Source organism: Oryx dammah, unplaced genomic scaffold (assembly GCF_014754425.2).
Source record: "Oryx dammah isolate SB20612 unplaced genomic scaffold, SCBI_Odam_1.1 HiC_scaffold_18, whole genome shotgun sequence".
In the NCBI taxonomy this organism is placed as follows: Eukaryota; Metazoa; Chordata; class Mammalia; order Artiodactyla; family Bovidae; genus Oryx; species Oryx dammah.
Genome location: NW_024070202.1, coordinates 93,153,824 through 93,298,002, shown reverse-complemented (window position 1 = coordinate 93,298,002; position 144,179 = coordinate 93,153,824). Strand labels below are relative to the sequence as shown.

The 144,179-nt window shown below is 41.6% G+C and overlaps 2 protein-coding genes across 6 annotated transcripts; one reads left to right on the top strand and one right to left on the bottom strand.

Moving 5' to 3' along the window:
• Window positions 1–37,338: 37,338 nt before the first annotated feature.
• On the top strand, window positions 37,339–120,412 carry TNPO3 (transportin 3). 2 transcript variants are annotated; one of them, XM_040259608.1, is made up of 23 exons: window positions 37,339–37,896; window positions 65,205–65,405; window positions 66,351–66,424; window positions 67,792–67,948; window positions 77,777–77,920; window positions 80,751–80,926; window positions 81,711–81,849; window positions 83,046–83,192; window positions 86,015–86,122; window positions 87,816–87,907; window positions 89,882–90,021; window positions 95,215–95,406; window positions 97,673–97,764; window positions 98,947–99,023; window positions 100,543–100,603; window positions 101,408–101,548; window positions 104,125–104,241; window positions 105,100–105,194; window positions 106,627–106,783; window positions 108,028–108,195; window positions 110,385–110,497; window positions 117,628–117,719; window positions 119,268–120,412. In XM_040259608.1, the coding sequence occupies exons 1-22, from the start codon at window positions 37,777–37,779 to the stop codon at window positions 117,686–117,688; spliced, it is 2,772 nt and encodes a 923-aa protein (XP_040115542.1). In that variant the 5' UTR covers window positions 37,339–37,776; the 3' UTR covers window positions 117,689–117,719; window positions 119,268–120,412. The 2 variants fall into 2 exon arrangements, with proteins under 2 accessions (XP_040115542.1, XP_040115543.1); XM_040259609.1 differs by lacking the exon at window positions 37,339–37,896 and adding an exon at window positions 54,065–54,220.
• A 3,857-nt stretch (window positions 120,413–124,269) lies between these two features.
• Window positions 124,270–135,881, bottom strand: IRF5 (interferon regulatory factor 5). 4 transcript variants are annotated; one of them, XM_040259605.1, is made up of 10 exons: window positions 135,759–135,881; window positions 132,026–132,132; window positions 130,236–130,441; window positions 127,857–128,046; window positions 127,395–127,441; window positions 126,888–126,921; window positions 126,435–126,710; window positions 125,812–126,204; window positions 125,604–125,722; window positions 124,270–125,304 (listed from the first exon to the last, which is right to left on the bottom strand). In XM_040259605.1, the coding sequence occupies exons 3-10, from the start codon at window positions 130,428–130,430 to the stop codon at window positions 125,059–125,061; spliced, it is 1,500 nt and encodes a 499-aa protein (XP_040115539.1). In that variant the 5' UTR covers window positions 130,431–130,441; window positions 132,026–132,132; window positions 135,759–135,881; the 3' UTR covers window positions 124,270–125,058. The 4 variants fall into 4 exon arrangements, with proteins under 4 accessions (XP_040115539.1, XP_040115537.1, XP_040115538.1 ...); XM_040259603.1 differs by having other exon boundaries at window positions 130,236–130,444; window positions 135,759–135,856; XM_040259604.1 differs by lacking the exon at window positions 135,759–135,881 and adding an exon at window positions 134,331–135,624 and having other exon boundaries at window positions 130,236–130,444.
• Window positions 135,882–144,179: the final 8,298 nt, after the last annotated feature.

Sequence of the window (144,179 nt, the reverse complement as noted above, 5' to 3'; positions counted from 1 at the left end):
CATGAAGAGAATGGTAGACACTGAATGCTGAGTTCTTGTTTAGTTCAGCCTCCTCAGTTTGCAGTGAAAGAAACAAAACAGACGAACTTCAGTTGACTTGCCCAAGGTTACCCAGCTGGTTTGCATCATCCTTGTAATTTAAGACCCTGAACCCTGAGCTCACACTAGTAGCCTTCGTTTTTCTGAAAGCCCTAGAGTTTTGAAGTGCTATGGGAGTTCTACAAATGTTTGATTGTAAAGTGACCTCCTTAAAAAAAACAAAAAACAAACAACTGTTATCATTTGCAACTGCTTTTAGTGAGAATTGGGGGCTTCCCTGGTAGCTCAAACAATAAAGAATCTGCCTGCAATGCGGGAGACCCTGGGTCAGAAAGATCCCTTGGAGAAAGGAATGGATTCAACCCACTCCAGTATTCTTGCCTGGAGAACCCCATGGACAGAGGAGCCTGGAGGGCTACAGTCCATGGGATCGCAAACAGTCGGACATGACTGAGCGACTAACACTAACTAATAGTGAGAATCAGGGTGTTTGTGTGTGTGTGTGTGTGTGTGTGTTTAAATACCACATCGGCAATTGTCATCCTTTATCCCCATTTAATCACCACAAAGTCCCACTGTTACTGACTGGCTTAAATAAAATGAACTTTTTTTTTTCCTGTTTTATATATATTTGGATTCTGTGAAAAACTTCATTTGACAAAACAGTTCTGCTGCTTATATGAAATTTAGTGGGCACGGATTAAGCTCTGTGAACACAATGTTAAGCACTGTAAAAATAAATGAACTGAAGAAGTGAAGTGAAGTCACTCAGTCGTGTCCGACTCTTTGCTACCCCGTGGACCGTAGCCCGCCAGGCTCCTCCGACCATGGGATTCTTCAGGCAAGTGTACTGGAGTGGGTTGCCATTTCCTTCTCCAGGGATCTTCCCGACCATCACCCGAATGAGAAGCAGCAGAAGCTATTTACTCAGAGCTCTGCTACAGCCAGGGCGTCAACCACCATCAGGTGCTTTTGGCAGAGAGTCAAAGACAGGCAGGGGAGTGGTAAAGCTGTGTAGTCAAAACTGGGAAGGCTTCAGGGAAACCCGAGAGGAGGTTGTTGGCTTAGGAAGGCTGGAGGTGGGCTAGCAATGGGGTATCTTACGTGATTGGTTTGGAGAGCAAATTTGGCTTTCTCTGCTTGGTCCTGAGTTGAAGCCAGGGCAAATATGAGAGACGTTTGCAGTCATGACTTGACCAAATCCTGACTGTTCTGGGTCAGTTCTTGCAGAGGCTTTGGTTTGGCTTCCTGGAGGGACTGCTGTGGGTCAGATATATGATCTGCCCATTGTCTGCCTGTATTTTCCATCCCTGCAATATTTGCAGATTTTCACTTAAGCCCCATCACAATCCCATGAGATTAATATTCTTACTTCAGCTTTATGAACGAGAAGTGGAGTTGCAAAGAAGTTAGGTAACTTGCCCAAAGTCAAACAGCTAAGAAGAGGTAAGTCTGGGTCTTGAACCTATGCAGACTGACTGCGGAGCCCTGGGTTTTTCATTAATATGCCATATTTCTGTCTCCACTCTACAGAAAAAGCAACTGTAGAAATTGATCAGCTGTTTAAAATTCTTACGGAAATGCAAAAGACCTAGAACAGCCAAAATGACTTTGAAAGAGAACAGAGTTGAAGGACTACTGAATTTTAAGACTTCTTATAAAATTATATGTATATGTGTTGTGTATGTGTATATGTGGAATTGATTTTTGAAGAATATCCAAAGACAACACAATTTAATGGAGAAAGGATGTTGTTTCAATGAATGAGACTGGACAATAAATTTTCATCTATACCTCATACCAAAAATTAAGTCAAAATAGATCATAGACCTAAATGTAAAATCTAAAACTATAAAGCTACTAGTAGAAAACATAGGAGAAAATTTTTGTGATCTTTGATTAGATAAGTATTTTGTAAATATGACACTAAAAACACAATAAATAAAATTTTGATAAACTGGATTTCATCAAAATTTAAAACTTCTGTTCTTGAAAAGACACTGTGAGAAAAATGAAAAGATAAGCCGTAGACTGGGAGAAAATATTTCCAAAACACATACCTGATAAAGGACTAATGTCTGAAATATAAAAAGCTTTGAAAATTCAGTAATAAGAATAGACAACTCAAACTTTTTCAGTGGGCAAAAAATTTTAAACAGATATTTTCAAGAAGATATAAGAATGGAAAATAAGCATATTAAAAGATGCTAAACATCATTAGTCATTAAAGAAATGCAAATTGAAATCAGAAAGAGAAAAAATACAAAGAGATATTGCTATATACTTATTAGAATGCCCAATTAAAAAGGCTGGTCATACCAAGAGTTGACAAGGCTGTGGAGGAACTGGAACTCTCATAAATTGTTAGTGGGAGTATAAAATGGTACAATCACTTTAGAAAACAGTTTGGTAGTCTCTTAAAAAGTTAACCACACCTACCATATGATCTAGCCGTTTCACTCCTATATATTAACCTAACATTTACAAGCAGGTACTCTTTCTACCCCCTTCTGATGCCTATGTCAGAAGCTTTCTCTATCTCCTTTATACTTTAATAAAACTTTATTATACACACACACACAAAAGGAAAGAAAGTATATGTCCACAAAGATTTGTGTGTGAATGTACATAGCACTTTTATTTTTAATAGCGAAAAATTGTAAACAACTCAAAAGTCCATCAACAGGTAAACTGATTAGAAAACTTCAGTATATTCATATAATGGAATACTAATCATCAATAAAAAGTTTTAAAAAAATTGGTAACAGCTTGAGAGAGAGGTAATTCACATACCATAAAATTCACCCATTTAATGTATAAAAGTCAAAAGTTTTTTGACTCTGTTCACAGAGTTGTGCCACCATCACCATGATCAACTTGAGAACATTTTATCACCCCACAAAGAAAAGCTGTACACCTTCAATTTCCCCTCAACTTTTGCCTGCAGTCCTAATCACTAATCTACTTTCTCTATATATCTTTGCCAATTCAGAACATTTCATTAAGAAATGGAATCATGCAATATGTGTCTTTGTGTGTATGTGTCTTTCTCTCACTTAGCATAATGTGTCCAGGTTCAACCATGTTGTAGCATGTAGCAGTACTTTATTCCTTTTATGGCAGAACAATATTTCATTGTATGAATATATCACATTTGATTAATCCATTCATCATGGTGGACATTTGGGTTGTTTCCACATACTGGCTATTATGAATAATAGACTTTCCTAGTGGCTCAGTTGGTAAAGAATCTGCCTGCAATGGGAGACCCCGGTTCGATCAACAGGTTAGGAAGATCCCTTGGAGAAGGGAATGGCAAACCACTTCAGTACTCTTGCCTGGATAATTCCATGGACAGAAGAGCAGGGTAGGATATAATCCATGGGATAGCAAAGAGTCAGACACAAACTGTGTGACTTTCACTCTCATTATGAATAATGCTGCCATGAACATCTGTGTAAAAGACATATGCACATATTTCATTTTCTGGGGGGTCTAAATGTAGAAGTGGAATTGTTGGGTCAAATCCTAAGTCCTTGTTTAACTTTTTGAGGAACTACCAGACTGTTTTCCAAAGTAGTTTTTCATTTTAGATTCGCTCAGTTGTGTCCAACTCTTTGTGATCCCATGGACTATACAGTCCATGGAATTCCCCAGGCCAGAATACTGGAGTGGTTAACTGTTCCCTTCTCCAGGGGATCTTCCCAACCCAGGGATCGAACCCAGGTTTCCCACATTGCAGGCAGATTCTTTACCAGCTGAGCCGCCAGGGAAGTATTTTACATTCCCACCAGCAATGTATATGAGTTACAATTTCTCAGCATACTCACTTATACGTCCTATTATCTGACTTTAACTATAGCCGTCCTAGTGAGTGAGAAGTGGTATCTCATTGTGGTTTTGATTTGCATTTCCCCGATTACTAATGACGTTAAGCATCTTCTATACACATTTGTGTATTTTCTTGAGAGAAGTGTCTATTCAGATCCTTTGCTCATTTAAAAAATTGGATTTCTTTTATTATTGAGTTTTAAGAGTTCTTTACATACTGTAGATATAGTCCCTTATCAGAGGAATAAATGATTAACATACACAACAATTCAGATGAATCTCAAGATAATTAATTGCACAAAGTGAAAAGGGAAAGAAACTAGACCAAACAGAGTAAGTACTGTAGACTATGTAAAATTCTAGAAAATGTGAAATAATTTATAGTTACAGAAAGCAGGGAGAGTCTGGGGTGAGGTACAGAAAGGGTGGGTTTACAAATTTGGCACAAAGAAACTTGGGGATGATGTTTATTTTTGTTATCTTCACTGTGGTGATGGTTTCATGGGTATATACATAAATCAAAACTTATCAAATTACATACTTTAAATATGTGCAATTTACTGGGCTTCCCTGGTGGCTCAGACAGTAAAGAATCTGCATGCAACGCAGGAGACCTGCGTTCATTCCCTGGGTTGGAAGATCTTTCTGGAGAAGGGAACAGCTACCCACTCCAGTATTCTGGCCTGGAGAATTCCATGGACTGTCGCAAAGAGTCCGACACAACTAGGCTATTTTCACTAACTTTTCAAAGCTATTTTAAAAGAATCCAAGGGACGTTACAGTCCTCTGTTGCTTCATTTTGTCATGTCACTGTGTCTTCACCCTGAAAGCTCCCTCCCAACTGTACTCCACACCCCCTTCCCCATGATCTTGCTCTTCTACTCTCACTGATGTTCTCCAAAATCTCCTGTCCCACTTGACTCTATCACAGGATACACCTTATCTCCTGCCACGTTTATTGGTGCTTCTCTCCCTAATTCTTCCCAGGTCCTAGGACAGTGCACACTTAAGGCCCTTGCAGAATTCAGCCCAGTGTTTCAGTTCTGTTTAATGTGATAGTTAAAAGTACACACTCTGAGACAGACAGCTTGGGTTCCAATCCTGGTTTTCCTCTCCTGACCTTGTGCGTGCTAAGTTGCTTAGATTGTGTTCGACTCTGCGACCCTATGGACTGTAGCCCGCCAGGCTCCTATGCCAGTGAGATTCTCCAGGCAAGAATACTGGAGTGTGTTGCCATGTCCTCCTCCAGGGGATCTTCCAGACCCAGAAGAGTCTCCCACAACTCCTCTATTGCAAGTGGATTCTTTACCACTGAGCCACCGGGGAAGCCCCTTTATGTCTTCAGTTCAGTTCAATCGCTCAGTCGTGTCTGACTCTTTCCTACCCCATGAACCGCAGCACGCCAGGCCTCCCTGTCCATCACCAAATGCCGGAGTTTACCCAAAACCAGATCCATTGAGTCGATGATGCCATCCAACCATCTCATCCTCTGTCATCCCCTTCTCCTCCTGCCCTCAATCTTTCCCAGCATCAGGGTCTTTTCCAATGAGTCAGCTCTTCGCATGAGGTGACCAAAGTATTGGAGTTTCAGCTTCAACATCAGTCCTTCCAATGAACACCCAGGACTGATCTCCTTTACGATGGACTGGTTGGATCTCCTGGCAGTCCAAGGGACTCTCAAGAGTCTTCACCAACACCACAGTTCAAAAGCATCAATTCTTTGGTGCTCAGCTTTCTTTATAGTCCAACTCTCACATCCATACATAACTACTGGAAAAACCATAGCCTTGACTAGATGGACCTTTGTTGGCAAAGTAATGTCTCTGCTTTTGAAAATGTTATCTAGGTTGGTCATAACTTTCCTACAAGAAGTAAGTGTCTTTTAATTTCATGGCTGCAGTCATCATCTGCAGTGATTTTGGAGCCCAGAAAAATAAAGTCAGTGACTGTTTCCACTGTTTCCCCATCTATTTCCCATGAAGTGATGGGACCAGATGCCATGATCTTAGTTTTCTGAATGTTGAGCTTTAAGCCAACTTTTTCACTCTCCTTTTTCACTTTCATCAAGAGGCTCTTTAGTTCTTCTTTGCTTTCTGCCATAAAGGTGATGTCATCTGCATATCTGAGGTTATTGATATTTCTCCCGGGAATCTTGATTCCAGTTTGTATTTCCTCCAGCCCAGCGTTTCTCATGATGTACTCTGCATAGAAGTTAAATAAGCAGAGTGACAATATACAGCCTTGATGTATACTCCTTTTCCTATTTGGAACTAGTCTGTTGTTCCATGTCCAGTTCTAACTATTGCTTCCTGACCTGCATACAGGTTTCTCAAGAGGAAGGTCAGGTGGTCTGGTATTACCATCTCTTTAAGAATTTTCCACAGTTTATTGTGATCCACATAGTCAATAAAGCAGAAATAGATGTTTTTCTGGAACTCTCTTGCTTTTTCGATGTTCCAGCAGATGTTGGTAATTTGATGTCTGGTTCCTCTGCCTTTTCTAAAACCAGCTTGAACATCTGGAAGTTCACAGTTCAGGTATTGCTGAAGCCTGGCTTGCAGAATTTTGAGCATTACTTTACTAGCATGTGAGATGAGTGCAATTGTGCGGTAGTTTGAGCATTCTTTGGCATTGCCTTTCTTTGAGATTGGAATGAAAACTGACCTTTTCCAGTCCTGTGGCCACTGCTGAGTTTTCCAAATTTGCTGGCCTAATGAGTGCAGCACTTTCACAACGTCATCTTTTAGGATTTGAAATAGCTCAACTGGAATTCCATCACCTCCACTAGCTTTGTTCATAGTGATGCTTCCTAAGGTGCACTTGACTTCACATTCCAGGAGGTCTGGCTCTAGGTGAGTGATCACACTATCGTGATTGTCTGGTTCGTGAAGATCTTTTTTGTACAGTTCTTCTGTGTATTCTTGCCACCTCTTCTTAGTTTCCTCCTATAGAAAAGGGGCATAAAATGAGTGCTCACCTTGTAGGGTTGGTCTGATGATTAAATGAGGTAATGTATGTAAGAGTCTTAGATAAGTTCTTGGCACATGGTAAACACAGGTAAGGCTTCCCTGGTGGCTCAGTGGTAAAGAATTTGCCTACAATGCAGGAGACCCAGGTTTGATCCCTGGATTGGGAAGATCCCCTGGAGGAGTGCATGGCAACCCACTCCAGTATCCTTGCTTGGAGAATTCCAAGGACAGAAGAGCCTGGTGGACTATAGTCCATGGGGTCACAAAGAGTCGGACACAACTGATGCAACTGAGCCCTCCCGCATGCAAGCATAGGCAATTTTTTCCTATTATTTATTCTTAGAATGAGATTTGCCACATTTGGAGATTTGCCAAAAATTGTTTAGGCTGCTATTTCTGGGAAAGAAAAAATTTTCGGGCTGTTTGGGAAATAGCTTCATCATTATTTTCTCTTTGTGATAGGGTCTATTGCTGCTGGCCCTTCTCTTGTTAAAAATTCTGATTGGTGATTTTTCTTTGTTGTGTTTTTCCCTCCATAGTACCTATAGACATCGAGGACATGGTGATCCTGTTACTAAAAGGAGGTGAAACGGTAGCACAGGAACAAGAGTATCACACTGAACTGAAAATGAACTGAAATGTGCTCTGAGCCTTTGGACATTTGTTGTTATATGAACCTGGGTCAGGGGATAGTATGGGCTTTCCTGGTGGCTCAGTGGTGAAGAATCTGCCTGCGATGCAGGAGACCCAGCTTTGATCCCTGGGTCGGGAAGATGCCCTGGATAAGGGCATGGCAACCCACTCCAGTATTCTTGCCTGGAGAATTCCAGGGACAGAGGAGCCTGGCAAGCTACAGTCCATGGGGTCAGATACAACTGAAATGACTAAGCAGCAGCAGCAGGGAATGGTATACTCCAAAAACTGTTTTTTCCAGCCATCTTTTTTGGTCAGAAATTTGTTAACTCACTCCATCATAGTTCGTCAGCCCTGTGAGAACAAGGTAGAACTCTATATCCGCAGAGCATGCTACCCCAGCTCACCTCTCTGCTTTCCCTTTGCTTGTTGCCCCAGACTTGTAAGAGTTCTCTTTCCCTAGTAAAGTTTAATCCATCACCAGTGCCGAGTGGTATTTTAGAAGGCACTCTAAATCCCGGAGCACAGTAGGTGATGACCCAGAAGAGCTCCCAAGGCATGGCAGAAACACTGAGAGTCACGTGATCTGTCCCTTTGTCTCACTTACTGTTTACTGTTGCCTGGGGACCAGGATGATTCTCTGAGCAGAGAGGTCCCTACAGGGTAATTAAAAGTTAATATAAACATTTCCAGAAATTAAACCTACGATGTGTACTTAGCTCTAGCTAAATCTCGATACTAATTGGCTTCCTTTGACCAAATTCTGAGGTCTTCTTTTAAAACTTTTAAACGTTTCTAAATTACTTTTATTGTTGTGAAAAAATGTATGACATAAAATCCTAACCATTTTTAAGTGTACAGAACAGTATCATTAACTATATTTTCATCATTGTGCAACCAATCTCTAGAAATTTTTCATCTTGCAAAATTGAAACTCTATATTCATTAAGCAGCTCCCCATTCTGCCCAGCTCCTGGCAACCATCATTTTACTTTCTGTTTTTATGAATTTGACTATCCTAGTTACTCCTATAAGTGGAATCACACTGTAATTATCTTTTGTGACTGGCTTGATTCACTTAGCTCAGTGTCCTCAAAATTCATCCATGTTGTAGCATGTCAGAACTCCTCTTTAAGGCTGGATAATATTCCACTGTATGTGTATACCACATTTTGTTTACCCATCATCTGTTAGTGGACATTTGGATTGCTTCTATCCCTTGGCTGTTGTGAATAGAACATGGGTATGAGAATAAGTTTTTAGGTTCCTGTTTTCAGTTTTTTTTGGGGGGGAAAAATGAAATTGTTGGCTTACATGGTAAAGGCTTCCATTCTTATTGTGGAAAAAAAAAATCACATGCAAAAGAATGAAGTTCTCATAGGACATACAAAAATTAGCTCAAAATGGATGTGTTGGGCTGCACCCCACAGGCCTGCAAGGCCTGTACTTGCCCAACTTCAAGACCAGAAAAAAGAGCCAGGAATTGGTGACAGAGACATCAGGAGTTTAATGGCTGAGAGAGCTCGAGTGACACCCCACCACAGGCAGCAGCTAGCAGGCAGGGCAAGGCAGTAGTCTTCACTACCACAGGAAGAGGGAGTTTACCAGTTGTGGAGGAACTGATATCAGGTTGGCTTATCAGTTGCCAAGGAAACTATCACAGCGGAGATAGTTCCGATCTAAAGATTAGGACAGTCACTAGCTGGGGCCAAGGGGAATTCAGTTCAATTCAGTTGCTCATTGGTGTCCAACTCTTTGTGACCCCATGGACTGCAGCATGCCAGGCCTCCCTGTCCATCACCAACTCCCAGAGCTTACTCAAACTCATGCCCATAGAGTTGGTGATGCCATCCAACCATCTCATCCTCTGTCATCTCCTTCTCCTTCTGCCTTCAATCTTTCCAAGCATCAGGGGCTATTCAAATGAGTCAGTTCTTTGCATCAGGTGGCCAAACTCCAGGTATTGGAGTTTCATCTTCAGCATCAGTCCCTCCAGTGAATATTCAGGACTGATTTCCTTTAGGATGGACTGGTTGGATCTCTTTGCAGTCCAAGGGACTCTCAAGAGTCTTCTCCAACACCACAGTTCAAAAGCATCAATTCTTCGGCACTCAGCTTCCTTTATAGTCCAACTTTCACATCCATACATAACTACTGGAAAAACCATAGCTTTGACTAGACGGTCCTTTGTTGGCAAAGTAATGTCTCTGCTTTTCAATATGCTGTCTAGGTTGGTCATAACTTTCCTTCAAGAAGTAAGCATCTTTTAATTTCATGGCTGCAGTCATCATCTGCAGTGATTTTGGAGCCCAGAAAAATAAAGTCAGTGACTGTTTCCACTGTTTCCCCATCTATTTCCCATGAAGGGATGGAACCAGATGCCATGATCTTCATTTTCTGAATGTTGAGCTTTAAGCCAACTTTTTCACTCTCCTCTTTCACTTTCATCAAAAGGCTCTTTAGTTCTTCTTCGCTTTCTGTCATAAGGGTGATGTCATCTGCATATCTGAGGTTTTTGATATTTCTCCCAGCAATCTTGATTCCAGCTTATGCTTCATCCAGCCGAGCATTTCTCATGATGTACTCTGCATATAAGTTAAATAAGCAGGGTGACAATATAGGTATTTACTGATTAGGCTCTATGATTAAAAGGGAAATTCACTCAGTTGAGTAAGGTGTAGGTGAGGCAGGGACTGGTCAAGCGTGGGATGAACAGGGAGCAAGAGAACAGCCATCTGGGATGGCCAACTCATATAGTTCAGTTCAGTCGCTCAACCATGTCCGACCCTTTTCGACCCCATGGACTGCAGAATGCTAGGCTTCCCTGTCCATCACCAGCTCCCAGTCTTGCTCAAACTCATGTCCATTGAGTCAGTGATGCAATCCAACCATCTCATCCTCTGTTGTCCCCTTCTCCTCTTGCCTTCAATCTTTCCCAGCATCAGGGCCTTTTCTAATGAATCAGTTCTTCACATCAGGTGGCCAAAGTATTGGAGCTTCAGCTTTGGCATCAGTCCCTCCAATGAATATTCAGGACTGATTTCCTTTATAAGTTGTAAGATATAAAACTATTAAATTCTTAGAAGAAAACATGGGGTAAATCCTTATGACCTTGGGTTTGGCAAAAGATTCCTGGAAATGACACCAAAAACATAAGGAGCAAAAGCAACAAGTAGACAAATTGGACTTCGATAAAAATTTAAAAGTTTTGTGCTTCAGAGGACACTGGCTTGGTCCATTCAAACTGCTATAACAAACTATCACAGACTGAACAGCTTATAAAAAAAAACAAACAGAAATCCTCACTGTTTTGCAGGCTGAAAGTCTGAGATCAGGGTGCCAGCATGGTTGGGAGAGGGCCCTTCTCTGGGTCACAGACTTCCTGTTGGGATCTCACATGGCAGAAGGGACTAGGGAGCTCTGGGGGGTCTCTTTCATAAGAGCATAATGCCATTCATGAGGGCTGCACTCTCCTGACCTGAGCATTTTCCAATGGCCCCACATTCTAATACCATCACATTGGACATTATGATTTCAACATATGAGTTTTGAGGGGCACAAATATTCAGCATGCACTATCAGAAAAGTGAAAGATGATCTACAGAATGGGAGAAAATATTTGCAAATCATATTGGATAAGAGACTTGTATCCATGTATATGTATGGCTGAGTTCCTTTGCTGTTCACCTGAAACTATCACAACATTTTTAACAGGCTATACCCCAACACAAAATAAAAAGATTTTTTAAAAAGACAGACTTGTATCGAGTATATACAAAGAACTGTTACAACTCAGTAATAAAAAAAGATAACTCTAAAAATAAAAAGAAGAAGAAAGAAAAAAAGATAACCCAATTTAAAATGAGCAAAGGCTCTGGGTGGGAATGAAGTATTATTGACCCATGCTATAGTGCAGATAAATCTTGAAAACCTCATGCCAAGTGAAAGAAACCAGTCAAAAAAGGCTTCATAAATACATAATTCCATTGACATGAAATCTGCGCAATAGGGAAATCTCCATATAGATAACATAGGTTAGTGGTTGCTGAGGGCTGAGGTGGGGAGAAGAGGGCTTAGGTAGAGGAGCGACAGCTAAAGGGGATGAGGTTTCTTTTGAGGTGATGAAAATTGTTCTAAAATTGGTGACAGTTGTACGTATCTGTGAATCTGTTAAAAATCATTGAATTGGAACTTTTAAGTGGGGGAATTGTACCATATATGAATTATATCTCCATAAAGCTATTTGAGAAAAAGAAGAGGAAGAGTTTATTAGAAAGATACAGACTTGGGATTTCCCTCTCAGTCCAGTGGTTAAGGCTTCATGCGTCCACTGCAGGGGCCACAGGTTTGATCCCTGGTGAGGGAACTAAGATCTCACATGACTAGCAGCTCAGTCAAAAATAATGAAATAATGAGTCAATCAATCCAGAGACTTGGGCCACATGCCAGACCAATTAAATTAGAAGATCTGGGGATAGCACCCAAGTCCCAGGAACCAGGATTTTTTTTAAAAAGTACAGACTCATGTAACCCATGTAACACTAGGGTGGGGCTGAGCCTGTTGAGCCCTCAAAGTTTGGGAAAAAGAAGTGGGGGAATTTATCAGATATAGACTTGGGAATTACTTGGGAACTCCCTGGCCATCCAGTGGTTAAGGCTCTGTGCTTCAGCTTGGCCAAAAAAAAAAAAAAAATCGATCAATGCTGAAACTGGCCCAGAGGAGGGGTCCTCACAAAATTCCTAATTTGTAGCATCAACACCACCTGGAAACCCTTGGAAAAGCAGACCCTTGGACCACTGAAGAGGCCAACTGAATCACAAACTCCAGGGGTGCAGCCCAAAAAACAGTGTTTTAAGGGGATGCTGATGCAGGCTCAAGTTTGAGAACTTCCCCATGGGGAAGCCAGAAAGTTTCCTCCTCACCTCTGCATGTGTTTCTTTGGGGGGCACATGTTTCCTTTGTTGCTACAGACAGATTTTCTGTATCGCCCATCATTCCTGACACCTAACAGTGGTCTTCACTGCAGGAAAGTGTTGTTAGTGTTGAGTTGCTAAATCATGTTCTACTCTTTGTGACCCCATGGACTACAGCATGCCAGGCTCCTCTGTCCTTCACTGTCTTCCAGAGTTTGCTCAAATCCATGTCCATTGAATTGGGGATGCCAGCTAACCAATTCATCCTCTGTCGTCCCCTTCTCCTTTTGCCTTCAATCTTTCCCAGCATCAGGGTCTTTTCCAATGAGTCGGCTCTTCGAATCAGATGGGCAAACTATTGGAGGTTCAGCTTCAGCATTAGTCCTTCCAGTGAATATTCAGGGTTAATTTCCTTTAGGGTTGACTGACTGGTTTAATCTCCTTGCAGTTCTAGGGACTCTCAAGAGTCTTCCAGCACCACAATTCAAAAACATCAATTCTCTGGCATTCAGCCTTCTTTCTGGTCCAACTTTCCCATCCATACACGACTATTGGAAAAACATAGCCTTGACTATATGGATCTTTGCTGGCAAAGTGATGTCTTTTCTTTTTAATATGCTATCTAGTTTTGTATAGCTTTTCTTCTAAGGAGCAAGCATCTTTTAATATCACGGCTGCAATCACTGTCCACAGTGATTTTGGAGACCAAGACAATAAAATCTGTAGGAAATGGCCACCAATTCCCAAATTTAAATCTCTTTAGAAGCATTAGCCAAATTGAGACTAGCATCCAGTTCCAACTGCAAATTCTGGGGGAAGAACTCAGGTGGCCCAGCTTATGTCAGCAACCTCCTCAAGGTTGTTCCCAGTATAACCCTGGAATGGGGTTGGGAAGGGGCAGTTCCCAGAAAAGAGGTGAGAGAGGCAGACGAAACAATGAGGATCTCTCATGGGAGGCAAGAGAAGGACATCTGTGGTCATTAACCGCTGAGGTTTGCCTGGGACTTTCCTGGATTTAGCACTGAGAGCCTCATGTCCTGGGAAACCGCTGGGTCCTGAGCAAACTAGAACAATTGGTCACTTGAGAATTGAAGAGTGAGGTGGGAAGGGAGGGCCTTTCACTCTGGAGAAGTACAAAAGGAAAAGGAGTTGGTGAGATTCTCAAGTGGGGGCATTTGGAGATGTTGGTGTGTTTTTGGTTGTCACCACGACTGGAACTGGGGTACGCTAGTGAAATGGCACTCCACTCCCATACTCTTCCCTGGAAAATCCCATGGAGGGAGGAGCCTGGTGGGTTACAGTCCATGGGGTTGCACAGAGTCGGACACGACTGAAGTGACTTAGCAGCAGGAGCAGCAGTGATACTTCGAGAGGCTTGAATCACACTTACACAAGGAAAAATGGTCCTGCCCCAAATGCCTGTAGCTCTCCTGCTGAGAAACTCTCCGCTGACTAAATGAACACATGGCCAACAAACTAGGTGCATATTGAAAGTGAAAGTGGAGTCGCTCAATCGTGTCCGACTCTGTGACCCCATGGACTGTAGCCCACCAGGCTCCTCCCTCCATGGGATTCTCCAGGCAAGAGTACTGGAGTAGGTTGCCATTTCCTTCTCCAGGGGATCTTCCCGACCCAGGGATCAAACCCAGGTCTCTTGCACTACAGGCAGACGCTTTAACCAGGGAAGCCCCAAATTCCTGGTGGCTCAGACAGTAAAGAGTCTGCCTGGGAGACCTGGGTTTGATCCCTGGGCGACTTCACTTTCACTTTCAATCCGGGACCTAGCCCCAGGGTTTCTGATTTAAGTCGTCTAGGGAGGTACCCAGGCATTGGAGCTGTTTAAAATACCCCCAGGTGATTTTAATGTGCAACTGGGTTGATAGGCGCCATTGAGAATCAAGTGACACCAGAGAAAGACGAGTTTTGGAAGGTAAAGTATTGGGGCATTGGGGGAGGAGGGAAGTTGGGACGTCTGAGGTTGTAGAGAGATCTAGAAGCCTGGGGGACAATATTGAGGGCATTGGATTTGTTCATGGAAATAGACCCTGGAGTCCGGTTGCAGCAGCATAAAACCAGAGCAGGTATGTGATCAGTGCCTGCTAAGCAGAGTGGCAGGGAGGGTGAGAGTCATAAAGTGGATCTAAATGTCTAATTTCTTCCAGAAGCAAGAGCCAGCTGGTAAGCATTTTGACCCCAGAAAGTGTGTCAGTGTTTATTGGTGCTTGGCTGGTGAAGTAGCCAACTCTTTGGTTTGTTGATTGCCTGGAGATATCATTAATACACCATTCCCCCTATATTTGAAAAGACTTGGTTTGGAGGTAAGAACTTGTGATTTCTAAGTGTCTCAATAAAACCATAAGTGACAGTTTGACTCCACAGTTTTGTAAAATGCTAATTGCTTTACAGCTGCTTCGTGTGGGCGCTAAGTTATGTCCAACTTTTTGGGAGCCCATGGACTGTAGCCCACCAAGCTCCTCTGCCCATGCAATTTTCCATGGCAAAAATACTAGAGAGGGTTGCCATTCCCTTCTCCAAGGGATCTTCCTGACCCAGGGATCCAACCCAGTTGTCTTGCTTTGTAGGTGGATTCTTTACTGTCTGAGCCACCAAGGAAGTCCTTAGGGTTGTTTACAATGAGCCAATCCCAAGGCACGTTCATGTGATCTTACTTGCACCTCCTTGTAAGTTGGATGGGTAGGAATCATGCTCCTTTTGGCAGGGGAATCCAGCTTAGGAAAGTAGTTATTGATACTCAGAGTCACATAGGACTTCCCTGTAGCTCAAATGATAAAGCAGCTGCCTGCAATGCAGGAGACCTGGGTTCAATCCCTGGGTCAGAAAGATCCTCTGAAAAAGGGAATGGCAATCCACTCCAGTATTCTTGCTTGGAGAATCCCATAGACAGAGAAGCCTGGTGGACTACAGTTCATGGGGTGGCAAAGAGTTGGACACAATTGAGCGACTAACACTTAACTTACTTAGAGGCACATAGCTAGAAGAAGGTGCTGCTGCGACTGGTACCTGGGGTCTAATGTTTAGGATAGCCCTCCTTCCACCCTGCCATATAAGAGACGTTATTTTTTTTCTCCCTGTAGCCAGCTGGTGTGTGTGTGTGTGCGTGCTCAGGCTTTAAGTTGTGTCTGACTCTTCGAGACCCCATGGACTACAGCCCACCAGGCTCCTCTGTCTGTGGCATTTTCCAGGAGCCTTCTGGATTTGTGAGGGGAGTGTCATCTTCCATCAGCCTGACTGGGTGACAGTTTGACTCACATCATATGAGCATCAGTGTATTGCTTAATACACTGAAGTAAAGCTGGACTAAAAGTCAATAAACTGTGGATATTATATGACATAAAAAATTAATCTTGTCGGGATAAGGCTACTTTTCCCCTCCTCTATGTCTGGCTTCCAAAGAGAAGAGTTAACCGGAGAAGGAAGACTTTGTGAGGGATTAAGGAGAAGGAGGGAGCTGCTTAATGGTAAGGAATCCGCCAGCCAATGCAGGAGGTGCACAGAAGAGACGTGGGTTTGGTCCTTGGGTCGGGAAGATCTCCTGGAGCAGGAAGTGGCAACCCACTCCAGTATTCCTGCCTGGAAAATTCCACGGGCAGTGGAGTCTGGTAGGCTATAGTTCATGAGGCCACAAAGAGTCAGATATGACAGAGCACAAGAAGGAACGGGGGCAGGTGGGTGGACCATTATTGAACTGTGTATGTCTTTTCTCTACCATTGCCCTTGGGTTCTCTGTTCAGTACTTTTTTTTTTTTCTGAAAAGAATATCACTTTGTGAATGTTCAGAAAAATTCCAACCTGCTTAGTGTTTCGCCACCCTACTCCGTCAGAACTGACCCACAGAACATCCCTCTTTGAACAAGACTCCTTTCGACTGTGGACAGTTAATTCATGTTCTTCCTATTCCATAGAAATTTACAATCTCTGTTCCCCATCCTCCTCTCCCGATCCCTCTCACCAGTTTGAATTTGCTTTGCAAGGGAAACTGGGGGCAAAGCTGGCCATGACTGAGGAAATTCTGAGCTGGAGAGCCACACAAAGGCAAATGCTGTCCTCAGCACGTGAGCCCCTGACATGGGTTTAATGGAAGGAAAGAGGTTTAATAACTGGGTTTATGACTGTCTTGGGTTCTGCAGCTGGAGGAATATGATATAGGATATGTGCCCTGTGGGTTGAAGTTGGGCCAGAAGAGGTCTGTGCTGTGCGGCCTTTGGGCAAACAGCCACCAAGATGGAGTTGACAGTGGCTCCTGATGGTTATGACTTCAAGGTTACAGTGTCACTGTTTGGGAAAAAAAACAACCATGTTGATTTTGAGAAAATATATTTGTTAAAAGTGTAAATAATCATTATAAAGAAAAATTCAAGTCATAGAAACATTATTAATGCATTTAGCAAATATTTATTGTGTTTCTGCCATATGCCAGGAACCACTGAAAGCACTGGGGATATGACGTTACTGACAGCTTCTGTGTTAATGGAGGGAATAGCCAAAAAATAATAAAAATATGGAATGTGTCACGTGGTGATAAATGCTGTGAAGAAATACACACACAAAAAAAAGGAGAAACCACTCAAAAGTCCGTCACTGCAACTAACCTGTGTTAACATTCTGTTGAAAATTCTTCCAGATACCTCTCTGCTGCTGCTGCTGCTGCTAAGTTGCTTCAGTCAAGTCCGACTCTGCGACCCCATAGACAGCAACCCACCAGGCCCTGCCGTCCCTGGGATTCTCCAGGCAAGAACACTGGAGTGGGTTGCCATTGCCTTCTCCAATGCATGAAAGTGAAAAGTGAAAGTGAAGTCGCTCAGTTGAGTCCAATCCTTAGCGACCCCATGGACTGCAGCCTACCAGGCTCCTCCATCCATGGGATTCTGGAGTGGGGTGCCATTGCCTTCTCTGGATACCTTTCTACCTATATAGAAACATAGGTATGATTTCCTGTCAATGAGTATTTTTACATACTGAGTCATAACCTGTTTCTTTTTCAATAATATTTTGATATCTTTTCATGTCAATAAATAAAACTGACATAATTTTTCCAGTTATGACATTTGTTTTAATTTGCAAAATTTCAGAAAAGTAGAGACAATGGTATAGTGACCGTAATTACCTACTCCCTGTGTTTAATAATTGTTAATACATTTGATTCATCTATTTTGTGGGGGAGGACTTATGCTAAATTACAGTCTTTGTGAATATCTTATTTGTCCTGTTTCTACCCCAGTGGTGTGAAGAGCAAGTCAATTCTGACACCATCTGTAGTATCAGACTCCACAGGCTGAAAGGCTCAGTCCGCCTCACTACCCTCACTTTGGATGTCAGCCTTACTTTAGGAGTCCCCAGGCCACCTGCACTACTGAGCAACTGGTTACAAATTCAAGGGTTCCCACTACCCCCACAGGTTTGAAACTCTTCTAGAAAAAAATCACAGAACTCAGTTAAGTGCTACACTTATAACTGAAGTTTTACTTAAAAGGCTATACACAGGGCACGTTGTGGGAAGAAGACACATCTGTCCTGTCTTCGTGGAGTCAGGATATGTTATCCTTCTGGCATACAAATGTGTTCCTCAACCAGAAATCTCTACTGAACTTTGAAGTCCACTGTTTTGATCAGGGCTTCATTACCATTATATTGATACTGATTACATTTAACCTAGCCTAATCTTAATCTTAATCTTACAACCCTCTAATCACCTGATTAGTCTTTCAAGTAACCAAACCTTATCTTGTCATTTCATTATTGAACTGTTCTTTATATATTCTGGATAATGACTAATCCCTTGAAGAGATCTCTAGTCTTTCCCATTCTTTTGTTTCCTCTATTTCTTTGCATTGTTCACTTAAGAAGCCTTTCTTATCTCTCCTTGCTATTCTCTGGAACTCTGCATTCAATTAAGTATCTCCTTCCCTTTCTCCTTTGCCTTTCCCTTCATTTCTTTTCTCAGCTATCTGTAAGGCCTCCCAGACAACTATTTGACTTCTTGCATTTCTTTTTCTTGGGGATGGTTTTGATCACTGCCTCCAGTACAATGTTACGAACCTTTGTCCAAGCTCTTCAGGCACTCTGTCAGATCTAATACCTTGAATCTATTTGTCACTTCCACTGTATAACAGTAAGGAATTTGATTTAGGTCATACATGAATGGTTTAGTGGTTTTCCCTACTTTCTTCAATTTAAGTATGAATTTTGCAGTAAGGAGCTCATGATCTGAACCACAGTCAGCTCCTGGTCTTGTTTTTGCTGACTGTAGAAAGTTTCTCCATCTTTGGCTGCAAATAATATAATCCATCTGATTTTGGTATTGATCATTTGCATGTGTAGGGTCATCTCTTGTGTTGCTGGAAGAGGGTGTTTGCTATGACCAGTGTGTTCTCTTGGTAAAACTGTTAGCTTTTGCTCTGCTTCATTTTGTACTCCAAAGCCAAAATTGCCTGTTACTCTAGGTATCTCTTTTTTTAATTTTTTTTTACTTTACAATACTGTATTGGTTTTGCCATACATCAACAGGAATCTGCCATGGGTGTACATAAGTTCCCACTCCTGAACCCCCCTCCCACCTCCCTCCCCATACCATCCCTCTGGGTTATCCCAGTGCACTAGCCCCAAGCATCCTGTATCCTGCATCGAAGCTAGACTGGCAATTTGTTTCTTATATGATATTATACATGTTTCAATGCCATTCTCCCAAATCATCCCGCCCTCTCCCTCTCCCACAGAGTCAAAAAGTCTGTTCTGTACATCCTCCTCTTTTTGCATTCCAATCCCCTATGATGAAAATGACATCTTTTTTTGTTTGTTTGTTCTAGAAGATCTTATAGGTCTTCACAGAACCATTGGACTTCAGTTTCATTGTCATTAGATGTTGGGGCATAGACTTGGATTGCTGTGATGTTAAGTGATTTGCCTTAGGTATGAACCAAGATTATACCATTGTTTTTGAGACTGCACCCAAGTACTTCATTCTGGACTCTTTTGTTGACTCTGAGGGCTACTCCATTTCTTCTAAGGGATTCTTACCCAAAGTAGTAGATATAATGGCCATCTGAATTAAATTCACTCATTACCATCCATTTTAGTTCTCTGATTCCTAAGATGTTGATATTCAATCTTGCTATCTCCTGCTTCACCACATCCAATTTACCTTGATTCATGGACCTAACATTCCATTTACTGTGCAATATTGTTCTTTACAGCATCGAACTTTACTTTTACCACCAGACACATCGACAACTGAGTACTGTTTCCACTCTGGCCCAGCTTCTTCATTATTTCTGGAGTTATTTCTCTTCTCTTCCCCAGAGGCGTATTGGACACCTATTGACCTGGGGGTGCTCATCTTCCAGTGTCATATCGTTTTGCCTTTTCATATTGTCCATGGGGATCTCGAGGCAAGAATACTGAAATGGTTTGCCATTCCCTTCTCTAGTGAACCATGTTTTGTCAGTAGAAGTTAAGAAGAGGTGGCAACAATACACAGAAGAATTATACCAAAAAGGTCTTAATGACTTGGATAACCACGGTGGTGTGGTCAGTCACCTAGAGCCAGACATCCTGGAGTGGGAAGTCAATTGGGCCTTAAGAAGCAACACTACAAACAAAGCTAGTGGAGGTGATGGAATTCCAGTTGAACTATTTCATTCTAAAAGATGATGCTGTGAAAGTGCTGCACTCATTATGCCAGCAAATTTGGAAAACTGAGCAATGGCCACAGGACTGGAAAAAGTCAGTTTTATTCCAATCCCAAAGAAAGAAAACAACAAAGAATGTTCAAACTACTGTACAACTAAGCTCATTTCACATGCTAGCAAGATTATGCTAAAAATCCTTCAAGCTAAGCTTCAACAGTACAAGAACTGAGAACTTCCAGATGTACAAGCTGGATTTAGAAAAGGCAGAGGAACCAGGACAAAACAAAACGTTGTGCGCACCAGGACCCAGGGACCCCACAAAAGACGGAGCCAGACCTGCCTTTGAGTGTTTGAGCATCTCCTGAGAAGTCATGGGTCAGCAGTGGCCTGCCGCGGGGACAGGGGCTCAGGCTGCAGCAGATCTGGGAGGCACAGTGTGGGAGCCCCACTATAGAGCTATCGAGCAGACAACCCACAAAGTGGAGAACAATTATACCAAAGAAGTTCTGGCACTGTGCAAAAGATTTAGGGCCCACAACAGATTTCCCAACCTGGGGATCCAGCAAAGGGAATGAGAACCCCCAGGGACTTGGACCTTGAAGGCCAGTGGGATTTGATTACAGAACTGGACTAGGGAAACAGACTCTCAGTTCAGTCACTCAGTGGTGTCCAACTCTTTGCAACCCCATGGACTGCAGCATGCCAGGCCTCCCTGTCCATCACCAACTCCCAGAGCTTACTCAAACTCATGTCCATAAAGTCGGTGATGCCATCCAACTATCTCCTCCTCTGTCATCCCCTTCTCCTCCTGCCCTCAATCTTTCCCAGCATCAGGATCTTTTCAAACGAGTCAGTTCTTCGCATCAGGTGGCCAAAGTATTGGAGTTTCATCTTCAGCATCAGTCCTTCCAATGAATATTCAGGACTGATTTCTTTTAGGATGGACTGGTTGGATCTCCTGGCAGTCCAAGGGACTCTCAAGAGTCTTCTCCAACACCATAGTTCAAAAGCATCATTCTTCAGTGCTCAGCTTTCTTTATAGTCCAACTCTCACATCCGTACATGACTACTGGGAAAACCATAGCTTTGACTAGACGGTCCTTTGTTGGAAAAGTAATGTCTCTGCTTTTTAATATGCTGTCTAGGTTTGTCAAAGCTTTTCTTCCAAGGAGCACTTGTCTTTTAATTTCATGGCTGCAGTCACCATCTGCAGTGATTTTTGAGCCAAAAAAATAAAGTTTCTCACTGTTTCCATTGTTTCACCATCTATTTGCCATGAAGTGATGGGACCAGATGCCATGATCTTAGTGTTTTGAATGTTGAGTCTTAAGTCAGCTTTTTCACTCTCCTCTTTCACTTTCATCAAGAGGCTCTTTAGTTCTTCTTTGCTTTCTGCCATAAGGGTGGTATCATCTGTGTATCTGAGGTTATTGATATTTCTCCTGGCAATCTTGATTCCAGCTTGTGCTTCATCCAACCCAGCGTTCTGCATGATGTACTCTGCATATAAGTTAAATAAGCAGGGTGACAATATACAACCTTGACGTTCTCCTTTCCCAGTTTGGAACCAGTCTGTTGTTCCATGTCCAGTTATAACTGTTGCTTCTTGACCTGCATACAGATTTCTCAGGAGGCAGGTAAGGTGATCTGGTATTCCCATCTTTTAAAGAATTTTCCACAGTTTGCTGTGATCTACACAGTCAAAGGCTTTGATGTAATCAATAAGGCAGAAATAAATGTTTTTATGAAATTCTCTTGCTTTTTCTATGATCCAAAGGGTGTTGGCAATTTGATCTCTGCCTTTCCTAAATCCAGCTTGAGCATCTGGAAGTTCACAGTTCACATACTGTTGAAGCCTGGCTTGGAGAATATTGAGCATTACTTTGCTAGGGTGTGAAATGAGTGGAATTGTATGGCAGTTTGAACATTCTTTGGCATTGCTCTTCTTTGGGATTGGAATAAAACTGACCTTTTCAAGTCCTGTGGCCACTGCTGAGTTTTCCAAACTTGCTGGCATAGTGAATGCAGCACTTTCACAGCATCATCTTTCACAATGAAATAATTCAACTGGAATTCCATCACCTCCACTAGCTTTGTTTGTAGTGATGCTTCTTAAGGCCCACTTGACTTCACATTCCTATAGCCAGGATGTCTGGCTCTAGTTGAGTGATCACACCATTGTGGTTATCTGGGTCATTAAGATCTTTTTCTTGTACCTCTTCTCTGTATTCTTGCCACTTCTTCTTAATATCTTCTACATCTGTTAGGTCCATACCATTTCTGACCTTTATTGTGTCCATCTTTGTGTGAAATGTCCCCTTGTTATCTCTAATTTTCTTGAAGAGATCTCTAGTCTTTCCTATTCTATTGCTTTCCTCTATTTCTTTGCACTGATCACTGAGGAAGGCTTTCTTATCTCTCCTTGCTATTCTTTGGAACTCTGCACTCAGATGGGTATATCTTTCCTTTTCTCCTTTGCCTTTCACTTCTCTTTTCTCAGCTATTTGTAAGGTTGTCCTCTGACAACCATTTTGCCATTTTCTCAGTTATTTGTAAGGTTGTCCTCAGACAACCATTTTGCCTTTTTATATTTCTTTTTCTTGGGCATGGTGTTGATCCCTTCCTCCTGTACAATGTCATGAACCTCTGTCCATAGTTCTTCAGGCCCTCTGTCTATTAGATCTAATCCCTTGAATCTATTTGTCACTTCCCCTGTATAATCCTAAGGGATTTTTATTTAGGTCATCCCTGATAATCTAGTGGTTTTCCCTACTTTCTTCAATTTAAGTCTGAATTTGGCAATATGAAGTTCATGATCAGAGCCACAGTCAGCTCCCGGCTTGCTTTTGCTGACTGTATAGAGCTTCTCAATCTTTGGCTGCAAAGAATATAATCAATCTGATTGACCGTTTGGTGATGTCCATGTGTGGAGTCTTCTCTTGTGTTGTGGGAAGAGGGTGTTTGCTATGAGCAGTGCTCTTGGCAAAACTCTGTTAGCCTTTGACCTCCTTGTTTTTAAGGAGGTCAGCATTACCTCATCATAGTTTGGCCTTAAGCCAAGCTACAGGGAGGGAACACAGCCCCACCCATCAACAGAAAATTGGATTAAAGATTTACTAATCAGGCCCCACCCATCAGTTCAGTTCAGTTCAGTCTCTCAGTCCTGTCCAACTCTTTGTGACCCCATGAATCGCAGCACACCAGGCCTCGCTGTCCATCTCCAACTCCCGGAGTTCACTCAGACTCACGTCCATCGAGTCAGTGATGCTATCCAGCCATCTCATCCTCTGTCTTCCCCTTCTCCTCCTGCCCCCAATCCCTCCCAGCATCAGAGTCTTTTCCAATGAGTCAACTATTCCCATGAGGTGGCCAAAGTTCTGGAGTTTCAGCTTTAGCATCATTCTTTCCAAAGAAATCCCAGGGCTGATCTCCTTCAGAATGGACTAGTTGGATCTCCTTGCAGTCCAAGGGAATCTCAAGAGTCTTCTCCAACACCACAGTTCAAAAGCATCAATTTTTTGGTGCTCAGCCTTCTTCACAGTCCAACTCTCACATCCATACATGACCACAGGAAAAACCATAGCCTTGACAAGATGGACCTTAGTCGGCAAAGTAATGTCTCTGCTTTTCAATATGCTATCTAGGAATTGGTCATAACTTTCCTTCCAAGGAGTAAGCATCTTTTAATTTCATGGCTGCAGTCATCATCTGCAGTGATTTTGGAGCCCCCCAAAATAAAGTCTCACTGTTTCCACTGTTCCCCATCTATTTCCCATCTATTTCCCATGGAGTGATGGGACCGGATGCCAAGATCTATATTTTCTGAATGTTGAGCTTTAAGCCAACTTTTTCACTCTCCTCTTTCACTTTCATCAAGAGGCTTTTTAGTTCCTCTTCACTTTCTGCCAAAAGGGTGGTGTCATCTGCATATCTGAGGTTATTAATATTTCTCCCGGCAATCTTGATTCCAGCTTGTGTTTCTTCCAGTCCAGCGTTTCTCATGATGTACTCTGCATATAAGTTAAATAAGCAGGGTGACAATACATAGCCTTGATGTACTCCTTTTCCTATTTGGAACCAGTCTGTTGTTCCATGTCCAGTTCTAACTGCTGCTTCCTGACCTGCATACAGATTTCTCAAGAGGCAGGTCAGGTGGTCTGGTATTCCCATCTCTTGAAGAATTTTCCACAGTTTATTGTGATCCACACAGTCAAAGGCTTTGGCATAGTCAATAAAGCAGAAATAAATGTTTTTCTGGAACTCTCTTGCTTTTTCCATGATCCAGCAGATGTTGGCAATTTGATCTCTGGTTCCTCTGCCTTTTCTAAAACTAGCTTGAACATCAGGAAGTTCACGGTTCACATATTGCTGAAGCCTGGCTTGGAGAATTTTGAGCATTACTTTACTAGCATGTGCTGCTGCTGCTAGGTCACTTCAGTCGTGTCCAACTCTGTGCGACCCCATAGACAGCAGGCCACCAGGCTCCCCCATCCCTGGGATTCTCCAGGCAAGAACACTGGAGTGGGTTGCCATTTCTTTCTCCAATGCATGAAAGTGAAAAGTGAAAGTGAAGTTGCTCAGTCGTGTCCGACTCTTAGCGACCCCATGGACTGCAGCCCACCAGGCTCCTCTGTCCACGGGATTTTCCAAGCATGTGAGATGAATTCAGTTGTGCGGTAGTTTGAGCATTCTTTGGCATTGCCTTTTTTTGTGATGGAATGAAAAATGATATTTTCCAGTCCTGTGGCCACTGTTGAGTTTTCCAAATTTGCTGGCATATTGAGTGCAGCACTTTCACAGCATCATCTTTCAGGATTTGAAATAGCTCTACGGGAATTCCATCACCTCCATTAGCTTTGTTCGTACTAATTCTTTCTAAGGGCCACTTGACTTCACATTCCAGGATGTCTGGCTCTAGATGAGTGATCACACCATCGTGATTATCTGGGTCATGAAGATTTTTTTTGTACAGTTCTTCTGTGTATTCTTGCCACCTCTTCTTAATATCTTCTGCTTCTGTCAGGTCCATACCATTTCTGTCCTTTACCGAGCCCATCTTTGTATGAAATGTTCCCTTGGTAACTCTAATTTTCTTGAAGAGATCTCCAGTCTTTCCCATTCTGTTGTTTTTCCTCTATTTCTTTGCATTGATTGCTGAAGAAGGCTTTCTTATCTCTTCTTGCTATTCTTTGGAACTCTGCATTCAGATGCTCTTATATCTTTCCTTTTCTCCTTTGCTTTTTGCTTCTCTTCTTTTCACAGCTATTTGTAAGGTTTCCCCAGATAGCCATTTTGCTTTTTTGCATTTCTTTTCCATGGGGATGGTCTTGATCCCTGTCTCCGGCACAATGTCACGAACCTCAATCCATAGTTCATCAGGCACTCTGTCTATCAGATCTAGGCCCTTAAATCTATTTCTCACTTCCACTGTATAATCATAAGGGATTTGATTTAGGTCATACCTGAATGGTCAGTGGTTTTCCCTACTTTCTTCAATTTAAGTCTGAATTTGGTAATAAGGAGTTCATGATCTGAACCACAGTCAGCTCCTGGTCTTGTTTTTGTTCACTGTATAGAGCTTCTCCATCTTTGGCTGCAAAGAATATAATCAATCTGATTTCAGTGTTGACTATCTGGTGATGTCCATGTGTAGAGTCTTCTCTTGTGTTGTTGGAAGAGGGTGTTTGCTATGACCAGTGCATTCCCTTGGCAAAACTCTATTAGTCTTTGCCCTGCTTCATTCCACATTCCAAGGCCAAATTTGCCTGTTACTCCAGGTGTTTCTTGACTTCCTACTTTTGCATTCCACTCCCCTATAATGAAAAGGACATCTTTTTTGGGTGTTAATTCTAAAAGGTCTTGTAGGTCTGCATAGAACTGTTCAACTTCAGCTTCTTCAGCGTTTCTGGTTGGGGCATAGACTTGGATTACTGTGATATTGAATGGTTTGCATTGGAAATGAACAGAGATCATTCTGTCGTTTTTGAGATTGCATCCAAGTACTGCATTTCAGATTCTTTTATTGACCATGATGGCTACTCCATTTCTTCTGAGGGATTCCTGCCCACAGTAGTAGATATAATGGTCATCTGTGTTTAATTCACCCATTCCAGTCCATTTTAGTTCACTGATTCCTAGGATGTCGACGTTCACTCTTGCCATCTCCTGTTTGACCACTTCTGATTTGCCTTGATTCATGGACCTGACATTCCAGGTTCCTGTGCAATATTGCTCTTTACAGCATCAGACCTTGCTTCTATCATCAGTCACATCCATAACTGGGTATTGTTTTTGCTTTGGCTCCATCCCTTCATTCTTTCTGGAGTTATTTCTCCACTGATCTCCAGTAGCATATTGGGCACCTAATGACCTGGGGAATTCCTCTTTCAGTATCCTATCATTTTGCCTTTTCATACTGTTCATGGGGTTCTCAAGGCAAGAATACTGAAGTGGTTTGCCACTCCCTTCTCCAGTGGACCACATTCTGTCAGACCTCTCCACCATGACTGGCCCGTCTTGGGTTGCCCCGCGGGCATGGCTTAGTTTCATTGGGTTAGACAAGGCTCTGGTCCTAGTGTGATTAGATTGACTAGTTTTCTTTGAGTATGGTTTCAATGTGTCTGCCCTCTGATACCCTCTTGCAACACCTACCATCTTACTTGGGTTTCTCTTACCTTGGGCGTGGGGTATCTCTTCACAGCTGCTCCAGCAAAGCGCAGCCGCTGCTCCTTACCTTGGAGGAAGGGTATCTCCTCACCGCTGCCCTTCCTGACCTTCAACGTGGGATAGCTCCTCTAGGCCCTCCTGCGCCCGCAGGTGCCACCCCTGGCCTCAGGCGTGGGGTAGTTCCTCTCGGCCATTTTTGTGCCGTCGCAGCCTGGCACTCTTGGCTGCTGCCCCTGACCTCAGACGTGGGGTAACTCCTCTTGGCCGCCTCCCTTCAGGCATGGGGTCCTCCCGGCTTCTGCCCCTGACCTCGGACGTGGGGTAGCTCCTCTTGGCCACCCATCAGAGTAAGACCCAGATTCCCTCAGAGCCAGTCCCACCCATCAGGAAGCTTCCACAAGGCTCTTATCCTTATCCATCACAGGGCAGACAGAATGGAAACCACAATTACAGAAAACTAAACAAACTGATTACTTGGATCACAGCCTTGTCTAACTCAATGAAACTATGAGCCATGCCATGTAGGGCCACCAAAGACAGACCAATCATAGTGGAGAGTGCTGACCAAACATGGTCCACTGGAGAAGGGAATGGCAAACCACTTCAGTGTTCTTGCCTTGAGAACCCCATGAACAGTATGAAAAGGCAAAAAGATAGGACACTGAAAGATGGACTCCCCAGGTCAGTAGGTGCCCAATATGTACTGGAGAAGAGTGGAGAAATAGCTCCAGAAAGAATGAAGAAGCTAAGGCAAAGCAAAAACCACGCCCAGTTGTGGATGTGACTGGTGATGGAAGTAAAGTCTGATGATGTAAAGAACAATATTGCATAGGAAATGGAATGTTAGGCCCATGAGTCAAGGTAAATTGGAAATGATCAAACAGAAGATGGCAAGAGTGAACATCATTGACATTTTAGGAATCAGTGAACTAAAATGGACTAGAATGGGCAAATATAATTCAAATGATCATTATATCTACTACTGTGGGCAAGAACCTCTTAGAATAATGGAGTAGCCCTCAAAGTCAACAAAAGAGTCTGAAATGCAGTACTTGGGTGCAGTCTCAGAAACGACAGAATGATCTCTGTTCATTATCAAGGCAAACCATTCACTATCACAGAAATCCAAGTCTCTGCCCCAACCACTAATGCCAAAGAAGCTGAATGGTTCTGTGAAGACCTACAAGATCTTCTATAACTAACACCAAAAAAAGATGTCCTTTTCATCATAGGGGACTGGAATGCAAAAGTAGGAAGTCAAGAGATACCTGGAGTAACAGGAGATTTGGCTTTGGGGTACAAAATGAAGCAGGGCAAAGGCTAACAGAGTTTTGCCAAGAGAAGACACTGGTCATAGCAAACACCCTCTTCGAACAACACAAGAGAAGACTCTACACGTGGACATCACCAGATGGTCAACACTGAAATCAGATTGATTATATTCTTTACAGCCAAATCCCTGACCATTATACAGTGGAAGTGACAAATAGATTCAAGGGATTAGATCTAATAGACAGAGGGCCTGAAGAACTATGAACAGAGGTTCATAACACTGTACAGCAGGCAGTGGTCAAAACCATCCCCAAGAAGAAGAAATGCAAAAAGGCAAAATGGTTGCCTGAGGAGGCCTTACAAATAGCTGAGAAAGAGAAGTGAAAGGCAAAGGAGAAAAGGAAAGATATACTCATCTGAATGCAGAGTTCCAAAGAATAGCAAGGAGAGATAAGAAAGCCTTCCTCAGTGATCAGTGCAAAGAAATAGAGGAAAACAATAGAAAAGGAAAGACTAGAGAGATGGAGGAGCCTGGTAGGCTGCAGTCCATGGGGTTGCCAAGAGTCAGACACGACTGAGCGACTTCACTTTCACTTTTCACTTTCATGCATTGGAGAAGGAAATGGCAACCCACTCCAGTGTTCTTGCCTAGAGAATCCCAGGGATGGGGGAGCCTGGTGGGCTACCGTCTATGGGGTTGCATAGAGTTGGACACGACTGAAGTGACTTAGCAGCAGCAGAGATCTCTTCAAGAAAATTAGAGATAATAAGGGGACATTTCATGCAAAGATGGACACAATAAATTTCAGAAATGGTATGGACCTAACGGATGCAGAAGATATTAAGAAGAAGTGGCAAGAATACAGAGAAGAGGTATACGAAAAAGATCTTAATGACCCAGATAGCCACAATGGTGTGATCACTCACCTAGAGCCAGACATCCTGGCTATAGGAATGTGAAGTCAAGTGGGCCTTAAGAAGCATCACTACAAACATAGCTAGTGGAGGTGATGGAATTCCAGTTGAATTATTTCATTGTGAAATATGATGCTGTGAAAGTGCTGCATTCACTATGCCAGCAAATCTGGAAAACTCAGCAGTGGCCACAGGACTGGAAAAGGTCAGTTTTACTTCAATCCCAAAGAATGTTCAAACTGCTGCACAATTGCACTTGTCTCACACGCTAGTAAAGTAATGCTCAAAATTCTCCAAGCCAGGCTTCAGTAATACATGAACTGTGAAATTCCAGATGTTCAAGCTGGTTTTAGAGAAGGCAGAGGACCCAGAGATCAACAGGCCAACATCCGTTGGATCACTGGAAAAGAGAGTTCCAGGAAAACATCTACTTCAGCTTCATTGACTACACTAAAGCCTTCAACTGCATACCTGACCACCTTATCTGCCTCCTGAGAAATCTGTATGCAGGTCAAGAAGCAACAGTTAGAATTGGACACGGAACAATGGAGTGGTTCCAAATTGAGAAAGGAGTACATCAAGCTGTATATTGTCACCATGCTTATTAAACTTATAGGCAGGGTACAACATGTGAAATGCTGGATTGGATGAAGCACATGGTAGAATCAAGATTGCAAGGAGAAATATCAATAACCTCACATTGCAGATGACACCACCCTTATGGCAGAAAGCGAAGAGAAACTAAAGAGCCTCTTGATGAAAGTGAAAGAACAGAGTGGAGTATTTTCTCTCATTTTGCGGGTGATTATTTCACCCTCTTAATAGTGTTCTTTGAGACACAAGTTTTTAGATTTGATGAAGTCCAATTTATCTATTTTTCCTTTTGTTAACTGTGCTTTGGTGCCATATCTAAGAAACCATTGTTTAATCAAAGGTCATGAAGACATATGCTTGTTTTCTTCGCTTAAAACTCAACATTCAAAAAACTAAGATCATGGCATCTGGTCCCATCACTTCACAGCAAATACATGGGGAAATAATGGGAAGTAGTGAGAGACTTTATTTTCTTGGGCTCCAAAATCACTGCAGATGGTGACTGCAGCCATGAAATTATAAGACTCTTGGTCCTTGGAAAAAAAGCTATGACAAACCTAGTCAGCATATTAAAAAGCAGAGATGTTGCTTTATCATTAAAGGTCCATATAATCAAAGCTATTTTATTTCCAGTAGTCATGTATGGATGTGAGAGTTGGACCACAAAGAAAGTTGAGGGCTGAAGAATTGATGCTTTTGAATTGTGGTGTTGGAGAAAACTCTTGAGAGTCCCTTGGACTGCCAGGAGATCCAACCAGTCCATCCTAAAGGAAATCAGTCCTGAGTATTCATTGGAATCACTGACGCTGAAGCTGACATTCCAATACTTTGGCCACCTGATGCAAAGAACTGAAAAGAACCTGATGCTGGGAAAGATTGAGGGCAGGAGGAGAAGGGGATGACAGAGCATGAGATAGTTGGATGGCATCACTGACATGGTGGACATGCATTTGAGTAGGCTCTGGGAGTTGGTGACGGACAGGGAGGCCTGGCGTGCTGCAGTCCATGGGGCTGCAAAGAGTTGGACACAACTGAGCAACTGAACTGAACTGAGATGAACCAGAGATCAAATTGCCAACATTCACTGGATCAAAGAAAAAGCAAGAGAATGTTAGAAAATTATCTATTTCTGCTTCATCAGCTGTGCTAAGGACTTTGACTCTGTGGACCACAACAAACTATGGAAACTTCTTAAAGAAATGGGAATACAAGACCAAGTTACCTGCCTCCTGAGAAACCTGTATTCAGGACAAGAAGTAACAGAACCAGACATGGAACAACAGACTGGTTCAAAATTGGGAAAGGAACAGGTCAAGGCTGTATTTTGTCACCCTGCTGATTTAACATCTATGCAGAGTTGCCACCCTGGATGAATCACAAGCTGGAATAAAGATTGCTGGAAGAAATATCAACAACCTCAGGTATGCAGATGATACTACTCTAATGGCAGAAAGTGAAGAGGAACTGAAGAGCCCCTTGATGAGGGTGAAAATAGAGAGTGAAAAAACTGATTTAAAACTCAACATTCAAAAATCTAGGATCATGGCATCCGGTCCCATTACTTCATGGCAAATAGATGGGGGAAAAGTGGAAACAGTGGCTGATTTTATTTTCTTGGGCTCCAAAATCACTCCAGATTGTGACTGCAGCCATGAAATGAAAAGATGCTCACTCTTTGGAAGGAAAGCTATGACAAACCTAGACAGAGTACTAAAAAGCAGAGATATCACTTTGCCAACAAAAGTCCATCTAGTCAAAGGTATGGTTTTTCCCGTGGTCATGTATGGATGTGAGAGCTGGACCTTAGGCTGAGCACCTATGACTTGATGCTTTTGAACTGTTATGCCAGAGAAGACTCTTGAATGTCCCTTGGACTGCAAGGAGATCAAACTGGTCAATCCAAAGGCAATCAGCCCTGAATATTTATTGGAAGGACTGATGCTGAAGCTGAAGCTTCAATACTTTGGCCACCTGATGCAAACAACCAACTCATTGGAAAAGACCCTGATTCTGGGAAATATTGAGGACAAGAGGAGAATGGGGTGACAGAGGATGAGATGGTTGGATGGCATCACTGACTCAATGGACATGAGTTAGAGCAAACTCCTGGAGATAGTGAAGGATAGGGAAGCCAGGCATGCTGCAGTCCATGGGATCAGAAAGAATTGGACAGGACTTAGCGACTGAACGACAACTCATTCCTTATCAGATATTTGATTTGCAAGTATTTTCTCTCATTTAGTGGGTTGTCATTTTACTCTTTTAATATTGTTCTTTGAGACACAAAAAATTTCAGTTTTGATGAAGTCGAGTTTATCAGTTTTTCCCTTTGTTAATTGGGCTTTTGGTGCCATATCTAACAAACCACTATCTAATCCAAGTTCATGAAGACATACTCCTGTTTTCTTCTAACAGATTCATAATTTTAGCTCTTAAATTTATTTTCTATTTTTTTTAAAACATGGTGCAAGGTAGGTCCAACATCATTCTTTTACTTGTGGATATTAATATACCTTTCAAACTATAATGAGTAACATATTTCTTTGTATTTACACTATAAATTTCTGCTTTATTTATTTACTTCTGCTTTATTTCTGCTTTATTGACTATGCCAAAGCCATTGACTGTGTGGATCACAATAAACTGTGGAAAATTCTGAAAGAGATGGGAATACAAGACCACCTAACCTGCCTCTTGAGAAATCTGTATGCAAGCCAGGAAGCAACAGTTAGAACTGGACATGGAACAACAGACTGGTTCCAAACAGGAAAAGCAGTACGTCAAGGCTGTATATTGTCACCCTGCTTATTTAACTTATATGCAGAGTACATCATGAGAAACGCTGGACTGGAAGAAACACAAGCTGGAATCAAGATTGCCGGGAGAAATATCAATAACCTCAGATATGCAGATGATACCACCTTATGGCAGAAAGTGAAGAGGAACTAAAAAGCCTCTTGATGAAAGTGAAAGAGGAGAGTGAAAAAGTTGGCTTAAAGCTCAACATTCAGAAAACGAAGATCATGGCATCCGGTCCCATCACTCCATGGGAAATAGATGGAGAAACAGTGGAAACAGTGTCGGACTTTATTCTGGGGGGCTCCAAAATCACTGCAGATGGTGACTGCAGCCATGAAATTAAAAGACGCTTACTCCTTGGAAGGAAAGTTATGACCAACCTAGATAGCATAATCAAAAGCAGAGACATTACTTTGCCAACTAAGGTCCGTCTAGTCAAAGCTATGGTTTTTCCAGTAGTCATGTATGGATGTGAGAGTTGGACTGTGAAGAAGGCTGAGCACTGAAGAATTAATGCTTTTGAACTGTGGTGTTGGAGACTCTTGAGAGTCCCTTGGACTGCAAGGAGATCCAACTAGTCCATTCTGAAGGAGATCAGCCCTGGGATTTCTTTGGAAAGAATGATGCTAAAGCTGAAACTCCAGTACTTTGGCCACCTCATGCAAAGAGTTGACTCATTGGAAAAGACTTTGATGCTGGGAGGGGTTGAGGGCAGGAGAAGAAGGGGACGACAGAGGATGAGATGGCTGGATGGCATCACTGACTCGATGGACGTGAGTCTGAGTGAACTCCGGGAGTTGGTGACGGACAGGGAGGCCTGGCGTGCTGCAATTCATGGGGTCGAAAAGAGTTGGACACAACTGAGCGACTGAAATGAACTGAACTGAACTGACACTATAAATTCCATGAGGGCAGAGACCAAGATGGTCTTACTAAACTTTTAAGGAATAGATGAATTAGGTAACTAAAATATCAAGTTTCTTTCCTTTTGTTAGAAATTATATAGAGTACAGTACTTATTTTCATTGCAACCTTGGTAGTTATAATCCCTTGACAATAACAATTCAGAAACAAACTAATACACAGGATGTTAGAGATGGTATTAACAGATTCTGGAGCCTAATTGATTTGGATCAAATCCTGATTTTCATTCAAGAAATTTGTAACCTTGGGCAGATTACATAACCTAGTTCTTATTCTTTAAAATGGGGATTTAGTTTCTATTAACTGTTAAAAGGATTAAATAAGAGCTTGTAACTACAGTGCTTCACACATTGTAAGCATTTATCAAATCTAACCCAATGAAACCAAGCCATGCCATGTGGGGCCACCCAAGATGGGCAGGTCATGGTGGAGAAGTCTGACAGAATGTGGTTCACTGAAGAAGGGAATGGCAAACCACTTCAGTATTCTTGCCTTGAGAACCCCATGAACAGTAAGAAAAGGTAAAATGATAGGATACCAAAAGAGGAATGCCCCAGGTCAGTAGGTGCCCAATATGCTACTGGAGATCAGTGGAGAAATAACTCCAGAAAGAATGAAGGGATGGAGCCAAAGCAAAAACAGTACTCAGTTGTGGATGTGACTGGTGATAGAAGCAAGGTCCAATGCTGTAAAGAGCAGTATTGCATAGGAACCTGGAATGTCAGGTCCATGAATCAAGGCAAATCGGAAGTGGTCAAACAGGAGATGGCAAGAGTGAACGTCAACATTCTAGGAATCAGTGAACTAAAATGGACTGGAATGGGTGAATTTAACTCAGATGACCATTATATCTACTACTGTGGGCAGGAATCCCTCAGAAGAAATGGAGTAGCCATCATGGTCAACAAAACAGTCCGAAATGCAGTGCTTGGATGCTATCTCAAAAACGACAGAATGATCTCTGTTCGTTTCCAAGGCAAACCATTCAATATCATGGTAATGCAAGCCTATGCCCCAACCAGTAATGCTGAAGAAGCTGAAGTTGAACGGTTCTATGAAGACCTACAAGACCTTTTAGAACTAACACCCAAAAAAGATGTCCTCTTTATTATAGGGGAGTGGAATGCAAAAGTAGGAAGTCAAGAAACACCTGGAGTAACAGGCAAATTTGGCCTTGGAGCACAGAATGAAGCAGGGCAAAGTCTAACAGAGGTTTGCCAAGGGAATGCACTGGTCATAGCAAACACCTCTTCCACCAACACAAAAGAAGACTCTACACATCAAAACCACCAGATGGTCAACACCAAAATCAGACTGATTATATTCTTTGCAGCCAAAGATGGAGAAGCTCTACAGTGAGCAAAAACAAGACCGGGAGCTGACTGTGGCTCAGATCATGAACTCCTTATTCCCAAATTCAGACTTAAATTGAAGTAGGGAAAACCACTAGACCATTCAGGTATGACCTAAATCAAATCCCTTATGACTACACTGTGGAAGTGAGAAATAGATTTAAGGGACTAGATCTGATAGATAGAGTGCCTGATGAACCATAGATTGAGGTTCGTGACATTGTACAGGAGACAGGGATCAAGACCATCCCCATGGAAAAGAAATACAAAAAAGCAAAATGGCTGTCTGGGGAGGCCTTACAAATAGCTGTGAAAAGAAGAGAGGCGAAAAGCAAAGGAGAAAAGGAAAGATATAAGAGCATCTGAATGCAGAGTTCCAAAGAATAGCAAGGAGAGATAAGAAAGCCTTCCTCAGCGATCAATGCAAAGAAATAGAGGAAAAGAACAGAATGGGAAAGACTAGAGATTTCTTCAAGAAAATTAGAGATACCAAGGGAACATTTCTTGCAAAGATGGGCTTGATAAAGGACAGAAATTGTACGGACCTAACAGATGCAGAAGATATTAAGAAGAGGTGGGAAGAATACACAGAACTGTACAAAAAAGATCCTCATGACCAAGATAATCACAATGGTGTGATCACTCACTTAGAGCCAGACATCTTGGCTGTAGGAATGTGAAGTCAAGTGGGCCTTAGAAAGCATCACTATGAACAAAGCTAGTAGAGGTGATGGAATTTCAGTTGAGCTGTTTCAAATCCTGAAAGATGATGCTGTGAAAGTGCTGCACTCAATATGCCAGCAAATTTGGAAAACTCAGCAGTGGCCACAGGACTGGAAAAGGTCAGTTTTCATTCCAATCCCAAGGAAAGGCAATGCCAAAGAATGCTCAAACTACCGCACAATTGCACTCATCTCACATGCTAGTAAAGTAATGCTCAAAATCTGCAAGCCAGGCTTCAGCAATACGTGAACTGTGGACTTCCAGATGTTCAACCTGGTTTTAGGAAAGGCAGAGGAATTAGAGATCAAATTGCCAACATCCACTGGATCATGGAAAAAGCAAGAGAATTCCAGAAAAACATCTATTTCTGCTTTATTGATTATGCCAAAGCCTTTGACTGTGTGGATCACAATAAACTGTGGAAAATTCTGAAAGAGATAGGACTACCAGACCACCTGACCTGCCTCTTGAGAAACCTATATGCAGGTCAGGAAGCAACAGTTAGAACTGGACATGGAACAACAGACTGGTTTCAAATAGGAAAAGGAGTACATCAAGGCTGTATATTGTCACCCTGCTTATGTAACTTATATGCAGAGTACATCATGAGAAATGCTGGGCTGGAAGAAGCACAAGCTGTAATCAAGATTGCCCGGAGAAATATTAATAACCTCAGATATGCAGATGACATCACCCTTTTGGCAGAAAGTGAAGAGGAACTAAAAAGCCTCTTGATGAAAGTGAAAGAGGAGAGTGAAAAAGTTGGCTCAAAGCTCAACATTCAGAAAACAATGATCATGGCATCTGGTCCCATCACTTCATGGGAAGTAGATGGAGAAACAGTGGAAACAGTGTCAGACTTTATTTTTTTGGGCTCCAAAATCACTGCAGATGGTGATTGCAGCCATGAAATTAAGACACTCCTTCAGAGCAAAGTTATGACCAACCTAGATAGCATATTGAAAAGCAGAGACATTACTTTGCCAACAAAGGTCCATCTAGTCAAGGCTATGGTTTTTCCAGTAGTCATGTATGGATGTGAGAGTTGGACTGTGAAGAAAGCTGAGCGCCAAAGAATTGATGCTTTTGAACTGTGGTGTTGGAGAAGACTCTTGAGTGTCCCTTGGACTGCAAGGAGATCCAACCAGTCCATTTTAAAGGAGATCAGTCTTGGGTGTTCACTGGAAAGACTGATGCTAAAGCTGAAACTCCAATACTTTGGCCACTTCATATGAAGCGTTGACTCATTGGAAAAGACCCTGATGCTGGGAGGGATTGGGGGCAGGAGGAGAAGGGGACGACAGAGGATGAGATGGCTGGACGGCATCACTGACTGGATGGACATGGGTTTGAGTGAACTCCAGGAGTTGGTGATATACAGGGAGGCCTGGTGTGCTGTAGTCGATGGGGTCGCAAAATCCGACACAACTGAGAGACTCAACTGAACTGAACAGCTATTTATTATTGCAAAGGAGACATAGCAATGTTTGGAAATTTCCTCCCTAGTACGGATTCCAAGATTTCTATATTCCTTTGTGTATTGAGAATTGTAGAATTGATGTTTGATTCAGAATGAAAGGCATACACAAAAACACAATTCAGTGTGTTTGTGTAAATACTCTGGACTCAGTGTACTGAGCAATAGAAGCACACCCTTTTGGGTGTAAGAATTTCGTGGATAGAGGTTTCTAGGTATTTTCTGTTTTTTCCAACATGGCACATTTCCCAGGTTTGTACGCTAGTTATTTGTTTGTATGTCTGTCTCCTCCATTAGAGTCAGTATACAAATTCTGTCTTAAGTCATCCATGGCTTTCCAGTACAGTCAGCGTCAGGCTACAGTTGAATTGACGCGACTTGTCCACGGGGGTCCTAAAGGATTCTCTGGGAAGGGCTGAAAAAGTCGGAAGGGGGTTAGAAAGACCTCGGATCCATTGCCAAGGAGGGGAAAGCTGCACAGGTGTTCCCGCCACGAGGATCGCAGAGCTCCAGTCCCAAGCAAGAAATGTGGAGATCCACTTCTTACCGGCTCCTGTCCCTGTAGGGTCACTTCCGGGAGGGGGCGGGGAGAAAAGAGGAGGCGTGCCGGCACGGAGGCCGTTTACAACGCACCAGACGGAAGTGTGCCAAAGAATTTGGTGCTGCCGCTTCCGGTCCGAGTAAAGCTGTTGAGGTACGCTTCATGGTCTCTGTCTTGCCGGGACAGCCTTCGGAGGGCAAGTCAGCAGGTCAGGAAGCTAGCACCGGCGTCTGGATTCAGAAGTGTGGAGTCTTGTGGGAAGATCGGAAAAACGACCAGGAACTTGAATACGATCTACCCTGTGTTTCCGAGGGGGTAACTTCCACGAGGAACCCATCTGCCCTGGTAACGGCCGAAGAGGAGATGGCGCCAGTCAGGGAGCGGCCGTGGCCGACGCAGTGAGGAAGCGCGAGGGCGGAGCAATCGGAGGAACCTCGGGAGAAGAGCCAGAGCCGTCGCTGCCGCCACCACCGCTACCACCATGGAAGGAGCAAAGCCGACACTGCAGCTCGTGTACCAGGCAGTACAGGCGCTGTACCACGACCCAGATCCCAGCGGAAAGGAGCGCGCCTCGTGTTGGCTTGGGGAGCTGCAGCGTTCGGTGAGGGGCCGGGAGAGGCCGTTCTGCGCCGCGGGGCAAGGGCGAGATAGGACCTAGGCTCGAGCTGGAGTCCAGCGGTTGGCCTTGTGAGGTCTTCCTCGGGGAGGAGCTGCTCCCGTGGGATGGGGTTGCGAACCTACATCGCCGCCGCTTTTCGGAAACTAGTTGCACTGGTCGGTCGCGAAGTGGCCCTTTCCCCTCCCCGTAGAATGTAATTTGTAAGTCCTATACTTCTTGCTTGTGGCTTCGATCTGTTCCTCTTAAGTTTTACCTTGCTGCTACTTGCTTCTTAGGCCTTGCTTTTCCGTTTTGTCTTTCTTCAACCAAATCCAATCCCGGTCTTTCTCCATCTTCTAAGGATGCTTTATCCGTCTCTCTTCGATGTCTAGGTGTTACGTCCGGTAACTCCTTTCCAGTCGTAGCTTACATCTTAACTGTTCTTTGCTGCTTTTCACTCTAGTTTGAGTATTGTATTCTCGTAGCTTCTCAGGTTTCTTGATCCTTATTCACGTGAGTTTTTCTTGTGTTTTGGAGTGCAACATAAAATCAGTTCTGGTTTCAGAAAATCTTTGCAGTTATCTAATCTTATCTATCTCCTGAGTTTTACCTTTAAGCTATAGATATCAAAGCTGCCTTGATTATTACAGATAATTGTGTCAGCATCCAATGAGGGGATTAATTTATTGCAACCTATTATATAAATTGTATTTTGCGCATTTGAATCACGTGCATTATGCTTCCTCCCCTGATTTTCCCACTTACCCTTGCTTTGCTTTAATTTTGCGTGGGTATGTATTCTTGGTGATCTTGTTGACTTTACCTTTCTTATTTTTGCATTTCATAGACCTAAGCATATTTTTAAATTTGCCCCCTCCCTTCCCATTTCTTTTTTAAAACTCAAAACTGGTACTTAAAGATGCTCTGTCCTTTTGAGAGCTCCTTGGCTGTAAGTGCATAATAAGCATTTTAAAATTTGCTACCTTGACTTTGAATATTACACTTAAAAAAACAAAAATCGGAAACTCAAGTCCTGGATGACCACATGAGAGGAAAAAGGAATAAGACTCACTGTAGGCTACATAAGAAAATCGTTCTTATATGGTCTTAGTTGTTGTTTAGTTGCTAAGTTGAATCTGACTCTTTCGACCTCAAGGACTGTAGCCTGCCAGGCTCCTCTGTCCATGGGAATTCCCAGGCAAGAAGAATACTGGAGTGAGTTTCTATTTCCTTCTCCAGAGAACCTTTCAGACTCAGGGATTGGGCCTGCTTCTCCTGCATTGGCAGGCAGATTCTTTACCACTGAAGAAGCCACCAGGGGTCTTAGTGTTTAGTTAGCTTTTGTGATGTGGGAAATATCAATAACCTCAGATATGCAGATGACACCACCCTTACGGCAGAAAGTGAAAAACTAAAGAGCCTCTTGATGAAAGTGAAAGAGGAGAGTGAAAAAGTTGGCTTAAGGTGCAACATTCAGAAAACGAAGATCATGGCATCCAGTCCCATCAGTTCATGGCAAATAGATGGGGAAACAGTGGCTGACTTTATTTTTTGGGGCTCCAAAATCACTGCTGATGGTGATTGCAGTCATGAAATTAAAAGACGCTTACTCCTTGGAAGGAAAGTTATGACCAACCTAGATATTATATTAAAAAGCAGAGACATTACTTTGTCAACAAAGGTCTGTCTAGTCAAGGCTCTGGTTTTTCCAGTGGTCATGGATGGATGTGAGAGTTGGACTATAAAGAAAGCTGAGCACCAAAGAATTGATGCTTTTGAACTGTGGTGTTGGAGAAGACTCTTGAGAGTCCCTTGGACTGCAAGGAGATCCAACCAGTCCATCGTAAGGGAGATCAGTCCTGGGTGTTCATTGGAAGGAGTGATGTTGAAGCTGAAACTCCAATACTTTGGCCACCTGATGTGAAGAGCTGACTCATTTGAAAAGATCCTGATGCTGGGAAAGATTGAGGGTGGGAGGAGAAGGGGACGACAGAGGATGAGGTTGTTGGATAGCATCACCGACTCAGTGGACATGAGTTTGGGTAAACTCTAGGAGCTGGTGATGGACAGGGAGGCCTGGTGCGCTGCGATTCATGGGGTCCCAACGAGTCGGACACGACTGAGCAACTGAACTGAACTGAACTGAACTGTGCTGGGAAGCCACATGTCCCTGATCTTAGAGTTTTCAAAGTAAAAGTAGGAGAAATGCTTCACCACCCCAAAAGCCAGCTCTTCTTTACCAAACTTGCTTATTGTATTAAATTAGTATTTGAGTGCTTACCATGTACCAGCTACTAGGTGTTGGTATATGGAAATGAACCAGACAAAAAAATCTTTGCTGCCACAGAATATTTGTAATGTATAAGTTAATACCTGCAAAGAGCTTGACAAAGTTCTTGAAACCTATAACTCGAAATATGTTAGTAATTGCTACTTAAATATTAGCTATTTACTTTCCACTAGTTCAACATTAAGAAAACTAAGATCATGGCATCTGTTCCCATCACTTCATGGGAAATGGATGGGGAAACAGTGGAAACAGTGACAGACTTATTTTTTTGGCTCCAAAATCACTGCAGATGGTGACTGCAGCCAAGAAATTAAAAGATGCTTACTCTTTGGAAGGAAAGTTATGACCAACCTAGACAGCATATTAAAAAGCAGAGACCTTACTTTGCCAACACAGGCCGTCTAGTCAAGGCTATTGTTTTTCCACTGGTCATGTATGGATGTGAGAGTTGGACTATAAAGAAAGCTGAGTGCAGAAGAATTGATGCTTTTGAACTGTGGTGCTGGAGAATACTCTTGAGAGTCCCTTGGACTGCAAGGAGATCCAGCCAGTCCATACTAAAAATCAGTCCTGGGTGTTCATTGGTAGTACTCATTTTGAAGCTGAAACTCCAATACTTTGGCCACCTGATGTGAAGAGCTGACTCATTTGAAAAGATCCTGATGTTGGGAAAGATTGAGGGCAGGAGGAGAAGGGGATGACAGGGGAAGAGATGGTTAGATGGCAATACCGACTCAATGGACATGAGTTTGGGTAGACTCTGGGAGTTGGTGATGGACAGGGAGGCCTGGTGTGCTGCAGTCGACTGAACTGAACTGAGTCTCTATTACAGCCCTGCATCATCACCATCATCATTATTACTGTTTACAGTCAGTCAGGTCCCAACAGAAACAGATGCACACGTGAAATAGGCTAATTTGAGAAGGGTTTGTTTTATAAAGGTACTATTTATAAAGATGCGGATATAATGTGCAATTAAAGATAATATAGAAACCTGTAGCCAAACTGTTAATAGCCCTAAGCCATAAGAAATAAGATAGGGAGTGGTTACTTCCTGCGCTCTCAAGAGGAGTATGGAGTTGACTGCCTTGAGAGGAATGGTAGTTTTCATTTGAAGGGCCCTGGCCATCATGAGGTGATTTTGAGGAGGAAGTTGGAAGAATAAATATCTACACCTTATTCTCCTAACTTCCTTTTGGGATTCCCCACTGGGCAAACCCAACCCTTAACTAGGGGTCTCAGGAACCTGTTGATCTGTTCCATAGAGGTCAAGCATACTGGGGCAGAAAACATGGTAATAAAGAGTGAAAAAGTGGGCCTGGAAAATAGCACAGTCACACATCATCGTTTTTAGTCATTGTCAGCATCTGGACTGACAATTCAGCTAACACATTGGCTTCTTAATTCCCTTATTTCTTTTTCTCAGTTACCTGGTCACATAGTCACATCTTGGATCTTGTCATTGCTAAAAAAATCACCAACCCCCCAAATCACTGACTCACACATTGAGCTCTGATCACATAACCCACTGAAATTCTATTTTGCTGACTCAAGAGTCTCAAATAATGTGATGTAATACCTTTTGGTTTTCTGAAGTCTTAGATAATTTTAATTTTTACAGAAATTAAGGTTATTAACTATTAGCTTAATAACAAGTTATTATTGTTAAAATAAGTTTTAAACTAGTCTTCAAAAACTTTCTAAAAGTTATAAAATGGAAATCGTTTTACAAGATTTAGCATAAAAAGAGAGCAGTCTTATATAGGCTTTCTCTTATGAAAGATGAGGATTTAGGCTCCTTTCATTTCTTCATACCCCATTACTCTAACATAGGTATACCACATTTTTGGTCATATCATTACCCATTATAAATCATGAAACATATATACCATGATAATTTCTTTTTTGTGCAACTTTGGTGAAAATTTTTTTTCTTTTTTTTAATGTTTGCTTTATTTTCTGTGTATCTACAGTAATCCCTCCCAAACTCTGTTAGTAGGTGTAAATATCCTCTTAGTATGTTCACACTGGTAATCTGTTCCCATTTTTGTTGAAAGAAAACCTTTCCTGAGAGCCCTCTATCTTCCTGCTCCAATCTGATCTGGTTGCTCTCCAGGTCTGTTTCATAATTATTGTCCTGGGATCTCATCATCTTAAGGGATGGAGGCACTGAATCCTGGATCCCATGATCTTTTTTTTGATTACTCCCTCATTTGACAGATAATTGAAAAGGGAACCTTCATCTCTTCTTTCTCATTGACTTCGTTGGTCTTTTTTCTTGGATCACTTTTTTTACTCAGAGTTCTCTAGTCTTCTCCTGGGGTGGGGGTGGGGGAGTTATAAACTAGGCTGCTGGTGGCATGTGGGAGAATCAGCTGGAGGATGGATCTCACCATTAAGTATATGGACTGTATTTAATCTGTTTTCAGTATAATACTCCCATCCATAGGTGAGCCTGTTGTCCAAAAGTCCAGAGTTCTACTGTAGTCTCTCCAAAGTAAACCTTGAGTGTTATGTGATGGTGAGAGGATAGTTACAGTATCCTGGTCCCTCAATAGTCAGGGAGAAAATCTAGGAAACCAAACTGCTGACAAAGCTTTCTGAACCCATTCCTTTGTTTTCTGTTCCATTTGTCCTGTTTTCTGTTTCTGTCTTCAGATGCACCTCAGTACTTGCAATTCTTGAGCTTTTCTGGGATTTTGCAAATGAGTGAGTTTTCCCCCTTTATTGTTGTAGTTTAGTCACTCAGTCATGTCCAACTCTCTGTGACCCCTTGGACTGCCGCATGCCAGCCTCCCTGTCCTTCACTATCTCCTGAAGTTTGCTCAAATCATGTCCATTGAGTCAGTGATGCCATCCAACCATCTCATCCTGTCGTTCTCCCCCTTCCCTCAATCTTTCCCAGCATCAGGGTCTTTTCCAATGAGTCTGCTCTTAACATCAGGTGGCCACAGTATTGGAGCTTCAGCGTCAATCCTTCCAGTGAATATTTAGGGTTGATTTCCTACAGTGTGCCCCCATGGCTTCCGCCATGCTTATCCCTTCTTCCCTCCCTGCCTGCAGGCAAATTTAACACTCACCTATTAGCTTTCTGGGGGTTCCCTGGTGATGCAGTGGTAAAGAATCCACCTGCCATTTCAGGAGATGCAGGAGACGAAGGTTCAATCCCTGGGTCAGGAAGATTCCCCTGGAGTAGGACATGGCAACACACTCCACTATTCTTGCCTGGAAAGTTCCATGGACAGAGGAGCCTGGTGGGCTACAGTCCACGGAGTCCCAAAGATAACTGAGCGTGTGTGAGTGTGTGTGTGTGCGCTTTTTAGTTTTCACAGTTTTGTTAATATTGCTTATGTTCGCATTCTCTGTCCTTGTGGGTTCCCTCACCTTTTGGGAGTGGAAAAACTTTTTACTCTAACTTTGGAAGGAACCCTCAGGCAAACTGATGTTTCAGTCAGTTTGATTGAGTGAAGAAGTCTTACTTAGTTCTTGAATTTTATCAAAACTTTATTCCATTGACTGGCCCTTTTCTTTGTTAGGTCTTGTATTTTTCAAGCACTGTCATTCTCCCCTTTCTCCAATATACCACCATCCCTTTACGTCTGATTTGAAGAACTTGAGCATGTGTATCCAGTTGCTTCTGTCAGATCTCAGTGCTCTGCATCTTATTTTCTGAATTCTCAGGAACCTTGATCTTTTGATTATTCTGTGTCTTACTTGTATCCTCGAACTCCCTCTTTCCTGGGTCTTCTCGAATCAGCACTCACACAGCTGTAGTATCTCAAAGAAAGCAGATGGGTTTTTTGAGGGGAAGGAGGGGGTAAATGCTACCTTTGTCTGATTTTATGATTGATTTTTTTCTTACCTTTGTGCTTACCTATTACTTTTTCCCAGTCCTATCTTCAAATGAAGAAATTAACCCATCTTTTCAAAGCCTAGCTTAAATTCTGTCTAAAGTGTTAACTGATTCTCTTCTGCTGAAATTCATTTCTGCCCCTGCCCCAACACCTAAAGCACTTTAATTGCATTTACCATGTTTTTACATTTTTGAAAACTTGTTTTGTCTGCCCTAATAGACTGTATATAATATAGGTATAGATTATATATATATTATAATCTATATGTATATTATGTATTCAGTTTATATAATCTGATACTCATAGTTGAAGGAATAAACCATGATTATTAAATGATCAAGATGCCTGACACACACAGGTTCCTAAAAATGTTCTTGAATGCATAGCTGCTTGTAGCATCTCCAAAGGGGCAGTTGGATGACTCAGATTTGTCTTTATGAATTTTGTTTATTTTTGCTGCGTTTCTCCACGGGTGACTGAAAATAAACAATATTACTCAGCCTCCTGTGATGTTCTGTTTGCAGTCTTTCAAATCTTCTAAAAGAACTGTCTTTATGAGTTAAGTTTTTATTCAGTTCAGTCGCTCAGTCGTGTCCGACTCTTTGTGACCCCATGAATTGCGGCACACCAGGCCTCCCTGTCCATCACCAACTCCGGAGTTCACTCAGACTCACATCCATTGAGTCAGTGATGCCATCTAGCCATCTCATCCTCTGTCGTCCCCTTCTCCTCCTGCCCCCAATCCCTCCCAGTCTTTTCCAGTGAGTCAGCTCTTCGCATGAAGTGGCCAAAGTACTGGAGTTTCAGCTTTAGCATCATTCCTTCCAAAGAACACCCAGGACTGATCTCCTTTAGAATGGACTGGTTGGATCTCCTTGCAGTCCAAGGGACTCTCAAGAGTCTTCTCCAACACCACAGTTCAAAAGCATCAATTCTTTGGTGCTCAGCTTTCTTCACAGTCCAACTCCCGTCCATACGTGACCACAGGAAAAACCATAGCCTTGACTAGATGGACCTTTGTTGGCAAAGTAGCATCTCTGCTTTTGAATATGCTACCTAGGTTGGTCATAACTTTCCTTCCAAGGAGTAAGTGTCTTTTAATTTCATGGCTGCAGTCACCATCTGCAGTGATTTTGGAGCCCAAAAAAGTAAAGTCTGACACTGTTTCCACTGTTTCTCCATCTACTTCCCATGAAGTGATGGGACCAGATGCCATGATCTTCGTTTTCTGAATGTTGAGCTTTAAGCCAACTTTTTCAGTCTCCTCTTCCACTTTCATCAAGAGGCTTTTTAGTTCCTCTTCACTTTCTGCCATAAGGGTGGTGTCATCTGCGTATCTGAGGTTATTGATATTTCTCCCAGCAATCTTGATTCCAGCTTGTGCTTCTTCCAGCCCAGCGTTTCTCATGATGTACTCTGCATAGAAGTTAAATAAGCAGGGTGACAATATACAGCCTTGATGTACTCCTTTTCCTATTTGGAACCAGTCTGTTGTTCCATGTCCAGTCCCAACTGTTGCTTCCTGACCTGCATACAGATTTCTCAAGAGGCAGGTCAGGTGGTCTGGTATTCCCATCTCTTGAAGAATTTTCCACAGTTTATTGTGATCCACACAGTCAAAGGCTTTGGCATGGTCAATAAAGCAGAAATAGATGTTTTTCTGGAACTCTCTTGCTTTTTTCATGATCCAGCGGATGTTGGCAATTTGATCTCTGGTTCCTCTGCCTTTTCTAAAACCAGCTTGAACATCTGGAAATTCATGGTTCACGTATTGCTGAAGCCTAGCTTGGAGAATTTTGAGCATTACTTTACTAGCATGTGAGATGAGTGCAATTGTGCAGTAGTTTGAGCATTCTTTGGCATTGCCTTTCTTTGGGATTGGAATGAAAACTGACCTTTTCCAGTCCTGTGGCCGCTGCTGTTTTCCAAATTTGCTGGCATATTGAGTGCAGCACTTTCACAGCATCATCTTTCAGGATTTGAAACAGCTCAACTGGAATTCCATCACCTCCACTAGCTTTGTTCGTAGTGATGCTTTCTAAGGCCCACTTGACTTCACATTCCTAGAGCCAGGATGTCTGGCTCTAAGTGAATGATCACACCATTGTGATTATCTTGGTCCTGAAGATGTTTGTACAGTTCTGTGTATTCTTGCCACCTCTTCTTAATATCTTACATTTCTGTTAGGTCCATACCATTTCTTTCCTTTATTGAGCCCATCTTTGCATGAAATGTTCCCTTGGTATCTCTAATTTTCTTGAAGAGATCTCTAGTCTTTCCCATTCTATTCTTTTCCTCTATTTCTTTGCATTGATTACTGAGGAAGACCTTCGTATCTCTCCTTGCTATTCTTTGGAACTCTGCATTCAGATGCTTATATCTTTCCTTTTCTCCTTTGCTTTTCATCTCTCTTCTTTTCACAGCTATTTGTAAGGCCTCCTCAGGCAGCCGTTTTGCTTTTTTGCATTTCTTTTCCATGGGGATGGTCTTGATCCCTGTCTCCTGTACAATGTCACAAACCTCCATCCATAGTTCATCAGGTTCTCTATCTATCAGATCTAGTCCCTTAAATCTGTTTCTCACTTCCACTGTGTAGTCATAAGGGATTTGATTTAGGTCATACCGGAATCGTCTAGCAGTTTTCCCTACTTTCTTCAATTTAAGTCTGAATTTGGCAATAAAGAGTTCATGCTCTGAACCACAGTCAGCTCCTGGTCTTGTTTTTGCTGACTGTATAGAGCTTCTCCATCTTTGGCTGCAAAGAATGTAATCAATCTGATTTCGGTGTTGACCATCTGGTGATGTCCCTGTGTAGAGTCTTCTCTTGTGTTGTTGGAAGAGGGTGTTTGCTATGACCAGTGCATTCTCTTGGCAAAACTCTATTAGCCTTTGCCCTGCTTCATTCTGTATTCCAAGGCCAAATTTGCCTGTTACTCCAGGTGTTTCTTCCTACTTTTGCATTCCAGTCCCCTATAATGAAAAGGACATCTTTTCTGACAGAATGTGGTCCACTGGAGAAGGGAATGGCAAGCCACTTCAGTATTCTTGCCTTGAGAACCCCATGAACAGTATGAAAAGGCAAAATGATAGGATACTGAAAGAGGAACTCCCCAGGTCAGTAGGTGCCCAGTATGCTACTGGAGATCAGTAGAGAAATAACTCCAGAAAGAATGAAAGGATGGAGTCAAAGCAGAAACAATATCCACTTGTGGATGTGACTGGTAATAGAAGCAAGGTCCGATACTGTAAAGAGCAATATTGCATAGGAACCTGGAATGTTATGTCCATGAATCAAGGCAAATTGGAAGTGAATGTCAACATTCTAGGAATCAGCAAACTAAAATGGACTGGAATGGGTGAATTTAACTCAGATGACCATTATATCTACTACTGCGGGCAGAAATCCCTTAGAAGAAATGGAATAGCCCTCACGGTCAACAAAAGAGTCCGAAATGCAGTACTTGGATGTAATCTCAAAAACGACAGAATGATCTCTGTTCGTTTCCAAGGCAAACCATTCAATATCACAGTAATCCAAGCCTATGCCCCAACCAGTAACGCTGAAGAAGCTGAAGTTGAACGGTTCTGTGAAATTTTTATTACCCCCATTTTATACTTTGAACGACTTGAGTACAGAAAAGGAGAACTTTTTGCCACAACTATCCTGTCTTGAAGTGATCACTAAGTGACATTTTAAACAAAAAGTGTTTTAGTGTAGTAACAAATCATGCTAGTGTAGTATCATAAGGTTTTAATTTTCAGTTTGAAATTGATAAAAGAATTCCCTTGCGGTTCAGTGGTTAGGACTGTGTTATTTCACTGCAGAGGGTCCCAAGGTTCAATCTCAGGTTGGAGAATTAAGATCCCATAAACCACATGGTGCCTCCCCACCCACTGCCCCCCCCCAGCCAAAATCTACTTTAGTTAAAAACAGAAAATGTGGTAACTATAGTTAAACCATAAAAAGTAGCATCCAAAACTGTATAGTCCCTAAGAAAATAACAAGAAAAATTAAATTGGTAAGGAATAGAATCTACCTGGTTTGTTTCAAAACTGCTTTGAATAATAGATGTTTTGAGAAACGATTATCTTTACTTCCCTCAACCCCATACTTTACTAACCTTAGAGCCATTTAGTATAGTTTTAATGGACCCTAGGGACAGTAGATTTGGTATAAAGGTATAATTTGGATATGGTTCTGCCCACGCTACACATTAACATCTTTTTCTTTCTCTGAGATTTGTATAAAATAGCCATTTTCAGAAAAATCTACTGTCATTACTCCTAACTTTTTTTCACCAAAATTCTTGGAAACAACTGAGAGCCATGTTTTTGTTTTATGTGATAGGCAGATATCACTGATATCTTTAGAGTGTTTTAAAAGAAAGAAAATTATTGTAAGACATTTTAAAGGAAGCCTGTTTAACAATGGACTATTTTGAATACTTAGTTTCCTTTGTTTACCTCTAAGTAACCAAAATGAGTAGAAGGTGTAGTATTGGACGGAAAGACCATCTCATTATAGGGCTAATAAACTGTGCTACTCATTTGTTCTAAATTTTTAACTTTGATTAGAAGGAGACTACCTTTATGGAGACAGTCTGTGGATTAGAGGTTATTTCAGAAGTTTCCTAGTTCACTCTCTAAACTGAAGAGGGATTGATGAAAAGAATCCAAAGACATAAATCAACTGGAATCAAATCATGCTTTGATACACTAAGTTGGCGTTGGTTTATCACATAGCCTTGAGAATTTTCTTCTAAATATATCTGGAAGGTCATGGGTCATGGAGTATCAGTTTCAAACTTCTTTCCTAGTAATTTTCCTCTTTGGAGTTTCTTGATTCTTTTTAGTCCTAAAACCTAGAATCTTTGATTTTTCCCCTAGCAATGCAGTCATTGACTTGATTCACCTGAAAATCTAGAAATCTTTTAATGCTTCTGCTCTCATCTTCCGGTCAAGTGACTATTAAACCTGTTTTTTAAACAGTTTTCTAAAGGCAAACTTTCTAGAAAATAGAAAATGTTCCTGTATTACTTCTGAGGGGTCAGTTCAGTGAATATAGGGATACTGAATGCTTTGCATTGCTGGAAAATGGGAGTATATAAGTGGTAAAAACCAAGAAAGGACCTTTCTACTGAATATAATAGTGTACCAATCTGGTTATGTTGTCTGATACGATTGCCATTACCCATATGGCTAATGTGGCTATTAAATTTGAGCTAATTAAAGTTAAAATCAATTCTTTATTTGCATTGCCACATTCCAAGCCTTGGACAGTGCAAATATAGTCATTTCACGTCCTTGTTGTATTGGAGCTTATTAATGAAGATTTGTGATGGTATTTCTGTGGGCATTATAGTCTATTATCTGGTGACATTCATCAGTATTTTGATTAGTTTATTTCTCATCTCCCCAGGCCTTGGACCAGAGTTGATGGTTTGAAACAGAATATAAAATTACGAGGGCACTGCTACATTTTCTAAAAAATATTTATTTATTTGGCTGCACTGGGTCTTAGTTGCAGCACACAGGATCTAGGATCTTGGATCTTCGTTGCAGCATGTGGGATCTAGTTCCCTGACCAGGGATTGAACCCAGGCCCTCTGTATTGGGAGCACAGAGTCTTAGCCACTGGACTACCAGAGAAGGACCACAGCTACATTTTCTAACTTAACATTTTAACTATTTTTAGGTATATAGTTCGGTGGTATTAGGTACATTCATGTTGTTGTGCAACCATCACCACAATATGATCAATATAGTTTTATTTCAGTTCAGTTCAGTTGCTCAGTCATGTCCGACTCTGTGACCCCATGGACTGCAGCACGCCAGGCTTCCCCGTCCATCGCCAACTCCTGCAGTTTACTTAAACTCATGTCCATTGAGTCAGTGATGTCATCCAACTATCTCATTCTCTGTCTTTACTAAAATTTTAAATATCATCATATAAAAATAAACATTTCAAAACGTGCAAAATATTAGAAAGTTAATCAGTGCTACAAACCTAGACAGCATATTAAAAAGTGGAGATATCACTTTGCCGAGAAGGGTCCATATAGTCAAAGCTATGGTTTTTCCAGTGGTCGTGTACGGATGTGAGAGTTGGATTATAAAGAAGGCTGAGCACCGAAAAATTGATGTTTTTGAATTATGGTGCTGGAGACTCTTGAGAGTCGCTAGGACAGCAAGGAGATAAGCCAGTCAATCCTAAAGGAAATCCTGAATTTGCTTTGGAAGGACTGATGTTGAAACTCCAATACTTTGCCCACCTAATGTGAAGAGCCGACTCATTGGAAAAGACTGTGATGCTGGGAAAGATTGAAAGCAAAAGTAGAAGGAGTGGCAGAGGATGAGATGTTTGGCTATCACCAACTGAAGGACATGAGTTTGAACAAACTGGGAGATAGTGAAGGACAGGGAAGCCTTGGGTTCTGTAGTCCATGGGATTGCAGAGTGGACATGACTTAGTGACTGAACAACAATCAGTGCTGTCTCTAGAATTTTTCATCTTTCCAAACTAAAACTCTGTACCTGTTGAAGAATAATTCTCCATTGCCTCCTCTCTTCAACCCCTGATAACCATCATTCTGCTTTTTTTCCTCTGTAAATTTGATTGCTCCAAGGACCTTATGAATAGAATAATACAGTACAACCATCACCACCATCCATCTCCAGAACTTTTCTCGTATTATAAAACTGAAAAATTTGTACACGTTAAACATAGTTAACTAACTCCCCATTTCTCCCCATAGTCCCTGGCAGCCACCATTCTGCCTTTTGTCTCCATGAACTTGACTACTCTAGGCACCTCATATAAGTAGAATCCTACAGTATTTGTCCTTTTGTGACTGGCATGTTTCACTTAATGCCTTCAGGGTTCGTCCATGTTGTAGATGGATTGCATCCCTTTTTAAGGCTGAGTAAGAATGTATGTATGTACCATATATTGTTTATCCATTCATCTGTTGGTACACACTTGGGTAGCTTCCACGTTTTGGCTATTATGAATAATGCTGTTATGAGCACAGGTGTAGAAATATCTTTTGGAATCCCTTCTATTAATTCTTTTGAGTATATCACCAGAAGGGGAGTTGCTGGATCATATTGTAATTCTGTGTTTTTTTTTTTTTTGAGGAACTGACATGCTATTTTCTAGATTTTATATACTTTTAGACTCTTCCCCCCTCCCCGTTTCTTTGCACTGTGTGACATGCAGGATCTTAGTTCCCCAACCAGATAGCCATGTCTCCTACAGTGGAAGCTCAGCGTCTTACCCGCTGGACCACTAGAGAAGTCTCATAAACTCTGTTGAACTTAAAAACAGATTTAATTCTTAGAAAGTTGAGCTTGCTCAGATTGTCTCTCCTGTATTTCCCTAGCGTGTACCCTGGTACTGAAATATTACCAGAGAGTGTTTTAAACTGGTGAAGTTCTAGAGAGAAGTTTATTTCTCTTTATTGGAAGTTCACAGTACTGCTAATGGGAATAATTTTGTTGTGTTTGGCGTGCAGAAACCCTTGAAAGTATCAATTTAATTTTTTCCTCTTTCTGGTTAGACTTCTCAAAATGAAAATATTATGAAATTTGTATTTTTTTTCTTTTGGTAAGAAATTTCTGTTAACAGAGTTTACATGATTTTTACTTTTTTTCCCCAAGCCCATAGCACTCTTCTCTTCAGTTTTTCTCTGTATTGTTACTTGTATTTTCTGTCTCAGCCATTATTAATACCCTTTATACCTATGACCCTAAAGCAGAAGAAAAGACTTACTAGTCCTAAAAAGGTATATATTTTTACATAAGCATTCAGAGTTTTCTGACACTATAATGCATTTTTTGTTAAACCTTAAGCTAGATATCTCATATTTCTGTATGCTTAAAAAACTTGAATCTTCAGCAGGGTATTAGTGTAGCTCTTTATGTCTAATGGTACTCTCATTCTTCAGGTTTATATGAATTGTTATAAAAAAAAACTTGTTCAGATAGGCGGGAATGGAGACCAGTGATTAAAGGAAATCCATTTCCCATATTTTCAGCTTTTAGAAAGCCCTCATATGGGCTACTCATTTGCTTGAAATGGTCTCAAACTTGGCATTTTCTACTTTTAAAGCAGGACTGCCCAGTGTTAATTAGTAAGGTCCACAGTGAATTGATTTTCAAGAAATGCACGCTTCAGTCACTCCTAACCCAAGTTGATCTTATGGATCCAGACATATCTTTTTTCAGGGCCAGTCTTGAGGGTTAATAGTCACATGTATAGGTGACTGAGGGTTTTTAATTTGGATAGGAATTCTTTATAGTTGTTGGGAAAAAATATTGGCAAAATTTCTCAGTATCATAATATATGTGACCAACAGCTACAGATTTGAGCCAAAGTTTATTTGACAAAGTTTATTTTATGACTCAGGACTGTTTGAAAATGCTTGTCCCAGAAACACTGGGATTTAATCAGAAGCTGAGGAGACCACAGTGTGCAGTGATGTAGTCATTCGGTCTTCCCGATTCCTCTCATTGAGATCAAGAGAGAGTGATACGTACGGGCACTGCAGTCTTCCAAAATTGTCTTGAACAGTGTTTGAGTATTTCTCTTGGAATTTGAGTAGCTTTTGATGTTTTAAAGAATTATTTTTAGCCAGGAATCTTCCGTCCCATAAGAAAAATAATGTCTCCCTTTTAATTATCTGTTCAGTTATTATGGGGATGGCTATGGAAATGTAAATTGACTGAACTTATCTCTATAAACGAGCTTTTTTGCTTCTAGAAAAGTAGTTGTTTATGCAAACATGGATATTTTATAGTTCTGGGAGCTCACTAAGGGCTTTATGATTATTTTTCACTCAGGCTCTGTGTTTGGAGTTGGGAATTGTTTACTCATTACTGCTGTGGTGAAGGTATTAGCTAAGTTTCATTTCATCATAGTTTCTGTATTTCAGGCCATCTTGCAAAACAAATTATTTTGAAAGATAACAGTTTTAGGTAGTGATGGTTATCTTTTGAGAGTTATAAAATATAAGCTTATAGCTTATATTTTTTTAATATCCATTCATATAATTTTCTCTCCTCACTATCTAAGAAAACCATTAGAAAGTAACTTGTGACAGACCTAGCTATTTGTCTTAAATTTGTAGAAGTTTCGTAACAGATTAGATACAAAAATTTAAGATAGTTGACTGACTTAAAAAACACTTTCTCTTTTTCAGGTTAATAAAACTAGTTTGTTCTTTACCTGTTTCATGAAAATGATTTTTTTCTTGATTTGGGAAATTCTGATTTTCTAGCTCTATACTATATTGTTACAGGGCATATGTCTAAAATGTTACATTGTCTGGTTGACAGTGTTTTTTAAGGGTTCTTTTTACTGTACTCTTCCCTAGTCTTCTTCTCCTTCCAGTATACTATAAACAGTTAGTAAATGTATTAGTCATTAATTGAAATGCTTTTAAAAAGCACAACAATCTGACACATTTATGCTTACTTTTCAAATCCCATTGAAATATTTGTTTTTTTTTTCCCCCATTGAAATATCTTTATTTCCAGGATGTAATTTTCTGTTTTCTAGAGCTTTTATGTTTTCAGGGAAGTATTCTGAGTAATTCTACTTAATTTGAGGAGTTTTTGTATAGGATTAACTACCAGCTCTAATCTGCTTCTGATTTTTGGCAGCTAATGAATCCTTAGGCCCCTATCTGGGTGTGGACTTGCATTGTTAAGGGTCTGCTCATTGATTTCTGTTGATTCAGCAGTTTCTGTTGATAACAGCAGAACTATTATTGTAGAAATGAGTTGGAGCAGTCGTGACTATTAAAAAAAGGGCAAGTACTTTTAGGGTCTGCTGAGTAGTATAATGAAAGACTTGGAGCATGTTAGTCAAAGGATTGCTGGGCCATCGCCTGTTTCATATTCATCACACAGTCATGGAAATATCTTTTGCAAAGACTGATATAAAGGCCTGTTCTGCTACTGCTTTGTGAAATGGAAGATTGGAATTAGTTGCTTAAATGGAAAATGTTCTCTTGTTGCAGCCTCTTTGAAATGTGCTGCTAGTGGGAGCTGCAGCTTCCTCCTGCTGACTCTGAGCCCCAGGCTTCGGTTGAGATGGTCCTTTCAGAAATGTGGAGCTTAGTTCAAGCCTGGATTTCAGTGGGTAGCACCTGGCATCTGTGGCTAGAAAGTCCTATGAAGTGTAAGTGCTTTATTCTCTCCTTGTAAAGAATCCCTTTTCTTTTCTTCTTTCTGCAGCTTAGCAGAGGGGAAAAGCAGTGAGCAGTGTACTATAGGGTCTACTGTGTCAGGATTTGGTTGCATTTTCTTAATGATTTGGTGATTAAAACAAGATTGCTCGTTGTTTGGATACCAACAGTTTTTAAACCCTCCTGGAATTCAAAATAAAGGGACAAATTATGACCTCTTAATATATAGTACTGGCAGTATCATCCTGGGTAATTTTTCACTGACAGTTTACTTAGAAGATTGTGATATTCAAGTCTCCCAGGTTTCTTTAGAGGTCACTCTTGTCTTTTATTCTTGTTCCAAAGAACAAATATTTGAAAAGAGAGGCACCATTGACCAGTGGGTGGGGCAGCATCAAGACAAACAAGGATGCTTGAAATGAGGAGACAGTTCTTTTTTCACTTTGGTTCCACTTGACACATTTACACCCGGAGCAGTATGGGAATTTTCTAAGACTCTTCGTAGAATTGTCCTAGGAAATACGTATAGCTGCCATCTTAGTTTAGTTAAAAAACAAAAAACTATGATAACATAATGAGCATTAGAAAATGCAGATTTTTTTCTTTGGTTTAGTTGCCTCAGATTACCTGCTTTTCTCACTCTCTTTTTTTTTTCTGTTTCAGAAATACTGGTAATATTTCAAAGTAAGGTAATTCTAGAAAAGATTCCCATTTAGGGAAGACTTTTAAAGTTTTCCTTCCCTGAGATTTTTCTGAGATTCTTAAATCTTCAGGTTTTGGCTAGGAACATATTGAGCTTCATTTCATTGCTAAAGCAAAATATATTGAAAACAAAACCAAGGCTCCATAGAAGAAAGGCAAGCAGAGTTCAGCAAATGAGGACTCTGAATGAAAAACATCTCATCCTTTCAGGGCCCTTGTTTTCTTTATCTGTAAAGAACTGGTTTGCTTGTTTTCTCTTGCTCTTTCACTTTCTAAACATTGTGGATGCTGCTCTTAACAGCTTACTCCTAATCCAGTAAGTATCCCAGCTACCTAGCAAAAGAATAGGCTTTGTGTTGGGGAAGTCAAAGAGGTGTTATTGATTTATGAGATGATGGCATCTTGTCATTTTGCTTCATATTTAGTAATTTAATATATTCGTGTGTGCTTTGTGTACAATAATTTACGACCTTATGGACTATAGCCCGCCAGGCTCTTCTGACCATGGGATTTTTCAGGCAAGAATACTGAACTGGGTTGCCATTTCCTACTCTAGGGGATCTTCCTGACCCAGGGATTGAAACTTGCATCTTCTGCGTTGGCAGGGATTCTTTACCCCTGAGCCACCTGGGAAGCCCCTGATTTAATATAGATTTCTTTATATTGCTCTATCGCTAGGGAATTTTTGAAAAATGCAGAAATAATTAAGGTTGTTCTTCGCAAAGAGTCGAGCGACTTCACTTTTCACTTTCACTTTTTCCTTTTGAAGAGCTTATAATCTATTAGAAAAGATGAGCAAAGGCCCAAATAATTACAATATAAAGTACTACAATTGAACTGTTGCAGTCCAGGGTACCTCAGTAGTAAGGAAAAAGGATTTCTCCTCCAGTATTTTCCTTTATCCCTGGCTTTGTGAGTTTGACTATGATGTGTTTAGCATTTGTTTGGGAGAGTTGGGGGCTGGGTCTTACCCTGTTGCCTCATCTGGGGCATATCGGCTTCAGCACCTCCAGTGTCCAGTGTTCTCATTGGTGGGGCTTTCTCAGTGATTGCCATCCCCTGTTGCATTCACGCTCTGTCTTGCATCTGGTGGGTCTTGTGCAGGATAAATTTTTTTACCCTTCCTTCAGTGGTAGGAGACCTCTGTGGTGGTGGTCTTATTATAGTATGATGGGCTTAAGACCTTGTGCCTGCCCTGTAGGGTGGAGGGTTTCTTCTGTTACCTTTAGTATAATAGCAGTGGGTCTTACTTGTGCTTTGGAGGGTGGGGTGTGTGACAAGGTTTGCTGCCCCTCCCACACTAAATAAGACTTTTATTCAGTAGAGGAGAAGGGTCTAGTCAAGACTTTTATTCAGTAGAGGAGAAGGGTCTAGTCAAGAGCTTTGTGTATCCTTTCTGCAGTTGTAGCTACTCCTGTCCTCTAGGATTGTGCCACCAGAGAGGTTTTCTCTGGTTTCCTGCTCTATCCCTGTTCTTTCTCCTGAATATTTGGTGAAGTTGCGTGGATAAGAGCCTGTGGTGGTGTGAATTCCCCCTGAGTCTCGGGGTTTTATAGTTCATACTAGCCCACTATCAGTCTTTATCAGTTGTTAATAATTTTAATTGAACTTTTACTACCTGGCTCTCTGGTGTTCCACATCTCTCTTCTTTGTCCTGCCACGGTTGACCCAACACTTGTCTTCTGTCTCCTTGGAGAGGTGTCTTTAATTTTTAGTTTACTTGCTTGTCCTGGGACCTGAGCTTCCTGATCATTTAAGAAAAGTTACTATGTTGTTTGATTTTATTTGTTGTTACCTGGAAAGCAGTGTTCTTTTCAATTTTCTACATCTTAGGTAGATGTGGAATTCCACTCAGGCATATAGATTCATTTTAAATCCCACGAGATATTGTTGCTTTATATAATCAGTGTTCACAGATATTTACTCACATACTTAGCCTTTCCATTATTATTCTTCATTCCTTCCTAATTTCCATGTTTCCATCCGGAATTATTTTCTTTCTGCTTGAAGAACACCCTTTAGTTTTAGTATTTTCTTCTTTGTTCTATTAGTAATGAACTCTTTCCTATTCTTCTTTTTTTGTTTGTCTTTTGGTCTCAGAGTGTCTAAATTTTGTTGGATTTTGGAGGGATTTTTTTGCTGGGTATAAGTAACCAACTAACAGTTATTTTCTTTCAGTGCTTTGAAGATACTTGATTCTCATTTTTTATGTTGGCAAGTCAGCTATCGGTCTAATTAACTGTTTCTCTAAAGGTAATACATATCTTTTTCTCTGGCCTTTAAGATTTTCCTTTTTGTCTTTAGCAGTTTTTTAGCAGTGTTACTTCATGTGCTTAGGTCTGGTTTTTCTGTCCTTAGGGTTTACAGATCTTCTTAAACTGTGGCTTGGCTCTTTATCAGTTTGGAAATTCCTCAGCCTTAATCTTTAAATATCGCCCCCACCCCACCCCCACTTTTTTTCTGCTTTTCTCCTGAGGTTTCAGTTATATGTTTGTTAGATTTTTTCACTTATATCCCATATGTCACTTACATTCTTCCCCTTCTTTACCTTCTATCCTTTTTTGAATTTGTACTTCAGGTCTTATTTTTCTATTGATCTATTTTCTAGCATAGTAATCTTTTTTTCTGTTGTCTAATTTGCTGTTTAACCCTTTCATTTGGGTACTAACATATCTTTCAATTCTACTATTTCCCTTTGATTCTTTTTTTTTAAATAGAGTCCATTTCTTAATGGAAATTCCAAATGTCTAATTTATTGAATATGTTAACCAGCTACTTAATTTTCCCCAACTGTTTATTTTGAAAATTCTTAACTTGAAAGAATTGTATTGTGAACACTGATTTATAATAAGCTCTCTTCTCAAACTGCCTGTTCCCATTTGCTTTTTCTGTTTCTTTTTTCCCTTTTGGAATCTTTCAGAATATATTGCAGATTTTATAATGCTGTCTCCCTAAACACTTTTGCATATTGTTTGTAAGAACAAAGACATTCTACTAAACTAAAATCATTGTCATATTAAAGAAATGGAACATTGATCTATAATTTTGTTATCAAATACATAATCCATATTCAATTTTCCCAGTTGTTTGACAGATTCCTTGCTTTTTAAACATTTATTTTCCCTAATACAAGATCCACTCAAGGATAATGCATTGTTTTTAGTTGTTACATCACTTTAATTTCCTGTGTTTTTTTTTTAAATGATAGTGATATTAAAAAACAAATTCAGGCCCATTTTATCTTTGTTCTTAATATGACCCACTTACTATTTTGTCTCATTGTTTTCTCATGATAGTGTTTAGCTTAAGTCGTTTTGGAAGAATCCTGTATGAATGAAAAATTGTTGTTTTCAACAGTGAAAGTGAATCACATTGACTCACTCAAAAGCTGTTCGTCCCATTACTGGTGATACTAAATTTTATCATTTTGATAGAGACATCACAGTTATTTTAGTTCTCATTTGATAATTCTGTTATCTAGATAAGTTATTTTCTATTGTCTGTTTCTACCCCCAGCCCCCTCTTTTGCTTTTATTTGATAAATACTGAATATATTGTTTATGAAAAGTTGAGATAATCAGTGATGTTTTTCTCCTGAGGTAATTTCTTTTGTTTCTGACAGGATTTTATCATAGGACCAGATTCCTTTAGTCTAAAAAGCCCTTAGATTTTGATAGGGATTGCATTGAATCTTCCCTGTAGCTCAGATGGTAAAGAATCTGCCTACAGTACAGGAGACCTGGGCTCGATCCCTGGGTCAGGAAGATCCTCTGGAGAAAGGAATGGCAATCCAGTCCAGTATTCCTGCCTGGACAGAGGAGCCTGGCGGGCTAACATTCATGAGGTTGCAAAGAGTCAGACACGACTGAGCGACTTAGCACTGCTACTGCTGCATTGACTCTGTAGGGAACTTTGGCTAGTTTCAACAGCTGTAGAAGTCTGATCCTTGAACTTAGAATGTCTTCATTATTAGTGTCTTCTTTAATTTCTTTCACAAGTAGTTTTCAGTGTAGTTTTACAACTTGCTTTATTTCTGAATATTTTGTTCTTTTTGGAAGCTCTTGTATATGTGATTGTTTTCTTAATTTCCTCTGCAGCTTAATTATTGTCAGTATTAAAAACAACTGATTTAGGCGTGTTGACTTTGTATTTTGCAACTTTGCTGAATTTCTTTATTATTTTTAATAGGTTTGTGGGGAATCTTGAGTATTATCTACATAAAAGATCATGTCATATGTTAGCAATGATCATTTTACCTCTTGTTGTCCAATTGGAATGCCTTTTGTTTCTTTTTCTTGCCTAATAGCTCTGGCTAAGAACTTCCAGTACTGTGCTGAATAGAAGTGGGCATCTTCTTTTTGTCCCCGAGTTTTTTAAAGTTTTTTAAAAGAGTTTTGAAAACTTTTCAGTCTTTGAACTTCGAAATGATATTCATTCTGGGTTTTTCATAGGTAGTCTTTATTATGTTGTGACAGTTTCCTTCTTTAATATACTGTTGAATTTGGTTTGCTACTATTTAAGTTTTTTCTTTTTTTGCATCAGTATTCCTAAGGGGTATTGTTGATTTGTAAGGTTTTTTTTTTTTTTTCCCTGTAGTATTTTTGTCTGGCTTTGGTATCAGGGTAATGGTGACCTCATAGAATTGGGAAATGTTTCCTCGCTTTTTCAGTTTTCGGAGTGAATCTGAGAAGGATTGGTGTTAATCCTTCTTTAAATATTTGATAGAATTCACCAGTAAAGTCACCTGGGCTTTTCTTTGTTGGAAAGTTTAGATTACTGATCCAGTCTGTTCACTCATTATAGTAATATAGTCTGTGCATATTTTCTGCTGCTTCATGATTCAGTCTTGGTACATTGTATATTTCTAGGAGTTTGTCCATTTCATCTGGATTATCCAGCTTGTTAGTGTACAGTTCATAGTATTTCTTATAATCTTTTTTATTCCTGTGAAATTAGTAGTAATGTCTTTACCTTCGTTTCATTTCCTTTTTCTTAGTTAAAATCTAGCTAAAGGTCTTCCCAGGTGGCTTAGACAGTAACAAATTCATCTGTAATGCAGGAGACCTGGGTTCGATCCCTTGGTCAGAATGATCCCCTAGAGAAGGGAATGGCTACCCACTCCAATATTCTTGCCTGGAAAATTCCATGGACAGAGGAGCCTGGCAGGCTACAGTCCATGGGGTCGCAAAGAGTTCGACATGACTGAGCGACTAACACTTTCAAAGGTTTGTCAATTTTGTTAATCTTTTTCAAGAATCAAATCATGGTTTTTCTATGTTCTATTCTATTTATCTTTGTTCTAATCTTTATTATTTCCTTTCCTATTCTAGCTCTGGGCTTAGTTTTTTCTTTTTCCTTTTTTTCTAGTTCTTTAAGATATAAAATTAGGTGGTTGTTTTGAGATATATTATTTTCATTTAAGTGTATATGTATAGCTATGAATTTCCCTTTTAGCACTGTTTTCACTCCATGGACAGAGGAGCCTGGTGGGCTACAGTCCACGGGGTCGCAGAGTCAGACACGACTGAACGACTTCACTTTCACTGTCACTTTCACTCCATCTTGGATATAAGTTTTGGTATGTTGTTATTTCTATTTTCATTTGTCAAGATGTCTTATTAATTTCCCTTCTTTGACCCATTGGTAGTTTAATAATTGATATTTAGTTTTTTCATATTTGTTAATTTCCAGTTTCATTTCATTTTGCTTTATTTATTTATTTGGTTGTGTGGCGTCTTAGTTGCCACACATGGGATCTTCGTTGCATCATACACATCTTTCCTTGTGGCAGGAGGGCTCAGTAGTTGCAGCTTGCTGGCTCTAGAGCACAGACTCCGTAGTTGGGTGCACAGGCTTAGTTGCCTGGCAGCATGTGGAACCCCAGACCAGGGATCAAACCTATATCCCCTGCATTGGCAGATGAATTCTTAAACATTGGACCATCAAGGAAGTTCCCTTTTTACATTTATTAAGACTAATTTTGTGGCCTAACATTTGGTTTATCCTGGAGAAATTTTAGCCTTTTTGAGGTACATTTCCTGTTTCCTGTACTGGCCCCAACTGGAAATCTGGACTATTTACCAGTCCTCTTCCTTGGTGAGCTCTGAATTCCACTTTTTATCTCCCCATTCTTGTGAGATTCCCCCAAACTCTTCAGCTTCTTAAGCCTCTTGTCTTCCATTTCAAATACATAAATGCCTTGAGGGGAGAGGTAGAGCCAAATATTAGGCTGAACTCTCCTCTTTCTTGTCTCTGGAATCTGTAGCTCATGTTCTAGATGTTTTGGTAGTTCTGATGTCTTCAAACTAGTTCTTTTGATATTTAATTCATTTTTTTTGGAAAATTGATGTAAAGCCAGCTAGTATGGTAAAACCAGTGTTGAGATACTTGATTAGTTCTATGAACGTTACAGCTTCAGATTGTTTAGGGAGCATGTAGTGCATGAAACTAACTCCTGTATATTAAAAAGCTTCACTGTGCTTTCCAAAAAAGAAATGTAATTTAAATTTTTACAAAAACGATTTTATGATAACATCTGCATCTTCATTTTTTAAATGTATGCCTTGGGGATACCTTGTATTAGGGCTGCAAATTCATATTTATTCTTAAAGACAGTTCCAAAGGACATGTTAAATAATATTCAGACATCATCAACGATGCTTGAAAAATAAATCTTTGCATCCGTACATCCAAGTTAACAGTTCTGCAGAGGGGCATAGCTGTTTTGTTTTGTCTTTTGGTTCTGCCCTTCATTTTTGAGATCTCTATTTTTAAGGACATAAGGGTATTTGTCAGAAATACAGATAAAATTTATACAGAAATACAGTTAAATATTAATAAGAAAGATATGATTGATGTTTTTTGCTAGTTTCTGCCATTCAGATTAAAGCACAGCATGACACTGCACCATCAATGCACTTTTCCGCAAGGGTTCTAACCTGGTGTGTTGACAGGTTTCACTAGAGAGAAAGACTTCATACCACTTTAATCCAATAAGCAGTACTGAGTTTTGTTCTGTTTCTTAAACACAGATATAGGAAAACCACACAAAGCAAATGTATAACTTGTTGAATTAAGGTAGATGTTTTGAGTGACTTAATCTTCTTTCTCTCCCTGTTCTGTAGAGGAATCTGGGTCATTTGACCTCTTGAGTTTCCCTACAATCTTGATTTTGTTTATTATGTAGTTAGGATGCAGTTCTACTCTCCTGTGTATTTCCTGCAGATTGCCACCTGGATCCTGAGGCTTAATGAGATACAGGTTTGTTCCTCTGTCCTTGTGGTGATCTGCTCTTTCAACAGGAAGCACATGATGTCTGATTGTCTGTCTTTATGATCTACTACTGTGAAACAGATTATCCTGAACTCTCAAGACTTTGTGACTTAAACCAGAAACCATTTCATTGTATCTCATACCTTTGTAGGTCATGAACGTGAGGAAATTCAATCAGAGCTCTGTGAATGATTCTTCTCCATGAGGCTCCATTTGGTGGATGCACTCTTCTGCAGGTTCTGAGATGACTTCAGTTACATGCTTGACACTCTGGTGGCAATGGCTGGAAGACTTGACTTAGTTGGGCTTCATTTGCTTTCCATGTAGTCTTAGGCCTCTTTCCGGTCTCTCTAGCAGAGTAGACTCAGTTTTCTTAATAGTAAATGTTCAAGAATTTAAGGGCTTCCCTTGTGGCTCAGCTGGTAAAGAATCTGTGTGCAATGCAGGAGACCTGGGTTCGATTCCTGGGTTGGTGAAGATCCCCTGGAGAAAGGAAAGGCTACCCACCCCAGTATTCTGGCCTGGAGAATTCCATGGACTAGTCCATGGGGTTGCAAAGAGTCAGACACATCTGGGTGACTTTCACTTCAAAGAATTTAAAACTACCACAGTAACCAATGAATATTTTGGGGAGATAGTTTGTTGTATTTTATCATTTAGCCCTGAGTCTTGCTTGTAGCAGTTATTTCTGAGGTGTTCTAATGGTGGTGATTTTCTATTCCCCTCCTTTCCTTTTATTAACTAGCATTCTTCTGTTAAAAAAAAAAGATGTCTTATGTCCTGCAAATAACCTCTTCTCATTTATTTGTTACTCACATCAGTGTGTACTCATGGATTTTGTTTTATTTTGAATTATCCAATAGTATCATAATTTGTTACTCCCAGGTTTTGTAGTTTAGGCCATTGAGAGTTTTTTTGGCATCTATGTCCTTTAGTTTTTAAAATATTTTTTTGGCCTACATTCCTTGTAGTGATGTTGTTCTGCTCATTGTTGTTCCTGCCCCACCCTCACCCCCACCCATTGCTATATATATGGCATTTGAACTCAGTGGTTTCTTTTTTGTGAAATTAGTTTTTTTTTTTTTTTTTTTAACTTTTAGAAGGAGGCATAGCTAAGGAAGTAGTATCTCCAACTTCATAGAGCTTTCTTTTCTGTTGTTTTCAGATAGTATTTACAGATACGGTGGTTTGATTTCTAAGATTTCCTAGCTTTGTTCCTTCTTTTTTCCCTTTGTCTCTGTTGTACTGTTCTGTATAATATTCTTTTCACAGCAGTTTCTCCTCATTTGGGGCCTTGCCCTGACTTCAGGTTTAAGAATTGATAGAGGCTAGGCGGTTCCATCTCCTATGTAAATAGGCCTGTTTTACTCACTTGCTTTTGGATTGGGCAAAACCTTTTCTGTTTTCAGCTGCAGTCTTCAGATGGTTTCTCTGTGTTTTCTAGTGACTGCCTGTTGACACTTTCGGTGTTCTCTACTCTTAGATCCATTAGATACCTTGTTGTTTCTCTCTGCTTCTATTTTTACTAAGGTTGAAACAGACCTTTACTAAGGTCTTACAGATGTCACTGGCATGTCCCCATCCACTTATGTTTTGGGGTTCTTGGAGATAACTAGATAATACCTAGTTTTGTTGTAAATGTCTATAGTGTTTTGGTTTTGCTCTTTAATTGCTCTAGTTTTCATGAGGGCACTTATGGTTATTCTAAGGCTTGCTGTTGGCTATTTTTAAAAATATCAATTTGAGCAAGATATATTTTGATGGCATATTAAATCATAGATATTCTTAGGTTTTGGTTAAATAATGAATGGCTAAAAACTATGTGGCTTGGAAGATTTTTTGTGACGTGGTAGGGATAAAAAGTACAAAAAATTAATAAATACATTTTATCAAGAAGGAAGTTAATATTTCATGCTTGGTTTTCAACAACTTATTACTTGATTAAATCTAAGTTTTATGTCCTAAACATTGTGAGTTTTAGAGTCTCTTTTCAGTTTACTTTGGGAACTTATATAGGCCATTTCTTTGACTTTCCATTTATCTTTGGAAAGATCTTGAAGAATCGTTGTGTATTACTTGTGAAGTGCTGTCTTCATAAGAAATTAAGTAGATAAATCTATGTGATCTCTCTCTGTAGTTGGCTCTGTTATTGAATTGAGATTGAAAAAAATTTTCAGTCTGTTATTACCAGCCCATTTTAGCCTGCTCCCATGAAGAGGCAGTTTGGTATAGTTTATCAGTTGTTAATTAGTTGCCTACTTTATACTGAATGAGTTTGTTCCCAGAGTGTCTTTCAAAATAAAACTTTTTAAAGTCTTACAAGTTTTTATAGCTTGTAAAGAGACCAAATTCTGTGCTTTCGTTCTATTTGTTATTTCCATAGATGCTCCTGTGAAAATGATTTTAGTAGCATATATAGCACTTTGGCAGATATAAAAACATAAGAAAATTAAGTATGTGAGATAGTTTTTCTGCTGTTTTAGTCAGCAACTAAATATTGAAATGTAGGCCTATTTAAATGTGAAATACCAATATATTCTCCTATTTATGGATGTTATGATAGCTTCCAAATACAATTCTCAGAGTGAACAAAAGCTTACTTATTTTAAATGGATAAGAGAAGAAATATCCAACTTATAGATTAACATTGGGAGCTATACAATGACATTTTAGTTTTATTAGAAACTTTGAGACATTTTTCTTTATACTGTCCCCCTCTACACGATTAATAATTCTAATCAGCAAGACTTAGATCTCTTTATTCAATTGATAACTTTCATGCCTTCCTAGAATCAAGATTTTAGGTAGTACTTTTGTTGAGCTCAGCCTATAAAAATATGCAGTAGTTTGAAGTTTTGACTGAATTGGTTGGTAATTTATCTTTCAGATTTTTTCTTTCATTATACTTTAGTCTAAATAAGTTTGTATGTGTATTGAGGTTGCATGGCATTAAAGTTGTTTAGAAAAGTAGTTTTTATGACTTTTTTTTTCTGTCACTTTTAGGTTCATGCATGGGAGATTTCAGACCAGTTGTTACAGATCCGGCAAGATGTAGAATCATGCTATTTTGCTGCACAGACCATGAAAATGAAGATTCAGACCTCATTTTATGAGCTCCCCACAGACTCTCATGCCTCTTTACGGGACTCATTACTAACTCATATCCAGAACTTGAAAGACTTGTCACCTGTTATTGTAACGCAGGTAAATCCTATGCTTCTCATTAGGAAAATTTGTAAGGCCATTTGGAATTATCAGGTTAATTTTGATTAGCAATGCTAGGCCATGAAAAGTGATGTTAACTTTTTAAAGACTCATTGCTGTATTAGAAGTGAATAGAATGTGAAAAATTTACATCTTTGTATTTATCTTTGATATCAGACTAACTTAAATAACAAAATTGAGGGAGGTGTTTAGGTTTTCACAGTCACATTATGTGTGTGTGCACATACACAGACACACTCTTATTACTTTGTAGATGATAAAGTATTGTCCTGGGTCAGAGGTGTACATAGGTGCCTTTTTAAAAAATCCTTGCTGGACTGATTAGCTATTAAAAAGTCTTATGAATGAAATGGTAAACTACAGCATCTGGCTTTTCCACCTTAGATAGGGAAATACATTACAAAGGAAAAGTGGACGACACTTCAGTGAATACATACTCACATGTGTTCTCTGCCTGGCATAGAAGTGCTCTTGAAGAGGAAGGAGGCTTTTGCATAAGACTTCAAGATAAGAAATGAAAGCAGAAGGGATATGGCACTCTTACTGAGTGAGTCAAAGGGCTGACTGTCAGTAGCTTTGGCTTTTTGACAAAGTATAAGTCCATGAAGTTCTATGGTATTGCCAAATAAAAGTAAGTATTGATATAATCTGAGGAAAATCTACAGTCTGTTCTTTCTGACTTCTTTTTGTTATGTTTTAATTTGGTTTTACATTTTTAAAGGTTAAATTTTAAATCCCAGCAATTTGTAGTTAACCCAGAATGTACATGATACATAGTTGTAGGAGTGAGAAGAAGAGTGGTATCCCAGTCTAAGTTGCCATATTGTTTGGAAGACATTTAGTTTCTTTGCGTTCCAGTTAATATTGTTGGTAACTCTCTTTCTGTTCTGTCTATTCATTTATTTAATCTCTCTTTTTACTCAGCTGGCTTTAGCAATAGCAGACCTTGCCCTACAGATGCCTTCCTGGAAGGGATGTGTACAGACATTGGTGGAAAAGTAAGTAGCTTGTTTGACTGTATGCTGGCGTTTGGAATTAGCATTAACCTACATAGAGAAATTTGTTAGCAAAAGCTGGACATTTGGATTATTTCCTCCAACTTTCCAGTATTCTTGCCAGGATAATCCCCTGGACAAAGGAACTGGTGGGCTATAGTCCATGGGGTTGCAAAAAGTCAGACATGACTGAAGGGACTGAGCATGCCCAAACTTTGGCATAGGATTATTTACTATTAACCTTTGTTACAGTATAAGAAAATGATTTAAAATTTAAATACTCCAGAAGTATGTCATATGGAACATTAAAGACTCATATAGTTTACACACACACACCCCCACCCCCATACCCACCCACACTCTTCTTGAATTAACTACAACAAAACCTTTTGTTGTCTAGTGGTTCACTCCCACTAACTGTCATATCTATGGTCTTTATAAAAATATAGTCAGAATGTTTATTCTTACTAATTGGGATTCATTTCATGTCTATAAAAAGGACAGTATTATTTTTAGATATATGGAGCTTGCTGCTTTGAATAAAGCATTTCCTCATGATCTTGGCAAGATAATCTTGATATTTGCTTGCATTTTGGCATTTGGTTAGGAAATTATTTTTAAACAAAGTGCATGTCCTTTTTACTACCAACTATAGTGTGTCACTAAAACCTTTATGTAGATAGTTTATTTTTTGTTTTAAGAAACTTTTAATTGATAATATTATGCATGCTCCTTGAAAACATTCTAGCAGTATGGAAGCTTTCAAAGTAAAAAGCAAATACTTTCGTCTCTTCCTATTCATATATTTTATAAGTAACCACTATTAGTGACTTACTGTATAATCCTCTAGACTTCCCTTTAAGCATTTTAAAATAAAGAGGTGCATACATGTATTAATATGCATAAACATGTATTTTCTTCAGTTATATGTAATAATATGTTTCATATACTTTTTTTGTGGACATCTTACGTTATGACATAGATACTCATTATAATGTCTATATATTCTCCATTGTATGATGACTGTAACCTTTTTTATCCTAATATGAAGGACCTTTACATTTTCTCAGTATTTTTGCTATTATTAAAAAAAAAAAAATACTTGTGCATATACATCTCCATGGGTGTGTGAGATTTTTCTGAAAGATAAATTTCTGCAAGTGGAATTGCTGGGTCATAAATTATTGTGCAAGTTGAAAGTTTGATTTCTAGATGTCTCTCCAAAAGAGTGTATTGGGTTTTTCTCCCCTTTAACTATAGTGAGAATTCTACTTTCCTGTCATGGGTTATTCTGATGGCTGTTTTTATCTTATGTGATTGTGTATTTTTGGGCTCTAAATAATTTATAGCTCCCCTCTTTTCTTCCCTAGATATAGCAATGATGTAACTTCTCTGCCTTTTCTGCTGGAGATCCTTACAGTATTACCTGAAGAAGTACATAGTCGTTCCTTACGAATTGGAGCTAATCGGCGTACAGAAATTATAGAAGATTTGGCCTTCTATTCTAGTACAGTAGTATCGCTATTGGTATGTTTGAAATACTGAGTTGTTGCCTATGTGCAAAAAGCTTTGGTGGTTATTTTGTAACTCAGTAGCACTATTGTAAAATAGCTTTCTTAGCAAAATTTGGCAATGATAATACTATGGTGTTTATATAACACTTTACAATTAAAAAATACTTCAGAAACTATACTTTTTGAGCTTCTAAGTAATGCTGTCAGTGTGGTATTATCTCCATTTTATGAATGAGAAACAGGTTTTAGAATTACACAACTGCTAATTCAGAATTTGAACTCAGGTCTTCTGATTACATATCCCTTGTTCTCCTCCTTCCTGCTACCAGCTGTAGGCTCTTGAGTAAGGACTGTGCTCCAGGAACTGCATATAAATTTACTTTAGGAAAGGATCCTCTCTAAGGAATAAATTGAGAGTTTTTGATAGGGTGGTGGTACAGGACTTTACTTGACCTTTGAATAATATCATATTTATAGAATATACTGTTCTTATCCTTTTTGATTAGGTGGAAATCTTAATGTCCTCGACCAGGGTAGGTAAATTTATGGTTCATGGGCTGTTTGTAGATGAAGTTTTACTGGGACACAGTCATGCCCGTTCAGTTACATGTCTGTGGCCATAATTTTGGGCTAACACAGCAGAATTGAGTAGTTTTCACAGAGACCATATGGTCTGCAAAGCCTAAGATATTTACTATCTGACCCTTTTGTGGAAAAATTTTGCTGATTCCTGAACTAATAATTGGTATTAAATTGATTATTTAGCCCATATACCACTTTTAGGTCTTGTGTCTAGGTCAATTTTCTTGACAGTGTGGTTATAGTAGATTATTTTTCAGGAATGTATTTCAGTACTTCACCATCATAGAACTTTTCATTTGAAAAACAAAGTTTTGTTTACAATTGTGTTCATTAGAAGTTGATTGGAAAATTATTTTTTTAAGTTAAATATGTTTTCAATTAACCATTTATTTTAAAGAAATCGTGTAATAGAAAGTTAGAAAATATAGATAATCAAGTTACATTCAAACCATCTATCATGCTGTTAATCCTTTAGTATGTATCCTCTGTGAACATGTATACAGATTTTGAAAATCCAAATGAGAATATGCTTCACCCACCCTTCTGGAGCCTGCTTTTCCAGTCCTCCAGCTTCATCTTTCCATTTCAGAAAATTTTTATATCATCTAATAAATACCTAGACCATATTCACATTTCCTGAGTTGGTCCTAACATATTATTTGTAGCATTTTTTCATATCAATAACTAGTCTAGAACCATGCCTTGTATCGAGTTGTTATGATCACATTTCCTCTTCTTCCTTTTTTCAAAATGACACTGATTTGTTGAGACTGGACTAGTTGTTTTATAAAGCATCTTCTTACCTCCGGGATTGTCTTTGTCTTTGTGTCATTTAGTTTGTTTTTCTGTTCTCTATAATTTCTCTAATTGGAAGTTACATCTAGAGCAGCCCTACTCAGTAGGAATTCCTCAAGAGAATTAAGCCTTAAATGCCCTAAGGTATCTATAGTTTCTCCTATATACCATTCATAGGATGATTGAGAAAATAGACACTCAAATCATTTTCTGCAGGACTTAATTCTTTCCCAGGAACTTGGTAAGAAAGACTGAAAGACTTTGATGGGTTAGTTTTAAAAGGTTAAATATTTTTAGCTAGAAAACAACTTAGATATTTCATGCTGCAATTTATCAGAAGATATGCTTTTTGGTTGACCTTCTGTTAGTGATGCTATGCTAGGATTGACTAGATTAGAATGATGACAGTTTGATTCTTCCATTTATAAAGTTTGTTTCTCCCCTTACAATATAATGCAGTTTGTATGAATGTTAAATTCTAAGTTTATAATCCTTGCCTTAATACATGGTTTGCAAAATAAAGTTTTGCTAATTCTTTCTTTCTACATGTATATTAACATTCTTCTGAGTTCCCACTAGACAGGCAGGATGAATCTTTAATTTTTAATTATTCTGTTTTCTCTATAAGGATTTTGTTTTAAAGATGACTTAAATGTTGCTTTTTCCCCTTGACTTTCTCTTTATGGTGTATTATGGGCCCATGAGTTTCATTGATTCAGGGTCTTTGCTTAAGTTATTCTTTTGATGCTTTAAATGTTACAACTTTGGCCACTGGAGCATATCTTTATTTCCTCACAGAAAAAGATAACTAGTATTCACCTAGTATCAGTTTGGGTCCAGTCAGGAGAGAGAAACCACCTATTAATTTATTGGGACTGTTCAATATAAAGAATGTTTAACTATTAACAGGCATCTGTAGTAACAAGGGATTGTCTAGTAAGAGGTAAAGAGAGCTCTAAAGAATATAGAAATAAAACAGATACAAGGAGCAGTCATTAAGGTCACGGCTAAGATAGAGTTTCTAGGGAAGGAAGAGTTCACCCCTCTTCCAGGACTGAGATTCAAACCCTGTTGGTGATGGTTTGTTCATGGTTAAGAAGTCACTGTGGTACTACATGCCACTGAAAATCTCTCCTCTCAAACTTGCTAAAAATCTGCTTTCTAGGAAGACCAAGGAAGTTGTTAGGGAAGGTATCTCACCAGAGGCACTGTGCAACAAAATCAGCTGGGTGTGGGAATGCCAGCGGAAGCTACTGGCCACTGTGCACTGTAGGCACTGGAGAAGCTAAGTGCGCTGAATCTGTTGCTAAAGAACAATGTACGTTCCTTAGGAGCCAGGAGCAGTCTGCTGAAAAACTGTTGGTGAGGATGAGAGTTGGTGCTGGAGAAAGTGCTGGCCAATGTACTGCAAGAGCTGGACACCAGAGAAGCTATGAGTCTGGGGCTGAAGAGCCTGCATGTTCTTTAGAAGGCTGCTTAGTGAGCACACTAGAATGAGGAAGCAAAACCCTTTTCCTTCTGCACTTTCTCTTTAGTGACCTTCTGACAAAAAGTTAGTGCCAGTTGGCACAGGAAAAAATATTTAAAGGACCCATATCCATTTTCACAGAGTAGTTCTAAAAGGGTGAATTTGGAGCTGAGAGGCAATACCTCTGCAGCGGGCCACGGTCTTGCCTTTTAACTTAGCTCCCATAGGTGCTCTTTTACACATATTTAAACATGAGTGCAGTGGTGTAACAAGCAGATAGAAAATATGGAACTACTACAGTCCTCACTTATATTGATTACAAGGCTATAATTGGTATATATGGCTTTTTTCTTCCACAACTCATTTCATGTTTTCTCTGCTGCTATAGGTTGACTATTTGTGTGTGCCCCTGCCTCGAAATTCATATGTTGAAAACGAATCCCCAAGGTGATGGTATTGGAGATGTGGCCTTTCGGAGGTGCTTAGGTCATGACAGTGGAGCCCTCATGAATGGGATTAGTACCCATATAAAAGAGACCCCAGACAGCTCCTTTCCCGTTTATGCCATGTGAAGACACAGTAAAAAGACAGTTGTTTATGAAACAAGGAGCAGGTCCTCAGCAGAGACTGGTGCCTTGATCTTGGACTAACAGTCTCCAGAACTGTAAGAAAGATTTCCATTGTTTTATAAGCCACCTATTCTGTATTATTCTGTTCATAGCAGCCTGAATGGACACCTGCCCTGACCAGAAACTTCGCTGCTTGGGATTCTTTACTCTGTGAAGTTACCCAAGACTTCATTCCCAAAAAGTCTGAGCCCTCAATCATCCTGCCTTGTGGATTGTTGTTTCTGTAGTTTTCCATTAACCTTTTAGGCATGGAAGTAACAAAGAGACTCCCTAGAAAATCCTCTGGGTTCCAGACCTAGAACTCCTTGCTTTGATTATATAGAAGCAATACAGTGTTTCACTGGTAATTGTGATTTGTCACTCTAGTCTGTAAAGTAACTCCTTTTCCTGTTGGTTCAGTGGCATAAGAAGCTCCCATTGTCCAGGTGGTAGTCTTACATTCCAATTCACTGGAATTATTTTTGAGTTGCCTGGTGGAAACATACCTTCTTTGGGACCCAGATCTCCAAACTAATAGAGCTCAGAGTTGCCCATTACTGTACTTCCTTTATTCTGATATGAGTTTCTTGATTTGATATGATACCATCATGGTTAGGTGTGGTATTCTTTGAGTCTATGAATGATAATGCTGACAGAAGCATTACAAGCAGGGAAGACAGTTCTACATCCAGAATTTGGGTCTATTCCTATGAGAACGAATCTCTGCTTCCTCCATGATAGAAGCCAATATAATCAGTGAACCTGGTCCCCATGGCAGTTGGTGCCACTGGGGACTCAGTGTTCGTCTCTGCTGTTGACAGACACTCATCAGCAGTGTTTACCTGTTAAGCCTTGGTAAAGTGGAAATCCATGTTAATATATGTTTAGCCTCCATCCCTACTACTCTGGCCACTTTGTTTATGAGCCTATTGAGCAAGCACTGGATGGCTAGGGAAAGAGGCTGACATTGTTAGAGTTTGTCATTTTGTCTATCTATCATTGGGAAATTCCATTATAGTGATGCTCTGGTGGGTATTCACATCGGGCAGAAATCTGTGCCCATTTATATGTCATTCATATACCTCTTTCTCAGACTTGCTTGTCACCAGTCTTCCAATCTTGTTTCTACCAAATCCCTGATCATCCATCCAAATGATTGACAAGGGTCCATGAATAAGTGGCGATCCGAATTTCTGGTCATCTCACTGCAGACATGGTGGACAGCTATACATACTGCTTGAAATTATGGCCACTAGGAGGGTTTTCCTTCAGCACTGGCCTTCACTGTGGCCCCGGAGTGGGCCTATAATGCTGTAGCTGTCTGCCTTCAGGTGGTACCAGCATATGCAGATCAATCTGTAATCCAGACTTGAATGTTTTCTTCTTCAGTTATCCAGCTGTAAGGACACCCCAGGAGGCCACAGGCATGGACTGAAGGGGGTGAATCAATGCAAGAATAAGTGGTGTCAGAGAATCTGAGCCACCTATACTCATGTAACATTTTTGTAGCTTCCAAATCTTCCTATATTCAACCTCTTTATATCATTTTCATCTGATGACAAGTCTCTGTTATGCATGCCCAATCTTAAAACTAGGTAGTTCAGACAATACTTAGTTCATGGTGGGAAGCTCAGGCCACATGATCACCTGATGTCCTATGGATAGGCCTGCCCAGGTCTTATAGCAAGCCAGAAGCTGATTTTCAAAAGACAAATAGTTACCTGCAGAAGAGTGCATAGATTTGTTCCAAAATTCTAGATATTTGTACTATGATGTTCCTATTGGTACTTCCCAGAGACTCCATACACTCACTAAATGAAGACTCTCAAAGAAGTATACTTGTGTCAATGTTTGGCTCAATCTAGTGTTATAGTCCAGCCTTCCTCAGTCTAACACCTTTCTGCGTGTTTCCTAGATTTCTTCAGACGCATATAAGTAAAGTTTCACAGTTCTATTGGTGTATAAGTTGTTTCCTCCTGTTCCCCTAGAACATTCTGAGATTTGACCCTAGTTTATGAGTGTTATTGGGGATGTTTGTGGAAGGTGTTGAAGAGATTGGGCATCTTCTTCATCTTCTTTCAAGGCCTCTGTCTCAGCTTCAAAGCCCTGAGGAAGGCTTGTCTTAGACACTGGAAGGCAGAGGCTACTTCTGTTGGAAAGGGAGACTCAAAGTGACTTGGATTACCAGTTTCATTAGGGTCCAACTGGGTGTCCCCATTCCAAACTTCAGAAGTCTGCTGTTTACCTGTCAATTTCAGGACTTTGACATGAGAAACTTGGTAGGACTGTAAATTCAACTGTTGTTTGTAATTCAGCAAGCCACACAATTAAATTTTGTATATGAGTTTGAGCAATATTATAAGAGCTTCATTTAGAGCTGTCATGGAAGTTTGCTAGTTCTTAGACTGTGACTTGAGCTGGGTTAACAGACCCAAGCTTGTAATTTTGTAAGCACTCAAATGACTAAAAAAAATTCAGCAGCCACTGTAGTCCTTATAGTTATTATTACTGCCATGATGATCAAGTGCATTTAGCTACTTGGACTTGATTTAGCACTTCATCATAATCGATGACAGATGATATCATCATGATATCTGGAAAATATTGATATATCCTTGTGGGACTTAATAAACTGTATAAGTCTCTTGTGTCTTTTGTCATGTTTTAGAACTTAGAGGATGAAATTAGTCCACAATTACCAAGAAAAATATGTCCTTGGCTGTGATAGCAGATACTGAAGACTTCTTAGAACTTTTTTCATTTAGTTCCCCCATGTTCTCTTTAATGTTTTTATTCTATCTTTTCATCTTGTCAGTATTACACTTTGTGGTCCATTCAAATGGACTTACTCCTAAATATTGTATTGAACTTTAAAATTTTTTAAAATATTATTCTTCTTGCTCTTGAACTAATCCTGGACTCTAATATTTTTCTCCCTTCATTTATTCTCCATTTTGTTAATTCAAGATCAATTATTATTTGTTCTTATTCAGTCACTAAGTCGTGTCTGACTCTTTGCAAACCCATGGACTAGAGCACACCAGGCTCCTCTGTCCTCCCCTCTTTCCTGGAGTTTGCTCAAATTCATGTCCATTGAGTCAGTGATGCTGTCTAACCTATCTCATCTTCTGCTGCCCCTTTCTCGTTTAGCCTCAACCTTTCCCAGCCTCAGGGTCTTTTCCAGTGAGTGAGCTATTCACATCAGGTGGCCAAAGTATTGGAGCTTCAGCTTCAGTTCTTGCAGTGAATATTCAGGGTTGATTTCCTTCAGGATTGACTGGTTTGATTTTCTTGCAGTCCAAGGGACACTTGAGAGTCTTTTCCAGCACAGTTTGAAAGCATCAATTCTTTGACACTCAGCCTTCTTTATGATCCAACTTTCACATCCGTACATGACTACCGGAAAAGCCATAGCTTTGACTGTACATGGACTGTTGTTGGCAAAGTGATGTCTCTGCTTTTTTAATACACTGTCTAGGTTTGTCACAGCTTTCCTTCCAAAGAGCAAGTGTCTTTTAATTTCCTGGTGGTAGTCACCATCTGCAGTGATTTTGGAGCCCAAGAAAATGAAATCTGTCACTGCTTCCACTTTATCCCCTTAGGTTTGCCATGAAGTGATGGGACCAGATGCCATGATCTTAGTGTTTTGAATGTTGAGTTTCAAGCCAGCTTTTTCACTCTCCTGTTTCACCCTCATTAAGAGGCTCTTTAGTTCCTCTTTACTTTCTGTCATTAGGGAGGTATCATCTGCATATCTGGGGTTGTTGATATTTCTCCTGGCAATCTTGATTCCAGCTTGTGACTCATCCAGCCCAGCATTTCAAATGATGTACTCTGCATATAAGTTAAATAAACAGCATGACAATATATAGCCTTGTCATACTCCTTTCCCAATTTTGAACCAGTCAGTTGTTCAGAGTCCAGTTCTAACTGTTGCTTCTTGACCCATATACAGGTTTCTCAGGAGACAGGTTATGTAGTGGAACTCCCATCTCTTTCAGTTTTCCACAGTTCATTGTGATCCACAGAGTCAAAGGCTTTAGCACAGTCCATAAAGCAGAAATAGATGTTTTTCTGGAACTCCCTTGCTTTCTCAATGATCCAGTGGATGTTGGCAGTTTGATTTACCTTTTCTAAACCCAGCTTGTACATCTGGAAGTTCTTGGTTCCTGTACTGTTGAAGCCTGTCTTGAACGATTTTGACATAACCTTGCTAGCATGTGAAATGAGCGCAGTTGTACGATAGTTTGAACATTCTTTGGCATTGACCTTCTTTGGGATTGGGATGAAAACTGACCTTCTCTAGTTCTGTGGCCACTGCTGAGTTTTCCAAATTTGCTGACATTCTGAGTACAACACTTTTTAAACAGGATCATCTTTTAGGATTTTTAATAGCTCAGCTAGAATTCCATCACCTCCACTAGTTTTGTTGTAATCCTTCCTAAGGCCCACATGACTTTATATTCCAGGATATCTGGCTCTAGGTGAGTGACCACACTATCATGGTTATCTGGGTTATTAAGTCCTTTTTTGTATAGTTCTTCTGTATATTCTTGCCATGAATACACATGAAATGGTCCCTTGATATCTCTAATTTTCTTGAAGAAACCTCTAGTCTTTCCCATTCTGTTGTTTTCTTCTATTTCTTTGCATTGTTTATTTAAGGCCTTCTTGTCTCCCCTTGCTATTCTCTGGAACTCTGCATTCAGTTGGGTATATCTTTTCCTTTTCCCTTGCCTTTGGCTTCTCTTCTTCCTCAGCTATTTGTAGAGCCTCCTCTGACAACTGCTTTGCCTTCTTGCATTTCTTTTTCTTTGGGGTGGTTTTTGTCATTGCCTCCTCTACAGTGTTATGAACCTCCATCTGTAGTTCTTCAAGCACTGTCTACCAGATCTAATCCCTTGAATCTATTCATCATCTCCACTGTATAATATAAGGGGATTTGGTTTAGGTCAGACGCGAGTCTGAGTGAACTCTGGGATTTGGTGATGGACAGGGAGGCCTGGCGTGCTACGATTCGTGGGGTTGTAAAGAGTCGGACACGACTGAGTGACTGAACTGAACTGAATGGCCTAGTGGTTTTCTCTACTTAAGTTTAAGCCTAAATTTTTCAATAAGGAGCTCATGATCTCAACCACAGTCAGCTTTTTAGGTATTATTTTACTGACTGTATAGACTGTCTCCATCTTTGACTGCAAAGAACATAATCTGATTTCAGTATTGACCATCTGGTAATGTCCATGTGTAGAGTCATCTCTTGGGTTGTTGGAAAAGGATGTTCTATAACCAGCATATTCTCTTGATAAAACTCTGTTAGCCTTTGTTCTGTTTCATTTTGTACTCCAAGGAGAAACTTACCTGTTACTCTGGATATCTCTTGACTTCTTCCTTTTGCATTGCAGTCCCCTGTGATGAAAAGGACATCTTTGTGTGTGTGTGTTTCTGTGCTAGGAGATGCTGTAGGTCTTCAACGAATTGGTTAACTTCTTCAGCATTAATGGTTGGGGCATAGACTTGGATTACTGTGATGCTGAAACAAACTGAGATCATACTGTTGTTTTTAAGATTGCACCCAGGTACTGCATTTTGGACTCTTTGTTGACTGTGAGGGTTACTCTATTTCTTCTAGCAGATTCTTGTCCATAGTAATAGATAGGATGGTCGTCTGAATTAAATTCTCTCATTTGAGTCCCTTTTAGTTCACTGATTTCTAAGATGTCAGTGCTCAATCTTGCCATCTACTGCCTGACAGTGTCTAGGTTACCTTGATTCATGGACCTAACATTCCAGGCTCCTGTGCAGTATTGTTCTTTATAGCATCAAACTTCACTTTCCTCACCAGACACATCTATAGCTGAGTGTTTGCTTTGGCCCAGCCAGTTCTGTCTTCCTGGAGCTATTAGTAGCTATCCGTCTGTCTTGAGTGGTGCTTTACAGCATGGCTTATAGTTTCATTGAGTTATGCAGACCCCTTCACCATGACAAGGCTGTGAAACATGGAGGGGCTGAGATTATGAGTGCTAAAGACAATTCTGTTGATAAGATTATATTAATAGAGAAGTGGAATCTAAGAAATATAGTTGTTTCTGAAACATATGTATCTTTGAACCAGTCTGTACCTCTGTGTAGTTCAGCTTCTCAGGTTAGAAAGTGGAGATAATAAAGATAATAATAGTATATACATCCTTGTACAATTTTAGTGGAGATTAAATGAATTAAGAGCAACAAAACAGTGTCTGGCAAGTAAAAAGCACTTTTAACTGTTAGGCTGTTATTGCTATCCTTCTCAGTATCATATCTATAAAGTGTTTGTAAAAATATTTCATTTTTTAACAATGTTTTAAATGTAAAAATTGGTATTATTTTATAATTTTTTTCTTCTTTTCAGATGACTTGTGTAGAAAAAGCAGGAACAGATGAGAAAATGCTTATGAAGGTCTTTCGCTGTTTGGGAAGTTGGTTTAACTTAGGAGTTTTGGACAGTAACTTCATGGCTAACAATAAGTTACTAGCACTCCTTTTTGAGGTTTTGGTAAGTAATGGCTTCATTTATGAAATGACTTCTGTTTATTTCTGGCACATAGTCACTTACAGTAACTGCCCTTATGGGATATAAGAGTGTTTTCGGAGTTTTGCAGTGTGAGTAGGAAGTGTATGGTAAGAAAGCAGCACTGTCCCTTCCTTGTTGCCGAATATCACATTAAGATATTATTTTCAGTGCTCAGAATAGAATGTAGCTAGGTTTAAGAGAAAAGCAGTTTTATATGTAGATCAGTGATTTACATACTAAAATTCAAGTAACAGAAGTACCATTGGCATCTTTTTTGTTATTTTTAAAGTATTAAGTTGTGTGTTTCTAATAATGACCATTGGGTGGTTGACACAATTACAGATCAGAATATTATCTTCATAGTTGAGATAGTTAAACATTAGGGTATGATATGATGAATTTTGGGTTTTTGAGATTAAAAGTCATGTCTTTTTATATACTGGTACATTTCTTTCTTAAATTTTAAAAGTAATAATGCCTAGTAGTACATTCCTCTGTCTTAGTTGATGGGAGTGCTTAGAATAAGACTAGTTTTTAGAACAAAAAGTAGCAGTATCTCAAGCACAATTGTTAAACAGGTCTTTGGAGGTGGGTGTGGCTTTGTCTCTTTCTCCTTGATGGTTTTCCTTCCATGAACACATATTAGGGTAGAAATTCTGTATTTCCATTCTGGGTGTATGCTGGTAAACTATTTAGAAGATGCTAACATGGTGGGCTGCAGTCCATGGGATTGAGAAGAGTCGGACACAACTGAGTGACTTTACTTTCACTTTTCACTTTCGCGCAGTGGAGAAGGAAATGGCAACCCACTCCAATGTTCTTGCCTGGAGAATCCCAGGGACGGGGCAGCCTGGTGGGCTGCCGTCTCTGGGGTCGCACAGAGTCGGATACAACTGAAGCAACTTAGCAGCAGCATGATATTAATTGATATCACTGGATTTAAGAAAGAAAAGGAAAATGGATTCTTCAAGGAGACATTTTAGATATTATCTATAATGTCTTTAGTGTATTTTTGCTGTCATTCTTGCATCAGAAGCTAAAATTCAGGAAAATTAAGATGCTAGGAATTGTTTTGCTAATCATTATCTTTGTCTCCATGTCTGTTGATGCCATACCTTAATGATAGTAATTCTGATTTTTATCTCACCATGTTGTGTTAAAGAGTAGTCAGTATTTAAAAATCCAGGTCCCACTTTTTTTTTTAAAGTATATAAATATGATAACATATGAATGGAGGACAGTCTAAAATACACTTCAGACTTCAGTGATGACTCTTGGGAACTGAGATTGGGGTAAAGAACAAACTAAGTAATGTGCCAGATATATTGCTATTGTTTTCTCTATTGATCCAGTGTCATGACCAGTCCTCTGTTACTTAAGAATGTTTCTAGAGTCAGGGTCAGATATATTCTCATTCTTATATTCTTTCAGTGGTTTGCAGTCATGCCACATAAAACTAAATAGTTTGCTTTATGCTAGGGCCTCCCTGGTGGTTCAGTTGTAAAGAATCTGCTTGCAGTGCAGGAGATGTCAGTTTGATCCCTGGGTTGGGAAGGTTCCTGGAGAAGGAAATGGCAACTCAGTGCAGTATTCTTACCTGAGAAATCCCATGGACAGAGGACCCTGGCAGACTACAGTCCATGGGGTCACCAAAAGGGTTGGACATAACTTAGCAACTAAACAAATGCTTAGGCCAGGACCTTATTATATAGCTTTTTTTCTTATAGTTCTTAAAAAATATATATTTTAAAAATAATAATTGATATATATAAAAGAGTAAATTTGAACATTTATTTAACTTTTGAAACATTGTAGTACAACGAATATTTTTGAGTTCACCACCACTCAAAAGAATAGCCTAATGAATAATTTGTGTCTTTGTGCTTTTCCAACCCTGCTTTTATAGCTTTTTACCCCCTTGGAGATTCTAAATGTCCTTGTGTTTTTTTATTCACAAACGACCAGTGTGCCTTTACTAAATTTATCCAATCTCTGGACTGTGTAATAGAACCCCTAGGGGCCTCCCTCCCTGAATCTTCTAATATGCTCTAGTTTGTATCAGTTGCGCCCAGTTGTCATCCGGGGACTTTTCTTTACTCTGCTATGGATTGGATTAACCTTTTTTTTGGACCCATCTCAGATACTTTCCTCAGAAGGATATGTGGGAAATAAATACTGAGTTTTTGCATGCATTCTTGAGAAATATTTTTATTTCATTCTTAATTAATGATTTAGCTTAGATATAGAGTTTCAAACTCAATATTCTTTTTCTTCAAAATTTCCAAGGCCTTGTTTTCCTATATACTGGCAGGTATCATTACTAATGAGATGAATAACTTGATTTTTGCGCCTTTCTAAGTTACCTTCTCTTTTCCCCAGAAGCTTTCAGAACTTCTGTTTAACCTTAGTATTCTGAAATATCACAGTAATGTGTTAGGTTTGAGTCGTTGATATTTGTTGAACCTTTTCACTTTTAATAGTACGTGAATATCAGAAAAAAGATGGAGAAGATTTCCATGGAAAATAGGGCAGGGAACACAAGGCATTCCAGGAGGGACTAGTAAATGGGAGAAAACGTGAATTTTAGAAGTCATGTGACCATCCATGATTGAGGTACCAAACGGCAGATTTGCTTGGCAAATAGGGAAATAACAGTCAGAAATAGGAAGATTGCTGGATGTTGTCTCATTGGAGGCCATGAATATTAGGCTATTATGCATATATAAAGTACATGTTCAGAAACAGGTTTTAATTGCTATCCTATTGGATTATAGCTTAATTATCTTACTTCCCTATTCCTGCTACCTCCCAGCAACAGGATAAGACCTCATCAAATCTACACGAAGCTGCTTCAGACTGCGTGTGCTCAGCTCTCTATGCCATTGAGAATGTGGAAACTAACTTGGCATTAGCCATGCAACTTTTTCAAGGAGTCCTGACATTGGAGACAGCCTATCATATGGCTGTGGCACGTGAAGATTTAGATAAGTGAGTAGTTATTAAGGGCAGTAGACTATACAGCCTGGGATTCTTTTAAGTCACCTTCTGTTCATCCATATTTTGCCACTGAAGCCCTGTCTCTAGCTTCAGTTATTCTTTAGAGTTTACAGCTAAAAAACATACCAAATCTTAACTGTACCTTCAAGTTTTAACATCCAAAAATTTTCTCCAAATTATGGAAGGAAATGAGAATGAGATTGAAGAGCCTTAAAGAGTCTCCTTCATCTCTAAATCTCAAAGACATGCTGCCACTTAAGTTTACTAGATTTAAAAAAAAAAAAAAAACCTCCATTCTTCATGACCCTGTGTAAATATATACATTGCATCCTCAAGATCCTCTGCTATTCACCTCTGAACCAGGAGTGGAAATCAAATTCAGAGGGAGATGTGGTGATCATGCAGAATAGTAAGTCGCAGAGAGTCGGACACACTGAAGCGACTTAGTAGCAGCAGCAGCAGCACTTACAGAGGATAAGGCTCTAAGAATTAGGGATGACCTTTGACGTATCAAGTGTGATTTAATGGGAATTTTCTTCAGATGTTTTAATAATTGAGAATTTGAACTGACTGACTTATATTTGCTTATATGTTTAAAAGTATATGATTTAAGGAAAGATGTTTGCTAAGGAGATTATGCTACACCATAGCAAATAATCACTACATATTTCTTAGGCCAAGGATTGTTTCTTTATTTCATTAACTGTGTCTGTGAGTATGTACACATAATATACAGATATCTGACTGGGTGTTCTTATTCCTCTTTCCTTTACAGAGTTCTGAATTACTGCCGTATTTTCACTGAACTTTGTGAAACTTTTCTTGAAAAAATTGTTTGTACGCCAGGCCAAGGCCTTGGAGACCTACGAACTCTGGAACTGCTTCTTATCTGTGCAGGGCACCCTCAATATGAGGTAGTGTTTACACTATGCTGATGCCATTATTTTTCAATTGTATGTTTCATATTGTCTGCATTCTATTATCTCCTATCCACCTTTTTATTTGTGGGAAATTATAGTTTTATTTTCAGTTAATGTCATGAAGCATTTACTCTGCTGTGAATTAAAAAAAAAAAATTATATGTCAGCTTCTGCTTTGATTCTTTTCTGTTTTCCTACTTGGTTTTAGCTGGGCAGATTGGTACATAGCATGAAGGAACCTGTTAGGAACAAAGCTTATTACTTTTCCAATGAGGCCCCCTCTCTAGCTTTAGAGCTTTATAGCTTAAGAAATATACCAAATAGTAACTGTACCTCCAAGTTTTAAAATCCAGAAATTTTCTCCAAATTATGGATGGAAATGAGAATGGGATTCAAAGGACTTAAAGAGTCTTCTTCATCCCCAAATCTCTAAGACATGCTGCTACTTTTAAGTTTACTAGATTAAGAGAAAACAAAAACAAAACTCTGTTTATTCAAAAGGCTTTATCTCCTCTTAATAGTATAAGAAGTGAGAAGAATTCCCAAGCTTGGTTAGCTCTATTTAAATAGCTTCATTTTGGATCTTTGATGGGAAAAGGATGGTAGGGCCCCTCTCAGGGAGGGGCCCAGTAGTTCTTGTGAGTCTCAGTGTTTTTTTCTGTGATCACATAGAAGATAATAATGTGTTTGCTTAACATACTTTCATGACAATATCTAGATTTTGTTGAAACTCAAAACAGTTTTGGGCAGAAGTATTGTTCTGTGTAATAATTATCTCTTCTTTAAATAGTGCCACATATAAGATAAGCTGTGGTTTGTACAGATATTTGTAGGTTTATCTGCTGAGAGGTGTTTTAATCTCAAAAAAATAATTTCAGAATTTAGGGAAAAAGACTAAATTTTAAAGAGATTTCTGTATCTGTTTCTCTAAATTTAGAATCCAGTGTACTGCTGGAGAAATTATCTCAGGCCTAGACAGAGAATGTAAAGCCAGTCATCCTAAATGTTGAGTTTTGGGTCCAACATGGAAAGATAATTTGGGAAGATAAAAATCTGCTAGAGAAAAGGTGGCTGCTAAACTGGTTCCACTCCTACTAGTTTAAAGTGTTTCTTTCCTATTAGCCCTAGTAATAATAAAACTGCCTTCTTTTCTGGTCCAAATAAACCATGTTTTCTCTTTCTTTTGATAGGTAGTAGAAATTTCCTTTAATTTTTGGTACCGACTAGGGGAGCATTTGTACAAAACGAATGATGAAGTTATTCATGGCATCTTCAAAGCTTATATTCAAAGGCTGCTTCATGCCTTGGCTCGCCACTGCCAGTTGGAACCTGATCATGTAAGTTTTCTTCTCTATTTAATCATGTCTTGATTTCCTCTTCTTTTCAGTGCTAACTTGAAAAGGAACTGAAAAGATAGAGAATAAAGCTAATGGAACCTGCAGGTTTTCTGTCACTCTAGCTTACACTGAGGAAGTCAGTACCAGTTTAATGAAGAGTGCTATGCCTATCTAGAAAGAAATCAGTCCTGCTGAGTCAGTAATACTTCTGGGAATTCACCTTAAATAATTCTGCTGAAGAAAAAAATTGTTATTTACAAGGCATTATCTATAAATGTAAAATATGGTAAATCCATGTACAAGAGTATAGAAGAGGAAATTTCTCGGGGAGCCAGTGGTTAGGACTTGGTGCTTTCACTGCTGTGGGGCCCAAGTTCAGTCCCTGGTTAGAGAGCTAAGATCCTGCAAGCTGTGCCCTGTGCCCTCGCCACAAAAGAGTAATGCAGCAGTTAAAAGTAATTACTTGACTTCCCTGGCAGCCCAGTGGTTAAGACTTTGCACTTCCAATGCAGGGGGTGCGGGTTGGAGAGCTAAGATCTCATGTGCCATGCAGCCGAAAAAGTAAATAAAAATAAATAAAACCAAAAGAAACTATAGAAAAAATAATACATTTTAAAAATAATAACTTGAGATAGCAATAGTTGGTATCCCAAATAAAAAAATGAGAATGTAAAATTTTATGCTGTGTATTAATAGTATAAAATACGTGGTTGGATTAAAACTAAACACAAAAATGAAATATTTGTGTGAGGACATGGAAAATAACATTACTCTCCCCTGAACACATAAATGCAAATTTTCTTTATATTACTTATGCTGATTTTATAATTTAAAATAAAATGTAGAAATAATCTATTTGCTTAGAAGAAAATATACGAGAAATATTATAAAATAGTTAATTGGAAAATGCCTCAACCACATTCTTTGCTTAGTTATTTCAAATTTTATAGTATTTATTTCATCATTTTGGTTGGGTAGTTTAGTATCTCTGTGCTTCAGCCTATAAATTGGAGTGGATTTTTTTTTTTTCCTATTACTATTAAACCTGGCATGAAAACTGTCTGTGCTCTTAATGTTAATGTTGTCATCTGAGTTATGGTATTTTGTATTTCCACAGAACCTTAGTGATGATTTAGTTCAGTGGTTTTCACTACTTTTTGTTTAAACTGAGGAAACATAAGTAAATAAAAACAGGGCTACTCTGGTTTAAATGGCTGTGTTTGCGTGATCTCTTTGCTAGTTCTGTGGTACCATTTCCCTTGTAGGTAATTCCATACATTTGTAGGTGTGCGTGCCATGCTTCATAATTCATTATCTCATCCGAGTCAACCATTATTTCCTCCTCATTCCTTGGCTTTAATTTTTTCATCTTAAATTAAGAATGTTGAATTAGATTAGCAATTCTCAGTAATACTAAGGGCTTTTCTCAGAAACTCATGGTCCAAGATTCTTATACATACCCATAACCATCTCATAATTAGTAAACCTTCCGTCTGTGGGGTCGCACAGAGTCGGACACGACTGAAGTGACTTAGCAGCAGCAGCAGTGTACTCACAGGAGGATGTTAGAGTAAGAAAAACTTCAGAAGCATGAAATGTGAATGATCTCTGTATTTTTTAATGAAAAAATTAAAATATACAGCAACGGTGAAATAATTTTATAATGAATATCTGTATTCAGCTCAGTTCAGTTCAGTCGCTCAGTCGTGTCCAACTCTTTGCAACCCAATGAATCGCACATGCCAGGCCTCCCTGTCTATCACCATCTCCTGGAGTTCACTCAAACTCACATCCATCAAGTCGCTGATGCCATCCAGCCATCTCATCCTCTGTCGTCCCCTTCTCCTCCTGCCCCCAATCCCTCCCAGCATCAGAGTCTTTTCCAATGAGTCAACTCTTCGCATGAGGTGGCCAAAGTACTGGAGTTTCAGCTTTAGCATCATTCCTTCCAAAGAATACCCAGGACTGATCTCCTTTAGAATGGACTGGTTGGATCTCCTTGCAGTCCAAGGGACTCTCAAAAGTCTTCTCCAACACCACAGTTCAAAAGCATCAATTCTTTGGCGCTCAGCTTTCTTCACAGTCCAACTCTCACATCCATACATGACCACTGGAAATACCATAGCCTTGACTAGATGGACGTTTGTTGGCAAAGTAATGTCTTTGCTTTTGAATATGCTATCTAGGTTGGTCATAACTTTCCTTCCAAGGAGTAAGCATCTTTTAATTTCATGGCTGAAATCACCATCTGAGTGATTTTGGAGCCCCCAAAAATAAAGTCTGACACTGTTTCCACTGTTTCTCCATCTGTTTCCCATGAAGTGATGAGCTGCTGCGTAACTCCTACCATTAATATTTTATTACACCTGTGTTATGTATCTGTGCACCTTTATAAAATTCTTTTTAAAGTCTAATATTCTATTGTGTGTCTAGTTGTGGTAATGATTGATTTTGGTAGGTCTTGAATCATAGTTTCAGAGATTTATTCAGTAATAAAAAGCTAGACTTTATCTATTATAGATAGACTTATATTCTAGAACACTTTCCACCTCCACCACTCTAGATTTTTCTAGCAACAGGGCAGGATGTAGCTTGGACATGTCAAAAAAAGAGTTTCTCATAGTAAAGGTAGAGGATAGGTTGTATTGATTTGACATACCTTAATGTTTGGGATACTTTCTGTGGTAAAATGTCTTTGTGATTTATGCAATTTATCTTTTTATTCATTGGGACTGAACTGCTTAATGGGTTTTTTATTCTTTTAAAAGTTAGTGAAAGCCTAAGTGGGTTTAAAACAAATGTTATGTGATTTGAAATTTCAGGAGGGGGTTCCTGAGGAGACTGATGACTTTGGGGAGTTTCGGATGCGGGTGTCAGACCTAGTGAAGGACTTGATTTTCTTGATTGGATCTATGGAGTGTTTTGCTCAGGTAAGCCCATTTGAAGATTCTAATCAGCTTTACCAGTCATTTTAATTGTGTTCACTTCTGTGTCTTCTCTAAGTGTTCCATCTTTTTCTTCAATCTTGATGGCTAAATGGGACAGTAGATATGCAGGTGCCTAGCACACTGCCTGGCATATAGTAGCTATGTTTATTTAGTATCTTACGAGCCAATTGCAGTGAATAGTTCAGTTATTGTTTTACACTATATTCTTGCTAGTGAGAGCTGTTCCACTTGTACCATTGAAATGGAAGATCATAGATAAACCTTAAAGCCCCCAAGATACTTAAAGGGAATTTGGATCTAGCCAGGAAAAATAGATAAATTTTTCTGCTTTTAATAATTATGTATCAACTCCTGGCAATCTTAGTTTTTTGGCATTTTGTTTGTTCAGTTATGGTTAGATTCCTTTGCGGTTTCATCCCAGAGATGACTGTAGTAGAGTAGAAGAATCATGTCCTATGGTTTTCCTAACAATCAGTGAATAACATTTTAGGTCATAAGGTTACAGTCATCACCATTCCATGTCACTTAACATCAGCATAATATCAGGTGGTTTTCATATTGCTGGATCATGCTCTGAATCCTGAAATACTGATTTTGATGGTTTATCAGTCATACTGAACTGACCTAATTTGGAAGATGGGTAACCCATGCATTTGGTGTATTTTGGGGTATCATCCGATCTAGAAAGTGTTAATATAATTGTAACTGTATCTCTTTATATTAAGCAAAGTGTGTTTCTTGACCTAATTACAGAGGGTTAGGGATTCTTAGAAAGCAGATTTAAGTGAGACCCCCACTAAATCACAGGCAAATGCTTTGTGCTCAGATTTCAACTCTTTTCTCACTGGCTCCGTGACTTTGAACAAATTACTTGTTCTCCAGATCTCATTTTACAAATGTACATTTATTGTGAGTCTTGTCCAAGGTGTGTACTGTGAAACACCAGTCTCATGAGATGTTCTTTTCTGGAAAAAAATAGTTCTGTCAATTAAAACTGGAAAATGACCTAAATAGTATATTTACAGGTTCTCTGAAGTCATACAAGAGAATTGTTTAATTTCATTTTACCTAGCAGTGTGTTATTTGATTACAGAAGCCTTATTTAGACTAACAGCCAGTTACATTCCACTGATGGCTATGCCCTGGGAAATTTTAGGACATCTCTGAGTATTTTGCTTTGTCTCTCTCCACCCACCCTTGCTTGGACATGGTATTGTGATGGGTGCTTCAGAACAGCTACTTTTTAGGAATTTAATCTGTACTACTAGTGTTGATGCAGACAGGTAGTTAAAATAATAAATGTAAAGCCAATGCATATGCAGAGGTTTTACATCATTTTTAAGTATGTTAATGTGTTTATCAGTTAGCAGAACCAAGAAAAGACACTCATGTAATATGTTTTGTTTTCTCCATAATACTATTTTGTAGGGGCAGACGATAATCTTGATATACTCTTGAGAATCTAAATGGATTTGTTTCAGATATTAAACTAGTATTGATTTAGAGTTAGTGAAGATTTGAAAAATGAAAATACTATTCTCCCCTGGCTCTGAGAGATAATTAAATTTAGAAACAAGGGGCTGAATTTATTTTAACTAACAGGTTTTTTGTTTTGTTTTGGAACTCTATTCTGTTTTTCTTTTAATGGATCCATAATCCACCTCTTCTTCTCTAGTTATATTCTACTCTGAAAGAAGGCAACCCACCCTGGGAGGTGACAGAAGCGGTTCTCTTTATCATGGCTGCTATAGCAAAGAGTGTTGATCCGTGAGTGTCTATAAGTCTTTTGCTGGGAACTCTTAATATCAGAGGAAGGAAAATTGCGCCATTTTTCCTCATGTGGGATATGTTTGGAAACTCGTAGAACTTCTTTCTTCTATAATGCTGTCTAGTCTTCTGACTTCTAAGAGACTAGTTCAGAGTAGCATGCATTGCTGATATCCATGTTTTAACCACATTTTCTAGAGTTAAAGTTCTTTTGTTCTTGATGCTAGGAAAAGAATGCTGATTTATGTTTCCAACCCAGGCTCCCTTGTGAAAGTTGGTTTAATCAAAAATTTATTAGACTGTTAAATTGTTGGCACTTGCTTAAAAGCATTTGAATAGGCACTTATTTGGCTCTCACCTGCTTTTGTGATCTTGGGTAAGTTATCCTTACAAATATTTAATTATATTTTTCTCCTTTTTTCCTGTCTTGGAGAATCATTTGTAAGTTTCAGAGAGGCACAGCATAGTTATACCTCTTAAAAGAATAGCAAAATCTAAAGGGCAATTATTTTTGTTATTGCTGTTGGAAATTTTTAAATTATTAGAATTTGATTTCTCCTTGATTAGCAAAGAAATTCTATTTATTATTTCAACATGAATCCTTAAAAACAGAACTTACTTTGTTCTGTGGGTTTATAAATTGATGCTGATATCTGTCAAGTTTTCATGTATTGTATGTAATCAGACAGCTGCAGTTGAGCTCTCTGTACAGGGCTTTGGTTGGAGAGATGATTAAGGCATGTATTCATAAAATGTACAGTGCTTCTTTCTGAGCTGGCTTTCAGGGTCTAGTCAATGAAATCTTATATACTTTCTAATCAAGGAAATATTTAAGGAGATCAGAGTTGGTTTGTTTTTCTCTGTTAAGAAGTTCTAGTCCTGAATCACTGATCATACTGTTTGCTTTTAAGCCCTTTTTGGTATCTTTTGGAACCTTCAGTAACAGTCTGAAGATATTATGCTAATGATCTAACTGATTTGTGATTGTGTATGAGAAAGGATGCGTAGAGAGTCTCAATACTAGCTTAGTGCCTTTAGGAAACAAGGCATAAATGAGAGAAGATTTTATTTTGTTTTTTCTTTATCCACATTTAACCCAACTGCATGATTACAGGTGTGGGTTTGTTTTTGTTTTTGTTTTTTAATGTATAAAGGGCTTAATAGACTTAGTTTTCAAGGAGTGTTCTTGCGCTAATCCAGGATTTATTTAAACATCTTTCATTTCTGGATTATGTTCTGGTCATTTGGGGGGCATCCTCCCCTCTGCTTAAAAGAACTTGAGCCAGTATCCTTGAGGGGTGAGAAAAAGAGAAGGAAAAGGAAACAATAAACTCATGGAGCTGTGAAAAGTATTTGGATAACTTTAATTTTCTCTCATGTTTTAAGTCAGAGCACCTTTATCTATTCCTGCAGCTTTTGTTCTTGATTCTTTAGTCAGTGAGCTGGCCCCCCCCATGCTTACCTGTTCTTAAGGTTTCCATTATCCACCCATAAGAAATATTTTGGAGAATAACAACTAATAGGAAGTGGTCTATAAGAATTATTTAATCATTTAGTTATTCAGTAATATTTATTTATTGAGTGCCCACTATGTGCCAGGCGCTGTTCTAGGTGCTGCAGATATAGGAATAAATAAAGTGAATTCACTAAAAGACATTGGTCCACAGTAAATGCCTACCTGTCCAGTTTGAAGAGCCTTATTTGATAGCAAGATGTGTCTTTAGACACTTCACTGACATTCAGAAGATTAAGGAGCAGTGTGCTTCTCAACTGAAACAGTGATAACTTCCATTTCTGTCTTTTACCCCTTTTTGAGGGTTAAAATTTTTTATATCAGATTTAAGCACTTTTATCCAAATGGTTACTTATTTAGAAAGAAACCCTTAGCAATGATTTGTGTCATTGCAGCCTGTTTTATGGCCATAACCTCACCTCTGAAATTGTTAACTCTGAGTACTTGCCTTCTAAACTCAGGGAGAACAATCCAACACTCGTGGAGGTCCTTGAAGGAGTTGTCCGTCTCCCGGAGACTGTGCATACAGCTGTGCGCTACACCAGCATTGAGTTGGTTGGAGAGATGAGCGAAGTGGTCGATCGAAATCCTCAGTTCCTTGGTATGTGTGAACACTCCCCTCTGTAGCTACTGCTTCTGATTTTTCTGATTTCTTTCTTCCTCTCTTATTTTTGCTTTTGTTTTCCTACTTTCTCTTTTATTGATAAGTAGACTGTTTCTAGCCACTGAGAATAGATATATGAGTTACTGCTCAGTTGATACATTTTATAATCTGATCATAGACTTTGGAGGAAGAACCTTTGAAAATTAGATCTCTAAATAGGGTGACAGTTTGCTACTAGTACTCTGCTTCAGCTTAAGTAGTTCTGTCTTTGTTAGGCTTTGGCATAGGCTTGAGCTAATCAGACTCTCCTATAGTTCTAACCTAGAAGCTGCCAATAGACTATAGCAAAGGGGAGGGCATTTCAGTGTTAAATACATGCACTATTTAAAAACTAAGAATTATTATTGAAAGTAAGTAAGTACAAACTAAGAGGAAGAGTGTTGAGTTGTATAACCTCTGGCTGTCTTGAAAAAGATAAAGATCATAAAAAATAATTTTAGAATTGAAAGTAAATTTAGAAATAATTTCTTCTGATTCCCTCATTTTCAGGATAAGGAAAGTGGAGTCCAAAGAGACTAAAGGATTTATCTAGGTTAATATAAATAAAGTCCCACTGATGCTCAAGACTGACATATTCTGAGAATTTTAAGAATCCTTAGATTTGTGAATATGATTAAGCTCGATGTGCTGTGCTTATCTCTCTCTTTTTTTTTTTTTTGACTGTGCTGGGTCTTTGTTGCTGCTCAGGCTTTCTCTCATTGCAATGAATGGTGGCTGTTCTTCAGTTGCAGTGCGCAGGCTTCTCATTGTAGTGGCTTATGTTGCGGAGCACAGGCGTTAGTAGTTGCAGCATGTGGGCTTATGCTTTGCAGCATGTGGGATCTTCCCAGACTGAACCCTCTTCTGCATTGGCAGGCAGATTCTTTACCACTGAGCCACCAGGGAAGCCCTGTGCTTATCTTGCTTTATTACTCCTTTTGACTTGATTTTATTTTACACATGATCTCTTTTTTTATTGCCTGAAACTCTTACTTAAAAAGAGCTGTGTTGGACTTCCTTGGTGGTACAGTGGATAAGAATCCCCCTGTCAATGCAGGGGACATGGGTTCAGTCCCTAGTCCAGGAAGATTGCACATGCCATGGAACAGCTAAGCCCATGTGCCACAACTACTGAGCCCATGTGCCTCGAGCCTGTGCTCCGCAACATGAGAAGCCACAGCAAGGAGAGGCCTGCCTGCCGCAACTAGAGAGGGGCCCCCAATCTCCAAAACTAGGGGAAGCCCAAGCGCAGCAACAAACACCCATCATATCCAAAAATAAAAGAGAGAGCTGTGTGTTCCTGTTCTCTTGTATCTGTATACAGAGCATGTGATAGGTAGGCTTACATTGTAGTTGAGCCACTTTCAAGTTTAACATACCATTAAAATTTTTTTTCAAAATACCTATTTTCTAATTCTTAAATTTCTTCATTTATCTGCCACAGCATTTGGCTTTCTTTTCTGAACAGTTTTTCCACAGAGAAACAAAGTGAGTTTACCTGTTTGTTAACACTTATCTTTCAGTACCACCTTGTGTATTGTTTAAATTAGTGCCTCAGTTAGAAGACACAGTGCTGCATATTCATACTTACTGTAGAATAGTCAAAATCACAAATATTCAATCTGAGAATGACTGAGGCCTATAATATTGGACAGGGAAGCCTGGCATGCTACACTCTGTGGGGTCACAAAGAGTTGGACACGACTGAGTGACTGAACTGAACTGAATAGTATTGGAGTTACTTGGACTAGGTTTTAGATTTTAGTCCTGATTCTCATGCTAAATAGGCTGTGTGTTGTGGGAAAACAAGGGTTCCTGCTGGGTTGCTGCCTTATTTTTCTCATTAGGCTAAAAATGGATATAACTTTTAAACGGGCTTTCAGAGATTATTTCTTTTATGATTTGGTATGAGGTTACTCTATAGTTTGGACTTCCCTGGTGGCTCAGACGGTAAAGGGTCTGTCTACAATGTGGGAGACCTGGGTTCAATCCCTGGGTTGAGAAGATCCCCTGGAGAATGAAATGGCAGTCCACTCCAGTACTATTGCCTGGAAAATCCCATGGATAGAGGAGCCTGGTAGGCTACAGTCCATGGGGTCACAAAGAGTTGGACACGACTGAGCAACTTCACTTTACTCTATAGTTCACAAAAAGTGCTCTTTAAACATGTATGATTTTTTCTTAGGGTTTTTTCATAGAAAAACTTTTACAATTTTCATAGAAAAACTTTTACAAAGCAAAGTAAAGGATAATTAGGATTTGCTATATAGAAATTTGCCTTTATGATGTTTTCTTAGAACGCTTACATTGGTAACAAGTAAGACATAATGGACATAATGAAGACATAATGAAGACTCTACACATGGACATCACCAGATGGTCAACACCAAAATCAGATTGATTATATTCTTTGCAGTCAAAGATGGAAAAGCTCTACAGTCAGCAAAAACAAGACCGGGAGCTGACTGTGGCTCAGATCATGAATTATTGCCAAATTCAGACTTAAATTGGAGAACGTAGGGAAAACCACTGACCATTCAGGTATGACCTAAATCAAATCCCTTATGACTACACAGTGGAAGTGAGAAATAGATTTAAGGGACTAGATCTGATAGATAGAGTGCCTGATGAACTATGGAATGAGGTTCGTGACATTGTACAGGAGACAGGGATCAAGACCATCCCCATGGAAAAGAAATGCAAAAAAGCAAAATGGCTGTCTGGGGAGGCCTTACAAATAGCTGTGAAAAGAAGAGAGATGAAAAGCAAAGGAGAAAAGGAAAGATACAAGCATCTGAATGCAGAGTTCCAAAGAATAGCAAGGAGAGATAAGAAAGCCTTCCTCGGCGATCAATGCAAAGAAATAGAGGAAAACAACAGAATGGGAAAGACTAGAGATCTCTTCAAGAAAATTAGAGATATCAAGGGAACATTCCATGCAAAGATGGGCTCGATAAAGGACAGAAGTGGTATGGACCTAACAGAAGCAGAAGATATTAAGAAGAGGTGGCAAGAATACCCAGAAGAACTGTACAAAAAAGATCTTCATGACCCAGATAATCACAATGGTGTGATCACTAATCTAGAGCCAGACATCTTGGAATGTGAAGTCAAGTGGGCCTTAGAAAGCATCACTATGAACAAAGCTAGTGGAGCTGATGGAATTCCAGTTGAGCTCTTTCAAATCCTGGAAGATAGATAAATCCTGGCTGTGAAAATGCTGCACTCAATATGCCAGCAAATTTGGAAAACTCAGCAGTGTCCACAGGACTGGAAAAGGTCAGTTTTCATTCCAATCCCAAAGAAAGGCAATGCCAAAGAATGCTCAAACTGTCGCACAGTTGCACTCATCTCACACGCTAGTAAAGTAATGCTCAAAATTCTGCAAGCCAGGCTTCAGCAATACCTGAACTGTGAACTTCCAGATGTTCAAGCTGGTTTTAGAAAAGGCAGAGGAACCAGAGATCAAATTGCCAACATCTGCTGGATCATGGAAAAAGCAAAAGAGTTCCAGAAAAACTCTGCTTTATTGACTATGCCAAAGCCTTTGACTGTGTGGATCACAATAAACTGTGGAAAATTCTTCAAGAGATGGGAATACCAGACCACCTGACCTGCCTCTTGAGAAACCTATATGCAGGTCAGGAAGCAACAGTTAGAACTGGACATGGAACAACAGACTGGTTCCAGATAGGAAAAGGAGGACGTCAAGGCTGTATATTGTCGCCCTGCTTATTTAACTTCTATGCAGAGTACATCATGAGAAATCTGGACTGGAAGAAGCACAAGCTGGAATCAAGATTGCCGGGAGAAATATCAATAGCCTCAGATATGCAGATGACACCACCCTTATGGCAGAAAGTGAAGAGGAGCTAAAAAGCCTCTTGATTAAAGTGAAAGAGGAGAGTGAAAAAGTTGGCTTAAAGCTCAACATTCAGAAAACGAAGTCATGACATCTGGTCCCATCACTTCATGGCAAATAGATGGAGAAACAGTGGAAACAGTGTCAGACTTTATTTTTTGGGGGCTCCAAAATCACTGCAGATGGTGATTTCAGCCATGAAATTAAAAGATGCTTACTCCTTGGAAGGAAAGTTATGACCAACCTAGACAGCATATTGAAAAGCAGAGACATTACTTTGCCAACAAACGTCCATCTAGTCAAGGCTATGGTTTTTCCAGTAGTCATGTATGGATGCGAGAGTTGGACTGTGAAGAAAGCTGAGCACCAAAGAATTGATGCTTTTGAACTGTGGTGTTGGAGAAGACTCTTGAGAGTCCCTTGGACTGCAAGGAGATCCAACCAGTCCATTCTAAAGGAGATTAGTCCTGGGTGTTCTTTGGAAGGAATGATGCTGAAGCTGAAACTCCAGTACTTTGGCCACCGCATGTGAAGAGTTGACTCATTAGAAAAGACTCTGATGCTGGGAGGGATTGGGGGCAGGAGGAGAAGGGGACGACAGAGGATGAGATGGCTGGATGGCATCAGCGACTTGATGGATGTGAGTTTGAGTGAACTCCGGGAGTTGGTGATGGACAGGGAGGCCTGGCGTGCTGCAATTCATGGGGTCGCAAAGAGTTGGACATGACTGAGCGACTGAACTGAACTGAACTAAAGACATAATGATTTAATTCTTCTCAAAGTGCTAAGGATCCGTCACTGTGGTTTTTCTAAAGAAGTAAGTATAAAAGTGTCAGCTTTCGGTAACTTGTCATTGTCCTGATTAACGTACGTGATTTTTTTTTTACAAGTAATGATTAATCTGTGAGTGTTGTGGTACTCTCTGAGTTTTATCTTCTTTCTTACTTTAACTATATTCTTAATACTTGGATGGTTATATCTACCAGTGTTTCAAACTGAGTCAGTGGTTTTCAAACCGTGCTTTGTGAAGCCCTAGCAATAAGTAGAGCAGTTCATGTCTACAAGGTAAGTAATGCAAGATAGATAGATAGGCCTTGGAGCTCTCTGACACTGTCTGTCACTGAGATCATCTCCATTTTTATATGTAAATACCTTGGGGTTTAAACATATTTCATTTTTTTAAAATGATTCTTTTGCTTTAAAGGAGAATATAAATCTCTCTTCTGACAACCTAGAAGTTTTCCTTAAGTTTCAAATATGTAATCTTTATGTATGACTTTTCTCCTTAGACCCTGTGTTGGGCTATTTGATGAAAGGCCTGTGTGAAAAGCCTCTGGCTTCTGCTGCAGCAAAAGCAATTCATAACATTTGCTCTGTTTGCCGAGACCACATGGCTCAGCACTTTAATGGACTCCTGGAGATTGCCCGTTCCCTTGATTCCTTCATGTTATCTCCAGAAGCTGCTGTGGGCTTGCTAAAAGGTATTTAGTTAAGATATTAAGAAAGAAAAGTCTCTAAGCCACTTCTGGGGATTATCTTGTGTCAAGTTGTATCCCCCTTTTTAGTTGCAATTTACTCAATGATGAGGAAGGTCACTCTGGGAGGAGAGGCTGTGTGATTATGTGTGCATGCGTTCTTAGAATGTTTTAAGGCTATATAACTATTTCAAAGTGCTTATAGAACTTATGATCCTAGATTTTGAGTGGAGTTAGCATATTGGAACTAAATCATAGTTCCTTTTTGAGTTGGAGGAAAGAATAAAAAGGGAGACCAAATAAGCATTGCTATACCAAAGAGATAGGTGGAAATTTAAAGGTAGTCTGCCTAGATCAGTCCTGTAACTCAAAGCCAAGGGTTCTGGTCACTTAATAGTCTTTAACCATTACTAATTAGTTTACACTGAATGATCGAGAGGCAAAAGCCAGGGTAGTGATGAAACTCAAAATAAGAGAATCAGAGATATTAATACTTGGGGAAAAGACTTAGATGAATGGCTATTTTTTAATATTTGAAGGATTATTTTATAAAAGAGGGAGCAGGTTTATTTTATGAGTAATTGATTATTGACAGTGTACTGGCTTTTAGGAAGAAAATGCTTCCTAACCATGCTTTCTGCAAACAGATTGTTGTGTCCTGTCAGGTAGTAAAGTTCTTACAGCTGGTATATCAAATAAAAGATTGGGTGATGGGACTTGTGCAGAATCTTTTAAGTTTCTGTGAGTGGCAGATAGCCTTGTCTGGATTGGATGACTGTTCTTTCTCACTTCTGTGATCAGGTTCCCTACTAGCCAATGTAACTATGCATTTTTAAGACAGACTTTCTTTTTTAAGCCTGGGTTTTTGTTGTTTCTCTACAGAGGCATAGATAATGAGGCATTAAATCAGGTCATATATTTTCTTCACTACTAACTGTGGGTATTGCTGCCATCTTGTAATTTTCTAGTGAAATTTAACCTTGATGATAGCATGACAACTAAAGTAATAAAATGTGGTATCCCAGTTAATATTGGTGGTATCTTCTAGATGGAGAAACCTTTTTAGTAACATTGTTTTCTGTAGGGATAAATTAAAAGGAAAAATTGTTTGTTTGATTTTTACCCCCTCTAGTTTTAAGTAAAAAATCTAATTCATCCATGATTATAGACTATTAAGAAAAATCATTCAATATTTTATTCAAATTTGAAGGTTTGAATTGATTACTGTTCTGTTGAGTAAAATTTTAAGAGATGAAAAAATAATAGTCAAAGGATATAGCATAATGTGTAATCCTTTGGATGTTGGGGAGATACTTCAGCATTTGATAGGAATTGTGACACAAGGGAAGCTGGATAGGAAGGATCTGGGCCTTCTGTCCCCACTTTAACTTACCTCTGTTTCTTTTTTAATCTGTTTTATTGGAGTTCCAAGTTAAGATTTTATTTGGGAAAAGGAGAAAGGGGAGATTTTTGCAACTATTTAAAAGTGAAATAAAGACAAACTTAACTATTACTGTTCTGTTCGAAGCACTCATTTTTACAGGTAAAGAAACTGATGGTCTGAGAGAATGTCTTACCCAGCTCATAGGGTCTGTTATGGTAGAACTAGAGTTAATCTCTAACTTCAACTCATTCTTCCAGTAATAATAATAATAATAATAATAATAATGTCCCTATTTCTCAGACTTCTCTGACGATAAGAATTGCCAGTAGTACTTATCAAAATTAAAGGCACTCCTTGACCTCTGGGAAGTTTGAGAACCATTGTACTATGCTATATAAACTAGCTTTGGCATTGGCCTTGTGAAGGAGATTTTTAAAGTCTTTGAAGGATTGGAAGTGGAGAGACATATTTTAACATCTTTAAGCCAGTAGGCTACTGAGGAGAAATAACTTATATCAATGTGGGAGACCTGGGTTCGATTCCTGGGTCGGTAAGATTCCCTGGAGAAGGAAATGGCAACCCACTCCAGTACTCTTGCCTGGAAAATCCTGTGGACGGAGGAGCCTGGTGCAGGCTACTGTCCATGGGGTCGCAAAGAGTCAGACACAACTGAGCGATTTCACTTCACTTCAGTTGTGAATGTCAATGTGAAAGTCTGTATGATCTTCCTAAGCCCAACCGTAAATAACAAAATACTATAATTTTTTTAAAAGTGCTGATCTTTTTAAAATAGAACCAGTTAGGCTTTGTAAGCCATATAATGTAGACCAATGAATTACTTCAGTTTGGCTTTTATTTTCTTCATTTGTGTCATCCTTTGTCTTTCAGGGACAGCACTTGTCCTAGCCAGATTACCTTTGGATAAGATTACTGAATGTCTTAGTGAACTATGTTCTGTTCAAGTTTTGGCATTGAAAAAGGTGAGTCTAATTAAGAGGTAAAACAAATATAGTGTGTTTATATGATAGAAAGGAAAAGAGAAAATTCTTTTATTTGCTGGTGGTCTTTTAACTACCTAGAAAAGTCAAGAGAATGAACTGAGATGTTATTAAACTTAATAAATTTATCAAAGTAGCTACATATATGAAATAAGTGTTCCCAAATCAATAGATTTCCATTGTATCAGAAATAGCATTTAAAAGATACAGTGGAGACAACACCATTCAAGTTAACTTCAGAAACCATAACCTACCATGTTTCCTTGAAGACTGTTGCGAAAATGTCAGCTCTTCTCAAATTACATTTATGGTGCAATAGCAATGAGCATACCAATGGTAGTTTTAGGAGAACTTGATGAAATGCCTCTAAAGTTTATCTCTAATGATATACTAGTAGAAGTGTCTAAGAAATTTTAGGAAAGAAGAGGAAGCACCTTGCCTTACCTCTTAAAAAGATATAATAATTTTGAAGCTTTATATTATAAAATTATTATATAAATATATATTATATAGTATAATACATATAATCTATACTATAATAAGAATGTCTGTAATATCCTAATCATTATAAAAGTAAATGGGAAAAAATTAAATGATACTGTTTTCCTTTTTTTTTTACAGTATTGTAAATTACAGTATTGTATTGGTTTTGCCATACATCGACATGAATCCACCACAGGTGTACATGTGTTCCCCATCCTGAACCCCCCTTCCACCTCCCTCCCCATCCCATCCCTCTGGGTCCTTTCAGTGCACCAGCCCCGAGCACCCTGTATCATGCATCAAACCTGGACTGGCGATTCGTTTCACATATGACAATATACATGTTTCAGTGCCATTCTCCCAAATCATCCCACCCTCGCCCTCTCCCACAAAGTCCAAAAGACTGTTCTATACATCTGTGTCTCTTTTGCACTGTTTTCCACTGTACAGTGATCATATAGTAAAAGTTAATATGCAGTCTTGGCCAGAATGCAGTAAGATGGAGGAAAATAGTTTGATAATATGAACTTAAAAGTTTTTACCATTTTGAGTAACTTTCAGGAATCTGATTAAGGAAATAGAGATTGAGACAGAGGTTGATGGACAGAGGCATATGTTGCCATGTTTGCTATAGGTTTGTATGTTTAATGACTGGGTGTTAATATCTTTCTGTCTCTTCAGCTGTTGTCTCAGGAGCCCAGCAACGGCATATCCTCAGATCCCACTGTATTCTTAGATCGCCTTGCAGTCATATTTAGGTAAGAAGGGAAATGCCAGGTTCCTGCCCTGGGTTGAAATCTCTAATGAGACTACTATATAGAAGTAAGAAAGTTTTTTTTTTTCTCAGCTTCTGAGTACTTCCTATAAACTGCGTCTGTCAGAAGACTAATTTACTCCTATTACAAATCTCAAAGGCAAATTCTAAGAATTTATTTTTGGTAAACTTTTGTCAAATGACTTTAAAATGTAATTAATTCTTTTGGTCTCTGAGTCAGTGATGCTCAAACTTTGAAAAGTGAAAGTGTTGGTCCGACTCTTTTGTGACCCCACAGACTGTAGCCCACCAGGCTCCTCTGTCCATGAAATTCTCCAGGCAAGAATACTGGAGTGAGGAGCCATTCCCTTCTCCAGGGGATCTTCCCTACCCAGGGATGAAACCTGGATCTCCCACACTGCAGGCAGATTCTTTACCATCTGAGCCACCAGGGCAGGCCCTCTCAAACTTCAGCGTGCATCAGAATCACCTGTGGTGCTTCAGTTCCCGAGGCAGCAGATTGCTGGGTCCCATTCCCAGAGTGTCTGATGGATTGGATCTTGATAGGACCCAAGAATTTGCATTTCTGATAAGTTCCCAGGTGCTATTGCATTGTATTCCAAAGACCATACTTTCATAATCATTGCTATGTAATAGTGTATGGGGGCAAACAAATAATGAAGTCTCTTCTGTGACCAGGTGAAATTAAACCTTCTTTGATGTTAAGAGGAGCCTAATAATTATATTTTTTTAAAAAGAAAAAGAAAAAAAAAAAAGCATTAGAGCAACAGTATTCAGAGTGATCTTCCTTAGTTGCATAATATAACTTATGTGTCCTATAGCTATATCTGGAATATCAATTAATATTTGTGTAAAAACCTATGTGGAAGAAGTTGAAACTGAGGTGTTGTTTTATCTAGTTCTTGCCTACAAGTATCTTTTTCTGAGTTGGTATAATGCTTTTCTTGTATAATTAGGGGAGCCCCTGTTGCATACCATTCTGAATTGAGTTGCTGTTGAGCTTTTTAAAATTAAAGAATTGTTTTCCTTTAAAGAGGTTGGTAGTTAATCATAGTTTTTGTATTTTCTTGCTTTCCTTCAAGTTAGTGGATTCTAGAACTAGATGAATAGGTGAATTCATTGTATTGTGGGTGGGCCCACATTGTGTGTCATTGAGTTTAGACTAGAACTGTGGGAAACATCTTTGGTAGGCCAGAGTTTCAAAAGCTTTTACCTTTTAAGTGCTGGGAATGAAGTAGTACTTGAGTTTTTGTAGTAGATTCAGACAACTTGAATATATTTATTAATTTGGAAAAAAACAGCATATTCAGGTTTATAAAAGAAAAAAAAAATGAAAGGGGTAGTTGTAGTGCCCCATACCTGCAGCCCATGTACCCAGAGTTGACTATCTGGTTTTCTTTAATTGGTGAGAATGATACTAAGTAAACTAACAGGGATTAGAGCTCTGTGTCCTTGATGAAATTGCTCTTCTTTCACTAATTTGGATCATTGTCTTTCCCCAGACATACCAATCCCGTTGTGGAAAATGGACAGACTCATCCGTGCCAAAAAGTCATACAGGAAGTAAGTACTAATTGATGCCTGTGGAATAAGGCTTTCTTCCTTTTTCCTTATAAGACTCTAGGTAACTAAAGAGAGAAGGTACTATCTTCTAGGTTCATAGGAAGATTCAGTTTGTTCGTAGGAAGATTCAGCATCAGTGAAAAGATGAATGGTACTATACAACTAAATATTTTTGGTTTTAGATTTGGTAAGAAAACAGGCTGTAAGAAAACACCGTGAAAGGCCAAAGTAAGAAGAGATTTAACTGTGTGAATCCTAGAGTTGTTTAGAGGCCTGGTCAGTACTGACAGAATGTTTTTGACAAAGCTGATTAACCATCATAGCTTCCTCTTTAACAATACTTCCTTTGTAAAAACTCAGGGTAACATGCGGATCAGAGGGCATGTTTTGAGAAGTGCTTTTCAGACTTAAGGGGAGAAACGTCAGTTATCCTTGAGTGTTCATTGGTATCAGATATCTCTTCCTTTAACTTGTTCTACTTCTTCCCATCCTAAATCAGAAGTTCAGAGTTTAGGAAAATAGAGATCTTTGTCTTTTTAGTAAAATTAGTCATGCTTTTCTTCTGTTGTAAAGAATTACTGTGTTTCCCTTAAGACGTGGTTGTTTTTATTGATGTATAGTGAATTGAACCCCAGCACATATACACACACCCACTGACCAGAATCAGGCCATGTGTGTTCCTGTAAAGAAAGATTTCCCCAAATTATTTAAAAGTCAATCAGTTGTTACCAACTTGGGAGCATTTTTCTCAGCACTTAGTTGTTCATTATTTTCTTCCTTGTGCTCTTTTCACTTTTGACTCAGATATGGCCAATTTTATCTGAGACTCTAAATAAGCACCGGGCTGATAATCGGATTGTAGAGCGTTGTTGCAGGTGCCTCCGTTTTGCTGTTCGCTGTGTAGGCAAAGGATCCGCAGCCCTGCTGCAGCCACTGGTCACACAGGTGAGTTCCCTGAAAGAGGGAAAATGTAAAGGATACAGAGTCTTGAAATAGGAGGCTTTAGAACAAAAGCTCTTGCTAACAAAATGAAACACTTCAATATTTCTTAAATGCAAACTAAAAAATATTTTAAAGATAAGTAGTGCCTGTGGTAGGTGTGTTATCTTTATGGCAAATAGCCTGTAATCTGTTCTGTGTAGTGATAGTCTAAATAGCAGCACATCTTAGTGTAAAATTCATAAATGGGAATGACTTTAATGAATCAGCTCTTATGTATTAAGCATTTTATATTAATTTCCTTTCTGAAAATGTGGCAAGTCTAGCTTTGCTATTTCTGGCCTAAAGAGATTTTCTTTTTTCTTCACCATAGTTAATTGTTCATATAAGTGTCTTATTTGTCAGGAAATAAATTTGACTCTTTCAATCAGCATGATTGGTATGTAATTATGGTGGTGTGGCTCTTGTACATGGCTCTCTGAGATCATATCATCTAGAATATTCTTTTGAGACGCCTATGACTAGTGACTTAATTCACTAAGTAATTTATGTTGGGTTTAACCTAACAGCAGGGCCAGAACTAGATGTAGGCAAGTGAGCTGCCATGACCTAGAATTGATGGAGGCAAGGCAAAGTGCCAATCTTGCATTTGCAGGACTCTGAGCAAGTACCTTCTCAAATTTTGCACTCATCTGTGAGGAAAGCTACTACAGGGCTTCAGGCTAGACCTCACCCACTCAACCTGAAGTGGCCTTCTCCAACTGGGCAGGGCATCTATTGGACCGACCCTGACAGTGAGTGCCCCTCAAGTTCTTAAGTTCTGCCTCACTCTTAAGGAAGCTCTTATCCTGAACCAGGGTCATCTTGTTGCTGTGTCAGTTGACCCTTATATGATCACACTTCCTTAAATTATTGATTTGATTGAAGTTTGTAAAGGTAAATATGTTAACAGAATTTTTTTAGTGATTTTTCTGCGTTTACTATACCCTGAGTACAACAGTATGTGTTACATTTAGACTGTGTTCAGTTCTGGTCAGGTGTCTTCTTCAGTGCAATACATTATGAGTCCTATACAATGTGGTTTAATTCCCCTTTGCTCTTGGAGGATATGCCCATGACTTCTGGGCTTCCCTGGTGGTTCAGATGGTAAAGAATCTACCTGCAGTGCCAGAGACCTGGGTTTAATCCCTGAGTTGGAAAGTTCCCCTGGAGGAGGGAGGGGCTACCCACTCCAGTATTCTTGCCTGGAGAATCCCATGGACTGAGGATCCTGGCAGGCTACAGTCTATGGGGTCACAGGCAAACAGGACTGAGAGACTAACACTTTCAGTCATGACTTTTATATTACTCTTTTATTCCAATAGCATAGTGTAGCATCTTATATAGAAAGTATGTTCAAAAGTCTGTACATGTGACAAAAAACGTACAAATTCGAGGTCACTAAACTCCAGCCAGTGGGCTTGCCACTTGTTTTTGTAAATAAAGTTTTACTGATAGTCATGCTTAATCATTTAAGTATTGTTTATTGGCCATTTTTGTGCTTCAGTGGCAAAGTTAAGTGATCAAAAGATTATAAAGCCAGCAGAGCCTAAAACCCTTTGATGTCTGGCCCAGCCTATAGCTTATTCAGTAAGAACAGCATACAATTTTGAGTATACAACACTGAACAGATTCATAGCTTCCATCTCGTGTTCTTTTCATGCCGTATGTGGATAAGAGCCAATTACTGGACCCTTCCACCCCACCAAGATCAAAGAATTGAATTTATGTAATAAGATCAAAATATGTGTGTTACGATGGCTTTTTTTTTTTTTTTTTTACCACACTTCTTGACTTGCAAGATCTTAGTTCCACGACCAGGTATTGGACTCCAGGCCCCAACAATGAATGCACTGAGTCCTAACCACTGGATGACTAGGGAATTCCCATGTGGTGGCATTTTGAATAGATGACTGTATGGTGGCCCAATTTTTGGAGGATAGCAGGGTAAAAATTCTAAACAAATAATTTAAATACTTATATTGTATTAAAATTTTTATTCTCCAGAGGTCTAGATAATCTTAATTAGAAACACTGTTCCTTACCCAAAAAATTGAATAAGAGTTTATAAACCAATTTAAACAGTGCCTTCCAAACAGTGCCTTCCGTCTCCTCTAAAATGAGGGGCATTTGATACTTTGTTCCTACTGTGATTGTTTTTTTTTTTTTTTTTAAAGAATCATCTTTAATGCATATAAGAGCAACCTGTTGGTTAGAAAGTTTAGGTATACTTTATTAGGGCATTGCAGATACAACAGAAGCCTTGGATAATAACTTATGAATAGTTCCAGTCTGTAGTATTATACAGCTCTCCTTCAGCATTGTTTTAAAAAGGTGAAAGGTCGAAGGCCTGAAAGAACTCTAAATAGAGTACTTGAAAATTATTCAGCCCTATATTTTAGAAAATGTTGTTAACAAGCTTTATTACATTGTCTTAAAGAGAAGAGACCAATCTATCTCAGAATTTCTTCCCTCAGACAGCTGCCTAAGCTGATACTCTTTGAGAGATGAATAATTGAACTAATTGGTTTTTCCCTTGGCAGATGGTAAATGTTTACCAGGTACATCAGCATTCCTGTTTCCTGTACCTTGGTAGTATCCTTGTGGATGAATATGGCATGGAAGAGGGCTGTCGGCAGGGACTACTAGACATGCTCCAGGTGTGTTCTCTTGGAGGGTCTGAAGGCCTAGCAGTGTGTTCTTCACCATGTCTTTAATTCTGTTGCTTCTTCAGGTTTGCTTCCCAAGCATAATGATTTCCTAATATGGAAGTAGATCTTCCTAGTTATTCTGTGGACAGGCCTGCTTGGAGAATGAGAGAGAGATTGACTACACCAATGTGCTAGTCATTACAGTTATTGCTGTCTAATTTATGTTCTCCAGAGATAGGATTTTTTGGGAAGGTGGGAAGGTGGGCACGTGGATTTAAAATAAAGGATCTCTTAGCTCAAGCATGATTGTATTTTTAATTTCTTGCCTGAACAGCCAGTGAACTAGTTTACTTAGCAGGGATGGTCTCACTGTAGGGTAAATAGCAGGCATTGGAAAAGGCTTCCCATATACTGCTTTTACCCTCTCCTAGTCAAAGAGGGGAAAATACATTAGGGAGTTAAATCATGGTGCTCCTTTTCCCAAGATGTCTTTCCCTTTAAAATTGCCATTTCATAATTATTATTATTAAAATGTCAGCTACTCCCTTAGTTGACCAGATCATATCTAGTACATAAGCACAGTTGTCACTTCCAGAAACTTCTAAAACTTTGAGATGACATCTATGCAATTTCATCAACAGAAGTCTGTACCCTAAACCCTTTCTGAAATGTAGACCTCATATGTGAATACTGTTTATGTCAACTGAGAAGGATTTTTGTCTTCCCTTTCTTGATCTGAATCTCATCACAGTCTTTTTCTTATCTGTGCTTTTACCTTTGTTCTCTGTGTATGTTGTGATATTTAGCAAGTCTGAATCCCATGGCATTTATTTACAAGCATTTGTTTTAAAATCATTTCTGTTTTAGGCACTGTGCATCCCCACCTTTCAGCTCTTAGAACAGCAGAATGGACTCCAGAATCACCCTGACACAGTGGATGACCTATTCAGGCTAGCCACGAGGTCAGTCCTTCTGAAAAGCAACCTTTTATTTTATCAGTCATCCTCATCATTGCTTGGTCTTGTTACCTAACACTTACCTGTTTCCTTCTCTGTAAAATGAGGTAAGAGAAGTAGGTAGAGTAATTATTCATAATCCAAAGTTAAATCGTGAACCAGAGTATTGCCATAAATGAAGAAGAGTTGGATAAGCACAAGGGGAAATAACTGAGCTCCTTTCATAAAGGAGGGAACACACCCAAGACAATAAAAATGAGTTTTGCAAGAACATTTGACTAAACAGTCTCTAGAATCCTGTTTGGTTTTAATGTTTTATGCTACTATGATGTCATGCTTGACTTTAACTTTTTTCTTGAGAAGCGTAGCATCCTTAAAATATAATCATATCTCAGAATAAAAATTTTTTAGACTTTTAAGGTACTTTAAAAATTATCTGATACTGTACTTCCCATCTCTGCTCTTAGCCTACCACCCTGTTTGTTGTCTAAATTCCTTTTACTAGTAACACTGACATTTGTATTCATTCTTAGTCCCTAGCTCAGGAATTTGATCCAAATCAGTTGGTAATGAACACTTTTTTTGGTTCGTTTTTGGACAAGTTAGAAAACCCTTTTTATTTATTTATTTATTTTTTGAGTTGGTATGAGAAAACTGTTGGGTGGGCCATCAACCTGTTTTCCTGGTGTGTTTCTTGAAAAATCAATCTCAAGAGATTCTCTTTGCACAAATGATTGCCTGGTAAAATAAATTTGGAATGTTATTTTAGTTTTTCTTGGAGATTTTGTATGAACATTAGAGAATCTGAGAAAATTGGAAAGTATAGAGTTCCCATATACCCTTAGCTTCCCCCCTCCTTCCTTCACAGCCTCCCTTGCTATCAGCATCCCCCACCAGAGTGGCCCATTTATTAAAATTAATGAAATTCCATTGACACATCATTTTTAAAGTACTTACTTTACATTAGGATTCTGTCTTGGTGGTGATCTTCCTATTGTTTAGTCGCTAAGTCGTGTCTGACTCTTTGCGACCCCATGGACCATAGCCCACCAGGCTCCTCTGTCCATGGGATTTTCCAGGCAAGAATACTGGAGTGGGTTGCCATTCCCTTCTCCAGGGGTCTTTCCAACCCAGGGGTCAAATCTGTGTCTCCTACATTGCAGGCCAGTTCTTTACCATTGAGCCACCAGGGAAGCCAAGGTCTTTCTGTGGGTTTGGACAAATGTATGACATATATCCACCATTGCAGCATCATAGAGAATAGTTTTAGTACCGTCAGTATCCCCTATGTTTTACCTATTCGTGTTCCTACCCTCCACTCCGTCAATCCCTAACAACCATTGATCTTTTTACTATCGCCATAGTTTTGCCTTTTACCCTGGCTACATTTTTATAGCCTAATTTCGTAATTTTTACCTTGCCTATCTTTCCATACCAGGTTTATTCAGCGTAGCCCTGTTACCTTGCTGAGAAGCCAAGTTGTCATCCCTATCTTACAGTGGGCCATTGCCTCTACTACCCTGGACCACCGGGATGCCAATTGTAGTGTCATGAGGTTCCTACGAGACCTCATCCATACAGGGGTAGCCAATGATGTAAGTATAAACAAGGTATTAAATAGTTTTTCTACTTGTAGCTCATTATCACCTCATATATCATTCCTTAAGGAAAAGAAGCATCTCATTTGATCTGTGTTGGTAGGTATATTCCATAGTGGATCATTCACTAACCAAAATATCAACTAGTAGATTTAAGACAACCTATACTACGTGTTGTAAGCTGTATCAACTAAACTGTCTGCTTCCAAGCCATTTGGTGTCTAATTGAAGAGAGAAATAGAGTTGTAAAGAACTAAACAGCAGCAGCAAGGCAATATTTGATTGTCAGATAAGTGATAAAAGTTGTGATTGCTTTGAGATCAGAGGGGGGAAAACTCTTCGGAAAGAAGTAGGTTGGGATGACTTTCTGGACTAGGAGGGACCACAATGGAGCCATTTGGATGGATTGGAGGAAAATCTAAATGGGTATATAAATCATAATCAGAAAGGACTGAGTTTGTTAGTGGATACTTCAGAGACCTTTTTGGCTGGAGGTAAAGTGGTTCACAGAATTTTCAAATGTAGATTTGACTAGATGTGGAGTAGAATTGAAAGTAAGGGAGAACAGTGAAGAAGTAAGTATGTGATAGACTAATTGAAGAGTTTTGACAGTAAAAAAAGAGAGGCAATGAAGATAAATAGCTATAAGTGAAAGGCACTTTAAAAGGTTTTTTTCCCACATATTAGAAATACGTATATTCAAAGACTAAAAGGAAGAAAATAAGATTTTTTTTAAATTTATTATTTTTGTGGCGACCCACAGCATGTGGGATCTTAGTTCCTTGACCAAGGATCAAACCCAAACCCCCAGCAATGAAAGTGCAGGATCTTAACCATGGATCCCCAGGGAAGTTCCTAAGTAAGATTTTTTTTGATACAGAAGATTAGATATTTGATAGAAGTCTTCTTTTTTCAGTTGCTTTTTAAAAAAGGAAATAGGAATACTTTATCTTTTACCAGAATAAAAGGTTAAAAGGATTGCTACCCTTAACCACTGTTTCTCTTCTGTGTTCTATTCATGAAAAACCTAAGGGTTAAGGTAAATCTCAACTGAAGCCCTTACCTGTTTCCTTGAAACTAAATTCTTAACGTTTTCTTCCTTGTGACAGACAGTGCACCTTGTGAGTCCAGCTATTATATATACTTTCTTTTCTGAGAAAGAAAATTACTAAAGGAGAAAGAGTACTTGCCCTTCAGAAAGTTGAAATTAGCACTTTCCTGTTGTTCCTGTTTTCTCACAGCATGAAGAAGACTTTGAATTACGGAAAGAACTAATTGGACAGGTGATGAACCAGCTTGGACAGCAGCTTGTAAGCCAGCTGCTTCACACGTGCTGCTTCTGCCTCCCCCCGTATACCCTACCGGATGTGGCCGAAGTGCTCTGGGAGATCATGCAGGTTGACAGGCCGGTAAGATTGCTTGCATAAGGAACCCACTTTCAGTCCTGGACAGTTTCTTGAGAGGCTGACTCTAACTTTGAAACTAGTCCTATTGTATGCTCTTGGAACATAATTTAGGCACATTGCTATGTTTAATTGTTAAATGAAGGAGCCAGTAGAAGGATTCTAGAGAATATGTCTGTGTCACTGTAAGAATCTAATACAGTAGTATTTTCGTTTTTCTAAAAAATACTCTTTGAGCCCTTGCGGAGTGACAAGTTTATTCCAAACATCATTGATAATAGAAATAAAATTTCTGTACTCTTACTTTTTAATAAATATACTTGGTTTCCAGGTAACAAAAACCTTATTATATACATTTAACTTTACAAAAAATGTTGGATTTGTAAGCCTTTATTATCTCTTTATCTTTCTGATCATGACCTTTCTAACAGGCCTTAAGATGATATGTCTTTATAGTTTTAATTTGCATTCCCATTATGATTGGTGACACTGAGCATTTTTTGTGTATCTGTTGGCCTTTCATGTATCTTCTTTCAAGAAACGTTTGTTGAGATCCTTTGCCCATTTTTTAACTGGGTTATTTGTTTTTTTGCTGGACTTCTGTGGGTTGGTTCTTTATGTATTTTAGATACTAACCTCTTACCAGGTATATGGCTTACAAATATATGTTTTTTCCCTTTCCTTAGGTTTTCTTTTTACTTTGTTGATGGTTTCTGTGCAGAAGCTTTTAAGTTTGATGTAGTTTCCTGTGTTTATTTTGCTGCTTGTGCTTTAGGTGTCGTTGCCAAAAAATCATTACCAAGACCTATGTCACAGTACTTTAGGCCTGTGTATTCTTCAAGGAGTTTCATGATTTCAGGTCTGTGTTTAGTCTTTAACCTGTTCTGAGCTACTTTTTGTGAGTGGTGAAAGGTAAGAGTCTAGTTTCTTTGTTTTACATGCAAATATTCAACTATTCCAGCACGGTTTATTGAGAAGGCTGTCTTTCCTACACTGGATATTCTCATCTCCTTTGTCCAATATTAGTTGACAGTATACAGTTTAGTTTCTTACTGTTTTTTTTTCAGGGGATACTATGGTTAACTTATGGGTCATTTTGGATGCCAAAATGTTGTCACTTAAGAGTTCGTTCTCCCTGTTTGCCTCTGCTTGTTTCTGTCTGAGTGGTGTGTTGTCTTCCTTGGAGGCAACACTTGGAGAATTCGGTGGTGCTTCCAAGCATTTCTAGTGGAATGTTACTTTTGGTCTAGTCTGTGGTGATCATGTGCTTAGTCGCTCAGTCTGTGTCCGACTCTTTGCGACCCCATGGACTGTAGTCCATAGGCGCCTGTGTCCATGGGATTCTCCAGGCAAGAATACTGGAGTGGGTTGCCATTCCTTCTCCAGGGGGTCTTCCTGACCCAAGAGCTCGAACCTATATCTCTTGTGTCTCCTGCATTGGCAGGCAGATTCTTTTCCACTGTGCTCCCTAGGAAACCCCATTGTGATCATAAATTAACATAGTGGAAAAATACATAATGTAAAAAATGTAGGTATAAAAAAGTTCTTTTCAGCTAAAAACTATGACCAAAGCATACATCCTACTTAAATACATGAAGAAAAATTAGAACCAAAAAAGAAAAAAAGAGCAACAAAAAAGAATTTTCTTAACCCAAAGACTAGGCAGTTATCACAAAGGAACTGACTGGATGTGACTTCTACTGAGAGAAATGACCTTAAAATCCTTAAGATTCTGGATTCATATTTGTATATACACTTTTTAAAATGTTTACTTGTTATACTTTTTGACCCTGCTCTTTCTAGTACCTGAACTTTTGCTTTGGGTTGCCCTTGATCTCCAAGCTCAAGAGATTTTTGGCAGCAGTCTGATTTTTTAAATATTGCATAAGTTTAATGATAGAAACAGAATAATAACTTCATCCAGAAGAGACTTTACTTCCAAAGTAGAAGGGCTCCACCTGAAATGATGTCTGCTGCCCCCTTGAAGGGAGCCTGGGCATGCCTTTATAGGCTGTTCCAACCCTCAGTAGGTTGGAAGGCCAAAAATAGTACTTCTGTTAACTCCTTTATTTACTTCCAAGTCTGGAACGCTAATGCTACTAAAGAAAACTTGTGGGTTTTTGTTATTACCTGTAGGGTCTCAATTGAGTAAGCCCTGCCTCCCTTTAAAATGCTTATCCTTCTTCTCTGTACAGACTTTTTGTCGATGGTTAGAGAATTCTTTGAAAGGTTTGCCAAAGGAGACAACAGGGGGAGCCGTCACAGTGACACACAAACAACTTACAGATTTCCACAAACAAGTCACTAGGTGAGTGATAAACAGCAGCTGGCCTATGTAGAAAGAATGTCTTTGTTTCTTACATCATCTTAGTTACAAATACACCCAGTAATATTTTTGTGTGTATACCTTTATAAATTAAAATTTTATGTCTTCTTAATGCTTAAATTGCACAAATTGGTGTTGGAAACCAATCTGTGGGGAAATATCACCATGTGTGCCTGTTTTATTGTTCATATGTGTCAAACATATCCTAATAGGTAAGTGGAAGCATTATGTCTTCCAGCAGAACAACAGTGCCTTGAACAGCTCACTATCCTTCAGGAAATCTGTATCTTTTTAAAGTCCTTCCCAGCCCTTATCCATATTCAGGGGTCAAGAATGCAGGTGTCTGACTAGGTGAAGCAGTGGTTATAAAATATTATGGAGTGATGCAGACTGATTGGGAAGTTTTTGCCATGCCTAATTTAGAAGATAAGCAAGTTCTAATTTAATGCAGGCCAAACGAAACCTCTCTCTGGGACACATTAGTCCCATGAGCCACTTGCTTACAGCCTAGTTAAAATGTTAAGTATACATGTATGGGTTTGTTGGATTGATTTTTTTTCTTACTGTAAACATAATAAACATTTTAAATATAGCTACATAGTCTTCCTAATTACAGTTTTATAGCTGTAAAATACTGATTGATTTCCTTACAGTGCTTCTATTAATTTTCATTTTTTTAGTATTATGAGTAATATTGAATGTCTAGCCCTTAACGTCTTTTGACTATTTTCCTTAAGAAATAATCACTGACTCAAAATTATGTGACTTTTATGGTTCTTGATAGTATTAACAACAGCAACTTAAATTGGATTTTGTAACTGTGTGTTAACCTTGCTCTGATATTTCTTTTTCTGTCTAGTCTTTAGAATTTTGACTAAATTTTAGGCAATGGCTTATATTCATACAGTTGTTTAATGATTTTAGGTCCAAAAATGAGTTATTGCAGTAAGGTTTGTAATAGTGGAAAAGAAGAAGGAAAAAAATACATGTGATGATACAGAAAAATATATAAGATATAAAGGGGGAAAAAAACCCAATTTGCACTTAAGATTTTCTTGATTTAAAATTTTGATAAAATACAAACAAAATTTACTATCTTAACTATTTTTTAAAACCATTTTTAAGTGTATTATTCAGTAGTATTACTGCATTCACACTGTTGTGGAATTAACCCAAAATTTTTTTTATCTTGCAAAACTGAAAGTGTATTTATTTAACAACTCCCCTTTCCCTCCTTCCTCTAGCCCCTAATAATCATCGGTCTACTGTCTAACTACTCATAAAATGAAATCATATAGTTTTTGTCCTTTTGTGATTGACTTAGCATAATGCCCTCAAGGTTCATCCAGCATTGTAGCAGGAATCAGAATTTCCTTCCTTTTAAAGGCTGAATAACATTCCATTGTATGTATATGTTGTATCTTCATCCATTCATCCTTTGATGGACATTGGGTTGATTCTGCCTCTTGGCTGTTGTGAATGATTCTGCTATAAACATGAGTGTATAAATATTGCTTCAAGACCCCACTTTCAGTTCTTCTGGGTGGATACCAGAAGTGGGATTGCTGAATCATATGGCAATTCTGTGTTTAGTTTTTCTGTATAACTGCCATACTGTTTTCCATAGCAGCTATACCATTTTGCATTCTCATCAATGGTGCACGGGTTCTAGTTTCTCCATATCCGTTTTTATTTTTGTTGCCTGTGCTTTTGGTGTTACATTCAAGAAATCATTACCAAATATAATGTCATGAAGCTTTTCCCCAATATTTTCTTCTGAGAGTTTTATAGTTTTGGGATTTACACTTAGGTCTTTGATTCATTTTGAGATAGTTTCTGTATGTGATGTATGTTAAGGGTCTGACTTCATTCTTCTACAGTTTTCCCTGCACTGTCCTTTTTCCATTGAATGGTCTTGGTACCCTTATTGAAAATCATTTATATGTAAGGGACTTATTTCTGGACTCTTTATTCTATCCCAGTGGTTGTCTTTATTTCAGTCCCATACTGTTTTGATTATTATAGCTTTGTAATAAGTTTTGAAATTGGGAAATTGAGACCTCCAACTTTGTTTGTTTGTTTTCAAGAGGTTTTTGGCTATTTGGAGTCCCTTGAGATTTCATATGATTTCTTTTTTGGACTCTAATCCTAGGTCTATTCAACATAATCCTTTTACTCTACACAACAAAGTAGTACAAACACCACATTATCTAAAATACTATGAAGTTACAAAACTCAAAACAGAAAATGTATAGTACTAAGTCGATAATAAAGGCCAAAGAAGCACTGGAAACATTACTGAGGTAGCCTGCCTGGCCACCATGAATGCCAGCGCAGCAGGTGGAACGGTGTTCATACGAAGTTCAGGGTAGGCTTTTCTGTTTCCACAAAAAACGTCACTGGGAGTTTTGACTGGAATTGCATCGTTATCTGTTGATCACTTCATTATAGCACTGACACCTTAACAGTATTGGGTTTTCTAGTCTGTGAACAGAAGATGTCTTTCCATTTATTGGTGTCTTTAATTTCTTTCAGTCACATTTTATAATTTATTTTACTCTTTTTCATGCTGTTGTAAATGAACCAACTTGTGCATTTAAAAGCTGTTCTATTATATATATATGTATATATACACACATATATACACACTCACACATATATACACACACACACAGGCTACTTTATTACAAATAATAAGTAGTAAATTTATGGAAAGATGTACATAGGATTTTCCTAACCTGTGCTATTTTTTTTTTCATGAGCATAGTATATATACTTTTACAATTAAAACCAGACCTAGTTTTTTAAAAGGAGATAAAACTAAATGTTAATCTTCTTTTATGAGAATTGATTTCTTGTTACTCTCAAAAATAATTTACTTTCTCATTCCCCAGAGTCTCCAATAATTTTGTTAATGTTAAAATCCCTAATCTTTGAGTATTACTTTTTTGTAGTTTACAAGTGGCCTAACTTCATGTCCCAGAAATAACTGACTTTGGGCCACAGATCAAGTGACATGCATGACTTAAAAATAGCATGTGACTGCCTTCATGACATATTTTGCCAAAGGAGGAGATCTCCTCTCTAGTAGATAGTCATATACTAATTGGGATAACCTTAAAAAAAACTCCGTCTTTTTTTTTGTTTTTTTAAAACTATGAATCTTCCCAGTAGAGGTAGTATTCTACCTGCAAGGTATCTCAGGGGAAAGAAGTATAACAGTTGTTTCTCTCTGCTTCTGTTTTTCTCTGTTTTATCCAGTGTTGCTCTTTATAAGGACAGGATCATATTGGCCCTAGATTAGGGCAAATGAGAGCATGGGGAGAACCCTCAAAGGAGGTCTGGGCTTAAAGTCAAGGCTGTTGGTTTGAATCTTGCCACTTACTGTTTCTTTGCAGGAGATTTTTTATCTGTAGAGTAGAGTTAGTGATACCTAGTTCATAGGGTTATGGTAAAATACCAAGTAGAAATTTAAAGATGATCTGGCACATAGTAGGTGATCAGTGAATGTTCATTTTCTCCTTGGAAAAGAGCCTGCCAGAATGTCATTATGTACTTGCAAAACTAGCTAGAGCGTGTCTCCCTCAGCTCTAAGGCAGCCACCCACACATGGAATAAGTCTCTACCAAGTTCATATTTCCTCATCCAGGCTAATACATGATGGACAGAAATACAGCATAAGTCTGAAATAAAAGTCATGAACATTGCGTAATGTAAGGAAAATCTTGAGGCTAGGAAAATGAACCCAAATAATGCATTGCTTTAAACAAAAATATCTGTGATTTTTGTCCTGTAATACAGGAAAATACATTATCAACCTGGCCTGCTTGATTTCTTACTGCTAAGCAAGTTTTACAGCTCCTCCTTTAGTAGGCTGTGACATATGGTGGGAAATGAACAGAAGTAAGAGGTAATATTGAGGTTCTAGAGAAAGGATTTGAAATTGCTCACCTCCTCTTAGTAATTCTCTTGCTCTCGTGTGTGGATTGCCCTTGAACCTTCTGTTCCACACATGACTCAGTCTCCCTTTTGGCTTTAAGGTCCTGTTACTCCTGCCTCAACATGCTGCTTTGTTTGCCATCCTAGCAGGGAGGGTAAACTGGTTCAGTTTCATTTCAGCAAGTCCAAGCCTGTTTCTCATATGTACTGGTAATTAATTCCCTGGCATTTTTAGTTGGCCAACTTGAAGAAAACTGGAGTTTTTCATTCTAAAATATCATTCTTGCTTTCCAGATACCACTAAGCATGTCCAGAAGAAGTTTTGCCATCATTTCCCATTTCTCTTGTCTTGGTACTTACTCTGTGAGTGTCACTTGCATGAGGATCTCAAGGTCAGAAGATAGGAATACGAAGCCCTGACACTAGAGTAGGCCGGTATGGGGGTGTCTTCTTGCTGAATGAAGTCAGTAGTTAGAGCTTGATTACTTTCCCTTATGCACATCAGATGAAAAGAGCTACATTTCTCAGCACATTACTGGGATGATGGGGCTTGAGGAATAGTGACCGTGAAATTACTCAAAGGTACGATGAAAGTCTCCTGGGCATGTATCTGGAGAAAACTATAATTTGAAAAGATAACATGTACCCCAGTGTTCATAGTAACACTGTTTACCATAGCCAGGTCACAGAAGCAACCTCTAAATGTCTGTCAACGGATGAGTGGATGAAGATGGGGTGTATATACACAATGAAGTTCTACTCAGCCATAAAAAGGAATGAAATAATGCCATTTGCAGCAACATGGAAGGAGCTAGAGATGATCATACTGAGTAAAGAAAGTCAGAAAGAGAAAGACAAATAACATTATGATCTTACTTACATGTGGAATCTAAAATATGACACAAATGAACATATTTACAAAACAACGACAGACAGATATAGAAAACAAACTTATGATTACCAAAGGGGAAAGGATTGAGGGAGCGATAAATTACACCACATTTTCAATCAACTCTACTTCGATTATTTAAAAGTAAATAAATAAAGGATAAGGATTAGGATGGTGGGACTAGAAGTCAGAAAATTCTACAAAAACAATGGCAATTTTGAATGAATGAATATAAATAAATAGGTGTAAATTAAAACAAAAATAGGTATAAATTAAAACAATCCCAAAATGTTAAATGCCAGGAGGACTGAGGCAGAAAACAGAAAATAGTTGTAGTTTTTAAGTAAGTTTTTATTTTATTTATTTATTTTAAATCCATTTCTTTGGACTTAATCACCAAGGACACTTAAGTTAAACATTGACTAAAACTCTTGACAGCAGAGCAGTTGCTGACAGGATTGGGGGCAGAAGCTGAGCTGATTCTAGAGACTGTAACCATACCTCATTTCACCCTTTCTCACCACAGTTCTCCTGTACTTGTATTTGGGTTTCAGTACTTTTTCCTGTGTCATGAAAGAGGCTAAGAATGGAGTTGTCATTTCTTTTCCATAGTTAACCAGGATCTCTGGCTGAAGAAGGGTAGAATTGAAGAACATGTAAGGCTTTAGGATCACAAAAGATTTTGAGTCTCTAACATTATCCTAAGTTTATCTCTTTCCTGTTGTTTTAGTCCCTTATAATATCAGTAACACACCACACAGTGACTTCTAGAGTTACATATCTTCCTCCTTCATGACTTTCAGAAGCATGCGTGATAGGGGTTCACTCACCAAGGCTGCCTGCTTAGAGTCAGTGTTGATTTGGAAATAGAGAAATGTTATGCTTTTATTGATACATGTTAAATTCACAGGGCAAATGGCAGAATTTCAATAAAACTAGAAGATCTTCTTTAATTTCCTTACATTTTTAGGATGGAGGGAGACTAGAAGAAAGTTTCTGTTTAATCAAGTCCTGAAATCTAAATCAAAGTTCTTAGTCATGTTTCAGACCCTATAATAAATAGCTGAGGAATCCAGATGTAGGCACTTAAGGTGATAGCTCTCATTACCTTCTTTTATGCTGTATCACAGTTTGTGATTCCCGCTCTGACATTTAACCATTACAGGAAGGAGAGAGCTTTCTTCTGACATTGAATCCTAGGCTATAGGCTGTGATCCCTGATTTTTTCAGCGCCAAAGAGAGTGCCACATAAGGGTGAGCATATTATTAATTGAATGTGCTTTGTTTAGCTGAGCCTCATGTTCAGTTACCAAAAACTATTATGAAGACTGGCAGAAAAGAATGCAGCTGGTGTCAACTGGTTTTTTGGTGACAGTCTTAAGACAAAGGAAGCCTTTTGAAAAAACAGGGTCAAATGAATATTGTGCTATTCATACCACCTAGGCACCTCTGTGCTTGCCTGAAGACCAAGACCAGCTTCCTCCTCCTCCCTTTGTTCATGCCTTAACCCTTTCCTCTCTCCTCTCCCTTCTCCTCCCACAGTGGGAAATCTTGAGCAGCCTGTTCAACTAGACTGATTGAGAGTTACTTGCTGAACTGGGCTTTAAAACAGAATCTGCTTTTGGAAAAGAATGAGGAAACCAGGGTACCTAAGTTAGCTCAGTTCATAGAGTTAAAATGATCACCTTAGATGAATATGCTTGCTTTTTTACTTTGAGGGTTCTGACTTCTTAGATTTATCAAGGACATTAACCAAGTATTGCTACTGTTATTTGGCCGCACAACATAGGGGATCTTAGTTTCCTAATCAGGGATCGAAACTTTGCCCCCCTACAGTGGAAGTGCAGTCTTCCACTGGACTACCAGGGAAGTGCCACAAGCAAGTTTTATTGTTGTAGCAGCCTATATTTGTCAAATGCTATTTTGTTCCCGTTCTGTTATGCTAAGCACTTTACATACAGGAACTGATTTAATCCTCAGAGCATCTTGGGGTAGATAATGGATGAGGAAACTGAGGCAGATTGGTAACTTGCTCAAAGACAATGAAACCAAGATTTAGACCTAAGCAATTTTTTCTCCAAAGTCCACTCTTTAAGGGCCACATAGCTTAATTATTCCCGTATACAGTAGTTAATATTTACTCCTGAGTTACAGAAAGATCAAAAGTAGGGTCAAGAGCAGAGCTGGGACAGTTCTCAGCGTCTCTCAAAGTTGTGGTTGCTTTTCAGTGTATTATACTTTTCTTATCAGGCAGGGACCAACCTACCTTTCTTTTCTTTTCTAGTGCTGAGGAATGTAAACAAGTTTGCTGGGCCTTGCGAGACTTCACCAGGTTGTTTCGATAGCTCACACTCCCGTACTGTGCCTGTCACCCAGGTGAGTGGTGGCTGTCAGGAGTACTTGAGGGTGGGCACAGGTTTTAATGCCCATCATGGGACTAGTACTATAGCTGGAGTTTTTGGATGCCATTCACCCCCATAAGAAAGTTACTATTGCAGAATAACTTTTTTAAAAAATTCCTCCCTTCCTCTTCTTACAGATACTTCCAGAATGGTAAGTATGTGTGGAGACAGATGAGAGTACTTTTTAACCTGGCTATTTTGGTGAAAACAGTACTGGCCTTAAATCCGTGATACATGGCACTGCCCTCCTAAAACTTATCTTTCAGATTTGAGGAGCAAAGAGGCTGTTCTTACCAATTTTTATCATTTTATTTTATTTTATTTTTTTTAATTTTTACCATTTTAACACTGAAATGCCAGGCTTTTGACCGAGGCAGGAGGTATAGGAAAGGAGCCAGCCTATTTGTCTAGCCCCTGATCATCATCATTTTTCTCCATGGACTTACGGATTCTGAAATAAAGCAGAGAAGCTTAGCTGAGGGAGGGAAGGACTGAGTGGTGGGATCTGGGTGCCTGTTTCTTTTTTTTTGGAGGGGGTGCCTGACTGAGAGAAGAAAGGCAGCTCTCCTGTAAGTCCACTCTTTGATGTCTTAAGCCAAATTTATCCTCCTTGGAGGTAATTCTTGATGAATGTGCAGCCCTCTCATTGGTGTTCTTGTGATTAAATGCTTTATGGGTGAAGATGCTGTTCAGCGGTGCCACCCATACCAGAAATTGTTCTAAACTTTGGTTTTTTAATTAGTAATATCATTTGGAATTCTCAGGTTTTGCAGTGTCTGAATAGCTAATATTGATGCACATAGGGTTATTTGTGTGTAGCTGTGGGTATTCGTAGCTAACATTTATGGAGCTGATTGCGTGTCTGGTACTATCCTAAGTACTTTGTATCATGTACAAAGCATATTATGTACTAACTGTAAGATAGTCCTCACACAGTCCTCTGGATTAGTTACTATTATTATTTCCATTTTGCAAATGAGGAAATTTGTAAATGAGGTTTGAAGATGTTAAGTAATTTGCTTGATGCCGCAGTCAGTAATTGATAGACCCACAGTTCACTTTTCTGTTGTCAGAATCTTCACCTTTACCCACTCTACTTAAAGCTTTTACATAGTACCCTTTACATAAAGTCTAGATCAATGATTTTTAAACCTTTTTTTAGTAGGCAGAGCTTTCTTTCAAAATAAAATCTTGCATGAAACCCCAGTATTTAAGCAGACTTAAATGGAGGTTTCCGGGTTTGGTTTTGGAGTAGGCAGCCTGTATCTGCTGGCTACTCCTTACCCCTACATATTACCCCTGAGCACACTCAGAATTGGAAAAGAACAACAGACAGTATTTCATTAAACCAGTAGCTCCTTTAAAATCACAAGGTAAAAAACCCAAGTACTTCTTTTCCTTTGTTTTTAAACTGAAGTTCTTACATCAGAGGCCAGAGTGAGGTACTAGAGCATGTACAGAAACTTCTGCCTTGTGGATCTCCTGGACCACAGTTAATTGACTGTCTTCTCTCTTTTGTCAGGAATGTCTTTTTTAATTAGAAGACAGGAAGAAAACAAAAACCAGACTGTGTCCCACAATCAGAAACCTCTACTGTGGCAGAGGGGCCTTCACCTGCCACCAGGGCATCCCGCCAGACAGGGAGAGACTCCAGCCTTCCAAGGCCACCCTGAGGAGTTCCTGTTTGGGGATGTGAGGGAGAATCAGCGCTGTTTAGAGAGATGGCTGTGGCCTGTCCGGTGTGGTGGGAGGGGAGCTGGTTTCCTGGTGAACTTGTTTCTAAAAGGAAAAATAATTTTAAAGAAATAAAAAAGAAAAAAAAAAAAGGAAAACTAAACTGAAACTACAATTGAAACATTCTCCTGGTAGCAAATGACATGCACACTTACATACAAGCACCTACACACACACATGCTAGCACGCATGTGTGCACACAGAAAAATAAAATTACAAAACTTTCTGTGAAACAGAAACATTTACTTAGGGAAGATGGGGATTCAAATGAATTAAATAGCTGCAATTGGAAGGAAAGGGTCAGGATCATCTCTTAAGGTTTTCTTTTGTTTTGTCCTTTCATTCTCTCCTCCCCTCTCTTCTTTTCCTTTCCCCTTCCTCTTTTACCTCGTGTCCCAACTCGTGTCTGGTCCCAGCTGTTTATTCTCACCTTTAGAGTTGTTCACATAAGGAGAGGTAAGCAAGGAGCCTGTTCTGCTTTTTATCATGATCACATCAATGATATTAGGACCTGCCAGGGCCAAAATTCATGTATACCCCAACTCTGACCCTGTTCAGTCTCTTTTAAGTCCAGTCATCTTTGGAGAGAAAAGCCAAAATTAGGGTGAGTGGGATACAAATACTTTTTTTTTTTCCTTTTTCGTTAATTTTTTACCCAGAGACTTGAGAGAGGAAAACAGAAGGTGGGAGAATGGAAAAAAGTGTTTACAGGGCTAACTGTATTACTAAAAAAATGTGGAAATTATTTGACTTCATGGGGGGTGAGGCAGGAGAGGAAAGCTGAAGCAAGCCCTGGATGCTTTAAAGGAATTGTAGCCCTACACAGGCACTGGACACGAGGACATGTCCTGTCTGGTGGTATTGCCATCTCAAGAACAAATCAACAGCAACGAAAGAAAGAAAGAAAAAAAACAATAAATTTTTAAAATTTAATCAGTGTTTGTTTTTCCTTCCTTTCACTGCCTCATAAATCTGAGATGGTACAGCTGGTGACTGCCTGAGTGAATAGTCTTAGTTGTTCTCTAATAGATGTCTGGGTACGGAGGTTGAAAGCCAGGTCCCGCCCACTGCCCAGACCCTTCATATTTCAGGGGAGTGGCTCGCTCTGCGTCTTTCATTCTTCCAGCTTACCCTAAAACTCCTGCTACATTCTGTCCTCCCGTATGGCCTCAATGGGTAGGAGAATGGGTCACTTGGCATGTTAAACAAAATGTAGTGTGTTCTTTTTGCAGTGGCCATCCAAGTAGATTGTTTCCTAACTACTGAATAGTCAATCTTAAAAAAAAAAAGAGCTCTGTAATGAAGAGTCATTGACATAAAATAAGCTGCATGTGTTTAAGGTATACAGTTGGTAAGCTTTAACATAGGGTACGCACATGAAACCATAAAGACAATGAACATAAGTTCTTTTCCCAAAAGTTTCTTCATGCCTCTTCCCATCCTCTCCTACACTCAGGTGACCACTGCTCTCCTGTCATTGTGGAGTGGTTTGCATTTTCCTGAGCTTTATGTAAATGAGATCAAAGAGTATGTTAGTAATTGGGCTTAGAGCTAATAACCTTGACCACAAAGTTGCATCTAGCATTTGGAGTCCTTGAAACAAACCTCTCTGCATAATATCAGCTCTGAGTTTTATTCTCTAAAGAGGCAGTGTTACCAAGTGGAGAAAAAAAACTTGAGTATGGAACAGTATTTGGAATAAGATAATCAAATTCTGGGGATCAGCACCTTACCTTAGTCATCCTGCTCATTTTCTGGCTAAACAAAATTTTGAAGCCTAATTCAGCCTTAGGTCCTTACAATGACCCATTGACTTTAGTCTGTTTAAGGAATTTGGCTTTTATCACAGAAAGTTGTATCTGGGACTGAAAAATGTGGAAGGCCTAATACGACTCCCCGGCCACGAAAAAGTAGCCTTTGGAATATATATCTTAGTATATATCAAGAACATCTCCACAGCTACAGTATTGAAAACCAGAACTGTTATTAATGGTTCTCACTGTACTCTCCAGTGTCAGATTGTTTAGACTACTTAATACAAATAGTCTTGCTAACAACTTGTGTCACAGCAAGGATACCCACCTATATTTCAGTTTAAAAGGACCAGTTTACTGTTTGGGATCAGGTATCCTAATATGATACTGTCTTCCTGCTTGACATTGTCTAGTGGAAGTAGAATGAGTCTTACACCTGAATTAACCTGTCAGAAAGTTCCCACGGAGCTGTTCCCTTATTTCCATGACTGACTTAGCCAAGAGATTTTAGTCATGATTGTGTGAAACACAAATCACCCATTGGGCCTATTCCCAGCAAGATTTTACTAAGGAGAAGTAACTTACAATTTTATGTACCTGTTCTATAAAGATCAATAACTTGATAGTGTATTGTAAATAAGATAGGATCTTTTGAATGGCATCCACACCTCATGAAAAGTACGTGTCCATATTGTGTAGCCCTGGTACTAAGTCGCTTTACAAGGATGAAAGCCAAAAATCCAGAGAAGTTAAATATCCAAGATTTTGCAACAAGGTATGTCCAATTTTGGTGAGATGTATTACTAGCAAGTGAGAAGGTTGCCTTGTGAGAACACCCCTCTGACAAAAATGGGGGAAAGTTATCAATATTCTCTCCTACTGGACAAAGACGAGAAGTTCTTCAGGTTAGTGAAAAGCTGAATAAGAGGAAGGAGTCTTGAATTAAAAGGGAGTATTAATGTTGGATACAAGGATGAACTTGGGGAGGAGAAGCCTTGAAGAACTGAGGGAAACTACCGCATGCTAAAGAGGTGTATTTATCCCCGGCATCATGAGCATCAGTATTCTGTGGATTCCAACCTGCATGCTAGCAGAGGCCACCAGGGCAAAGGCCACTACCAAGGGGAACTGGAGCCTAGTAGAGCAGTGAATGGCAACACGTTGTCCTGGCTTTAACTCTGGAACTTAATGATATTCAGTATCTGCTATTGTGGGGCCGGCAGAGTGGGGAGGGGTGGCAGTGTAGCGGCTAGTGCTCCATCTACCACTGGCTACTACAACACAGTCACCCCACAGGAGATGATGGCCAGGCGTGCCGGGGTTTTTTGCTTTTTGCTTTCATTTTTGTTAAGAAATCAAAATGTATGTAGAAGCCAAAGGAGGATCCTCAGCAGCCACTGCACTGCCTGCAGTATTGGAGAAGTCAGTCCAGGGATGGTCGCCTGCTTCATCATTTCATCTACTCTGGTGAGAATGGCAGTTCATCTCTGTGTCTTCCTTGCAAAAAACCATGAGAGACATCAGATAAATCCAGACTGAGAAACATTCTAAAATGTACCCTCCAAGCCATCCAAGTCATTCAAAACCAGGGAAGTCTGGGAACCAGTTAAATCAGTGATAGCTAGGGAGACACGATCACTAAAAGTAAAGTGATCCTTTGGATAGGGTGCTAGAACAGAAAAAGTATGAGATTAAAAACTAATGAACTCTGAATAAAGAGTGGAATTTAGTTAATAATGATGTATTCATTTTGTTTCATTAGTTGTGACAAATGTTCCATAGTGATGTAAGGTGTAGTGTAAGATGTCAACAATTGGGGGAACTGAGTGTGAGTCGTATAGGACTCTATTAGCTGCTGCTGCTGCTAAGTCGCTTCAGTCGTGTCCGACTCTGCGACCCCATAGACGGCAGCCCACCAGGCTCCCCCATCCCTGGGGATTCTCCAGGCAAGAACACTGGAGAGGGTTGCCATTTCCTTCTCCAATGCATGAAAGTGAAAAGTGAAAGTGAAGTCGCTCAGTTGTGTCCGACTCTTTGCGACCCCATGGACTGCAGCCCACCAGGCTCCTCCGTCCATGGGATTTTCCAGGCAAGAGTACTGGAGTGGGTTGCCATTGCCTTCTCTGACTCTATTAGCTACTTTCCTGTAAATCTAAAACTATTCTAAGATTATTTTTTTTTTTAATCACTAAAATCTGCACAGGCCACTTAACCATATGAAGATACTCATCCTTGTTCATGAGAAATGGTAGAGATACTATTTCTCACCTATTAGATTGGCAAAAATCAAAAAAATTGGCATAATCTTGTTGAGATTGTGGGGAAACAGCTACACTCAGAGATTTATCTAGATTTTGCAAATATTTAAAATTAGACCCATTTTTATCCTTTGATCCAGAAATCCCATTTCTGTGGATTCATCCTAAAGATAAACTGGCAAAAGTAATAAGAAGACATAAACATGCACAAGCTTATCCACTGTAGTGTTGGGAACTTAGATGAGAAAGACTATGAATTGATAATTATTGAAGCTACTACGTGGGAATTTTATACCATTCTCCCTACTTTCATAGATGTTAAAAATATTCTATAATAAAAAGATAACAGCAAAATTGTTCAGGTCAGAAAATTACATCTATAAGCCAGATTCAAACAATGAGCTCCCAATTTGTATGCATTGTCCTAATATATTTAATAGCATATGAATATACATGAGGCTAACAGATAGTAATGGTCCTTAGTTGAGATCCAGCCCCTTTTCACCATTATGGGAAAATTGATTTGGACAGGATCTTAGACTCTGCACACATTTAAAAGTCCACACCCTTGCTTCAGCTGGCTTCCTCCTGGAAAGCAAAGCCAGCCAGCTGAGTGCTTGTGAAGGCCCCACTGACTCATCAGCCTGGAAGGCAGGCCCTCCCTGTGTCAACAGCCCCAGAGCAGGAGGGCAGGTGCTGGGGTAAAGAGAGCTAGCTGGCAGGAGAAATACGGTCCAGTGAAACAGCATGGGAGCAACTGGTGCTGAAAAATAATAACTGAGTCTGTTTTTAATATTTATTAATCCAAAAATACATAAATGTCCCCTTTCTATCCCAGGTTCTTAGCTTCTCAAGGGAGGTAGCTGCCAGACTTAGTATCTGGTGTAATACTTAATCTGTCTCTGGATGTTGTGAGGAAATGAGGCTCAAGCTCTGTGTGTGTGTGTGTGTGTGTGTGCACGCGCGTGTGCGTGTGCAGACGCGCACTCAGTCGCTCAGTCATGTCTGACTGTGAACCCATGGATTGTAGCCCAGCAGGCTCCTCTGTCCATGGGATTTTCCAGGCAAGAATACTGGAGTAGGCTGCCATTTCCTCTCCCAGGGGATCAACACCAAAGCTAGGGAACTCCAAAATCAGGCCCATGCCCTGCAGAGGACCTGCCAGGGAGGTCTGACCCCCAGCTCTTGGCTCTTCTTGCCAGAAGAAATGAGGCAGCCACAAGAAGGGACTGCTCTGGGGCAACTCCCTCTGTACAACTAGGCCCCCTGAGTTGGCGGAGTTCCTTCCCTCCACACTGATGCTGATGGCCAAGTTCCCCCAGAACCAGTCCAGGAGAGACATATGCAGGAAGACAGAGTCCTCAAAGCAAAACTGGCTTCCAGCTTCCCTCAGCTTCTGAGGAGAACCTGGATCTCAGGCCTCTTTTCCCTCTTCATGACCCAGATCCGCTTCTGGAGACCCCAAGATAGGACCCTGCTGCTCATCAGGTGCCCCCAGGAACTTTCGCCCTCCACATCTCCGCACAGCCACCCAGGAAACCTGGGCCAGTCACTACATGCAGCCTCCTTACTGCATGCCAACTGGGTGCATGGGCCAGGGTCCCTGTGCAGCACTGAGGCCTGGCATGGCAGGGGTTTGGGCCACAGGCTGCAGATGCTGCTGAGACAGCCAGATGTGATGGAGCTCCTTGAACTGTTCCACCATGCGGTCTTTGAGGTCTGGGTTTGAGATCTGTAGCCGGATGCTATCAGCTGACCAAGAAAGCTCCCCTGAGAACATCTCCAGCAACAGACGGGCTGCTACAGGTACCACCTAAGCGGGTGAAGAGGAGACAGGACAGGGTGAACCGTCTGGATCGGCAGGGCTGTCCAATCGAGTTATGCATGAGGGGATCCACCAGGGGCAGGTGGTAGTTCACATCCGCCAGAAGAAGGGGCACCAATTTCTACTTTGTGAAAAGGCAGCTTATGTGTGAGCAGTGCCGGTCCTTATTTAACACTGACTGCTGAATTCACCCTACCCAGACAGCCCTGCCCCTCCACCCTGGGGCAAGGGCCCAGGATTCCCCAATATTCAAAGCAGAGTTCAGGAGGTTGATGATGGGAGTATACCTGTACAGTGATGAGCTTCTTCTCCCGAGGTTTGCAGTCAGGCCACTCCTCCCCGAAGCAGAAGAAGATCTCAAATGGAGGTGGGGTGTTGGTCTGGCCCTTCTGGAATAGGATGAGCTCTGCATTGAGAGCAAGACCCTTAGTCAGAGGCGGGCACCAGGCCCCTGGGTGAAAAGAGACCCAGAGGAACACGAGGTGGGGCCCTCACCATTGAGAAAGTCCTCCAGGCTGAAGAGCTTGGTCTTGACCTCCCGCTGGATGGGGTTGGGGTGCGAGCCATGGGCTGAGGCACAGGGCCCACTCCAGAACACCTTGCACTGGCACAGGCGGATGGCATACAGATCCTGGCCTTGTAGCTGAAGGATGAGCCCACGGTCCAGGACGTCCAGCAGCTGGTTGGTATAAAAACGCTGCTTCTCACTGGGGATGTCCTCAGGGCTGGGGAAGCGCACTTGCTCCAGGCTCACCGGGCCAAAGAGCTCCACCTGCTCCTGGGTGGCCTCCAGTTGGCTGTAGAAGAGCCGGCAGCCTTGAGGATTGCTGATGGTGAGAGCCCGAGGTGGCCGCCCCCGGTATTGGAACTTGATCTCCAGGTCAGTCACTGCAGGGCAGAGAGGCAGGCCCGCCCCACCCATGAGCCCCATGTCTCCGCATTCTGCCACCCACTGATCTCTGCCCTCTCTGCCCTGCAGCCAGGCCATCGTCAGTCCCCACTTCCCTCCCAGCCAAGCAGGGACTGGTATGGGCATTTTTCTTCTTCTCCTCATCATCCTCCACCCTCCCAGCTGCTCCTCCCTGCCCGCCCTCCACCCCACTCCCGTGGGTTCTTACGAGGCAGCATGTGGGGGCTGATCAACAGGTCAGGCAGGAGTTGTTCGCCTGCGGGGGGCAGGCTGGTAGACAGGGGCCCAGGCTGCGGATGTGAGCTCGGCAGGACCTCAGAAAACACCTCCCCAAAGTCAGCAGCGTTGCCAGGAGCAGGGACCAGCAGGTTGGGGCCTGGAGCAGGGGGGGCCAACACCACAGGCGGCTGGAGAGTGGGTGGCCACTTGACATCCTCTTTGGGTAAAGAATAGGGTGCCATGGCAGGGCCGGGCTGCACTGCTTCTATAGAAGGTGGGAGTGGACAAAATTTTAATGTCACTTCTAGGAACTGCCTGCAGGCTCACCTACTCCCAGCCCTGGGCCATCCCTCAGCCTCCCTTCAGCCCCCTCCCAGGTACCTGTGGTCCCCGCAGCTCCTCCTTATACTAGACCCCCAACCACACCACCTCCCAGCCCCACCTGTGATGGTCAGGCCTGGTAACATCTTCTGGAGCTGAAGAGAAGACACAGGCAAAGGAGGAACGAGGAGGCCAGAGAGAGAAGGGAGGACAGGTTATTAAACTGATCCGATGCTAAAGAATGAGACCCACAAGGCAACTCCCTGGTCTTCAGCTTAGGCGAGGCCAGACCCTCAGGCCCAGCTCGGCCATCCAAGGCATGTCAGTAGGCTCTTGGTGCCCCAGTTTCTGCTTCTGCAGGTGGGAATACCTACTAAGCCCCAACTACTGAGGCTGAGACCATGCGTGAGCATGTTTTCTACCAACAGAGTCCCAGGGAGGTTCAAGGTGGTGACTTTGTTCCTGTCCCCAGAATCCCAAGAGAAGAAACTCAGAGAAGGGCTGCAGAAACGGCAGCAGGCTCCAGAGGAGTGGAACTGCCCAGCCCTGCAGCGGATTGGGACAAGCAGCCAGGCCTAGCAAGGCCCAGGGCGGCGGCACAGGCTGCCAAGTGCGCCCCCAAGCTCACCTCTTCCTCTTCTTCCTCCTCAGCGTTATCCTCACTGGGCTGTGACTCTGCAGAGGGAGACAGAAATGAAAGACCGGAAGGGAGTCAGTGGGGGAGAGGGAGGAAGGCCTTCAGGGCTCCGGGTGGCTTCTCTCCTGCCCAGAGCTGCCCAAACACAGAGGGAAAGGCCACACAGCCACCAGCAATCACTGGGGACACCGCCCCTGACCCCACGGCGCTCCCCTCCCTGGGTCACCCGACCTACATTCACTGGAGCCAAGAACCAGGATAGGGGGAGGAAATCAAACCTGGCGGGGAGGGGCCTGGTCCATGCCAAGCCGCTCCTAGCCTCACCAGTGATCCACTTCTGGGAGCCCTGGGTTTCTGCCTGAGCGGCACGTCCCCAACCACTGCACGCTGGAGGTTGCCCCAGGCCTCCGTGCATAGCCCCCTAGGTGGCCCACATTCAGCCAGGCAGGATACCTGCGGGAGCCGGGCCATTGGAGCAGACCTCGTAGATCTTGTAGGGCTGAGGCGGCATGTCCCGGGGCCCGTCATAGATGAGGCGGAAGTCACGGCTCTTGTTCAGGGCACAGCGAAGGTTGGCCTTCCACTTGGCCGGATCGGCCTCGTCCACCCCCTCAGTGTACTTCCCTGTCTCCTTGGCCCAGGCCTAGGGCAGGAAGACAAGACAGACACCACAGAGAACCACGCCTCTCACTGAAGCCAGCCCCTCTGGGCTGGGAGGAGTCACTGCTGTGGATGAGACTATCACACAGGCTGAGCCCAGCACCCATCTGCAAAGTGGGAATTAGGAGGCCAGTCTCTTAAGGCTCCAACAAGCTAAAGGAATTCTAGATGCTTTGAAAGGCATCATATTCACTGCTCTTAAGGTGGCAAACAGGTATAATCTCTAAGGAGATGGGATAACATGGTGGATAAGAGGGGTCTGGAGAAGAACTGGCTTTGGATCAGAATCTGCCACCGCCACCTGTGTGCCAGGGCCGTGTCACTTTGCCTCTCTTTGTTTTGGTCTCCCCATCACAGCATCTGCCTCACAATGTGGTGGTGGAGACTCAGGCTTAATGCCCATAAAGCTCTCTGAACTGTGTCTCCCCTTGGGATGGACTCTGTACACTTGGGCTGCTGGTATTATTATGATAACAATTTTTTTTTGTGGGGAGGTGCCTCACCATGTGGCTTGCGGGATCTCAGCTCCCTAACCAGAGATTGAATCGGGCCATGGCGGTAAAAGTGCTGGAGTCCTAACCACTAGATCACCAGGGAACTCCCAGTACTGTTATTTTGGAAGGTAATTTGGTTGATCTCAGGATTACACATTTCCATCCTTTAACCCAGTAATTTGACTTCTGGGAATTTATCCGACAGACAAAGATGCATCCACACAAAAGCTTGCACATATAAGTTTATGCATTGCAGCTCTGTTTCTAAAAGAAAACGACTCTCAATTATCTAAATGTCCATCAATGGGGGCTGGTTAAATTATAGCCAACCCATAAAATGGAATATTAGGCAACAAGAAAAAAAAAGGAGGAAGTTTTTTATATACTGACATGTTGTAATCTTCAAAAAATGAGGTGCAGAAGCATCTACCATTTTTGTCAAAAGTAGGGGAAAGGATCAGAGAAAGCAATGGCACCCTACTCCAGTACTCTTGCCTGGAAAATCCCATGGATGGAGGAGCCTGGTAGGCTGCAGTCCATGGGGTCTCGAAGAGTCGGACACGACTGAGTGACTTCACTTTCACTTTTCACTTTCATGCATTGGAGAAGGAAATGGCAACCCACTCCAGTGTTCTTGCCTGGAGAATCCCAGGGACGTGGGAGCCTGGTGGGCTGCCATCTATGGGGTCGCACAGAGTTGGACACGACTGAAGTGACTTAGCAGCAGCAGCAGGGGAAAGGATAGGCACATATTTGCTTGCATATATACAAAAATCCCTCAGGAAGGATAAACAAGAAACTGAGAATACGAACTGTCCCAAAGGAGGAGGTTGGGTGTCTGGGAGACTGTCTCCCATTTGGGAGACTTTTTGCATTTTACACTTTTTTAAATGTTGAATTATGTGACCATGTTACGTATTCAAAAATGAGAAATGGATTTGAAAGGAACCTTGAAAAGACAAACACTAAGTGCAAAAACTAAGCGATACATGGCCAAAACTTTAAAAATAAGCATTCTCTTCGACCCAGAAGTGTTTAACTCTAGGAACTAATCCCAAAGGAAACCATTTGAGATGTGGCAAGGATAAGAGTTTAGAGGGTGTCCATGGCAGTGTGATCTTCAACATGGAGACACTGAAAACAACCTAAGGTGTTCAAAATCTGGGAGTTGGTGACTAAACTGTGCTCCCTGCTCCGGTGGAACATTCAGTGGCATCTGAATGTGGCATTTGTTGGAATGGGGAAGCCGGTCCTGATGTTGGGTGGAAAATGCAGGTCACAAAATAGAATCTATAGCTTGATTCCATCTTTGCACTTCATATACACATGGAGAAAACTGATAATACAAGCAAAAAAATATTCATAGTATTAAGATTATGGGGGAATTCTGTGGTCCTTTAAGCGCATGTGTACACCAAATGTGCATCCTGGACAGGCGCTCACGTGTGATGAAAAAGTACAAAGAGGAAGAGGGGGCGAAGTTACCCAAAGGTCTCCTGGGGCCCCTCAGTCCTCACCTTGCTCCAGGGATAGGGTTAGAAATGTTGCCCAGCAGTGATGCCTGCAGCCCTTAGCCCCGGCCTGGGGTCGCTGGCCACAAGGCAGCTGGAAGAGTGGCCAGTCTGATGTAGGGGGGAGCCCTTTTCTAGGGAAGGGCCTTCAGAGGCCCAGGGCTTACCTTGAAGATGGTGTTATCTCCATCATGGCTAGGGCCGTGCCGCGTGGCATGGCGCCAGGGGATGTAAAACAATTTCTTTTCCCCATTGACCCACTGAAGCCCGGGGTACTGGCAGCTGTTGACCTGGGCCACCAGCCAGGGCTTCAGCCGCACGCGCCGGGGCGGAAGCAGGGTGGCGGGGGCCGGCTGGTTCATGGCACAGGCGTCTGCCGGAGAGAGCAGGGGGCAGTCAGTGCACATCAGAGGGCCGAGCCATGGCCCATAGGACTCCCCCTTCCTCCCAGCACAGGAGGCCAGAGTCGCTCCAGCCTGTCCAGATGCTTAAGTCAGTTCTCCTCTCCAAGCATCAGCTTTCCTGTCACAAGGGCCCTGTGTCTGGGCTTTGTTTGAGGGAAAGGAAGGAGGGGTACACAGCTGGAGTGGACACTGTGGGTGTCCCACCCAGACGTCCTGTGCCCGGCGGGGCAGCAGTTCCCCAGCTGCTGTGAGTCCAAGCACAGCACGGAGCTGCCCTTTGCCGGAGAACTGCCCTCAGCTGCCCCACTCCAGGGCCAGGCCACCCCTCCACTCTGCGGGGGAGAGCCTACAGTCAGTGACACACAGGGACAAAGGGCCGGTCCCCTTGCTTCAGGCAGAGCAAATGTGCACTCCGGGGTCCCCACAGGCTCTAGCTGAAGCCAGTCTCTGCTGAGCCCACATCCTTGCTTAGCTTTCTTCCTGCTTCCCCTGTTCCCCTCCCTCTCCCTCACCAAACCAACTTCCAAGAAACCCCGCTAAGACAAGGCAGAAGCTGTGAGTCAGGGAGGGGTTTCCACACCCAGTCCTCAGAGCTTCCTTCCTTCCTTGGTTTCCCTCAGGGATGAAGCTTCCCACCCTCCTCCGACCTGGACATCTTGAAAGAAATCCCATGAGCCAACTCCATCTACTGCCTGAATCGCTGGCAAGGACAGCGGCCACAAAACTTAGAACTTCTGCTTTTCAAGGCAGCAATTTCCTAGACTCTGGTTCCTCCACCAACCATGCATTCATTCAGCAGCACCTTATGTTTGCTGTGGGATCCACACAGATAGGGTCCCCACCAGAGCGAGTGCCACCCCCCACCCCAGGCCACAGACTTGCCTTCCTAGTCAGAGGCCAGCTGGTCACAGGGAATCTCTGCCTCCTCCACTGCACCTGCCAGCCCCCCTCCAGACCCCAGACTGAAACTTCTCTTCACTGTCCTGAGCCTGCTTTCACTCTGCTCCACTCCTGCAAGGTTTCTCCCCTGCATTTGCCCCTCACCTGTGAACCCAGGGTCAGCGACAGAAGGGACGGGGCCATCATAAACCCCCGGGCTGAGACTCAGAGGAGACTCTGTCGATGGGCAAGGAAGGAACAAAGGGCTGAGCCACGACGAGAAATGAGGCTGCCTCCCACCCTGGGCCCTAGGTTTCTGAGCACATGTGAGTTAGGTGGGCATGCACTTGTGTGTGTAAGAGGACACACACTGCGCAGGCACCATGCTCCTCTCCCACTTCCTTGGTTCACCCGTCCCCTGTAGAAGATGCTCCACAAGTGATGGAGAGGGCATGGCCACGACGGTGGCATAGGGGTGGGGTGGGCCGGGGTCTTTCGCAGAAGTCGTGCTTCCTGGAACAAGGGTGCCAACACTAGCCCTCCGGGCTGGGTCCTCCAACACTCACAGCTCCCTCTCCAGAGTGCCACAGGCTGCCCTGGACTCTCCTCCACTGAGACAAGTGGGGCTCCTCTTCCGCCCTGCACAGCCTCCCCAACCCAGACGCCTCGCTTACTTTCCAGGTCAGTGGGCAACCTCTTCAAGGGCAGGAGTGACTTCGGGTCTTTCTTCCTCACCACTCTCCCTTCCTGGGCACCTGCATTTACTGGACCAAAGTAGGACCTAAGGAAGGCCAGCCAGATGTTGGAAGCGTCTGTCCTCTAGCTGTTTATCGCCCCAGCCCCACCCTGCTGCCACCCCAACCAACCCTGCCCTCCCCAGGATCCTCCTCTGACTCAAAGGTGAGACCAGACCCAAGAGGAAAGCTGTGAGCGCTGTGAGGCAGTGAGGGTCTAAGGTGGGCAGGCCTGTCCGGGAAGGGATGACTGAAGGAAATGAGGTATCTGGGTGGCTGATGTAAACACTCAGTGGGGTGGGGATGAGAAATACCCCCGTGTGGCAGAAAGACTAGGGTTCAAGTCAAGACCAAGACAGCCTCCCCTGCGACAGACTACCTCCTTGCTGAAGAACCTTCTGACAGCTAAATCCACCCAACCACAGGCTGAACTGTTGCTGGAAACAAAGGCTTCTGGGAGTACACAAGTCTTGGTGGGCTTCCTGGCCTGCACTGGGATACACACACACACACACACACACACACACACACACCATCATCCAAGCCTACTTCAGAATGTCCCCTGAAATTCCCTGCCCAACACCTTTCTGGGTTGTGGCAGCTAAGTGCCACCTCCACGCTGCTAAGGATTCTCGTCTGTGGGCCTCTCCCCAGAGCAGTGCCCAGCACTGGGCTGGGACAGAGAAGATGGGAGAGCACCCAGCCCTGCCCCCCGGTCTCAGAAGATGGGTGGCTCGGTTCCCCTTTCTGCACTAGCCTCCACCCAGCCCTAGGGGAAATGAAAGTGGCCAGACCGGACAACTCGGAAACCTGACTCACTATGAGCTGGGGGAGGGAAGGGATGGGGAGAAAATCAAATTTGTTCCCCCCCTACCAAATGCTCCATCTCTCATCCTGTAGCTCATCCCCCAACCCTCAAGCCCGCTGGCAGTCATCGTCCATTGTGTGATTTACAGCGTTGGAGAGCTTCATCCAATTTGTGTCTGTTGCATCCCCACGCCTCCCAAAGGCCTGGGTCCTAGAACAGACGGGCGACGGTCACAGCAGCAGGTCATTCTCGCTGCGAGAAGGTGGACCGAGGAAAGTTCTGCCGACAGAGGGCAAGGCAAACTTCCCTGATGACCCCCACACATGGTCCGGCCTGCAGCTGTGCCAGAGGTGGTGAACTGGGAAGCCAGGAAGGTCGATTTCTCTGCCCAGGGCAAGGAGGAAGTCAGGGCAAGACCGGCTGCACTGCTCTACAACACAAACTCTGACCTCTTGGCAGTAAGGTGCAGCGCCTTCTGGCAGCACAGGGAAGGGCTCTGTAGAGGGCCTCCCACCAAAAGCCTGGCCATGGCCAAGAGAGGGTCTGCCCAGCAAGCCACATAGGGAGCTTCAGCCACAAGTTTGCCTGCATCCAGGGGCATCAGGACCAGGCTCAGCATCAGCTCGCCAAAGAGGCTGTTTCCTGCCTGGAGATAGACTTAGACCTGATGCAAGCTATCCCAATGCCAGGAGTTCTGAATTTCAGTGCCATTGCGCTCCATTCCTACTTCCGTCCTGATAGAAGCAGTCACTCAGATTCCCAGGGGGTCCCAGAAGCATAGCCCTGAGAAAGTCCATTCTACATCCCTCCCCCACCAGGAAAGTGGCTCACGAGGTAAAGAATCTGCCTGCAATACTTTGCTCTAGAATAACAGGTCCTATCTCTGGGTGGGGAAGATCCCCTGGAGGAGGGCATGGCAACCCACTCCAGTATTCCTGCCTGAAGAATCCCCTGGACAGAGGAGCCTGGTGGGCTATAGTCCATGGGGTCACAAAGAGTTGGACACAACTGAGCAACTACACACACACACACACACACACACACACATACACCCCTCGTGGCTGCTGGGAGGACTTGACATCCCATCAGGATGCAGGTTGGTCAGGGGGTCTGCCCTGAGTCCTCAACAGCTGTGCAGGTTTGCAATCCCCAGACTAGCCTTGTGGATTAGAGCCCTGAAAGATGGGGGAAGGCAGGATGAGCATACATCAGCTTCCATGGAAACATCAAAGGAGGAGTGGCCTGCTGAGGACCTGAGGAAGGCCCTATCATAGGGGAAGGGGCAGCCCAGGAGCATCTCCGGAGGTGCACAGGCCCCGCAACTCCTGAACTCCCAGGAGCCAGCCACAAGAAGCCTGAACACTGTGGGTCCCAGGGACCCCCTAGGGGAGGAGGCTCTGCAGCCCCCAGCACTGCCGGATCAGCAAGCCCTTGCACCTCCTGAATTTGATTCAGACGTTTCCCGCAAACTCCACACCAAACTCCTGGAGAAGCCATGGGTGCCCGGCGCCCAGCGAGACCTTAAGCCCCTCCCCCTCCAGGGGAGACGAGCTGAGACTCCAGGGCGGCAGATGCGGGCAGAAAGACGCTTCCCTCGGCTTCCTCTGGGGGCACGGTGGTGTAAGGCCAAGGCGCAGGTGGGGAAACCCCAGGGTTAAAAAAAGGGTGGTTTCCCAAGGCTTCCCTTGACTTGCTGGGAGCCCCAGTATCCAACTCTATAACCCTGCTCTGGGCCTGGCTGCCTCTCCCGGGAGACTCTAGCTTTCTTCATCGACCCCGCCCTCGTCCTTACTGGTCCTGGTCACTCATCCCCGCTCTGGGCGCGCAGGGAGCCCCAGCTCGGCTCTGCTCTCAAGATCGTCCCCGCAGGTGCCGCCCGGGGCGGCTTGGCCGCGCCTCCTGGCCCAGCCCACTGAACTACCCCAACTCCCTCCCCGGCCCGGAGCGCTGGTTTAGGGTCTGCCTCTCCGACCGCTCCTCAGGATGGAGGAGCCCCCGCCCTCATCCCCGCTCTGATGGGCGCAGGGTGGAGGCGAAGGCAGGGAAGTCCCCTCCGCCCCAGGTCCCCAGGGCCAGATCCGGGGCCTCCGGGGCCACAGAGACAACTGCGCGCCCGGGCCGCGCAGGTGTTCACCGTCTCCTATCCCGCAACACGGTCACACTGGTCTCACTTTCCCTCCACTTTTAGATTCTCGATTGTTTCCTTCTGATGTTCGGGGGAAGGCTGTAGAGAAACTCGTCGAAGAAGTATCACGTCCGTGGTTCTTCTCGCTTAGGAGGGTCAGCAGCTTCTTTTCTCCGCTGCAACTAAAAGGACAGCCGGCGCCTCGCCTGACACCATCTTCCTAACCACTCTCTGCCCGAATTCTTGCCATTGTCTTAAGATCCAGGGAGAGATGAACCTTAAACCTCATTCTCTTACTGGAAAGGATGAGGGGAGGGCTGCCCGGGGAAGGGGGATCGGAACGTACAGAATTCTAGGGGGAATCGGGGCTTTCCCTCCATGGCCCAAGCCGGGCGCTGCCCATCCTCCGCGAAGGCCAGAGGAAGGGAGAGAAGCAGGAGAGCTGGCGCCCCTGGCAGCGGTGCGGACTCCGCCGCCCGCGCCTCCGGGCTCCTCGGATGCCTTCTGGACCAAGGCTGCTGGTGCGGGGCACCCCTCTCTGATCAAGACATAGGAGGCATCTTGGAGGCCCCCACAACGGCGGGGCGCGTCCTGCCTTGGGCGTTCCCCACCCTGAGCTCGGGCACCTGGAAGAGCCGGACGCTGACCCCTCCCGCGCGCCCGCACCGCTTCAGTCCCCAGCCCGCCGCTGGCAGGTGCCCCGCGGGCGCGGAGAGGAGCGCGCGGCAGCCTGGACTTACCCTTCTGCTGTGCGCCCGCGTGGCTGCGCCCGGGAGCCCCGGCCAGGCGGTGGGGCCGAGCTTTGCTGTCCTGGAGCCGCGCCGGTCCGCCCGCCCGCCCGCTCGCCACTTCCGCATCACCCGCCCCCGCCCCTGGGCCGCGGCCGCCCAGCCTCGGTGCGCCGGCAGCGCCCCGCCCTGCCCTGCAGAGCCACCCTGGGGTCCCCGCGCAGACTCAGCGACCGAGGGACGGGGCTGAGCCCCGGGCCAGGTTGGTTCCCCTGCAGCCCAGGGCCTGGCGGAGACGCGCGGCAGCGCGGTGGCCTGGATGGACTGCTGGGCTCCCTCAGAAATCTGGAGGCGCAAGAGTCGTTCGACAACCTCAGCCCCGCCACCCCACCCTGCCATAGTGATCGGCTGGGCCCGGAAACTTTCTAGCCTGTCCCTACGGGAGCTCTAGATCGGTGCGGACACTGGCGATCAACCGAGCCACGTACGAGCGCGGTGGGGGTTGTAGTAGCCCCTGGCCTTCGCCCCACGAGCCCGCGAACCCTTCCGAGGGTCGCCCAGTACCCAATCACTGGCATCCAGACTCAGACACTCGCTCCACGAGGTGCCTACAGACAGGGATGCTCAGGCTACTCTCTTTCTGATCCTTAACCTTCGCACCTGCCTGCCCCTGCTCCCCGTCCCTGATCGCCTTGGGGACCTCTGTGGGTCAGCGCCTTGGTCTCTTGTCCCACCTCTTCACTCACCGCTACCTTGACCATCCGTCTGCCAGTCTGAACGTTTTTTGGTTCCGCAGGCAGGCCTCATTCGCTGGTTGCAACCCTCACGTTGTCCAGTTACCTCTCCTGGAGCATTCTTCGCTTGGGAACACCTGCTCCTCTTCAGATTTTGTTCAGCATCACCTCCTTTGAAAAGCTTACCTTGACTTTGTCTCCTAGGTAGGGTTCCCAGACCCTGAGGCTTATCTTCACTGGTTTTCACTTAGGAGTTTAATGTCTGGTTTCCACTAGAATCAGCTTACTCAGGAACCACGTCTGTCTTTTCATCTCCTATTTTCTATAGTAATTTTTAATAAAAAAACATTTTTATATGAAGGAAATTTATGGCAATTGATTACATCTTAGATAGAAACTAAAATATGTAAGTTCTAGAAAGTACTCTTTGCCCATTAAAGTTTAGTGCCTGTATTTTTAACAAACAAAGGGGTAACAGTTAGTTGATGAATCTGAACTTTGACCTTCCCTTCCCGCCTCCATCTCTGTAGAAATACCTGGGTTAATCTTCACCCCTGATCTGTATCATTGCTCGTTACGTGTTGTCCTTTTTCTCCTCTCTTGCATTTCTCTCCTTCTCCCCCACTCTTGTAGCCCTAATATAAAATAGAAATATAATCTTATATAAGTATTGTATTATTTGTATCTGTTGAATATGTCACTATTTAAGATTTTTAAGATTTAAAGTGTGAATGCAGAAAATGAGGGTAGGGAGATTGTTCTGTATTTCTTTCTTAAAAGAAAATGAGGATAGGGAGATTGTTCTGTATTTCTTTCTTTATTTAAATTGAAAATATTTCCCCCCAAACTACAAACCTTTTTCACTGGAGGTGAGTCATGCTTAATAGGAAGTATTCTATGTTGGACTAGAAAATATATCTGGAATGCTCATCAAGAAGAGTCTTCTTTTATTGCTAAATGTCCCACACACACAGTCTAAGGGAGACTAAGACTAGGATTCTACCCGCCCCCACGACCATCCCCAGTCCTCAGGTGAGGCCCCCCATCCTGTGAGCCCCTGAACTTGGTCTAAAACCATTTGGGGGATTTCCCTGGTGGGTACAGTGGCTAAGACTCTGCGCTCCCAATGCAGGGGGCCCAGGTTTAATCCCTGATCAGGGACCTGGATCCCACCTGCTGCAACTAAGACCTGGCACAGCCAAATAAGTTTTAAAAAAAGAATCCTCTGGAGGCCGTGTGTAGAAGAAGGGGCACTGCCCTTGAGCTTGCATCCACTTCCGCTGTGTTCAAGCTCAGGGACCTTAAGCAGGTCCTGTGAATCTCATTTCCTGCGGTGAAAGGGGAGGTGATGGTACTATTGAGATCGCAGCATTGGCATGAAGCTCCAGGGCCAGGGGCTATGCAAGGGTTCCACATCCCTTGGGTCCTGCCTTCCCCAGGTTCAGGGGAACCTGAACCAAGAAGCACTCTGGGCCAAAGACACGGCATCAGGAGGACGGGGTGGGGACAGAGAGCATCTCTCAGACTCTTCCAAAATTCAAGGGTCCCCTTGCTTCCGGATGCTGACTTATGGTGAAGCTCAAGCAAAGGAGAAGTGAGACTGCACCAGTGACCCCATGTGATCACTCCAAGTTCCCCCGCAGTGGGGCCGAGGCACAGGGAACGAGGAGACGTGGCCTCCACAGCACTGGGAGCCTCGGTAGAGATGTGTGTCCACGCCTCTCATTTCCAACGGTGAGACAGCCCCTGCCCCCACTTCCCCTGGTCGGGGCATCAGATTGAGGGTGTGGTGAGAGGCCTGATTCCGGTTGAAGCCACGGTGCGTGTGTGTATGTGCAAGGGTTGGGGGTGGGGGGAGCCACATCACCAAAGGGAACCGAAAGCCCAGTGTGAGTGGTGAGGAGAAAACCTAGAGGTCCTGCAGGCAGCCGGACAAGACCCCTTCCCGACTAGACCCGTCCCCTCAACACAGGCCCAGGACCCACCCCCCACACCCCCCCTCCAGGAGACCCGGCCCCTCAGTCCGGGCTGTCAGGCTTCCCTGGGGCCGGCCTGGCCCTTAGATATTCACCCCCATTTCTGGGAACTTGTTGGCGAGACACTAGGTCCAGCTGAGATCCAGCTGCCCCGAGCCACACCCTGGCTCTCCCCTCAGGAATGGTCTGATCCTGGGCAAACCTCAGACTCCGAGGACCCCCAAGTCCTGCCCGTAATGTGAGAATGATAACCTGAGAGTCACAGTGAGCCCTTCGGCCGTGCCAGGTGAAAGTGGCCAACCAAAGTCCGCTCGGTCTAAACACGCCTGCCCTCCTGGAGCTTCCATTCTGCGGAGCCAGACAGACAGTCAGTGCCTCAGGAACAGAGCTGGGCCAAGGGCGCCCCGTGGTCTGACTGCGGGCTTCATGCTGCCATTCTGGCTCCTGCCTGCAGAGGGCATGACACCGTATCTGACGCGCATCGCCATAGCCCAGGACGCCACAACTGGGGCTTCCTTCCCCTTTCTCACTAAACCCTCCTCCTCGGAGCACTCTGAGGTGTGAGCTGGAAGTCCCCCACTTGGCCAGCACTGTCACACAGACGCCTCTAGACCTCACATCCCCCTTCTCCCAAACCTGCTCTCTTTCTTCAAATGGCCTGAGTCCCAGGAAGCTCCGCGGCTGCCCTTGTCCATCCCCAGGCCCACTGAGACCCGGTGCTACTTCCCTTTTCCTCCATGGTCAGCCCCTCTCTTCTCCCTAATCCTCGACAATCTGCCTCCCACCCTTTGCCCATGGATTCTGCTCTGGACCTTGGACCTACAGCTCCAGCAGCCCCCTGAAACCCTCAGGTATGCCTCAGAAACTCCAGTCTCTGAGTTTCTTTCTCACTTCAACCCTCAGGTCCTGAGACTTCACTATTGCTTGAGTTTCTCCCCATCCACTGTAAATAAATGCCCTGGCAATCTGCTCCTAGCTCAGCTCAGTGTCTTAGTGTCCTCCTCTACCCCATGCCGCCTGCCCCTGCCCTGCCTCTCGGTGCAATCGTCATGGGTCCTTCTGCCGACTGTCCCTTGACTTGTATCATGTTCCCCACTGAGACATGAGAATGCCTTTCGCCCAGATCCTCATCTTTGTGCCCCTTCCTCCCATCTGCCCTTGGTCTGATTCAGACTCTCCTACAATCTGCTTAGTTCAGTGCTTCACTCAAACCACTTCCCTCCCCTCTCCTGGGCTGTGTCAAGGAAGGGGCCAGGGCCTCCATCCTTCCTGCCAGTCTGGAGGACTCACTTTAGAGCATGCAGCTGTTGGACAAGGAGGAAAAGAAAGAGAAGGAAGTCCAACCTGGAAACCGCAGCCTTCCAGGGCTCTGGCAGTGGGAATGGCTGAACCCCTGCTTTGTGGGTACGGAGGCCACCCCAGTCCCACAGGAACCAGAAATGGACTTAAGTGTTCCTGCTTGTCCCAAACAGACTTGGCTGAAGCCCAGAATTCATAGGTGTCCCCACTGGAGAAAGGGGTCCCATCTAGATGCATGAGGACCACTCATCATCGATGTGGGAGGCAGGAGGCCCCGTGGCTTCTCAGCCAGGTTCAAGTCCCTGAAACTTACAACCAGGGCTCAGGATCCCCCTTGGGGCAGGGACTATTGTCCCTTTAAGGTGGGGGGTGGTGTGTGTGGCTCAGCTGTGTCCAGGATCGCAGCGTCAGCACAAGGACACAGGGGGCCTCTTCTTAGCTCACATCTGGCCCTCAGGGTGGTGGAATGAGGCCAGAGCCACCCTGGATGGGAAGGGACACCCACGATGGCTCTGAGAGTCCAGAGGAGGCACTCTCTGACCTGGAGGAGCTGGCGCGTGAGATTATGGGAGGGGGCAGGGGGCAGGATATTTGTCCCACATAGCCTCTCAACACTTCATCGTGGGAAGGGAATGTCCAGGCTGTCCCTCTGGCCTCCTAAGGGGTGGGCTGGCTGGGGGTCGTGGCATGAGTACATCACATGTGTAGCAAAGGCAGGGCAAGGAGCTCCTGCAGGGCCGGGAGCCAACGGAGCTGCGGGTACAGGTATTTGGTTCTTCCCAGCCAGGTACCCTTGGGCCAGAGCTACTGCCTTGTAGGAATCAGGCCTGGGGGCCCAGTTGGGGAACCCCTAGGCTGCTCTGCTGCTATGGCCTCTGATGTTGGGGGCAGAAAATCAAGAAAGCAGACAGCCCTGAAGGCTGAAGGACTCTGGAGGTGGGGAGGTGGGTTAGGCCTCTCTGGAGAGGAATCCAGAGGAAGTTCCTACCAGGCCAGTGTCCTGGAATCTCAGTGTTTCACAGTTTTCCAAGTCGGGAGCCAGATGGCACTCTGATACCCACCCAGGACCCTGTGCCAGGCAGACTGGACCCATAAGGACGCTGGTGGGCATGCAGGATCCAGGAGTCTTTGCTGATCTGTGCTAGTCTGTGGACCAGTCTCCCCTACTTCTTTCAGCCTGTCCTCCTCCCTTTCTTCTGAAGCAGCACTTCCAAAGCTGCAGGGAAGGCGGCACGGCCTGACAGCTTGTCCAGGCCCATCAGTGACTCCCAGGACGGGGACAAGAACGAGGAACCTGCTCAGGTAGAAAAGAGCTTACGGGGGCTTCCTCATCACCCCTCCGCACACTGCAAAGGCTTTGGTGGCAGTAACAGGTCACAGGGATGCCCAAAAGGACTCGGCAAGAGGGCAGTGAGCCTGAGGATCCTGGGTCCATCTGGAACTTGGCCATCTAGAGAGCACATGTGCTCAGTCCAGCCTCCTCACTGTAGTTCAGGGTCATGGTGGTCAGGAGAGATAGAGTAAATGGCAGGCCTCTTGCAAAGGGACAGCCCATCCCAAGCGATGGGGAAGAACCAAGAGAAGTCCCACCAGCCTGGTGAGTGAAGGCCCTATTGTCAAGGGACGTGGTGTTCTGGGGAGGGCAAACCGCACGCTGGGCTGGGTGGAGGAGCCCATGTGTGGGCGTGTGTGCGTGCTAGGTCGCTCAGTCAGGTTCGACTCTTTGCAACCCTTAGGACCATTCCTCTGTCCATGGGATTCTCCAGGCAAGAATAGTGGAGTGGGTGGCCATCCCCTCCTCCAGGGGATCTGCCCAACCCAGGGATCGAACCTGAGTCTCTTACATTTCCTGCATTGGCAGGTGGATTCTTTGCCACAACCAGGTAATGCTATGAACCCCCAAGACATGCGGGACACCACTAAGCACTTTTCATACATTATTGCATTTAACTGTCACACCAACCACCATGAGATAGGTGGGCATCATTTGTAAGTGTCTCCATTTGCAAAGAAGCAAACTGAGCGACTGACTTGCTAACCTTTTGAACCTGAACAAGTTACTCAACTTACTTCTTTGTATTCTTAGCCTTATCTTTGGTGTTCCTTGGCTTGAAGAAGCATCACCATGATCTCTGCCTTCATCTTCACATGTTGCTCTCCTTGTGTCCATGTCTCTGTGTCCCAATTCCCTTTTTTATAAGGACACCAGTCATACTGGATTCGCACCCACCCTAATGACCCCATCTTAACTAATTACATCTGTGAAGATCCTATTTCTAAATAAGGTCACATTCAGAGATACTGGCAGTTAGGACTTTAATACGTGCATTTGCAGAGAGGACACAATTCAACCCATGACAGTATTTACCGTGCAATCCATTATCCACCAAACATTTGATTCTCATAACAACTGTGCAAGGCAGGGATATGTACTATCTTCATTTCATAGATGAAGACACCGAAGTTCAGAAAGGTTAGGCAGTTTCCCCAAAGGCACACAGCAACTAGTAAAATGAGGCACTGGGATTTGAACCTGACTACGAGTGATCTTTGATCACTTTAAAGTCACACAGATCTTGAAGTCAGGTCACAGCTGTCTGATCTTGGGCAAAGCATTCAGCCTCTCTGAGTCGCAGTGTCCTTGTTTGTAAAGGGGCTTAACACCCTACTGTCAGGAAAGAACTGCTATTCAGTAGTAGGGTTGGGTGGTCGGGTTGTCTAGCCCAGTGCCTGGCACACAGCAGCAGAAGTGATGATAATTTAAATATAGCAGCAGTTACTCCCCAGAGTACATCCTGAGTTCTGCTGGTTCTGGGTGGCTGCCTCACTACAGCCAGCTGTCCTCGCTGAGTCCCTGGGGTAGGCAGAGCCAGGGAGGCAGGCAGATCCCACCCTCTGCCAGCCCAGAGCATGCTGGGGCTATTCCCCCACCTCCAGCCGCTCATCTGACATGCCTTCCACTGGGAGAGGAGAGGGAGCCGGCTGCTAGGGGCCTCCTTCCTCACTCTCAGGCCCTGGGGGGATGTCTGTACAGAAAATGTGGCCTGTGTGTGCTGGGGCATGCTCATGGCCCCTGAGAGAGGCTGCCCACTCCCCAGCCACCTCACCCTCAGAAACAGGCCCAGGAGAAGGTGTAGGATCACAGAACAGAGCTGGGTGGGTGGATGGGGGACTGTGGGGAGGGGCTGACCGCCAAGGGGGGGCAGTATGAAGTGATGGGAAGGGTTCTCTATCCTGATCTGATTGTGGTGACAGTTATACAACCCTCTGCATATTCCAAAACTCAGAACTGTGCACTAAAGTTTTCACTGTATGTAGGGCATTAAAAATAAATAAAAAGGGCACTCAGAAAATCCAAATTCTACATGTCAAGAAGTTTTAGGAATAGAGACGTCCCTGGGGGTCTAGTGGCTAAGACACTGTGCTCCCAGTGCAGGGGTCCTGGGTTTGATCCCTGGTCAGGGAACTAGCTCCCACATGTCACAAGACTTTGCATGCTGCAATGAAAGATCCTGCGTGTGGCAACTAAGATCCGGCACAGCCCAATAAATGAATAAATAAAAATAAATATTTTTTAAAAAGAAGTTTTAGGAACTTAAGAAATGTATTAGCTTGTAATTTTCTTTTCATGGAAGCAAAAGACCTATATATGGTAAATAGGCCTTAAAGAACTCTTTTAGTAAGTCTTAGATAAAAATTCTACATAATTTTGAAAAGAAAAGTAAAAGAACAGGCTCATCACACGGACGCTGGGGTGGTGACTGCCCCGACCCTCTGCGTTTCTCCCTCCCTCTGCCTGGCTCTCCCGCCCTTCCCCTGCTTGGCCTGCTGCATCTCTAGTGACTTCCTCCCGCTCTCAGGAAGCTGAGTACTGTCTCTGGGGTTTGATGACTTCTCACAGGCCCCCCGACTGCCCCAGGGACTCAGAAAAAGGGGACACCTCAGTGTGGGCAGCTCCAGATAGGAGGCGCATGCGGCGAGGTTGTGGCAGGATGCAGGTGAAATTAAATGGAAGCAAGTTTAGAATATTTGCAGAGATGTGAACAAAATTGGGCTTCCCAGGTGGCGCTAGTAGTAAAGAACCCGCCTGCTAAAGCAGGAGACATAAGAGATGCAGGTTTGATCCCTGGGTTGGACAGATCCCTTGGAGGAGGGCATGGCAACCCATTCCAGTATTCTTGCCTGGAGAATCCCATGGACAGAGGAGCCTGGTGGGTTACAGTCTGTGGGGTCGCAGAGAGTCAGACATGACTGAAGCAACTTAGCACGCACGAACAGGATTGACGAAGCTACTGTGAAACTTCCAGGCCCCCAAGGTGAGCATCAGTAGGGAACTGTCACCATCCACAGAGGGGCTGCCCTCCAGGATCCATGGCCATGCACAGTCAGCGTGGGTTGGGGGGGGCAGGGGGCTCCATCTGTGC

What these genes read in the sequence shown, in the direction of transcription:
- TNPO3 (XM_040259608.1), top strand. Translation starts at nt 37,777, where the DNA reads ATGGAAGGAGCAAAGCCGACACTGCAGCTCGTGTACCAGGCAGTACAG. An exon ending in GCCAGTTGGAACCTGATCAT is followed by an intron (nt 83,193 to 86,014) that starts GTAAGTTTTCTT and finishes TTGAAATTTCAG; the next exon opens with GAGGGGGTTCCTGAGGAGAC. An exon ending in TGCAGCCACTGGTCACACAG is followed by an intron (nt 101,549 to 104,124) that starts GTGAGTTCCCTG and finishes TTCCCTTGGCAG; the next exon opens with ATGGTAAATGTTTACCAGGT.
- IRF5 (XM_040259605.1), bottom strand. Translation starts at nt 130,430, where the DNA reads ATGAACCAGCCGGCCCCCGCCACCCTGCTTCCGCCCCGGCGCGTGCGG. An exon ending in CCTGGAGGACTTTCTCAATG is followed by an intron (nt 125,723 to 125,811) that starts GTGAGGGCCCCA and finishes CTCTCAATGCAG; the next exon opens with AGCTCATCCTATTCCAGAAG. An exon ending in AGAAGCTCATCACTGTACAG is followed by an intron (nt 125,305 to 125,603) that starts GTATACTCCCAT and finishes TCACCCGCTTAG; the next exon opens with GTGGTACCTGTAGCAGCCCG.